Here is a 144,179-nt window from a genome sequence, read left to right on the forward strand (position 1 = left end):
GTCTTCTTCTCAGCTTCGGTTATCCCTGTTTTTGTGAAATTACTTTTTCCAATTATCAGCTTCCACCAATTTAAGGTATTTTTCTTCACAGCATTTATAAACCACCAAGCAAACCAGCAACAGCATTTATTTTTATTCTTCTTTTCAATATATCAATATCCAATCACCAAAATATCATTTAATTTTAATATTCAATTAATACTTCTTCCATTATCATCATTTATACATAACATAATTTTTAATCTTCAATATTATTTTCTTTATACTGTTTCTTAATATTGATTTAACTCACTATATTGAATAATTGTAAAAACTCATAACTAACTGAATCGACTTTCTTACTAAACTTTCTGACTGCTTAACTTAAACTTTCTGACTGCTTTGAATCCAAATCACCGGGTATTTATATCTTTTTGGATGTTCCAGAACCATCTGGTAAGAAATCATGTTCCATTTGTTCTATTCAATACATGTCTGAATTTTCTGGAACAAACCATTTCGCAAACAAAGCCATCTCCGGTGATCTAGAGAATTCCTTACTTATCTATCGAGAATTTTGTTGGCATTTAGGCTTTTCAGATCAGAGTATACATTTAAATCAGTAACTTATATAAATTAAACATTTTAATTTAATAAATTACACATTTTAAACAACATATTATCATTATAACCCCACTTTATATTCGTAATTATTCTTAAACGTCACTTCAGAGTATGTATATCTGGTTGCCTAGTCACATGGCTCACTTAAATATATCTACAACATCATAATTACTAAAAAAATACTTTTTATATGCTAATTTCTTAAAAATGCCCTCACATAAATATATTTTTATTAAATTCTCTAGTATATAACTTCTTAAAATAACCAAATACTTGTTATATCTAAAATTATCTAGTATATAACTTATAAATTATTTTCTTTAAACACCAATCATATCAATATATATATATATATATATATATATATATATATATATATATATATATATATATATATATATATATATATATATATATATATATATATATATATATATATATATATATATATATATATATAATAAAAATATGTCTAGAACGTTCCCCAATTTTTTTCACAGCAATAGCGTCTTAAATGTTAACATGGTATATGACTTTATTTTGTACCAATTAAGCCATTCTATTACAAAAAAAATTGGTTTATGTTACACTGTTATAACAGAATTGGCCGAAGAATAAATAGTTCCCCCTATTAGCTCTATTATGATAATTATTTTACTTCTTATCTTATTCTTCAAATTTTCAAAAAAAATTTCTATTTGTCGCATACACCGTAAGAGTGAATTGTTTTCATAATCCATATCTTACTTCAAACATAAGCAAATAGCAAAACAGCGCCGATGAAGACGTTATCATGGTAAAATTTTTAGACAATACATTTGTAGCGATATTCTCAAATTGTGTTGGTATAAAAGAAATAGACAGAGTCAAGAGGAGAGGAGTATATTTTTTGACTAAGTTATCAAAGAACCTACATAAAAAGAAAAAAAATTAGTTTTTGCATAAATAATTATATAGTAGATCCTACATTATTGAATTATTGTTTAAAATAACAACAATATTAAATTTACAACATCTTGAGACTCATAATTCAAGGAACAGTAGAGGGTAGGAGAAGCGTAGGAAGAAGACGCGTTTCCTGTTTGAAGAACCTGAGAGAGTGGTTTGGTTGCAGCTCAAGGCAATTGTTCAGAGCAGCTGCCTCGAAGGTCAGAATAGCCATGATGATTGCCAACCTTCGTCGCGGAGATGGCACTTAAAGAAGAAGAAGAATATTAAATTTGGTCAGACTAATTTACTGCATAAATGTTCTGATGATGTAGAAAATTCATTTCCCCTATCACCAAGAATATAAGATAGTAGACCTCCATCAGTAGTTTAGTTTGATAGCATCGACTACCTTTCAGAATATGATACAAAAAAGAAGCTATTAAGTGCAAAAAAAAATTCCAAATATGGAAGTTACTATTATAAATCTACAAAGCGCAATATATTTATGTTTAACAAAAGACAGAAAAGAAACTCTAAGGACTTAAACTAAAAATTAGAATATTTCTCCTTTAATAGATACAGATAAGTTTTGTTTTGTTATGTTTGTACCAAGGGTTATACAGATAAAAAAATATAATATATTTCATACAATAAATTTCTTTTCATTACATGATGTTGCATTCTAGTGTTGTACAATTGAATGTACATTGTAGGAGAAGTTTGAAGAGGTTAAGATGAAGATAAAGGGATCAATAGTCTATAGAGACATAATTAGATTCCCTTAATCCTTGTTTCTGTTAATGGATATGCATTTAATAATCGATATAAATCAACAGGAAAAATTAAGAAGGCTTAAGAAGAAAAAAACAAAATAACAAGTTATAAGTCATATAACAAATATAAGCCAAATTATTAGAAGGAAAGTTAATTGTAAAGAAACTGGTAAGATTTAAATCGAAAAGTATTATTTATTCTTAACATTTTTATTACCAAAGTAAAACCCTATTTAACTATGCTATTGACATTTTGGTCTCTCGTGTATTTTATTTTGTCCTGTTTCGCTGCAGGGGGTCCCTCATTAGCCCAAAATCACAGCTAGAAATCATGTTATCGTTTAGACTGTGAATAGTTCTCTGCCTCGGACAGGCATTATTTGGCATTCTGAGATTATTCAAATCTATAAAGATTTTAAATTCTTTTTCATTTTGTTATAGAAAAACCTATGTACAAGATGTTAGGGAGATAAATAAAGTTATATTGTGACATAACTTGGTATCAATTTGTTTTATATATACTTATAACTTAACTAGTGATTTTGTCCGTCGCCATGCGACAGAGGATCTAATCAATTGTCATCTTCAGTCACTGCACTTAGTTTTTTCTGACTTCCCGCAATCGTATCTCGTCGCATTTATTTTTTATTAAATTTTTAAAATACCAAACTTCTTGCACGTAAACCAATTAAATATAAACTAACCTAAAGCATTATATTATTTTGCCTAATAAATCTTACTTATAAAATTACAGCAACCAATATTTTTGTCAATTTTGCGAAAAAATGAAACCTTTTATTAAATTATACTAATATATAATTAATATTGTTAAAATTTATAAATACACGTATCGTTTTAAGAACAAAACATGATTGACTCAGTAGGTTGAAATGTTAGTTGGTAGTTGAGATTTCTTTCCTAGGTGGCGCTAGGAGTTTAAATTTAAACTAACATAAAGCTTTAAAAAAAGAGGTTTAATCTTTGTATATAGGTATATTACAACATCTGTTGTTCCCTTCACCAGAAAAAGAGCACTGCAAGGCTTACAGCCACTAGTGCTCAAGGGAGTAGAAATCCCATTCACAAGTCAGGCCAAGTACTTAGGTGTAATATTCGACCAGAGGCTGACATGGAATGTACACATTCAGAAAGTCACACAGAAGGCCACTATGGCCCTAAACACATGTAGACGAATGTGTGGTAAGAATTGGGGGTTAAATCCTAAAATGAACCTCTGGTTGTACACAAGGGTTATAGGGCCCATGATAACTTATGGTTCAGTGGCGTGGTGGAACAAAACGCAACAGTCCGGGGCGATTCGATTGCTCAGTAGCACACAAAGGCTTGCATGCTTGAGTGTTACAGGAGCCATGAGAACAGCCCCAACGGACGCGATAGAAGTTCTGCTAAACCTACCACCTCTGCATATATACGTACAGAGTGAAGCCAGATCAACAGTACATCGGTTGATCCAAGGCCAAGCTCCAATAAGTATGATGCAGGGAGCTGATAACTTAAGGCTATACCAGGACATAAAGGCAGACCCCGTTCTAGGAATGCCTGTAGACCGAATGGTTACGAGGTATAGTTTTAACAAAAATTTCCAAATTACAATACCAAAAAGAGAGGACTGGGAAACTGGTCCGCCGCTAACAGCAAACTCAATATGGTATACGGACGGCTCCAAAACGGATACAGGTACGGGGGCTGGAATATATGGCATAAAACCAAGGACGGAAGTCCGGGTATGTCTAGAAACATACGCGACCGTATTTCAAGCCGAATTAGCTGCTATACACAGGTGCGCTATGGAACTAATCGGCCGAAATGTAGATAACGACTCCATCGTTATCTATTCGGATAGTCAAGCGGCTCTAAAGGCTCTCAGTTCGGTACAGGTCGATTCATGGCTGATATGGAACTGTTTGGATGTCCTCTCTCAGGTGGGAAGTCAAAACAGGTTGACACTTGCCTGGGTGCCGGGACATAAGGGTCATCGTGGCAACGAGAAGGCCGATGAATTGGCCCGAGAAGACGCATCTACGCCACTGGTTGGTCCGGAACCCTTCTTTGGAATCTCAAATACGATAAAAAGGGCAGCCATACACAAATGGGTGCAACAGAAGTCTCTTGAGTGGTGGAACAACTCACCAGGACAGAGGCAGGCCAAACAGTTCATCAAAGGACATTCGGCTAAATTTAGAGCAGACTTACTTTCGCACAGAGGCAGGACTGTCAGAATGATAGTGGGTCTTCTCACTGGGCACTGTAGACTAAATAGACACTTGAGTCTCATAGGCCTGACAGAAGAGGACACCTGTCGTTTCTGTCTGGAAGAAGAGGAAACCGCTCTACACGTTCTGTGCCATTGCGAAGGTCTCGCACGAATGCGGTTTCTAGAACTCGGAGAGGAAAAACCGGAAGCACCAGGCTACATGAAAAGGCCACTATCAAGGCTGTTGAGTCTCATTAAGAGGACCAAGCTAGATGAAGTGCTTTAAAATAAGGGGGAACACAATAGATCTGCAAAGGTCGCAGTGTATCAGGCTCTATTGGCCGCCCCATTTTCTACATTCTACATTCTACATATAGGTATATTTAAAAAACCCTTAAAAGGGCTACATCAAAAAACACAAACGTTTTTGGAGTAATAATTCCATCATCAGGTTAAAAAGCCTAAAATAAGTATAAACCATTTAATTAAAACAAACGTGATTGAAATGTTGACTAAAGTTAAAAAAGCAAAATGGTTATACTTACAGGTTAACATGCCTGAGCCACCAAAATATTAGGGTACAACCCTTTACAAAAAATTGAAGTTAGCAAAAAATGTACATGTTGTTGTTTAAAAGTGAATGATGTTTAATACTTTATTAGATTTAACTTCAGGCCACACATACCCATGCCTCACGTGAGTTCCAGAGTCCGGAGACTAAACCTCTTCAAACGGACATCAGCTGGTAACTGATTGACAAAGTACCTATTAACGGTGTCGAAAACAGAATGTCAATGCACCATGGATGCTTTAAATTATTTTGCTTATTAAATCGTACCTGAAAATTACCGAAACCAACATTTCTGCCAAGTTTGCGAAAAAATTAATCGTGTTTTAATTATATTAATATGTGATCAATGTTATTAATAATATTAATTAAACGTATCGTTTTAAGAACAAAATATAAAGAAAAGAATATAAATTTATATAAAATATAAAATCATCGAGTTAGAAACTATGGAGAGGGCATCACGTGACTAAAAACAACCTGACTTCGGCCATATTGTTATGATCGTTGTGTCAGGTCATGTGTGATTGATTACGTTAGCTGTTTTTAAAATATTTTTTAGCTTTAATACTTTTATAGTAACTGTAATATTATATTGTGATAGTGCATAATAATAGTTTCTTGTTCTCAACGTAGTTGCAGTAGCAGTAGTAATGTTGATAAAAAATCTTCAGGAATAACGTTGGATAGGTTAGGATACAAATATATAAACAAAGAAATGGCCCGTACTTCAGAGAATTAATTAATACACACATCAGCAAAATTAACGGAACACCTTAAAAATGGGACATGTTAGATGTCTCGAATTTCCTAAACCTGTTGTCTGATTTTAGTGATTTTTTTAGTATGTTATAGTTATATTATTTAAGAATATAGATGTATTAATATTGTTGCTAGACAGGTCACTGTCATTTTATGCCGGGTGTAACAATCGTGTGTGTTTTTTCCTTAAAGTTCGGAACACCCTGTGGAATATTATAGCATATATAAAATATTAAAATTAAAACTCAATTATAGCCTCATGCTTTCTTAACATTTTCTTTTTTGATTCACTTGCTTGTGTTTGATAATAAAAAAGTTAGTTACGTTAACAACTAGCCATATTTTTCATCCATAGATCCTCATTTTCTGCTTAGTTTAATAAACAAGCCTAAAGTAGACTATGAGAAGTTAACAATTTAATACACACACCGGCAAATTTAAAGGAACATGTTATTAATGCAATATTTCTTTATATTTGTATTTTATAGACTATATCTACATAGTTTTGATGGCTCCTTGTCACAAGAAAGTCTTAAATGTCAAAATGTCAAATTAATTTGTTTATTTGTATTGTGTTTTACATTTTACAGTCATTCTGTCTGTTGAGAACAAGTACAAACTTGTATTTAATTGATAAGTTAATTTGTTTGAGTTTGTTGGATGTGATTTTTCTTTTGATTTGTTCTAATCAGTGGTGTTCTTATTGCAAAGAGTAAGTAAAAATGGGTGATTTAATACCGACTGATATCGGTAGGGTCGTAACAATGGTCGAAAATGGTCGAACGTACAGGGAAGTTGCTGGAATATTTGGTAAATCACCATTAACCATCCATCATTGTGTAAGTCATTGGAGACAAACCGGGGAGTATGTAAGAAGAAGGGGACAAGGTAGAAAACGTTTACCCACGGTTGTAGATGATCAATTTATAACGTTGCAAACATTACGTAGTAGACGTTAAACGGCAGTTCAAACCAAAAACCTGTTGCAAAATGTTCGTGGAACTACCATAAGTGAGCGCACAGTAAGAAGGAGACTTAAAGAAGCCGGTCTCATGTACTAATAAAAGCTCCCAGACTCCAGAGACACCATCGTTTAGCACGACTACAATTTGGTCGAGTACATCAAAATTGGAATGATAACCACTGGAGTCAAATTCTCTTTACGTACGAGAGCCGTTTCTGTGTAAATTACATCGACGGTAGAGAAAGATTGTATCGACGCCAAAGAGAATGAAATGCCTCTTTCAATTTTACTACGACCGTACCTTTTGGTGGAGGTTCAATTATGGTGTGGGGCGGTATATGTTTGGGAGCAAGAACAGAGTTAGTGGTGATTGATGATGGAGCATTAACAGCAGATAGGTATATCAGAGATAGTCTCCAAGACCATGTGGTACCTTTTGCACCATATATTGGCGAAAATTTAATTTTAACGCAGGATAATGCGCGCCCACACGTCGCAGGCTATGTAAGAGATTTCTTATTACAAGTGGGTATAACAACGATGAATTGGCCAGCTTGTTCCACAGACTAGAACCCGATAGAGCATGTGTGGGACATGCTGGGCAGAAAACTTAGGACACAGGTTCCTGCAATTCAAAACAGAGAGGAAGTCAGAATTGCTTTGACTGGGGAATGGGAGAGACTGCCTCAACAACTGATCGATAGCGTTATCAAAAGTATGAGAAGACGAATAACTGCAGTTGTAAGGGCTCGTGGGGGAAACACACGCTATTAAAGCCAAAAAAATGCATAAAAAAATTTAAGTTCAAACTGTACAATCAAGTTAATGTGTTTAAAATCCGTATTTTGTTTGAGTCTGACATCTTTGTGTTTTATTTCTTCTTAAGCAGGTATCATATTGTACTACCATTGTAATATAAATACTTCCAATCAAAATACTTCACCAATATTCGTATTATGATATTATCTAAACAATATTAAAAATATATAGACTAGAGAGAAAATACTCAGATTTTATGGTTGTTCCCTTAAATATGCCGGTGAAACTAAGCAGAAAATGAGCATTTATTGATGAAAAACATGGCTAGTTGTTAAAGTACCCAACTTTTTTATTATCCAACACAAGAAAATGAATCAAAAAAGAAAATGTTAAGAAAACCTGAGGCTATAATTGAGTTTTAATTTCAATATTTTATATAAGCTAGAATATTCCACAGGGTGTTCCGAACTTTAAGGAAAAAACACAGTATGATTGTTACACCCGGTATAAAATGACACTGACCTGTCTAGCAACAATATTATTACATCGATATTCTTAAATAATATAACTATAACATACTTAAAAAATCACTCAAATCAGACAACAGGTTTAGGAAATTCGATACATCTAACATGACTCATTGTTAAGGTGTTCCGTTAATATTACGGTTAGTGTAGTATTCATGAAAAGTAAAGTAGATTAGTTTCTCGATTATTTTTCAGTCATTATTGAATATTTTGAAAAGTTTACAAAATAGCAATTAAAACATCCTTTTCCAATAACATAGAAACAATGAATACACAAAATATAAAGATACTAATAAACAATTTCTAAGCTTTTTATAATATTTTTGAGTTCATTAATCATATTTTTTATATATAATATAAATTGGTTATTATTGCTTAGTGATGTATATAATTGTATTTTTATAATTATATATACAAATATTTCAGAACTAAGAAAGAAGACGGGTGCATAGACCTAAAAGAAATCAAAGTAGGAGTCCCTCAAGGAAGCGTATTAGATACGGTCCTATATCTCTTATACACATACGATATACCTGAACTAGAAAATGATACTACAGCCATCTTTGCAGATGATACTCTTATCCTAGCAGTAGAAGATACCAGTGAAGAAGCAGCAGAAAAATTACAGTACACAATTATGTCAAATTAAACATATCTTTAAAATGGTAGTCCGGTAGTATATCATCTTCATCTTTACTTTCGCTTTCACCTAAAGAGCATTCTACTTTACCACTAGAAACATCCTCATAAAGGCTTTTCACCATTGCGTAAGAGGACGTTTACGTGGATACGTAGGGTGCTCTACTTTAAAAAAGTAAAAATTTACCGATAAAAAACTTGTTACGTACACCACAAAGTGGGGTCAAAAATCAGATATACGCTGCAAATACGGCTAAATGTGAACTTTAATAAACACACAAATCCCTAAGTTTCAAGTCATCTAAAATACTGAAGGTAAATGGGCGGATAACTTACAGGTTTATCAGGATCATCAGTGTCAAAAAAATTGTGCGTTTTAGAGTTAAAACTTAAAGTTTAAATGAATGATCCTTGTTTCAGCAAACTAAATTATATAGTTCTGTGTATTATGTGAAAATTAATAACAGTGTTATATTTTATGTTACATTTTTAAACTTGAATGTTTTTGAATGATAACCAATTTCATAATTAATTTTAGCTTTATTTTATATTAGTTCCCCAGTATTTTATATAATTTATTACGAATTTATAAGTTATTAGTCAAACTACTTAATGATGTGTATTTGAATAATCCAGCTTACTATTCTTAGGGTCTAAAGGAGTTTTCCAAAAATCCCTGAAATTGAAGTCTATCCCAATTAACCCTCAGGAAAATGCAGAGGAGCGTGACCGCATCATCACTTTTAACTCCTGAAATTAGTTTTTAGTCGAGTACTTGCCCTCAAAATCGGAATCAGGATTAAATTCGAGCAAATCGGAGTACTAAAGCATAACGAAAATTCATTTCAGGTGTGATTTAACGTAAAATCTCTTCTAACGCCGGCTTTCAGATCGGCTAATTGGGGTGTGCATATCACGAACACGTACACCAGGCACATCAAGATGGCCACCGACGATTGTGTGTGTACCAATGGTGTTTGCATTGATCAGGGGCGCCCAAATAATACAATATACCTACTCCTTATTATAATATAATCATAAAGATAATATATACTTTTTCAGATACTATGCTTTGAAAATTATACAAAAATTGTATGAATAATACAATATAAATTTTTCACATAAATATTAATTCAAATTTTATTGATACATGTCCGTTATTGCACACGTTGGGATATAGAAATAGACTAGGGTTAGGTTATTTGTACCAAAATATGGCTGTTCAACTAAATATTAATTAATAACATGTTGTTATGGAAAAATATACAGTGTGATAAATTTGAAGTTTTTTTTTTTCGTTCTGTCTTAACTATTTTACTACATATCGTCGTCATCAGAGCCAAACCTTGTATGTATACTTTTTGGCGAAATCCACTTTTTCTGTTATTCCCATTCCTCTCGTCAACTTTTATAGTAAGACAAAACCTCATAATAAAATTATCGTAGAAAGTTTAACAACAAATAACCAGACCTTATACAGATCGAAAGAATTTAATGACAATCTAAACCTCGTATGATTGACAGTTGCTCGCCATACCGGTAGATACTAACTGCATTTTCGAATTTAAACAAAGACAACGCCCACATTATTTGATGAGAGAGAAGTGCAAATTGAAGAAGTGGGTTGTATAAATACCAAACTCTGATATTAGAGATGCAGATATTATTTTAATACAAATAAATCAGGGCACTGATAGAGAAGGAGTTACTGTCTTCCAAACTAATAGCTGGGCCGTAGAACAGATATTATAATACAGACAATTGAAAACATTCATACAGAAGCCGTCACTGTACAAAATAATACCGATGCTTTAAAAGGAGCTAGTATAATACAAGGAAATCAAAATAACCAAACCAAAGATCCCAAGTCCGTTGGTGTAGAAGTTATTCCAGATGATAGGAGAGAAGATTTAGATATTTTTTGGTTAAATAATATTATCTTCATAGAATACTAGCTAGAAACCATAGCTGTATTACAATAAACTTTTTTTTAGATAACGACAATGGTATGGTGGTTGCGAAGAAACGACGCCGTAGCTCAAGTGGTCCAAAGTTAGAAACATGTAAAAAAATAAAAGCAATGAGACATGGAGAGAACGGTAAAGTGTATACAGACAGGAAAGTTGTGAATAAAAGAGAATATGCTGCTGAAAAGTCCCAAGGAAATTAGGACTGGCTTGTGAATGTTCCGTGCGGCTAAACAAGTGCAAAGAAATTACAGCGAATTGTCGTAAAGATATTTTTGACACACTCTGGAATTACTTACACTGAGGCCAACGAAGGATTTACGTTGTTTTGTTAACTGACTTCCACTCTCTTCAGAAAAAAAAAACAATTGCTCCAAATTTAAAGCGAAAACATTCATTAACCTAATATCTAAAAAAAAGGAAACAATAAATTACGTGTCTGCAAGAAAATGTTTCACAATACTTTAAATATAAGCGAGTGGTCAAGTAGAGATTGGGCACTTAGTTCAATGGACAGAATGCATTTGTCTAATTTGAACACAGCTAAAAAATCCAGCTCGGGTAAAACAGATCAACAAAAAGTCTTAAATGATTTTTTGCAAAGTCTACCCAAAGTGCCATATCATTATTGCATAGCGTCTTCCAGTAAAATGTACCTAGAACCACCCACCACCAGGGTGTACGTCTTACGACAAAGTGGTGACCGATATTAGAGCCATAAAATATACATCTTCTTTTTCTTCTTCTTCAGCCTTCATTTATCCATTGTTGGACATAGGCCTCCTCCAATTGCTTCCACGCTTTTCTATCTTTTGCAATTTTCATCCACTGCTTTCCAGCTACAGCTGTTATATCGTCTATCCATCTATTTTTGGGTCTTCCTACGCTTCTTTTAGTTTCTCGAAGTCTCCACAATGTCACTATGAGACCATCTGTTGGTGTCTTGTCTTGCTACATGTGCTACCCGTTGCCATCTCAATGTCGCTATTTTTTCCTTGATATCGGTTACTTTAGTTCTTCGACGTATTGCGGTGTTAGGAATTTTGTCTCTGAGGCTTATAATTAACATAGCCCTCTCCATGGCCCGTTGAGTTACTCTTAATTGTTCTGTCATTTTTCTTGTTATTGCCATAGTTTCCAATCCATAAGTTGCTTCTTTTTACTCCACTTATACCTATCCTTTTCAAAGTAATAGTTGCTGAAATTGATACACGCTTCTTCATCTTCGCTAGATATCATTTCTGAGTCATGTTGCTGTTCATTTTCACTTAGTTCTTGTTCACTGTCCGAAAAATGATCATTTTCTATATAATATCCTTCTTCCACATCATCATCACTAATGTCACTGTTCGCTTCATTATACCATTTTGTACACACTTCTTCGAAATCATTGTCTAATAATCTTACAGCTTTAGGAGAACTATCTATATTAAAATATCACTAATGGTGACCTTGAGTCTAGTAGACTCCGCTACGTAAATATTTCAAAAACGGGACGAGCGAGGTACCTCTTATGAACACGTTCGAATATACTCTGAAAGCTAGGAAGGTACACCGAATTACAGGTTGCTACGTATTTGTGGCGAGAAATGCAGACACGTTAATAAACGTGCGGAGTTTGTGAGACGCATGGTCACCAGTTAAGGGTTACCACTTTTTTTTGTCGACACTTTTTAGAAATTATGGTAAGAAAACATGACTTAACTATTGAGACGAAATATTAGTCCAGTCTTGACCATGCATGGCAATCACGGGGTGGGGGGAAGGGGGTATAGATTTAAAATCGTGACTGAATGTCACTGTTGCGTTAGCTGAAATGACTGAGATATTAAATAAAAACAGTTCCTTCACAACCAATCTCAGCCAGATCTTACATTCAAATTAAAAGAGATCATAATTCTGTAAAATATAAATCCATTAATTTTTGTTTATGTATATTTGTGTCTTAAACTTAATAATAAACGAGATAATTCGATAATTATGCTTCCCCGCTTCCACTGTTTTTCCCATTAACAGGGAAAGTATCGAGTGCAAGAAAAAATTTGTAAAAAAGAAATTATAGAAAATAGTATTTGCTACAATTTCAGTCCTTGTCATTTTTGTGGAAAATTTGAAAATGGCGGAGATATTGACAAAAACTGGTTCTCCTTTAAATTCATGATGGTGGAAAATGCCTTTTTTTATCTTACCTGACTGAACTATATTGAAAGTGTTGCTTAAACACTATAATTTCAACCGTTTTCAAGAAAACTCATTTAAATAGTTAAGAAAGTGAGAAGAGGATTTCAAATTATATTTCATTTATGAAAGTTGTGCTGTCAGATAATTATGTATTGTTGAAAAGTGTCATATTTGAAGCTTTTATACTGGCGTTGAATATACTTTTTTCTCTACAGTAAAATGCTGAGGCGAGCGTCACGAAACTACTGCCAGAAGATGGCGTCATCACGGGTGTCGTCATAAAATAGCGGTTCTTTACATCGATTCACTACTCTAGATCAATTCGTTTTTAGTCATCATATTATATTTACTCTAAGCAGATTTAAATTAAAAGCTGCATAAAAAATAACTAATAAAATGCAGCCATTAATTGAGAAGTAAAAAATTAAAGGAATGTCAAAAAAATGCTTTGCAACGATTTTCAAAATTTTAAAGTCATAAATGGCATTCAATTTATAACAATATTAAATTATCTGTTTAAGTTTTTAACACACTTCTTGTGTTAAAATAATTTCATATAAATATAATTAATTTTTTTAAACATATTATTTGGTTTATATAATATTTAAATTTATATTGTTCTGAAGCTACTTTCTTGTGGCATGATAGAGTAATTATTATTTAAATGGGAATTAGGCACAATTAAAGGTTAAAGTACGTTTATTGACGTTTCAATTTCCAATTCGGAAATCTCTCTCAAAATACAAACCTCAGTGAATTTTTTTATTATTTTTTTATTTTTTTTTTATTTTACTAATGTTTGTATTTTGAGAACGATTTCCGAAGTGGAAATTGAAACTTCAATAAACGTACTTTAAGCTATAATTGTGGCTTATTCCCATTTAAATAGTAATTTAAATTTACTATCAAATGATATTTATGTATATCTAATTGCAATTTAATATTTTGTCTGTCACAAATAAACAACGTATGCTTTGTTAATAAGTCAACAGGTGGCTCAAATATCCAATCTTTCATTTTAGAGAATATGGTGCATTTAAGGTTGCTGTATTCGCTAATTTTTATAATTGTGTAGTCCTTAAACAGGGACACCTTCTTATTTTTCTTGTGCCACTCCCATCGGAGATTGGAAATCATCAAGGCTCTCCTTACCTTGTTTACAGTTGACCTAAAGAGTTCATTAGTGGTACAGCCAAACTACTCTCTCAAATTACGCAACCATGACATCCTTCTACGACCTGGATTCCGTTTTTCTTCTTTTTTCCTTGCATCATATTTTGAAGTAATGCGTATGTATGTCCTCTAGGTGATCCAAATATTCGAGTTTTCTTCGTTTGATCGTTGACAAAATTTCTGGGTCTTTTCCTATCCTTTGCATTACTTCAAAGTTTGTGACTCTTTCAACCTAGGGTTGAAACACACCATGGACATGGATACCAGTGATGTATAATAGCAATGTAATATATCAATTACAGTGTTTAGGTTGCTAGGGATGTTATAGGGGAGAGCACATGTAGACACATTTCAAAAAGAAAGTTTTATACCGCAAAATGAGATTCATTGTAAAGTATCGACTTTTTTAATGTAAGAGTTACATATTTATGAGTCTTTGTGTACATTAAAATTTGGCAATAATTAAAGTATTTAGGGCACGTACAATAAATTCCAAGTAGATGTAATTAGTCCCGAAGGGGCACATGTGAACAAGTCAATATTTTCTGCGGGGCACATATGGACACAGGTTTTGATGCAAATAAAATAATAACATTTTATTATAAGTGCAAATTTTAATAGTTATTTAATATAATACATTGAATTATCCCATATTCCCCATATATTCCCTATGAAAATTAACGAAAAACCTAAAAAAGGAGCTGGATCTTGCTGTCCCAATTTTTTTCTTAGGAGCTGGCAATTTTTTTATAATATCGTTTGCAGAAATATGACTCTCATCCTTCTGATTTGGAAACACAAAATCTTATCGCGGCGTCATTTAAAAAAAAATACTAAAAATTAGGACTCTTCTAGTTCCTTTTCGATCTGACCAAAAAATAGTGTTTTTTTTTTTGTAGCAAATTTAATGAGAACAAAATCTCCTTTCTGGATATTCGTAAGATCCATTTCAAAATCTTTACCATCTTTAGTCTCAACTTCCATAAGACTATCATCTGATTCTTCGCAATAATTCTCAATTTCGCTTTCTGATGGTTTCTCATCTAAAACCGTTTCTCTTTTTCCTCCTTTTCTCTTATTTTATTTTCTAATTTGTTTTTTTTTCTTGTTGTGTAGCGGTCAGAATAGTTAAAATTTTTTTCTTTCTTCCTTTCGTAGAACTTATTCTCACGGTCTTTGGGTATAGACGAATTTGTTCCGAGGTAAGCATTACATCGGAAATAATTCCAATTTTTCAACTTCGTTTTTTGGTAGTTAAAACAGGTTCACAATTATTGTTGACTTGTGGTTGAACATTTGCCGATGATGATGTAGAAGGCATTTCGGAATAAGAGAGTGTACTCCAATTTAGACAGTCATCAGTTGTGGTATCTCGCTGCAATACATCACTGACTTCCGTAACTTCAGCTCCTACGAAAGCATCTGAAGAAAAAATATTTATATTAAAGAGATAGCAATCAGTGTTAAAAAACCCAGAAATAATGTTTTTCCTAATAAATGCTTCGTCAAAGTCTGGGGCTGTTAGATGTGCAATGTCATAAATTGTTATAGCTTTTCCCGGATTTGAAGACCACCATAAGTTGAATGCTACACGACAACGACCCTTAAAAAGGCCAAATACATACACATCTAGAGGCTGCAAACGATGTGTTGTGTGTGTAGGAAACGTTAAGAGTACTAAACCATTTTCTCTGCAATACAATATAACATCTAACGTTGCATGTGTATTATGGTTATCCAAAAGTATTAACGCAGGGTTTTCCTTAGAAGCATGCATGTTTTTTTAATACGCTTTACAACTTTGTGGAACCCTCATCAAACCACTTGAAGAAGCAATACCAATGCTGTCTTTTGGAGCTCCAGTTAGGAATAACTCTTTAAACCGCACCCGTGGGAAGATTTAAACAGGTGGAATAGCATTTCCATTGGCAATGATTATTCCAACAAACTTCACTTGCTCATTTCTCTCTGCTCCTACTCCTTCTCCCACTTGCTTAAAGACCTTATTTGCGACCACTTTTGGTATTTGCAGAATAAAGTTCACTCTACTTTCATCTAATTTTACGATTCTATCACTAGTAAATTTGTACGTTTTGTAAACAGAGTCTAGTTTATCAAAAAACATGTATACGTTAACTTTTTTAAAAATGATATTTCTGGCTAGACTCGAACTTCGGGTTTTCTCAAAGATAAATTATTTTTACGCTTCATGAAACCTCTTATCCACTCAATTCCAGCAAAATGATTTTCCCACCATGACTTTGGCACAATTTTTCAAGTTTCAGAGCATACTCATATACAAAATGTTCGAATTTGAAAGTATGTTAATCCACACTGTAACTTTACAGATTAAAGAACATAACTTACTAGACTGTCCTCTTCTTCGTTAAAAAAAAATCTTCTGTGTTGTATATTTTGATGAAAACTTTATTTCAGATATTTCTGCATGATTTATATGTTTTTAATTTAGTTTTTTTAATCTTTTATGTAATATGGACTTCTTCAATCCATATTTCTCTGCTACGAGATTTTTTAGATAATTTACGAGAGGAGGTAATACTAACCGATTCTTAGTCAGCCATGGAGTCAATAAAAAGCATAAAATTTGAAAGAATGAAATGTCCTATATTATGCAATTTAAAAAAATTGATAGCAGATTTAAATATAACATTTGTATGGGTCAAAGGTCATATAGGTATACTAGGTAATGAAAAAGCTGATAGTTTGACCAAAGAGGCAGTACAAAACGGAGTTCATTGTAATATTTGTACAATACGAGACATCTCTCGTATTTTACAATGTACAATCTCGAACGACAGTGGGAAAACGTTGTAGAAAACTCACAAAATACGTATTTTAAAATACATCCAACCCTACCATCTCCACCCCAATATATTTTCAACTATTCCACGTCAAAATTCTTTTCGGCAAGTGTTTTTCGACTTAAAACAAATCATGGGCGATTTCCATCGCACCTTGCTGAGCTGGGCATTATACAGTCATCGACCTGTAGTTGTGATCAGAACTCTTACTGATCAGAACTCTGATCAGTTTTTCTGATGGTGGTGCTCACCATTATTTCGAACTTTAAGGTAAAATATATTTTAGGTTGTTTTGTTTTGAAAGAACCTAGGGGGTACAAGTGGACACTGTCCACTTGTTCCCCTGTAAGGTGTCCTCATCTGTCCCGTATGCATAGTTTTTCAAAAGTACCAGATATCTGTTTTTAGGTTATGACTAGAAAAAACTGTAGAAATTTACCTGAACCAAATATGACAATATTTAAAATACGATGCCCTTTACAAGGAAACACAGAATGTCACTAAATAATATTACAATCTCTAAAAAACTGTTTATTTACTTTTACGCGGCAAAAGTAAAACAACCTCGTGACACAAAAAAAATGGCAACTGACATTGAATCTATTTCTTGGCACAGAACTATATCACCAGTGCCAACTAATAGAGTGAGTTAGAACCAGTAGAAAAGAAATCTAGACGGAAAAAATCAACTGTTCACTTGTGTCTCTATCCTCCCTTCCCCTATTGGACTAACCGGACAATGGCTGAAACAGCGGATCACACAACACAAATTGACGGCAACAGGAGAAATAAAACATTCGCTGTTGTCGAATATTTAAAAAAAAAACAGGCCACCGGTTTCATTATGATAACGTAAAAACATTGCATTCATTAAGCATTTACAAAAATAGATTATTTCTCGAGATGTACCATATCAATCGAACTAAGAATGTCATTAATAATAAAACAGACACTAGTAATCTTAATAATTATTATATACTGTAATATTTTAAACACTTTATAGAAACGTCAAAAATAAAATATATACCTTAATATAATTTTATTTAGGCTTTAATATCTAAGCAAAAAAGATATGTATTTTAAAATTGGTATTAGTAATTATTTCAGTGTAATTATTGTTAAAGTCCTGTGAATTGTTGGTTTGCATTTCAATGATTCCACTGTGTGAGTTTTTATTTGTTTGTAAGTATGTCCTATGTATTAATTATTTTGAATACTAATCTCAGTGTAATACTAATGAAGCTAATAAACATTAGCGAAATATCGAGTTTGGCGAGATAATAGAATTTATAATAGAGTTTTATTTTTTGAACGAAAAAGCTGATATCCCTCTCACTAGTTTTACTTATTAGACGGTCGATAATATACAGAAAATCAACTATATATATAATTGAATTTGAAATCCTTCGTAATTATCAATGGTACAAGTATTTTGCATTACATTATGGAATAGTGTTAAAATGTCGGGAATGCGGTCTGTGGCTCAAATTGAAATTACATTTATTTCTGGAGTTCGATATTTCGTTGATTATTTTATTCGTTCATTTATTCCTCAGCAATATACTACAAAATTACAAAATTAATTACCAATTAGATACAAACATAACAATGACAACATTAAAACTTAGGAAATGCTGTATTTTATTTAATAAAGCAAATTATATAGGAGAGATAGATGTTATCCTACGCACGTACAAGGCGGCACTGATTTAGTTTTCCAGGATTTTAAAACATTATAACACATGTCGCTTAACTTGCAGGTATCAGTCTTATAATTAAAAAAAAAATTTTTTTTATGTAGTACATTGTAAGAAATGGTCTTTTTTTATCGTTGTTTTGTATATCCAAGATCTTAACATCTGATAAATTAAATGTTTGGCCTATTATGTTGGAATGGTGTGGTACTGCACAATTTATTTTTATTTTGTAATCACTTTTGTGCTGTGGTACTCTTTTTTTTATCACTGCCATATTTGCATTATTATATTGAGCATCACATTTAAGACAAGAAAGTTGGTTAATTAGATGATTCTGATTTAGAAGCGGTGATTGGCTGCAATTGGATACACTGTTATATTTTGATTTAAGGAATTTCACTCAGCATCATAATTATATTGTAGGGTAACTTACGTAGGGCCATTTACGTAGGGTAACTTTTCGTAAATAACAAGAATATTGGTCTCATTGCTGCTGGTATTGATTCGAATTTGATTCTACATATATATATATATATATATATATATATATATATATATATATATATATATATATATATATATATATATATATATGTATATTATACGAACCAGTTATTTATGAAACATAGTACCTAAGTCATAAAACATAAATTTTATAGGAGAAACAAAAAACCGTTTCCAGATTAGACGTTATAAATTATTTTAAATATATAAAATACTCACAGTAGGGTTTAAATTTAAATGCAACATGATAAGGGTAAAACTACAAAATTTTTAATCTTAGTTTAAGAATAATTTTTCAATTAAATGCTATGACTTAAATGCTCTTCTCTTTCAAAATGAGACACTTCGATTGATAAACTTGAGTAGTAGGTAGTTGAACATCATACTGCTCTGGCTTTTTAAAGTAAAAGTACTCCTTCTAGCGCCACCAATAAAATTACTAATAGTAACAGTACCTTTTGTTTTTAAGTCAAATACAAATTCGTTGTATTTTGAAATTGTAAAAGGTTCTTTCCTTTGTGCTTTGTTAGCAATACATTTAATGTAATTGGTAACTTTCTGGTAAAGCGCCCTTTTTAAAAATCAAGAATGTCTGTAGTATCAGCTAGCTTTACTAAAAACTTATGTTTCTCTCCAGAGCGTAGTATTAGTTCCATGACTTCTTTGACAGTGTAATAGCGATCTGTTTGATGTAATACACGCTTAACCAGAACAAAGCCTCTATCATTCGGTGGGAATGAATGACCTCTGAACGGCAATCTATAGAGAAAATTTTTGAATCTGCCCATATCTGTCAGTGTCAAGAGTAAATCATCGAATGATTTTTATTTTTTCCTGCACAGTTATCACTGTAGAGGTACAAATTTTCAACGCCAGGCAAAGCATAAATATTCAGGTAATCCAATAGAAAGGAGCAAATTTCGTTTGGTCCTTTCTCAGCAAGGTCTTCGTCTTCGTGGTATAGGTAAAACATAGCAGTTCCATCACCCACATTATGAATTGAGAATGGAAGCACGGATAATTGCCTAAAATAGTACAGTTCCTGGATAGGAGTGCATGGAAGTAAAATATTCTCCATATAGTTGAGTGGGTTGTACCCCTTATAGATTTGTAAAATTTGTTACTCCGGTTTTTGTGAACAAATAATTCGGCAGCAACAACACGTTTTGCAGTATCATTAAGTGTTGTGTTTTTCAGTATTAACGTTAAACATTCACATTCACAGAACGTGTCCACTTTTGGACGTCCTAAGCAGTAGTTAAACCTATCTTTAAAAAAATTGTAATAAAATGGATATCCTACTTTTGTGTCAGGGTACCTAGTTTTAAAAATATCGTACATAATTTTTATGTTCAGGGTCGAACAAAGATATTCGACTTCTTGGGTGGAACAACAATTTTTTTTATGGGAAAACATTGAATGTGATGCATCATTTAACAGTGTTGGCTGGAATAGTTTTCCTGTTATTCTGCTGCCCTCTCTTATCTTCAGGAGTTTCTGCTAAAAGTAGTAAATTTTGTAAGCAATTAATTTTGATCATTGTTACGTTATGGAAGCTTTCAAACGCTTTCTTGCTGATCAATATTTTACGTTTTTCCAAATGAATGTTATAAACACATGAACTGGTTCTCTCTTTGGTTTCTCTACAACTTTTTATGTAATCTCACGACTAGTAAGTAAGAAAATTAATAACTATAACTAAATAATTTTCATATCTATTTGTTAACAGATGTCTTGAAAAGGAACTAAAATAAATTCGAAAGCTTGACAGTAAGTCAAAGAGTTTTCTTTGTCTTGTGGGCCAAATAGACTGCATCCTCAAGAATTACCACTAGATATTTACATTATATATTTAATGGATTCGAGCGTTACTTGATGGAAACTCATTTTATATAACAATAAAACACTGAAAACTTTGTTTTCCACACATCCACAAAATGTTTTATAATATTTTACCACTACAGCTATTTCGGCAGAGTGCCTTTCTCAAATACGTTATTTTTGATTTGTTTAAAATTTAAAGTATTTAACGAAATTGGTTGAGCAGGGGACAACTGTTTGTCTCAAGTTGGTCATTCAGAATTATGTCTGTGTTTTTTAATTTGTTAATTTCCATAGATTCTAATAAAGTTAGCTTAAGGCCTTTATTTTGGTTGTGAAAAATTTGTTATTCGTCATTAAAAGAATAATTATCATCTAGAAGATAAAGTGTGTATGCAGAATGTGTTTTTCTATTATTGAGAAAGGCACTCTGCCGAAAATGCTGTAGTGATAAAATATTATAATCAATTTTGTGGAAGTATTGAAAACAAAGTTTTTATTGTTTTATTGTTGTATATATATATATATATATATATATATATATATATATATATATATATATATATATATATATATTATATTAACAAATGGCATCTTAAGAAGACATCTTAATATTTTACAATATATTACATAGTATTTTATAACATATAATACATAGTATATTACAATTCTCATTGTACTAAATTTTTAAGAATTGACTTTATTATGCAGTCACTTTAGTATTATTTAAAATATATGTAACGCTGTTTTTTAGTCTTTTCTTACCTACCCGATTCTCTGTCACTGATGGAGGTGGGTAATTGCGAGCACGCGTTCTATACATACAAATAGGGCGCTGATTGTCCTCACATCGCTTCACCAATTTTATACTTGATTTTCAAAGAAAATTCGAATCAAATTGCTGCACTAAGCATCTACATCTCTCATATCCCATTCTCTGGGTTTCAACTCATACCCACTATATATGTATATAGAGCTAGAAAATCACAGTTCCGGACTCTATTTAAATATAAATGAATAAATAAAATATGTACTATACTTGTATAGATGCAATGAGCGGGGCAAAATATTGATGGGATTAAAATGATTGATACGTAACAAAAATTAATTTTCACCAAAAGATCAGAGTGGAAAAGTATAGCTCTATTTAGCCCTAAGGAAAATGTAATAGCACAGACAGATATACAGTGCATTCATAAAATGTGGAAACGGTCTATTATCTCATAATCTAATTATTATTATAGTTAAAGCCCTGACAGGTTAATTTTTATTTTTTAACCTTTTTGGAAAAAAACTTTTACCCCAGCAGTATAACTACCTTAGCAGATATGGCGTAATCGATAATTTTTTTAAATAGAAAGAGTATATTTTTATCTAAAAAATTAAAAGCGCATATTTTTTAAGTACAACTGTAACAAATTCATCACATTTAAACTTCAGTAAACAGAGTGTAATAGGCCTCCCCCAAAGGGAAAGGCCTATGTCCAAAGTTGGATTACTTAAGGCTTAAGAAGAAGAAGAATACAAAGTGTAAAGGAAACCAATCCTCGTATTTCTTAAAATTTAATTCAAAATTTACTTTATAAAGAAAATTAATTTAACATAATTACAACAAATGCTCGAATTGAGCTCCTTGGTTTAATTGACAAAATACAAGAGGTCCAATGAATTCTTGGGTTATGTTTGACAACATCATCGGTGTAATTTATTGCATTTCAGTATGAGTTCTCTGTTTAGAGGTCTACCAAATTGATAAGTCGGTTTATATATATCTCACGTTTTAAATAACCTCAAATAGAAAAGTCCATGGGATTCAAACCTCGCGACCTAGCAAGTCATCCAATGTGGCCGCGTCGTCCAAACTAGCCATTGAGAAAAGTTACATATAGAAATTTTTTAACTACTACAGCATAATGTAAAATTGTTCCATCCTGATGAAACCAAATGGTCAGATCTATTTGACCAGGATTATTAATATCTGAAAATGTTGCGGTTAAAAATGGAACTACGTACGCACCGCATCTCTAAATACCTTTCACAAGATACAGTATCATCAAAAAAATATGGTCCTATAATGGTATTCCTAACAATCCCAACCCATACATTTACTTTTTAAGGATATAGGGTAAAAACTTCGATTGTCCAATTGGGACTTTCTGTTGCGCAATAACGACAATTTTGCCTATTAACGGTACCATTTAAACAAAAACAAGCCTTCGAAAAACAATATATTATATTCAAATCCATTATTTCGATTACACACTTCTTGCATAATTTCGCAAAACTCCATGCGTCTATCAAAGTCGTCTTCATTGAGTTCATGTATAAATTAAATTTTATATGGATGTAATTTGGCACCACGACAGATCTCATTATTAGTTGCTAAAGTTGTAATTGAAGAATGAGGATTTTGGACATAAGCTTATGTCCAACATTGCCAGTATCATTAAATTTATGTAATATCATGCTTACCGTTTCTTCATTTATTGGTACTCGATCAGGATATTTTTCATTAATTATATCGCATACTTCCGCCATACTTCTTTTACGATCGCCGTAACCTAAGATCATCAAAACTTCTATTCGCTGTCTTTCTGACAGCACCATCGTAATTTCAAATAATTTCTATTACGGTAATAATTCTCAAAAATATACTAGTACAGACTTCTAACGAACTACGAACTTACTGTATGGTTGCTAAGGAATTTGACATATTTTCACAGCCTACTGGATTTTTGGCAAGATAAATTCGAGCATTTGTTGTAATTATATTATTTGTCTTTAATATGAAATGATTTCTTTAATAATTTTCTTTGTAAAATAAATTTTGAATTAAATTTAAAGAAATTCGAGCAATGGTTCTCTTTACACACTGTTACTGAAGTTTGAATGCGTTGAGTATGGTACGGTTGTACCCAGGAAAATATGGACTTTTAATTTTTTAGATAAAAATATGCCTTTCTGTTTAAAAAAATTATCAATGACGCCACATCTGCTAGGAAAGTGGGGGTAAAAGTTCTTTTTTTCCAAAAAAGTTAAAAAACAAAAATAAAATTGACCTGTCAGAGCTTTAACTCTGAAAATATTTAAGTTATGGGATATGAGACTGTTTTCACACTGTGTGAACACACTGTATAATGTACCAATCTCTGACTGTAGTTGCAAAACGAACTTCAAATGTACAGAAAGTACAAATTAAAATCTGGTGATATAAAGACTTAAACGATTATCTTGTGGTAATATTGGACTTAAGTATTACTTGGAATCTGCAGATAAAACGAATAAACAAGACGTCGGTAACTACATTGGGTTCTTAGTAAAACCAACTGGAGAATAGAAGCAACTAGAAATATAAAAGCGCAAAATAATAAGGCATATTTTGGAAGAGATAAAATAACAGGAATATTTGAGAAGAGAGAAAAAGATATCCTTAAATAATAATAATATTATTAAATGTTTTAGATTAAGAATTCAGATCTTAAGAAATATAATAAATAAAATACTAATCAACACAATATTATAATTTACGATCTGTTGCTAATCGATTAAGTTTGAAGCCAAACTCGTCTACACATCACAATTTTCTAATTTCTTATACGACTACATTGATGATTATGTTTTATTTTATTATGATTTACCTTTTTTAAAATGTAATTTTAGAAATTATTGCTACATGTGCTACTAGAGCTCGTTATTCTTTCCATATAATAGAATTAACACTCGGTAATATATTTCACTAACTCTGCCTGGGGTAGGGTGAGGAACGGGTGGATTGAGTAGCTCGGAAATCACCTTACTGCAGCCGGTCCCAAGCCCGGATAAAAGAGGAGGGTTGAGCGGAGGGTTAACTACCCACCCTCGAAAAAAAAACTAGTTATGAAAACTGCAGCTTTGCCTCGAAACCGGACAGATAAACACAAAAAACGACAAATGCAATGTAAAAGGACTACGAATATCGGAACTTGGAATGTCCATAGTTGGTACAGACCTAGAGCTGCTATAAATGCTGTGGTGCAACTGGAAAACATAGGAATTGATATAACAGCAGTCCAAGAAATAAGATGGCCAGACGATGGAAATATAAAAATAAGTAAATAAACCATCTTCTTCAGCGGTAACAAAAATGGAAGACATAAATTTGGAACGGGCTTTGTGATTAGGGACAGCCTAGTACAGCATATACTAAATTTCGCACCTATAAACGAAAGGATATGCTACATACGAATGAAGGGAGAATGATAAAACATTTCGATTATTTCAGCGCATGCACCAACGGAAGACAAGGATGAAGATATCAAGGATGACTTTTACGATGCCCTAGAAAGAGAGATAGATACGATGTCCAAACAAGATATGCGCATGCTCTGCGGGAACTTGCTAAAATAGGCAAAGAGCCTAGCCTATACCCCAAAATAGGTAAACACAGCCTCCACAATATATCCAACGACAATGGCCTAATACTCACAGAAACTGCAGCAGGTAATAATATGCTAATAAAGTCAACCATATTTCCGCATAAAGACATCCATAAACAAACCTGGGTCTCAAACGACCATATTACGCGCAACCAAATTGACCACATCATTGTAGATGCCCGTCATGGGAACAATATTATAGACGTAAGAAGCCTGAGATAAATAGACGGAGACACAGATAATTACTTAGTCAAAGCAAAAGTCAAATCCAGAATATCTAGCCACAAATATAATAAAACAACAATAAACCCGCAATGGACCATGGACGAAATGCACAGTACAGAGAAACAACAAAACTATAGAGAACAACTTGAACAAACCTTGAACCCTGAAATAAAATACAATGATATAGAACAGCTATGGAAAACGACTGCCGAAATAATAACCAAGACAGCGGACAAGATCTTTGGAAGGAGTAGGCAGCAGAGGCAAAAACATGGTATGACAAGGAATGTCGGAAACAGCTGGAAAAAAAGACAAACAGTAAGGAAGACTTGGATACAACTGCAAACAGACCAAAGTAAAAAGGAATATGACGACTGCCGAAAAGAAACAAGAAAAATAATACGCACAAAGAAAAGAAACTATAAACAACAAAAATATGAAGTTATGGAGAGAGACCGGCCCAAACCAGGCTCCAAAGAATTCTATAAAGCAATTTCCTCTGAAGAAAAGAGGACATAGAACCAATTCCATCCATACACTGAGAGACAATCAAGGCCGTATGATAAAGAAGTAACTGTAAGATGGAAAGAGTATTTTAGGGACCTTCTAAACATCATACAGGAAGAACAGTACAAAGAAGAAATCTATATCACAGCGGACATGCCCGTCAAAAATCCCTCCTTTAAAGAAACCCAAAAGGCCCTTAATAAGCTGAAAAATCACAAAGCGCCGGGTATGGATGAGATACTAGCAAAACTTCTGAAATATGGGATAGACGCACTACATCGCCAAATCCACCAGCTAATAACGCACATATAGTTAGAAGAAAGGATACCAGCACGATGGAAAGAAAACATAATAGTGCCAATCCACAAAAAAAGGGGACAAAACAAAATGCGCGAATTATAGAGAAATTTCACTCCTAAACACGGCATATAAAACCCTCTCAAATATCATTCTTAGTAGACTAATCCCTTATTCTGAAAATGTCCTAGGCGAATATCAAGCCGGTTTTAGGGCAAACAGATCAACAATAGATTAACTATTTACGCTGAGACAACTTCTAGAAAGGGGATGGGAGTATAACAGACACATACACAATCTTTTCATAGATTTTCGACAGGTATATGATAGCGTAGAAAGAAGCCAAGTATGGAATGCCATGACGAAGTTCTCAATACCAAAGAAACTCATTCGGATGACCAAAGTTTGTATGGAGGGTGGAATATCTAAAGTACGTGTATATAATAAACTGTTTGAGAGCTTTGAAATTAATCAAACAGGGTGATGCGTTATCTCCACTACTTTTTAACCTTGTATTAGAGAAAGCCATGAGGTCGGCCGAACTAAAAACAGAATTGCTATCGGTTCAAGGTCCCAAGCTATTACTCGCATATGGAGATGACATAGACCTCGTTGGAGACTCCATCCTATCCATGAAAGACATCTTCAACAAGGTGGAAGGAGCAACAAGTGAAGTAGAGCTGAAGATTAATGAAGAGAAGACGAAATATATGTGTATAAATAGAACGATACGAAGAGACAGAATAGGACAAAATGTGACGGTCAAAACCTTCAATTTCGAAAGAGTACAACGTTTTAAGTATCTGGGGGCCGTAATCACAGCTGACAATGATGTTACTGAAGAAATAAAAGACAGAATCCAATCTGCAAACCGCTGTCTATTCGCACTGGATAAGCTCATAAAATCAAAAAATCTTACAAGAAGTTCAAAGATAAAAATATATAAATCCATCGTCAGACCTGGAATAACATACGGATGCGAAACGTGGACCATGGCCAAAGCAAACGAAGAAAAGCTCAGACGCTTTGAACGGACGGCTTTGAAAATTTTCGGACCTCACCATGACATCACCACAAACCAGTATAAGATCAGAACCAACATTGAATTAAAAGCACTCTACAATGACGCCGATATAGTCCAAAAAATTAAATCACAGCCACTAAGATGGGCAGGCCACGTGCAGAGACTGTATAACGAGAGACTTGTAAAACTAGTATGAGAGGAGATTCCCACAGGCAAAATACCACTCGGACGTCCCAGAATGCGATAGAGAGATAACATCCAAGCAGATCTCCGGAAAATGAACATTCCATTTGACCCTAGGTTGATGGAAGACCGAACAAATTGGAAAAAAGTTGTACAATCAGCCAAGACCCACCCAGGGTTGTAGCGCTACGTGATGATGATGATGAATATGTTTTACCAATATTTGATTTTATTATCATTAACCCATTTATAACCCATATCTTAACTACATGTATAATTATACAGAGAAGGTTTAAGATACATTCTGCCTTATTTTTATGTTTTGACTAAGTACTGTCTGTACAAATTCACTTTGTCTCTAACCTTAAGATGCGCAATGATTTCGATGAGCCAGGTAGGAAGATGCACTTTTCTCTCAGTAGCGGAATTTATACCTAATCTTTTCTGTCTTTGTTGCCTTGCTAACTCTTCTTGATTTGCTCAAATTATGGCTATTGGGGCTTCTATAACGTTACAATCGTGTGGTTTTCGCATTGTTGAACTTTTTTTTTTGTTTTTGTCCACAAGATTTAATATAAGAAATATAACAGGAAATACTATAAATACAAAGTTAAAATAAATCAGATAATAAGAATGAATACAACAAAAAGAAATATATTACAAAAGTTAAATGTGTATGTACTTGCCCACGTACATACATCGGACAGACAAACCGACGAATCCAGAACCGTATTTACGAACATTCTATATCTGTCAAACATTCCGATACTACTTCAGCCCTAGCCCAACATCATATTCAAACAGGCTACAAAATAGATTTCGAAAAAGCAAAATCCGTCGCCCCCATCCGCTCCTTAAAATCGAGAATCATTCGTAAAGCTATCGAAATCGAAAAACGGCCTAACAGCTTGAACACGCGCGATGACGCGAAACGATTGCCGGCAACATGGCGACCCCTGCTTCAGCGACCTCCTGCCCACACCGCTCAGGCCACGTCAGTTCAGACCACGTCAGCGCATACCGTTTCCGCGTATACAGCGAGTATAAAAGCAGCCACACAGGGTAAGACCGGTTATCACACACGATACTGAGGAGTAGGCAGATTGAGACCTTAGTGCCGAGAGACAGTTCTTGCAATACAGAACACGATACTGGTACGTCTCGAGTGAGGGGAGTAGGCAAATTGAGACCCCGAACTCGAACCGAACCGTATCACTCTTGATAATGACTCCAAAATGAACGTCGAGTAATAAATTCTCAACGCGGTTCTTCCCGAGAACTAAGTAATTCTCATATATATATATATATATATATATATATATATATATATATATATATTGTTATGATATGTGAATGCGATGTAAGAAAACTACAAGTTGCTCTTATTTACCGGCTAGCTTTATGAAGATAAAAATAAATTTTTTTTTTTTTTTTAAGTTGATTAATTTGTAATATTGATAGATTTAGAAATGCTTTTAATAAAATTTATTGAACGCCTGAAAATATAAAAAAATTGACAAACATTTATTCTACTCACCTTGTATTCTCTAAATCTCACAGGATACTGTTTTTTTTTATGCAAAGTGAATCTTTTCTATTATTGATAAAAGAAAATTTCGTTTGTTTATCTAAAGTATAGAAAGAAACGTGCTGTATTTTGAATTTGAATTTTTACTTATTTTTCTTAGAACATGCAGACTCTTAACTCAAGCGAGTTCTGTGACCTGTAGTGCTTGATAAAGAAATACAAAATTATATAAAGCAAAAATCACCACACAAGAAGTTTTATTTTTAATGTACTGTGCAATTATTCACAAGTGATCAATTAAATATTACACAACGATATCTTGTATAATATATAAGAAAAATTATTTAAGATTCTTCCAATAAATAAGCCAATACTTAACCGTTTAATACTAATATGAATGGATTTAGATTTATGACGTAAAACAATATTGAAGTAAGTATATGAAATTAGTGTTTTGTGAAGTTGCAACAAGAAATCCTTGATCTAATACGTGTTTGTTTGTCAAAGTATTTATAACCTCACTTACTATCTTTTTAGAGCGAAAACAAAGGTTTATAATCCTTCAATTTTTAGTTTAATATCGATTAACTGTTTTGTTTAATGATTTTAGTAAGCAAAAGAAACGGCGAATTATATTTGGTTAATATTACAAAAGCGATAATAAAATTTTTGTGAACTTGACTTCAAATTATATTTTTTTTTAAACAAAGATGATTTAGAATGATATAGGCTGTTTAAAAAGGTAAGATTATTTCTAAAGAAATTTCAAAACTTGCGTTTAACTTTATTAAAGTTCACTTTCGTCTTTCAGATAATCCCTTCTCTAAAATTTTATGGAAATCTTCAATAACAAAGATTGCATCTTTCAGTGACGTCTTCTAATGGATTAGGGCCGCAAAACTATCAGAATTATCTCTCCAATGGTTGAGAAATATTTATAAGTACCCAAAATGAATTTTAAATGATCTTCAGTCAAAAATAAACACCAAACGGTCTCTTTATTCAGCGAGAATTCAAATGAGTGGAAAAACTCACCTTTCTGGTAGCTGTTGACCTCTTTATGATGACTGCTAACAATTCCCTTATCGGAAAATATACTGTTAATCTGCAGGCTTTGCTAAAATTTAATCAGAAACGATGGTTTCTTATCGGCAAGGTAATTTGAATATACTTTGTTATAATTCAGGACTTTTTTAAGGTTTTAAAATATTTTTGAAAAATTGTGCTTGCTGAAAAATCAAAAAAATTTTCTGGACTTTTTCGTCACTATTGATTTTCTATCTTTTATTTTTCATTGCTTACCAGATCTCCAAGCATTTTGACAATGTTTTTAAAGATCTGACAGAATTTTTGTATATTTTTGACATTTATGATTAAAATAAAAAATATTTTAAATTTTAATAAATTGTTAAATCTTGAGAACTATATTGACTTTTGAAATGAATTGAAACAAATATTAGAGAATTTAAGCTTTCTTTTGACATATAATTTCTACAACAAATGATATTTTAAATATTAAAATTTTTACTAACAAATTTGACATACACCAATTTTAACATGAATTAGTTGCTTTTATTTTGCTTTTATTTAATTTTAAAACTATCTGAAAGCACTTTTGATATTGAATCACTGAGAATTGTCTTCAGATTACCTGTCCATTAAAGACTATATCATTCTGAACTCTTATTTATGAGCTATATCCTATTTCACCTCCTAACACGTTTTATTTTCCGAGCTCTATCCATGTTAACTGTATGTTTACTAACAAATTGAAACTTCTTACTTTGTGAATAAATGACTTAAATATTTTATCTGTTTTAGGACTGTTGAAGATTCTATTGACTTGTATATATTAGAATTTGGATTATAATAAAAAATGAAATTAATTAATAAATACAAATTTATGGTTTTTATTTCCACTCGATCCGAAGTGGTTTGATATTTGCTTTTTGTATCTTTATGTTGTGGCTATATTGGCTTATTCTGTAAGTATCTCTTACATAAATAATATAATATATACAGATTGAACGAATTTAAAACGGAACATACAATTTAATATATGTCTGTTTGAACTGCATTTGAAATAGTGGACCAATATAAAACTTGGACGAAAATAAATCCATACCCAGTGATAGACACTGTATAAAATATCGTTCAACTATCTGTCTCCTTTAAAGGAAAGAGGAGCTTGCCTAATAGTCGGAGAGATAGAGCCGAAATTTTGGAATAATCAGTAATATGACATTTCTCTATTGGAATATATTCATTGTAACTGGGTTAAGACTTTGCCTTACAGGCGGACGCCCCTCGTGGTACAGGGGGTGGCTATACAGGGATGAAGTTGTAATTTTTTTCAAAACAATTAACGATCGATAATATGGCTGAAAATTTGCCCAGAGTAAGATCTTGGTATAACTAGAGGAAATCCCAAAGGGCGGACGCGAGAGTGGATACATAAGGGGTGGCGGACAGGCGTGAAATTGCAATTTTTTGGGGAAAAATTAACGATAAGTAATATGTCCGCCATTTTCATGGCTCATTATTTAGCCCCTAAAAACTCTAAATCCAAAAGAGCGGACAGCTGGGTTGGTACAGAGAGAGATAATGAATGTGATATTATTGAAAGTGAAAGTGACGAAGATGATGAATGTGATGACATCAATGAGAGTGAGAAAAATGATTTTTAAAGTTTTTCTAACTTTTTTTTTCTTATCGGAAAAATCGTTTGAAATTTTTTGGAAAAAAATCATGGTATAACTTACAGAAAATCGAAAGGATTCTACAAATTAGATTTTACCTTTAAAAATTACGAAAATTTTCATTTACGGAAATTTTTTTGGAAAATTTTGAGGAAAACTCTACTTGACGCTTGCGAAAATGCGCAGGCAAGTGGTACATTTGACCCCGTTTTATGGCTCTATGTACCAACCCAGCTGTCCGCCCTTTGGGATTTCGTCTAGTTATACCAAGATCTTACTCTGGGCAAATTTTCAGCCATATTATCGATCGTTAATTTTTCCGAAAAAAATTACAACTTCATCCCTGTATAGCCACCCCCTGTACCACGAGGGGGTCCGCCTGTAAGGCAAAGTCTTAACCCAGTTACAATGAATATATTCCAATAGAGAAATGTCATATTACTGATCAGTTCAACATTTCGGCTCTATCTCTTGGACTATAAGTAAGCGATAAGTGGTTTGACAGCATAATAACTGCTTGTGTAGTCTAGTTTTTTCAGTGATTCTAGGCAACCCATTTGGGTGGAGTTTTGACTTGTTCTTGAATGAATTCAGAATCCTGCAGCCCGCTGAAGTATTGGATTTTTATAATATAATTATTTGACAACCTTTTGTTGGCCAACCACCTAGAGCGGAGTTGAGCCGAAATACATTGATTTCGTATGTTCCGTTTTAAATTCGTTCAATCTGTATAACGAACAATAACTTAAGTTTAAATCATAATCAATTTCATGATCAACAATTGTTTTTGGTTTAATTATATATATATATATATATATATATATATATATATATATATATATATATATATATATATATATATATATATATATATATATATATATATATATATATATATTTTTAATTGAAAAGTGTTTATCAACCAACTATAACTCAGTGGCTATAATAACTCACGTATTAAAAGAATCTTATTTCTATTATGCTAAATTTGTTTATTATAAACCAACTGGTTTTAATTATAATAATAATAAAATTATTTTGAAAACATTAATTAAATCTGGTGATACAATATAGTCGTTATTGGTTTGTTACATTATGTCTGTGAATTCTGCTTATTTTTGCTTTTAGTTTCTTTCTTATTGTTGAATCTAGTTTCAACTATTAAATTAACAACAATAATACAATTGTTTGAGTTAAATATATATGTGGTATATTCAATATTGTCATTTTGTTTTATGTTCATACTATTCATATAAAAAAAAACTGTTTAGGAGCTTTAATTTCATAACAATATATATATATATATATATATATATATACATATATATATATATATATATATATATATATATATATATATATATATCACGACATTGTTTTATTGACCATACAACACAATGGCAATCGCTGTGACATGCTACATGTTTCCACCTCTATATAACTTGTCGTAATTGTCACATTAACATTAAAAATTTCAAACGAGGTTCTGAAAGAATAAACAATTAATTAATAAAATGTCTATTACGTTGCATACCGTCCAAGAAAAAGTGAAACTTGTAACATGGTACTTTTAGGGTCATTTGATAGGTTAATTAATTGATTTATTTATTGTTTTCTTCGAAAATAAACACTCACCAAGTGTTACAACAGTTAAAAATACCATTAAACATTTTCAAACTTCGGGAAGTGTAAACAGTTGTAAAAAGTGTCATGAAGGTAATGAACCACGTATTAGACCTGTCCATGAGAAGCGTCATAACAGGGATATTGATAATGCTTTTGTGAAAGCTAGTGAACCCTGAAATAGTGTACAAATTGCTAGGGAAGTTAACGTGAATGCTCGAACTGTTCAGCGAGTTCTCAAAAAGGAAAGGGTATCACTGTTTTAAGATACAGCTAACACAAGAACTGTTTCCGGATGATAACTTTAGGCGGATGGAGTTTTATGAATTTATGTTAGATAAACAGAATGAAGGTTTACACTTTTTAAAAAATATTTTATTTTCTGACCAATCTTCATTTTCATTACATAAAAAACACAATCCATCCGTTGCAAGGTATTATTCTCGAAAAAATAAGCACGTCAGTATTGCAGTGCGAACGCAGCATCGCAAAAGTTAAATATTTGTACTGGGATCATATTGTCGGTCCATTTTTTATCGATGGAAACCTAAACGGGCCCAAATATTTACAATTTTTACAGAATGAGATCATTCCGGCAGTTCGACGCCTTCCCGTTAATTTTCAGGAGGTTTATTTCTAACAGGATGGGTATTCGGCTCACAACTCTAGAGCAACTATTGACTTCCCCAATCAAACGTTTCATGATTGACTGATAAGTACACGTGCTTCAATTAAATGGCCTGCTAGATCCTGTGAATGAACGCCTAACGATTTCTTTTTTTGGGGTTTTCTCAAAGAAAGCATTTATAGGCATCAGTTTGAAAGGGCCAAAAACCTAGTCGCATTAAGGGCAAAAATACTTAATGTCTCTGCAAGCATTACTCCAGCCCCACTTCAAAATATGAGAAGAAATCTGTATGACAGATTTGGTTACTGTTTAGTACAAGGAGGTGGAATATTTGAGCCGTTAATTTATTAATCTGCTTTCCTAACTTTTATTTTTTATTAGGTACATTTTACGAAGATTGTAGGTTCTTAATTAGGTAGTATTTTTTATGTTTAAGTTTGGAAGAATTTTATTGTTTTTTTTTTATTTAAAAAAAAAACCTTTCTTGTCTTATTATTATAAGATTTGTTCATAAGATTTGTACAATTTTCAGTGACAATAAAGCATATTACTTATTTATTTTTATTGTTATTAAGGCTAAAAAATAACCAAAAAATTAGTTTTAGAGCAATATAATAATTATACTATGGAGATGGGATTGCAATAAATCTTAATTCCTATGGTCAACAGACCAAAGTCGTTATCTGTATTACTATTAATTTATTATCGACCAATTCGACTACCACAGAACTTATCCCACCTTGTGCGGTAGCATCGCATCGTACGAAAAAGCCTCAATGGACAGAGATAAAATTTAATAAGAGCACCGTACCGATAATATTCCAAAATAAATTTCTTGGTAATGAAAAGAACAAAACAAAGTTAATATACCTTCTTAAAACTGCTATCAGATGTGGGTTTTAGTGTTAACCAAGCTGAACCAGATGCAGATACATTCGCAATCCGTTCTGCGCTTGCTGCATTACAAGACTATGATTCTGTGACTGTCGTAGCAGAAGACAGACATCGACATGCTTGTCTTGCTCACGGCATTAGGAAGAGAACAGTTCAATGTTGTGTGTACAAAGTGTGTAAGTAATAGAAATAAAGTTGTAGGAAATTTAATTTGCTACAAATAATGTTTAATACAATTTTCTGTAGGATTGCGAGATACAGCGCGAAGAATCTTTGCCTGCCTTTTTCCAAGATGACGGCCGAGGTACAACGGTGGCGACCCCACAAACTTAAACTTAAGCTTATACTAACCATTGCCACACATCAAAAAAATAAAATTGGTTCTTATCAAAAAGGTAATCTCAGTGTAACTTATCAATTTACTAAAACTACTTTGTGGGCGTCCGCCGTTTCACCTTCTCCACTAATGCAAATGTCAAATTTATTGTATTTTTCTTAAATTCTTTATTTAAAAACGTATTTTTTGTATCACTTTTGATATTTTTGTGATCTAGTGCTCTAGTATATCCGTTTTGGATGCATCTAATCTGATTAAAATCTCTTCCTTTCTTTACTTTGTTTATCTTTCTTTTAACCACTCATCTGTAACCGATTTAATTTAATTTTTAATATGTTGTATACAAATTGTATCTACATTCTTAACCCCAACCCTGCAAATTTAAACTGGATAAAACACTTATTCCGGAAATATCTATGGCAAGAGCGATACCCTTCTTGAAACTATGACGAGACAGTGTTCATAGAACACTTGCACTGCATTTGAATTTAAGCATATTTCTGCTTATTTCGTTGGTATCTCAATTTCTACGCCATGCAACATGAAGCGAAAATTTCAGTGATAAGCTTATAGTCTATAGTCTACAGTCTTATAGTATATAACCTTAACACAAAATTATTTAATCCGTAAGTGGAAATGATTTTTAAATAAGATTTACTGTAGGCAAAAATTAATTATTCGCTCAGCAGTAATTGTAGTCCTAATAGCGAATAGATATCCGACGGGAAGACTTTTGAAGTTTGGAAACCTACAAATTAACCACATTACATGTCATAAGGTTCAGGTTCTGAATTAAAATAAAAAAGATGTATAACTCTCGAGAGAGGACTTATTTCTGTCCGATGCATAAAAGGAAACACTTTTTCATTGTTTTTTTGTGTACCATTTTTGTGAATTTACACTACATGTTTTTTGTAAGAAAACTTTTATAACATTGATACAATTTTTTATAACATTGATCAGCTTTCAGTACATAAAAACACACATATATTTTATATGTGTGTTTTTAATGTTGAGTGTCGTAGCTTTACACAAATAATCTCAACGACTAGTAAGTTGTAATGACAATTTGAGATATGTTGTAAATATTTACACTTTCTTCTAATAACAGTGTCTTGAAGAAGGAATAAAAGAATTCCGAAAGCTCGACCAAAAGTCAAAAGAGTGTTTCTATAACATCCCGGCCAAACCTACTGACTGCAGCCCTAATAAACTGTGTTGTTTGTATATATATATATATATATATATATATATATATATATATATATATATATATATATATTGATATGATTGGTGTTTATAGAAATTAATTTATAAGTTACACATTAGATAATATTAGATATTAAATTTGGTTATTTTAATAAGTTATATACTAGAGAATTTTATAAAAATATATTTATGTGAGGGCATTTTTAAGAAATTAGCATATAAAAAGTATTTTTTTATATAATTATAATGTTGTTATTATATTTAAGTGAGCCATGTGACTAGGCAATCAGATATACATACTCTGAAGTGACATTTAAGGAATGATTGTGAATATAAAGTGGGGTTATAATAATAAAATGTGTAGTTTATTAAATTAGAATGTTAAGTTAATGATTTAAGTGTATATTCTGATCTGAAAAGCCTAAATGTCAACAAAATTATCAGTAGAAAATTAACGAATTCTCCAGAATGCAGAATTTGACCTTTGTTTACGGTCGAACATTCGGGAATAATGGTTATGTCTGTGGATCGAACATATACTGTTTCCAGAAAATTCAGACATGTGTTTAATGAAATAAATCGAACATGATTTCTTACCAGATGGTTCTGGAAGATTGAAAAGATATAAATACCCGTGATTTGGATTCAAGATGGCAGTTTAGTAAGAAAGTCCATTCAGTTAGTCAATCAGTTATGAGTTTTTTAGTATGAAAATTAGTTAGAGGCAGTCAATCAGTTACAATTGTTCAATATAGTGAGTTAAATCAAGATTAAGAAACAGTATAAAGAAAATAATATTGAAGATTAAAAATTATGTTATGTATAAATGATGATAATGGAAGAAGTATTAATTGAATATTAAAATTAAATAATATTTTTGGTGATTGGATATTGATATATTGAAAAGAAGAATAAAAATAAATGCTGTTTGCTGGTTTGCTTGGTGGTTTATAAATGCTGTGAAGAAAAATATCTTAAATGGTGGAAGCTGATAATTGGAAAAAATAATTTCACAAAAACAAGGATAACCGAAGCTGAGAAGAAGACATTTGAGTGGTGATTATAATCTATATAGTGGAAAACAGTTCATTTAGGCATTCAGTGACAGAAAGGTACAAAAATTTGTTAATATAATTTAGTTAGTGTCATAACAATTTCAATCTTGAAGATAGTTTGTTTAAATTTTATATTGTCTATAGAATTTAATTAGTTTCATAAGAATTTTAATTTAAAGATAGTTTATTATAAATTTACATTGGCTAGGTTAGATATATATGTGTGTTTCATAATAGATATAATAAAGATAATTTAAAAAAGTACTTACAAACTAATTCTTTGAGAACCGCGATAAAAACCCTATATTATTAAAAAAAAAAACACTCATTGCTCATCATTCAAACAAACAATACATCATTACAATTTGGCGCCCACCGCGGGGCTCTCTATTTAAAAGAATTAGTTTGGGAAGATAAGTGCTCTCATATAATTAAATTAATTTTCATTAGAAAGAAAAAATTATAGATTTTATTTTTAATTATATTTGAACAAGTAAAGTCTCAAAATGTCTCAAGGAAAGAAAGGTACAAGAAACAAAAAGAATGTAGAAGATGTTGAAGTAGAAACACAACCTGTACAAGAGGAGATTTTAGTTCAAGTTCCACAAGATACTGCAGAAATGAATCCAGAAAGAGAGGAAAATGTCAATATGGCAGCTTTGATGTCATTAATGATGCAGATGAACAAGACAATAGAAGAGAATACGAAAAAAATGGAAGAGAATTCAAAAGAAGTCAAAGAAGACATGAAAAAATAGAACAAAAAATGGAACAGAATTTAAAAGAAGTCAAAGAAGACATGAAAAAAATGGAACAGAAATTGGAAGAGAATCATAGAAAATTAGAAAAGAAAATAGAAGATAATAATAATAAAATTGTAAAACAAATGGAAAAACAAATGGATAAAAAACTTGAAGCTGCAGAGAAAAAAGTAACAAATGAAATAAAAAGTATACGGAATGACTACAAGAAAAGGATAGACAATGAGAGGACAGAAGTAAAGAGGATTATTCAAGAAAATGAGATAGATATAGAACAGAAAATAGAGTTGCAGAAATGTAACTTAGAAGTAAAAATTAACGAAGACAGGAGAAACACAGAAGAAAAATTAGACGATATACAACAAAATATCCAAATAAATAGTAATCAAATAAGAAATGTGGAACAGAGAATAGATGATATTTCACAAATGAGAGACATAGGGAGACTTTTCTTAAATTTAACAAATGAGACTGGGATTAAATTCACTGGCAATATAAAAAATTTGCATCCTAGAGTATACATAAACAGTTTAAAACATAAATTAAGATTAGTGAATAATATTAATGATATTAAAGATTATATTAGAGTGACATTAAATGACAATGCAGCAACTTGGTTTGCTAGTATTGAAAATGATTTAGATAATTTTCAAACATTTGAAAATAAATTTTTAAATTATTATTGGGGTGAATTAGAGCAAGCCAAGTTTAGAGAAATTCTATATTTTTGGAAAGTATAATCACAATTTAAAATCAAATATGGTAGATTATGCATTGAAACTGATAACGGTTGCAAAATATTTAGAACCACCACTTAGAGAGGATGAAACAGTCTTAAATGTATCTAGACATTTTGATGCTGATGTTGTGCAAACAGTAACTGTACAAAATATTCAAACAATAGATAGTTTTATTAATTTTATTCAAAGAATACAAAGAGGCAATATGACAAGTAATAATAACAACAGAAAAAACAATAATAACTTTCAATATAATAAAAATGATAATCAACAATATAGACAATCATATAACAATAATTATAGATATGGTAATAATTTACAAAATTTTAATAATAATAACAGTAATCAAAATAGACAGAATTGTAATAACAATACTAGTTATAATAGACAACATTTTAATAACAGTACTAATAATAATAGACAAGATTTTAACAATAGAAGAAATACAGAGCGACCTAACTATAACAGACAGGTCAATTGTGTTCGAAGGAATAGAAGCTGCGAAGACAGGGAACGAAGTAGTACAAGGCAGGAAAATGTGAGTAGAAGTCATAGTAGGGAAAGACATAGGACATCAGATCCAAGTGGTCAGATACAATCTGACAATTCTAATAATCAAAATTTTGTTCAGTAAACTTTCTGAATTACAAGTTAGGCCATTGCTATTATGAAAAACCTTCTGAATTTATTTCTTTAGATGAAGATAAAATTATTGAATCTATTAATTTAATTTATATAAATGCTTTGGCCAAAAATAAAATGATTAAAATTATGATAGATACTGGTTCAGAAAGTACTTTAGTCTCGGAGAATTTTATTTTTAATACATTAAAACTATCAGATATAATAAAGATAATTTAAAAAAGTACTTACAAACTAATTCTTTGAGAACCGCGATAAAAACCCTATATATTATATTATTAAAAATACTCATTGCTCATCATTCACAAACAATACATCATAACAATATATATATATATATATATATATATATATATATATATATATATATATATATATATATATATATATATATATACATATATATGACCGACCAAATTTTAAGCACCATAAGTCCCAACATTTCGGTAATATGAAGGTTCTAAGTCTATTTTTAAAAGAGTTACTAACAATTATAAAAAACTTAAATTTCTGACTTATTTTGCAACTTTCTAAGCCACAAATAAGAGGAAAAACATTTTAAATAGCCATTTTAAGGGTTTTATCTGACTTATAAGTTTCTTACTCTCAAACTTGTTTTAAATGCTTTAGTTTTTGCTGATAGATAGCCAAAAAAAGCAAAAACTTTCTATTTTTAGTCCTTTATTTATAAGACTAGGTGGAGAAATAATCAACAATATTAGATACGCTGACGATACAGCGATTCTTGCAGAAAATTTACAAGATCTCCAAATATTACTAAATCTAGTCAGTGAAGCAAGTTATCGAAGAGGCCTAAAAATTAACATTTCAAAGACAAAGTGGATGGCAGTTGGAAAGATCAATATAGATCAAGGTCTGATTTCTCTTAATGAAGAGGAGATCGAAAGGGTAAATCATTTCAAATACCTTGGCAGCTGGTTAAATGTAAATTGTGACTCTGATGAAGAGATAATAACCAGGATCGAAACATCACGTAAGGCTTTTATGATCTGGAAACCAGTTTTATGCAACAAAAACCTGTCGTTGAATATTCGTAAGAAGGTCCTGAAATGTTATGTGTGGTCCATCCTATTGTATGGTTGTGATACATGGACGTCAAAAACCACAATGCTAAACAAGTTAGAATCATTCGAATTGTGGTGCTATAGACGAATCCTAAAGATATCGTGAGTTTCGCACACTTCCAATGACGATGTTCTTTAAATGATCAATTCAGAACGTCTGCTCATAAACACCATAAAGAGGAGAAAAACGGAATACTTCGGCCACATAATTAGAGGACCTAAATACCATCTACTTCTCCTTATAATACAAGGAAAAGTGACAGGAAAGACATGGATTGGTCGAAAGAAACTTTAATGGCTGCGTAATATTAGACAATGGTGTGGTTCCACAGTAGAAGAATTATTTCGCGCAGCAGCCGACAGAGAAAGGTTTCAGGAAATTGTAAACTTGATGACGGCCAACGTCTGGATACGGACACGGCACCCAAAGAAGAAGAAATCCTTTATTTGTTATTAACTCAGTAAGTCGAAAAAGTTTACTACAGAAAACAGGTTCTTGTCGTAGAGCTTCATACTACTGAAAATATCTGTTATTTGTCTGGAAGGGTCAGTGTCACAAAAATGGTATTTTTTTGCTGATTTCACTGAGCTAATAATAAAGAAGACGTAATTTAGCAACTAGGTAATTACTCAACACATACAAACGCTACTACAAGTACTGTAACATTAATGGTTTAAGATACAAGAAACCATAATATTAACATCATTTTAATATTATTTAGTTAAAAAAAATTTAGTATCCCAAAATTAATCAGCTATTCTTATTTTTCTTAAATTTATCATCCATATAATGTATCAAAGGATTTTTCCAGGATTTTAAGCATATTTTGAAGCCACCGAAAAACTTCGGTCGGCCTAAATATTTCAACTGTCCATGAAATTCCTTCTCTTTTTGTAAAGAAATCCCAAAATCAGTAATACTCCAATAAACTTGAAACCCTTTCGCTCGTCGTCACCTGCTCGATTGCTTCACTAAACACGTAGCTACTACTTCTTTCCACAATGGTATTATCACAACATAAAAGTAACACGTACAGTCTGGTCCGGGCGCAGAACCCCATTCCACCCGACTGGCTCTTAAAACAACTTTGTTTCACCTCGTTTAAAATCGTACTAATACTCCTGTAAGGTGATCTCATCTATAAAATCACATCAGTATATTATCGACCACCTCGCCTATAGTTGACTGTGGTCGTATAAAATCTACTATAGCGAAAAGGCGGCTGTGATCTGCCAGGCGTTGTTAAAGCAGAACATCAAGTGTGCCCTGTTCCGATACATCAACCGACTGGAAAATTATCGCTACCAACCAAATATACGGTACGGGCAGAAGCACGAGAGGCTTCACGAGATGACACATATCCGCTAACGGCTCGAAAAATTTGTTCACTGGAGGGTGGGCTCGCCTCGTAAAACAAATTTTCTACTCGAAATTGAGCTATCGCTCACTATTATAGTGAATATCGGTTTCCTCTAATTTAATCCCTCATATACAAGGTCTCTCTCTATGATATTGATATTATTCATCATTATTTTATAAGAAAAAAATTAAGTCTAATTAAGAATAAAATAAACAAAAATTTTCTTATTTAAAACAAGGCAATTAAACTTATCTACTTTCCATTCCTACAGCCCTTGATATTATACAGGGTCTCACAAAAAATTGGTAATACATTATACTACGATTTTTAGGGACGACAATAAGTCGATTTGGCATAACTTACCTATATGCAAAAGTGCATCTACAAAAAGTTGCGGGGTATTAAAATTAGAAAATAAAACCCAATTTTTTAATATTGTTTTAAAACCGTTCAAAACTTTTAATGGTAATTATGATGATGGTGTTTGGTATGAAAACTAGTCCATTTACCACAGATTTTTGAATGATTTTTGCTATATTTAAGAATTTAAACTTGATTTTAACAAATTTTAATTATACATCAGGATGCATATAAGTGATTACATACGAGTTCTTATATTGATTTCTGATTAAGTAACAATAGGTGGGTTATATTTACTCGAAATTGTACATTACCTTTAACCAAGTTTTCATAAAATGTAGCTAAAAGTGCTTTATTTTTAAGACATCCAAATAGATGTAAATTTGAATTTTGTTTTTTCGTCTTTATCGTACTCTCCACTTCATATGTTGTTATAATGGTGTTCATGAATCGTACTCCACTTCATATAATGTTATAATAGTATTCGTGAATTCTTGTTCCAGTCAGAAGTTGTGAGTAATGTTCGATCCAAGATCTTTCATCTATTAAATCTATTCTATTCCCTTCTTTTCTGTTTGTTCTCAGGTTTTTTACCATTTTCCATGGTTCTCTTGATTTTGTTGACCCTACGTATTTGTTGAACTCTTCGCATTTACTTTTCAGGAAACATTTTTTGCTTTAATTACTAGATTTTTTACGTTCCTCTTTGATCTGGCTTATGTTAAATATTTGGGTCATTTGTTTGCAGCCACTTTTAATATACTTGTTTTTTGTTGTGTACTTCATAAGCGTGTACTCTGCATCGTTGTATAGGGCAGAGGCTTGGACCATGAAAGTCAGTACAATGAACCGGCGGTAATACCGGCATATCCTTGGAATATCTTAGGTACATTACGTCACAAATAACGAAGTTTTGATAATTATAAGAAAAACAGGGACCTGTTAACATTATCAAACGCAAGAAAAACCTAGGACACATCACATATCTTATAGGATAAGAGATTTGAGCTCTGAAATCTACTCACAGAATAAAAAATAGAGGGCCGCAGAGGACAGGACTCAATTCATATTTACTGCTGAGTACGGAACAAAACAGCTTACAGTTCTCAAACATTGTTGTCAACCTCCACTGATAAAAACGGCAGTTAAAGAAGAAGGTTTTATAAGATAGACAATAGCTTCGCCCCCCCCTAAATAAAAAATACCCCTATGTTGATCTTGATGTCAAGAATTCATTCATGTTTAAATTATTGGGTACCTAAATATGATCAACTATTGTATTTTATTAATTAAATGTCTTACTTGTAAGCTTCACCCGATATGTAACTGCTTACAGTGATGTAGTCGATCATCCATTTAGCAGAAAGTCCTGTATTGTTCTGGCGGCCCTTCAATGTCGCTCTTCAAATTCTCGTGCTGAAACAAAATATGTGTATAAAAATTTATACTTTCTGAATAACTAAATAACGTGAAATTAGTAAGTATCTGTGTATAATAAAAAAAATTACAATTCTTTTTTTTATAGTTATTTTTCTTTCTTATCGGAGGTTAGATCTCATCATATTTTATGTGTAGTCAATTACTTAGTTTTCTATTTCCATCCTCTTAGATATCGCCTTTCCAACTATACTTTGTAATTAAGATCCTAAGCAGTTATATAATCCAGATATTCTAGTTTTAAGTTATTTTAAAGGTTTTTAATTGTTTGAACTTCAATACATTATCTTGTATTTTTACTTTTTAAAAAAATATTGAAATCATGTTTGTTGGCCACTAATGCTAGAGAGGTCTCTTGATTCCAAAGAAGAGGTTGTCTACTGCAGCTACTAATTTCTCATACCGTATCAAATGCATAATTTAAAATGAATTTCTTAATTCTCCAGTCAAAAACCTTTCTAATTATGTGCTACAGCTTATTTCAAATCGAGTGGCGAGCCCTTCCATTAACCCTGCGTTGGTGTGGTGGGGTGTGATACACCCCACGCATGCAAAAAATGGAATTTCTCTAAAAAACAGCATCTTACTGCCCTCTATTGTTCAGTAGCTGTTACTATAACATCACTCTATCAAGTAGCATTGTTATTTTCATAATTTCTTTAATACCCACTTACATAGATGTCAGAATATGCCGCAGGGGTATGTCACACCCCACCACACCTTTGGCGTCAGTCAGTTAACGTGACGTGACGTGATTTTTTTGTGTTTTACTCTGGTTGTTGTGCTCAAAATTTGTTATGAATATGTGTAGTTATGAACAAGAGCAAACAAGGTTGCTAAGATTTTGAGAAAATGTACAAAGTAATGAAGATGAGGCTATTCCTGATTCCGAAGACCAAGTCGATAATGTTAGTAAAAGTTCTCATGACACAGACACAGAATAAGATGGCGACGAAGATGAAAGTGAACAAGAGAATGGAGATGATGTGAGTACATTTGCTAGATATTATTGGGGCAGAGATAAAGTGACGAAATGGGCTAAAAACGACACGCTAAAGAAGCTAAAACTGCAATTGATTGTTGAAAGATTTTCATGGATGACATACTCATTGCTGATATTGTAAAACATATTAATGAGAAAATCAATTCAGTAAGTGAACATTACAACGATGATCACCAATAAGTAGTAAAAGAGACCTCTGAGTAAGAAATCAAGGCTGTATTTGGATTACTTTATTTAGCAGGAATTCATCGATCGTCCCGGCGAAACCTTGAAGATTTCTGGGCAAATGACGGCACAGAAATGCCAATATTCAAACGAAAAGTATATACTTTTGATGCAGGTACTCAAGTATTGAGTTTTCCAAGATGTATTGCTATGGGGTATGTTACACCCCACCACACCAGACACGTAAGTTTTAGGCACCACACCAACGCAGGGTTATATAGTTAATCGCACAGACAATAGAATATCTATGATCAGATCTATGCAGTAGCGTTGCAATATTAAACAAATTAAATTATTTGATATCGCACTAATTACAAAAGTATTACTTACTTAAATATTAAATTGAGTTTGATTGTACACATATTGTTTTATAGATACCAAACTTTTTGTTTGTTATAATACCATCTTTAATAATTAATACTCTATGTAGTTTGGTAAAAGTTAATTTCTAATTTAGTATCAGTTACCTTAAAGCCGTAATTATAAAGTCATTATTAATGACTCCTTAACGACTCGTTAAGGACATACAAAGAACTGATAGGAATTATTTCCGAGAATTTCTAGTCACTAGATTTCAAACCAGTTCGCAATTTAGTCTCATTATGTTGTCGAGTCTCAACAAGAAAAGTGCTACCACGCGTGTTACAACTATTTTGTAGAATGGAGATTGTTATGTGTAGTACGAGTAAATAGATCAGATTGACACCAAAATCCAAAGGAATAGTTTACAATGTATTTCAATATATACAAATACTATTTCCTGAAAATAATCGAACCAGTATTAAACAACGTGTAAGTGAAGCTACTGGAGTATATTTACGTACAGTAGAAAGGATCATTCAACAAGCGAATATAATAACAAACGCAGAGTCAAATAATACACTAAAATTTCCAGATACAATACTTGCTAAAAGAAGAGCAACCGTGACAGACTTAAAGGTTGTCGTGCATCATTGAAGCTTTTGCAGGAAAGGTTTGAATAGATGTACGAGTGGACTGAAAGTGTAAGTTCTCTCTACAAAATTGTGAAAGATTTGGGATTCAAACGGAAGAAACAGAAATATAATCGACGTTTATTAATTGAACGGAATAATATTCGTGCTCTACGCAATTAATATTTGGACAAAATTAAATATTACAGAAGCGAAGGTATGTCAATTGTATATGTTGATGAAACCTATGTACATGCAGGACACACTACGCCAAATAGCTGGACAGATGACAGTGGCCAAGAATTGTTCAAAAACATTTCAAAAGGAAGTAGGTTGGTTACCGTACATGGTGGTGGGCAGATGAGTTTCATACAGAATGCCCTTTTTATTTAAGTCAGAAGCTAAGACAGGAGATTGTCATGATGATATAAATTCAGAAATGACGTTCAGATTTTGTTAAGATACATTTTTTTTGTCTAAAAATGCCATTTGTAGACTTTAAAAAAGCATTTGATAAGGTGGAACATTGGGCAGTAAAGAAGTCTTTACAAAATGGGAGGATAGCCTATAGATATACGGACTTAATTTCTAATATATATGATAAAGCAACAACATCCATCAAAATAGTTGAACAAACTGAGCCCGTTAAGATACGGCGAGGAGTTAGGCAGGTAAGACTATATCACCCAAACTATTAAATCAAGCTTTGTAAGACGTTATGAGGAAATTACAATGGGAAAAACGGGGTATTAACATAAATAGCCAATACTTGAATCACTTCAGATATGCAGACGACATTGTATTAATAACAGATAAAAGTGAAGAATTATAAAATATGATAAATGAATTAAATAGCGAATTAACAAAAATAGGTCTACAAATGAATTATAATAAAACGAAAATTATAGACCAACAATCCGGAAGAATTAATAATTACAATTGCACAAACAACTGTAGAACAAGTAAAAGAATATGTATTTTTGGGACAAAAATACATATTAAATAGTTAAATTAAATAAAGAAAATCAGACCGGAGAAATAAAGATAAGGATACGGTTGGCTTGAGTATCCTTCGAAAAACTTTCATACTAAAAATTAGAAAATATTCCCAATATTTAAAAACAAAAGTCTTCAACCAATGTATACTTTCTTATTAAACTTGGACGTTTACAAATGAAAACATGAAAAAAATAGCAAAGACCCAAAGAGCCATGGAAAGGCAAATGTTGAACATCAGGCTATCAGATAAGAAAAGAAATACTTGGATCCGCAACAAAACAAATGTGACCGATGTATTAACGCAGATAGCAAAACTTAAGTGGAAGTTCGCTGAACATACCATAAGACAGAAAGACGACAGATGGAATAAGATGATTATACACTGGAGGCCATATAGTTTCAAACGAAAAAGAGGAAGGCCACAAAACAGATGGTCAGACGACTTGAAGAAACACGCGGCCCCGAAGTGGATACAAACTGCCTACAATAGAGAGACGTGGAAGATGGAAGAGAAGGCCTATGTCGGAAATTGGACAGCAAGGGCTGTATAGATAGATAGATATTTTTTTAAGTATACTATGAATATCATATGCACACCTTCAAAACTTGTCGTGATCATTAGTATTTGTGTTATACAAAAATATCCCGAAAAGCTAAATCGTATACTTAAACGCTGAAAAAAATATGGTAATAATTATATTTGTCGAGGTTTTGATTTTTTTTTGAGTGCACCAACTGCATCGGAAACCAAAAAGAAAAGATTTTGTATGTTCTATGTTTAGCAGTTCTAAGCATTTGTGTTAATGAATAAAATAGAAATATATATATATATATATATATATATATATATATATATATATATATATATATATATATATATATATATATTGACGGTGTCACGACAGAAAGGCATAAGCGCCATTGACAGTTTTTTTCAGGAGACACAAAAAACGTTTAATATCGCTTAATATTTCTTTTTTTACATTTTTTTGGCATTTTATTATTATCGAACTGAGGCATTCTGACTTACCATACGTTATTTATAAAACAATTATTATAAACATGAGATATTTAACATTTTGGTGCTTACGCCTTTTATGTTAGGTTTTGTGGTGTTTAAGCCTTTTTGAAAGGCGGTTACCATATTTCGAAAAAAGTATTTTGATCAAAAAATGTCGCTTAGGAACTTGTACGCTTTTTAATTTTACGGAATTATAACAAAAATGGAGAATAAATCTTTTCATTTTAAAGCATAACAATTAAGTAAAAATAATACAAATTAAACAATACACAATAATATATTTAAGAGTTTCTTAGAGTTATATTGGTGTTTAAAAATGCAAAAATAAAAGTTAATTTTATTAGTCATTTTTTCTACATTGATAACTAAGTAAGTTGTATTATAAAACTAATAGAAATAAAATGCAAATCAAAATTTGATAACAGAAAATAACATTTATCAATAACAAAACAAACTAATAGAAACGAAGAACCGATATAACAGAAAATTGAACCAGTTGATGAGCTAGAACGTAGTGAGCTAGTACTAATGCTGTCAATTTCAGTCTCATTTTTAAAAAATACTGTCAAGGATGATGAATCTGACTCGGAGTTTAAAGAATCATTTTGTTACTAATGTGGCATTATTACTACTATCATCAGTATCATCACTATCTGAGTAAGGTACAAGCTTTTTATCACAGGTTAATAAATCAGTCTCTTCTTCGGCAGTTTCATCAATATTAGAAAATAAACGGCTGTCAATATTCAAATTTAGACTTGAGGAAAACTGAAATCCACAATGACATCATCATCTAGAACAGAACTAGGCATTTGGAGTTCTTTTTCATGGTCTGTTAGTACAGGCTCTAAAAGAATATCATGCTTTAGCGCTTCATTGAGGACCTCATTTTCAGTGGAAAATGAACCTTGGTTTTTATTATTTCCGCTGGATTCCTGCACATTGCTTTTCTGATCTTCCCAAATGGATTGCAATGCAAGATTCATTATTTTGTGCCCCCGAGAAACCATTCTAAAAACCATTAAAAAAAAAGAAGTAAGCGCCATTTAAATGTTAGTTTTTTAAAATAATATTACTACCAAAATATAACATAAAAATTAAAAAAAAAGAAAACTATACAACAAAGTCAATATATATTTTATTTAGGTTCAAACCTTATTTAAGTCGGTTAAGTAGTAACTTTTCTATGGCAAATCTAAGTCATAGTGTATTTTAAATGACCACATGGCGGTTAGATAAACGAAAAAAATTTTTCTGAAAAGGCCTAACCGACAGTCGGTAAAATTGTACATTCTTATGGTATATTATGATTTCTCAAGATAAATAATCTAACTAAACGCTTAACAAAACATTAAATATTAATAATATTTCAAATTATTGTTTACCTTATTGATATAACCACGTTTTCAGACCCAAGACGTAAGCACCACCTTCCACTACGGATCTTGTCGCTTACTTATTTCGGTGTCTTATCTTTTAAGAAACTCGTTTGACGGTTAGAAAATTCAAAGCTTGTTTTAGTCGAGTTGGAATTTTTTACAGCTGCGTCATTTTAATAGTCGATAGGACGTAAAATGTATTTTATTTTGATACCAAAACATAAATTTATAAATTTTGGCGCTTATGCCTTTTTGTCGTGACGCCATCGATATATATATATATATATATATATATATATATATATATATATATATATATATATATATATATATATATATATATATATGGATACATGCCCATATAGGTATATATTTCAGAAAATCGCAAAATTTTTTTCAATAAATTGATATACATTTTTTTCTACAGCATTCAGCGTTTCTTTAAATTTATCACGCTGGTTTACCTCATTTTCAAGTAATAAAACCCGTTTAAAAGGTGTGCCGTTATTTTTAAAATCCTAAAGTACATAATATGAAAACTAATTGGGATTTGCGCGTATCAGAATATAGTACGATATAATATGACATAAAATAAGTTGGTATCAAAAATCTAAACGAAACAATAATATCTGTGGAGTATAAGATCAAAAAGTATAGAGTTGTATGTTTTATTTAAATTTATCAATTAAAATAAATACTAACAAGCATGTAATTGAATTTAAAATTGTTAATGTTCATTTTAAAATCCACTGTATTATAGTTGTATTTCTATAATATAATCATTTTAATTTTAGTTTATTTTGAAGCAGCTCCAATCTAATTTTCATTGTGTAATGTTTGCCTCATGAATATTTTAATACTGATAAAATTTAATTAAGTAAAAATTTCATTCCACTTTTTCAAACAATAAAACAGTACGCATACATGTGATATACAGGGTGCACCCTAAGAGAGAAGCAAGTCTAATTACTCATTTGTCGTAAAAGATACGAAAAAAAAAAATGTTGAGGTAAAAGTTAGAGCATAGATAGGACGATACTTTAAAAATATTTTAAAATATAAAATCCATATATTGACATGGTAAAATAAACCCCTGCGTTTTTTTACATTTTTGGGCTCTCCTTGGTGTTCTCGTTTATGGAATATAATGTTTTGCAATGTTATCCGAAGAAAACACATCAAAAATGTCCAAGGAACACAAAGTTTTTTCTCACATATATCATCAATATTGACTTGATTTTAGAAAGTGACATACCGTTAGAATGCCCGATAAGTCAGCAATAAATTTAACTTCTAGTTGTTGTTCAAGTTATAGTGTACTATAACTTCTTTATGATGAAATAATCAACACAAAGTTAAGAAGTGCATTAATTTAACCCTTATCCGGGCAACACATTTTACACGTAACCGGGCAACTCGGGTCCGTTGGGCCCCACATTGTTCTTGAATATACTGTTCATATTTATACATATATTTCTAACATTCTGTTTTGATTTTTTATTAAAGTTAAATTTAAGTTGTCTAGATTAAAAAAAAAGGTACAACTATAGTATGCGGTCTACCTCGAGGGTGCGATCTACCTGAAGGATTTACATATATATATACAAGGATTTCCACAGTTTTCACTGTATTCCTTCACTCAACCGTTTTCTCCAATTTTTCCTGTTTAGCCAGTCCCCTTCCTGTAGGTTTCTTCTACTCATTGCTTCGTCCACCTCATCTCTGAAAGATCTTCGGGGTCTGCCTCTCTTTCTTCTTCCTATCGGGCTCCACTCTGTTATTCTATTTATCCAGCGATTTTGGTCTGCTCTTCTGACATGTCCGTACCATGTTAATCTCTTTTGTTCGATGTAGTCTATTATGTCGGAGTTCATTCCCATTCTCCTCTTAATCTCCATGTTATTTATTCTGTCTCTTCTTGTTACTCTGCAGCTTCTCCTTAGGATTTACAAAAAATATTAAAATGCAAGAAAACTTTTGTAGAAAAAATATTTATTAACAAGTATATTCACATTTGGAGCCAAATAAAGATTTAATTAATAAATAAATAAAAACTTTTGTAAGTCTACCAGACCATTTTATTTGAAAATAGGGGTTGATGTTTACGCATACCCTGGAAAAAGATTACAGTGTTGTTGCCTTTCATTATTGTATGAAAACCCTTTGAGAAAAGATTATGGTAATTAGCAGCTCATGTATAAAGTACCGACAAAAACAATCTTTACAAAATGAAAAAAACGAATAAGTCAGAAGAATATTATTATTTTACTTTTACAAATTAATACTTTGTCATATCAATTTACTATTTTAGTTGGGACTAAGCCACAATATTAGCTTATTCCCAACTAGAATAGCAAATTAATATGACAAATTAAATTATTATTAAGTATTAGGTTAAAAAAAAACAATAAAAATAAAAAATCTAAAGATTAGTCATTTATTTTTCTTTATTGCAATACAATACTTACAAACTTTTTTAATTATACAGTGTCAACTGTCAAAGTGTATAGACGCATTTCAAAGTTTCTCCTTAAAATTTAAATATTTAAATGATTATTCTTAAAGTCTGAACGTGTAAATAGTGAATAGTGGTAAAATCAAAATCCTATTCCATTCCAATTTAAGCAGCCGACGAGTAAAGACCGATATGTGACAATTTCACCGAAACATTTTTAACTTTAACTTTAACTTAAATGTGGATGCACCATCCACATTTTACCCCGAAACTACAACTAATGTGGCAAAAAGCATCCCCTTAGTTACACAGTTAGCATCACCTCCCGTACAGAGACAGAAACGGGCTATATCCAGTGACAGTAATACCCCTTCTCAACTTTCTCCAGTTCCTACTCCAGAACCAACTATCAATCAAATGCCTCCCCCCTTATCTGTAAAATCTACCACTAATTCTTTTAGCCAGCCGAAAAAGAAAAAAAGTAAAACAATTAAAACAAAAGAACATAAATTGACACCCATTTCTTATAATGCAGTCCAAGCCATTTATAAAAATAATTTATCCGAACTAACTCTTACTGAAAACCAATTTATAGCTTTCCTAGAAATTACCTACGGCATACCGGACCCACTTAGAGAAGCTCTCAATTTCACTTCCAATATCCAGGGATTGCTTAATGATTTATCTCTTCTTCATTCGCAATCAAAAGAGAGATCCTTAAAAAACCGAATAACAAGATTGCAAAAAAAAATTAAAAGACAGCTTAATTCTGAAGACTCCGACAATTTAAGTGCATCATCCGATTACCTATCTGACGATGAAACTAACGCTCCTATTTCTCAATGCTCTCAATAATCCTTACAGTAGTCCCACACTTATCACATTTAAACATTACATTCAAAATAATTCAATGGAATTGCGAAGGTTTCTTTCCTCGCATAGAAAGAATCCAGCAATTAGCTACCGAAGAACAACCTGAAATCATATGTTTACAAGAAACTAACTCAAAAATTACTAAATTTCCTAAACTAAACAATTTTGAAGGATATCATTATATTCGAGCTGACTGCAACAGAGCCAGTGGTGGAACTTAAATTTTTATTTCCAGTGAACTATTTTCTTCGCACCTTCCTTTCACCACCGAACTTGAGGCTATCGCCATAACCACTTAATTAGCTGCTTAAAGCAAAATAAATTGCTCTTAAATCGAGCCAGTAGTCGATGCTTCCTTTTCAAGTTCTTCAGCAACTGTCAAAGATATCGATTACTTAAATTCCCAATTCTCTTACATAGAACTTACTTCGGTTATTAAAACTCTTAAGAACACTGCTTCCGTCCCCGTCAATATTCCTTACATTTTTATAAAAAAACCATCTAGTTTAGGTCATCTTAAACTTCTTAAAATGTTTAACTTAATCTGGTCATCTAACAAGTTTCCTAGTCAGTGGCAAACCTCAATTGTAATACCCATTAAAAAGCCTAACATATCACGATCATCACCCAGCGCTTATCGACCAATATCTCTAACATGTACCATCTGCAAAATCTTTGAAAAAATGATCAATAAACGTCTTACGTGGTTTTTTAACAAATATAATATAATTCCAAAAGAACAGTCAGGGTTTCGACGTAATCGCTCTACTCAAGACAATCTAATACTTCTCCAAAGTCATATTTCCGATGCCTTTAACAGGAGACAAGAAGTCATTGCAGCAGTGTTTGATATTGAAAGTGCATTTGATACAATAAGCAGGCAATCTATACTGAAGAAATTTTCTCATTATAACATTAAGGGTAACATATTTAATTTTATACAAAATTTCTTAACTTCACGAACATTTAGAGTCTCTGTCAATGGCATTTTTTCATCACTACACCATCAAACTGACGGCGTACCACAAGGTTCAATATTAAGCCCCACTCTGTTTAACCTAACAATAAGCGACTTGTGCTCTGATATAATATCCCCTATTAGGCATGTCCTATACGCAGATGACCTGATAATTTACTGCCACGGACGATCTATCTCTACAACTTCCAAGCTTATTCAATCCGCAGTAGATACACTAGTTAAAAAAACAAGCTCCATAGGCCTGTCTTTATCATATACAAAATCAAAAATAATAAAATTTAGTAGACTATCACCCTTCCAATCCCCTAATATTATGATTGAGAGAGCGAATCTTCCAGTAGTCAAGGAATACAAAATTCTCGGTGTAACGTTCGATTCACGACTGACCTGGAAACAACATATTCTAGAAATAAAAGGTGAAGCAAACAAGAGGCTTAACATTATCAAAACTCTTCCAAACTATGTCTACCTACAAACTATAGGTCTATCATTCGTTCCAAACTGGATTATGGTTGTTACATATATATCTCTGCCTCTAAAACACACCTTAACCTTTTAAATTCGATACATCACACATCCTTACGAATATGTTTAGGAGCCTTTCGATCTAGCCCCGTAGAAAGTCTATATTGCGAAGCCAATAAGCCCCCACTTTGGATTAGACGTGAACAATTATTACTTTCCTATGCTGCCTCCGTTTCATCCAATACCTCCAATCCAGTTTATCTTCTTCTTACTTCATCAACTAACAACCAGCATTACTATTCTAAATCACCATCAATAAAACCCATTCCACTAATTTTAACACAATTACTTAATAACATCTCTCTATCACAAACAATCCCACGACCCCTACCTCCATATCCTCCTTGGTCTATAATCACCCCTCAGTTTAACACATCTCTTACAAGATTCGATAAACTTACAACACCCAGGGAACTCATTAAAAAGTCTTTTAAAGAAATTATATTTACAAATAAATACGACATAGTACTTTACACTGATGCCTCAAAGAATGATACAGGAGTAGGCTGTTCTGTTACCACGTCAGATAACCTTATCACATCATCTTGTATCCCCTCGTTTTGTAGCGTTTTCACTGGCGAACTATTTAGCATATTTCAGGCTTTCAAATCCATTTCTTTACCTGATAAACAAGTTGCAATATGCACAGGCTCACTAGCCTCAATACAATCTATCCAAAATATATTCACTGATCATCCTATTGTCCAAAAGATCCTTGATTGTTACCAACTAATCGCTTCCCAAAAAATAACAGTTACATTAATCTGGCTACCATCCCATATTGGTATCACAGGTAACGAACTTGCAGACAGCCATGCAAAACTTGCCTCAACATCATCTGATAATACGGTTAATATACAAATTAGTAAAGATTTAAAATCTCACATTAAGAAACGAGCAAGAAACCGATGGCAACAACACTGGGACACCAATAACTCAGCATTACATCATATCCAACAGTTAGTCGATAGCCCCCTTGATTTGATCTCTGCCAGTATGTCCAGACGAGATGCTATTGTAACACGAAGACTTCGAATAGGACATACAAGATTAACACACGGATACCTGATGTCATCCAGCAACCAACCCACTTGTGAGACCTGTCAATCACATCTAACAGTTAACCACATTCTCACCGAATGTCATCAATATTCAGCAAAAAGACTATTTTATTGCCTTAAAAGTGATTTAAAAGACATACTCAATAACTTGGATCAAATAACCTCAAGTCTAAAATTCCTCAGAGAAGTTCAGTTATATTATAAAATATAATTTTGATTGTATTCTAACAATATGTACTCTATAACATATTCTTGTAATTTATTGTAACAGTTTTACATTTGTAACCGTTTTCGTGTAAGTGGCCTTTGTTGCCGAGCACGTTAATTTTCAATAAAAAAAAAAAAAAATTATACAGTGATCGTTACACACATTTCTACTGCATGTTTCACAAACTTGTTTTTGTTTCCTGTACTTTTTTTATTAGGCACATGTGACACCTTTTCCATGTTAAAAATGATGGTTTTTCTAGTTTTTGATTTTTATTGTCTGATTCAACTTCCTGTAAGCATTTTTCAATACACTGTTTTGTTTCCCATTATAGTCCCGTTGATGTTCTTCTCAAAATTTGAGGCAAAACTAGTTGTTCTGCTGTCGTTGTAAGAAACAATCTTCGCTTTTCATTTTTGTTTTTGTTTTATATTGGATGTAAATTTGTCCAAGTAATAGATGAGGCTACCCCAGCAACGTCTAAAATTTTCATAAAAAATGCAAAAGACCAACGGTTAGTTCGCATTTTGCACATTTATTTATGAACCATTATGATCATATCTGGTTTTTTGTCAACATCATCTGCACAGTAAGCATTGGGGTGCATGGTAGACAGGACTAGGACACTTCTTTTTTTTTTTCGAAAATAACAAACAAGAGATGCTTTTGGAGTGAATCCGAAAATTAAAGATTTCTCTAAATGGTTCTTGTTTGGTAGAAATTCCCGAGGAACAAATCTCTTATTTTGTTTTCACTGTGCCCACAAGACTTAGTGAATTTGCCAGTAATTCATGTGCAAGAGCAAGATCAGTGAAATAGTTATTCAAGTCATTCAAGTCACATTCCTCTTGGAATTATAATAAGGCTCAACGAGTTGCTTTACAACTTGAGATGCAAGATTTTGGCTACTGTATTTTCATTTTTTTCCTGTATATGGTACTCCACCTTAAGTGTAATATGTTTCCGAGTCACAGGCACATCATATTTTCATGTCATACTTATTTGGCTTTGAACGCATTTACGGCTTGAAAGGATACCTACCTCGATACGGAACAAGTTGCTCATCTACCGTTATGTTTTGGTTGACTTGATTCCACACATCGCGTATTGCTGCTAATTTGTCGTTCCTTCTTCGTTCAGACCTTGTGTCTTTATCGTCAAATAGAACAAAGCTTAGCAAATTTTTAATCGTTTTAACCCCATGGTAGCTTAAAATATAGTAGATCTATAAAACTTACTTCAAAGTATATCTACATTATGGATGTTGGCACTTAGGTGCTCTGCAGTAGTAGTAGCCCAACAAAGGCATATAGCTCTGTAGAGTCGCAATATCTCCAGTTCCTTATCCTCAGGACTTTTTTCGCTTCTTTATTTGTACACTTCACTATTTCGTTCACAATTTTTTCGTCCACAAACAAACAAAAGGAATCAACAGGATCATATACACTTTGACCAGGGGCTAACACTATGTTAACCGCTCCTCCACTCCGACACAGTTTCTCCTCCACTTTCCTACGTCGATCTTTCGAAAGTATCTTCGTTTCGACAGGCTGTAAGTTTAGAAAAATTGAATGAATTTTATTAACATAAGTTTCAATATAAAGTTTAAATTTTTATTCAAAATTTGTGCAAATTTTACTTCTTAATGTTTATAAACAATAGAGATATGATTTTTTTAAAAACAGTCGCTAACTTTGTTCCTATTGGTCATAGGTTTTTTTTAATGTGAGATTTTTTACTAGCTATTAAATTGTTGTATGTACAAGTCTGTAGCTTGAAAAATGTAGAAGTTATTACAATTGTTTATAAGTAAAAAACATACCCCTTTTTCAAACGTTTATTTTGTAAATAATTTCGATGAAAACGCAATATGCATTTAACTTCTGAGATAGTTTAAGTCTTAAAGAATCCTACGAAATTTGCTAAATATGTCTAGCATCATTCATAGGGCAAGTTCAATAGTTTAAATAATTAGCCTCATGGATAAATAAATTAAATAACTTTTAAACTATTTAACCGATGGCGGGGAAATTTCGCACAAATTTAATAGACGGTAATTCCTCGATGTCCAAATCTATTAATAACATTTTATTTTTTTTTAATAAAAAAATTTTTAAAATTTATAAGTTAGTGCAAAAAACTGCTTTTTTGCAAATATCTCCGTAAATTATTTATCAATTTTAATTAAAAAAACGGGAAAATAAAGATATTCTTGATATAAAAAAATGATAAAAATATTGTTTATTTAAAATATAAGGGAAAAAACTTATGGGCAAAAAATCAAATTGTGACCATAATTTATTGTTTAAAAAAAAACGCAAGGTAAAAATACGAGTACCATTTCATCTATTCGTCATCTAGTAACCCCCACCTATGTCTTAAAAGCTTCAGATATCTGCGAAAAATTTTGCCGTGAAATCGATGATTTTTGCATAACCAGACTGGGCTATAACTGTATCTTTTGTTAAAGGAAACCTTTTAAAGAAATATAATTGATCATATTATTCTAAACATTTCATTCTTTCTCTATAAAACACTGACATTATTTAATACTCAACATCAATTATGTTTGATAATGTTCATTGCATTAATTATTGCCCAACTTTGAGAGGCGAACATATATAAATTCATTTTTGGTTTAATTCGAACTTGAAGAAAAATGAAGTTTACACTTAAAGTGGGCTTTTAATATTTTTTCCGTCGACCGTCCATTTATGATCAATTTTAACACCCTCAAAATCATTGATTAATGACCCCTATTAATGAATAATTTTCTATTAATGAACGATTTTATTATAGGCAACACAACATACCATGCTTGCATAAATTAATTAAAATCTCTGTGATTGGCAGTGGCTTGTGGTGTAGGCAAACAAACATATACCTATTTATATTCAAACTAAAAAATTAATTTATAATGAAGTAGCCGCTGTTAGTACTATCTGTCATTGTATGTCATTATTTACTTTATTGTTTAAAATTCTGTGTATTTGAAAAATCAAAGGATGGATATTGACGAAGAGTTTAATTTAACTCCACCAGAATTTAACTTCTTTTATCACAGAATTTACAGAGGTCCAAGAAGACTTAAATATAAATTTGCCAAAATGCTATACAGCAGATAATCATTTATTAATATCTTGCTTTAATTTCAGTAATTGCACCATTTCGAATATTAATGTTTACTATAATAAAACTACCACTAAGGAAACTTTGAATAAAGTCAATGAAAGCTGAAAAAATTGTTGTTTATCGTTAAGTAAATAAATATTTAAACTAAGATATCTTTATTTCTAAAAAGTACGGTCGACGGAAAAGTTTTGTAACGAACTCGTGAATTAAAATGGCGATTAACAATCTCAAACATTAACGCGCTCGCTTCGCTCACGCATTAAAATATCCCAATTTTTAATCGCCCTTATTAATACACTTGTTGGTTAAATAACTATTAATGTTAACATTAATATTGATTATGATATCGGACGTTATTAAACAGACGATTTTATATTATTATTATTTATTAATTAGATGGGATGACATTTATGACTTTTGACATTTATAATAATAATTTAGAATATTTTACAAATACTTAAGAGATCATAATGATGTGAATATAATATAAAAATAGATCATAAACATGTTCTTTTAGAAAATTTTAAAATATTTTATTTTCAATAAATATTTTGTGTGACCTCCTTTAGCTTCGATGACAGCTTTGATCCTTCTTGGCATGCTTGGAATGTTTCTCAGGCAGTCTTCTTTTATTTTATCGTTTCTGTGTCAGGTGGCAATGAGTCTCTCAATTAACTGCTGCTTATTTGTGAGAGTTTCCTGGACAATCCTCCTCTTCATAAGTTCCCATAGATTTTCGATCGGATTGAGGTCTGGGGAATTAACTGGCCACTTCAGTACTTTAATTTTCTTTTTTTTGGGTACAATGTTACTGTTTTTGCCTTATGGCACGGTGCTGAATCGTGCATAAACTTTAAATCCTCCGAATCGCCAAACCAGTCTTTGATTTGTGGCATGAGCTTTCTTTCCAGAAGTTCAATATACTGATGTTGAATCATCATTCCATTCACAATGTACAGCCTCCCTGTACCCTGACTGCTGATCACAGACCATACCATGATCTTGAGAGGATGCTTTACTCGCTCCACTATACAATCCTTGTGATATTTTTCACCCACTCACCTTCGGACGAAGTCCGACTTATCCATGAGTATCTCCACTGTAGACTCATCGGAGAAATAAACCTGTGAATAATAAAAACTATAAGATGTTTTTTTTAGGATAAAAACAGTGGTTATAGGAATTTAAATTCCAGTAGTGACGTAATTTACTTTATTCCAATCCTCAATTGTCCAATTTTGGTGTTCTTTCGCCCATTCCAGTCTCTTTTTCATCATTGCGATTGTCAACTTTGGTTTTTTGGCAGAGCGACATGACTCAACTGATTGCAGCAACTGGCATCCCAGCTTCACGAATAAGTCCCGTGAGGATTCTTCTTGGCTTCCTTCTATTGTTTACGAAGATATCCCTCATTTTTCTTTCGTTTCTGGGTATAGTGACACGCTTTCGACCACATTTTTGGGCACTCTGGTGAGTCAGGGGTTTGTTGGTATCAATTTTTTTCTTGATATTGCTCACTGTTGCTTGCGCTACTTGGCATTTTACATACAAGGATGTCTTTAGCCTTACCCGTTATGATTTTCTTCTCAAAAATCGAAATATTTTGAAAATGTCTTTAAAATTAAAATTGATAGTTTTTTTTCACTCACAATTACCACTAATGCATTAATAAAACATACTACAAAGATACAACGATACCAATCTTTAAAAAAAATACAAAAACATACAAATTCAGTTGTAAACTCCAAACGCAAATTCACCACAATGTGTATGTTGTCACGTAATTTGACACAAATGACAGTTCTAGAGCTGTAAACGTCAAAAAAGTAAAGTAAGGTTATTAGTAACAAAATGTATTGGCATAACAATCGTATAGCAGCATATGGTTTTGTTATAAAATTTTTGAACAAATTTGAAAAACTTAAACTTTTGTGACTGATCATAATAATTTGATCACCCACTGTAGATGTTAACAAAATATAAATTGTTTTTATACTGGAGTCAAAATAAATGATTTACACGAAAAAACTATCACAATTTTATAAGAATCTGTGCAGGACAGCAAAGCCGCAGATCTTAAATGTTTTTAAATGACTAGAAATTTGCTAAAAAAAATGATTGCATGATTTGTACTCTCCCTATGCCAAAGCTTGTAGTACAGATTTGATGAAAATTATATCATTGACGTAAATTCTTTAGCTAACATTTTTTTCTACCTCATTGAAATTTATAATGTTAGAATTGTGTTTACATCAATTGAACTCTAAAGACTTCTCGTCACGATTTTTCAATTGTACCATCTTGAAAAACGTTTTAATGTTATTAGACGACGTTATAATATATTATGATCCAAATAAACATGCGGATACGTTTTCCTTGAACAGTAAAAAAAACAATACTTTGCTATAAGTAAGCTTTAAAATATTTGTTTAAAATTTTTGTTTCGAGATTTCGACTTGTGAAGTAAAAGCAATTTAGTGCTGAGTCATACAATACTGGTCCTTACTTGACGAAAAACTGATTGTTTTATGTAAAAGTAATCAACGTCATTCCTGATCAGACTTTGCGATGTAATAAAAGTGTTAGCGTCTATCCGCCACTTCATGATTGAATTGGGGCAAGTGAACAAAAGTCTATTATAAAATCGACACAATCTAGAGTGCTCTTCACGTCGCCAACAGTTCAATTACTCGTTCTCTATCACCTCTCGTGAAAAGTCGGTTCCACATTAAATGCTGTTTGCACCATTAGGTACATACAAAACTTATCTCAACTAAGTGATTTATTGTTACAGTGTTAATTAAAAATGCTGACAGATTTTAATTGACAAAGTCAATTGAATGATAAAATAGTTCGTAGCGTGTCTTAAACCTACAATGCGCATTTTTTTTTGAGTAAAAAAATTTTTTCTTTACTGAATGTTATTATGTCTATAATTAATAAAAAGTAACAAAAAACAGTATTTCAGATAAAAAATTTTATATAGAAAAAAGTGCTATTATATCAGATTTGCTATATCATGTAAATATGAAAAAAAAATTAGTCCTTATGAAAACTAATGAAATAGTTATTGTTCGTATTCAAACAGAAGTATAAACCACCTTTTGAACAGTTAATGAACGAAAACGATTTGCAATTAGGTTTTATGCAACTTTGACGTGTTATATCAATAATAGGTCAATGATTAAATCCATCTAGACGAACATCTTTAGGCGGTATAAAAAAAGCAGATACAGGTTTTCTATTCTTTTCTTGTTTACTGTTCTTAAGATCGCTTGCTTATCCTCTTTTATTCGAGTTTGAAGAGCCTCGATAACATAAGCAATATGCAATGTCTACTCGTAATTTTGCAAAAGATAAATGGTTGCGTACTTGACATTTTGTGACTTTCCTGTATAACCGCTAGGCATTTATTATCTTTTTTTTTCTTTTTATGCAGACATAACTCTGTCTGTTTTCAATAAGCCTCCAGTAAGTTGTTGTTTCATCGATTTTGTGGTCTTCCTACTGACCGTCTTCATATTGGGGAACCTTTTATTACTGTCTTTACTACTCTATTTGTTAGCATTCGGCTTATATGATCGTTCCATTCTACTGTTCTATTTCTTACCCAGTTCTTGATGTTCTCCACCTTGCATCTATGTCATATATCCCTACTTCTAGCTTTGTTCTATAGTGTTTTACGCTGTCTGTGGTAATTGCAGGGTGGATTAAGTAGCTCTGCAGTTACCACATCTGGTCTCAAGCCCGGATAAAATGTGGAGGATGACTGGCAAGATTAGTAACCTTCCAGTCATCAAAACTAATACTGCTTAAAGAAACAATGTGTGCAAATTTAAATTGGGAAAATCAAAAACCTTTGGTGATTGGTAAAAGTAAAAATCCTGGCTGTTTTAAAAATTTTCATGTTCATACAATCTAAGTCGACTGGTACTACAAGAAGGCCTAGATGACCTGAGATATTATGACAGACTGGCTTCACAAATTTTACAGAAAAATGCAGTGTCAAAAAAAAATTCTCTTATTACTAGACAATGCTACATCCCACGCAGATATTGAGTTATCTGACATATCGATAATATTTTTGCCACCTAATGCACATGTACAGCACATTGTCAACCGTTAGACCAAGGAATAATTTAAAATTTTAAATAAAATTTTAAATTATTCCTTGGTCTAGCATAGAAAGTTATTGATGAGAATAATGGTATCATCTATAGAATGTTCTTTATCAACGGCTAAACTGGAGAAGTCCATAACGACTCCTAGCGCCTTAATTTGGATTGTAGCAGTATGGAGAGACGTTTTAACCAAAACAATCAAAAATTGTTTTATTGGGTGCGGTTTAAAAAAAAAACAATAGCATTGGAGAAGAAAGCGTGGAAAATCTAGAGCTACAAGACCTGAAAGATGATTTGTCATTGTCAACTTTTGCGATAATCATGAAGTTGAAAATTTTTTGAACTACGTAGAGATTGATGCAGTTCTATTAAAGGAAAATGCTGAAGTAAACTTAGCTAGTTGTATAAGTGATTTAAACGAAAACGAACAGGTGTCCATTGTTTTCGACAATGAGAGTGACGATGAACTAGAACTTACTACAACTGTAAGTAATTTAAAGGATGCTTACCTGAAATTAAGACACTTCGAATTATTGTTCATATATAAAGGTGATGCAAGAGTTAGTCAAAAAATATCTGAAAAAATTTTAAATGTTGAGTCAGAAATTGTGAAAAATAATGTTTAAAACAAAAAACAAATCAAAATTGATGAGTTTTAAGAAGTAATACCTACCATACGAGAATCTATAATTAAAGATTAAGCAAATCACTACCTGTTTTTTATATCAATTAATTAAGCGATAACTGTACACAAAGGACAATTTATTACTGTATATGAAATCAGTAGGTATGTAAAAAGTACATGGTATAATATATATATATATATATATATATATATATATATATATATATATATATATATATTGTTATGATGTATTTGTTTGTTTGAATGATGAGCAATGAGTATTTTTAATAATATAGGGTTTTTATCGCGGTTCTCAAAGAATTAGTTTGTAAGTACTTTTTTAAATTATCTTTATTATAACTATTATGAAACACACATATATATATATATATATATATATATATATATATATATATATATATATATATATATATATATATATATATATATATCTAACCTAGCCAATGTAAATTTAAAATAAACTATCTTTAAATTGATATTCTTATAAAACTAATTAAATTCTATAGACAATGTAAAATTTCAACAAACTATCTTCAAAATTGAAATTGTTATGACACTAACTAAATTATATTAACAAAATTTTGTACCTTTCTGTCACTGAATGCCTAAATGAACTGTTTTACACTATATAGATTCTAATCACCACTATGCTTCACACAACTGCTTCGGTTATCCTTGTTTTTGTGAAATTACTTTTTCCAATTATTAGCTTCTACCAATTTAAGATATTTTTCTTCACCAGCATTTATAAACCACCAAGCAAACCAGCAAACAGCATTTATATTTATTCTTCTTTTTAATATACCAATATCCAACCAATATTCTTCTAATATACTTTTTTAATCTTCAATAATTATTTGTGTATAATTATAAATGTGCATAATTTTTAATCTTCATTTAACTCACTATATTAATCAATTGGACTATTTGTAACTGATTGACTGTCTTGAAAATTCTGAACAATTGACTTCACTAACTAAATGAGTCTATCTTCTACTAACTTTCATAATAAACTAAACTGCCTGACTGACTTACTAAAAACTGTCCTCTTGAATCCAAATCACGGGTATTTATATCTTTTTGGATGTTCTAGAATCATCTGGTAAGAGATCATGTTCTATTTAGTTCTATTTCTTCTATATGGATGTACTCGAAAAAAATATCTGTTCGATCCACCGACATAATGATTATTCCAGAATGTTCCAACATAAACAAAGATCAAATTCTGCATTCTGGAGAATTCGTTAATGTTCTATTGATAATTTTGTTGACATTTAGGCTTTTCAGATCAGAATAAACATTTAAATCATTAAATATATATAAATTAAACATTTTAAACTAACATTATTATTATAACCCCACTTTAATTCCTAAAATGTCACTTGGAGAGTATGTATACTGTGTTGCCTAGTCACATGGCTCACTTAAATATATCTACAAAATCATAACTACTAAAATACAACTTTTTACAATTATTATATGCTAATTTCTTAAAATGCCCTCACATAAATATATTTTTATAAAATTCTCTAGTATATAACATATTTAAAATAATCAAATACTTTTTTATATCTAATATTATGTAGTATATAACTTATAAATTATTTTCTATAAACCCCAATCGTATCAATATCGTATAAATATATATACAGGGTGTTTGGTAGGTCGATGGAAATTTTTTAAGGGATAATAGGGGACGCCATTTGCAAAATATTTTGCTAATAATGTATCGCTCAAACTGTTAAGGTTTCCGGAATAAAGTTAAATTTGTCAATATTCGAAAATAAGGCTGTTCATCTATTTTATTTTTAAAAATAATTATCTAAGCGAAATACTTCACTAACATACAAAATGTTGAATCCTAATGCATTGTTAAAATAACCTTCATTAATGAAACGGGTAAGAAAGGTAAAACACAACAACGATATATCATGCTTTGTGTAACATTTATTATGCCTTATTAAGTATGTACATAAACTTCAAAAAACAGTCATTGTTGTTCAAAATGAGAACCACCATTCCTAATGCACGCTCTTGCCCTGCATCGTATTTTTGATGTGGTTACTTTTAACCTCAGTTCTGCCCTTATAATGTCAGCTGCATCGATAATCCTTTCCATTATATGTGCTTTAGTTCGGATTGGAACTTGTTAAACAAGTTCTTTGAATTTGCCCCAGATGTGGTAGTTACACGGTGGTAAATCTGGCTATCTAGCAGGCCACAAAATCGGTCCAGTTCGTCCGATCCACCTATTGGGATAGTGATTGTTGAACCAATTCTTAACAGCACGTGCACAATATGTAGGGCATCCATCATATTGGTACACCATTCTTTGTCTGAGGACGAGGGGTAAATCTTCTAAGAGTGATGGTAATTCATTCTCTAGAAAGTTTTAGTACACTTGACTATTTAATCTGTCTAGCAAGAATGTTGTACCAACAATATTTTCATACATTATGTTAATTTCATTTTAATGGCAACACTGCTGATGCCGTCAACTTGAGGGCATCGGCAGTTGTGTATTGCGTAAATAGAGTCAGTTTTTTGTAGCATCTAATTGTATTTTCTTTTATGAGTAAGTATTTATTGCGCCATAATGTCATTAAGATAGTGTAAGAACAGTCCTAATATATTTTGTTACGTGTGTGGTGATTTAACACTAGAAAAGCATCAACGAAACATAACAGTATATAGGCATCGTGAAAAAGATTTCGCGGAATATTTTTCTCAAGAGGGCTTACTGGTCATAATATTCCTGAAGTAGTTATGAAACTGGGAGAGTAATTTATTCATTCTTCTAAGAAAAGTCTTTTGGGTGTCTTTTTGCACAATGGTAATACTTATGCTTCAGTGCCTGTTGCTTACTCCGTGCATTTCAAAGAAACATATGAGAATCCTGAGCTGTTGCTAAATAAAATAAAGTATAGCGATTATTGTTGGCAACTCTGTAGAGATCTCAAAATAATATCATGCTTTTGGATCAGCAGTCTGGATTAACAAAGTATCCATATTTTTTGTGCGAGTGGAATAGTCGAGCACGAAATCTATATTACGTTAAGAATCAGTGGCCACTCAGAGAAAGATTTGTACCGGGACAAAATAATGTGCAGCGTGATACACTAGTTGACCCAAAATTAGTTCTTTTGCCTCCTCTTCACATAAAGTTAGGATTGATGAAGCAATTTGTCAAAGCTTAAGATAAACAAGGTGACTGCTTTAAATATCTGTGCGAAAAATTTTCTGCACATTTTGAAGCAAAATTAAAGAAGGAATTTTTATTGAAGGCCCTCAAATTCGAACCTTAAAATCAGACAGATTATTCCAGAATCTCCAACCTATAAAGAAATTCTAGCCGACATGGTCGAAAATTATAAAAAAAACTGGGATGTAATATGAGCGTCAAACTTTATTTTCTGGATTCCCACGTTGAATATTTTTCCAAAAATATTCTAGCTGTCAGCTAGAAGCAGGGAGAGAGGTTCCATCAAAATATAAAGAGATGGAGAGACGTTACCAAGGAAGATGGGATATAAGAATGATGGCTGATTACTGTTGGACCTTGAAGAGGGACTCAATCACAAAAATCCATAATAGGAAGACCACAAAACGAAGTTTTCATGGAAAAAGAGAACGGTTTTATTCAAAATTTTCCAGTGTACTCAATTTGGCAGTAACTCAATTTTGCAGTGTAATTTTATATTAAATAAAGTCTCAATAAATGTTTTCTCAGTATTTTTGGCAGTTTCTATGAAAAATTTCAACTACACATTTCTTGAAAACCTGATGTGCTGGAAAAAACTAAGTACATATTCGTGATCAGCACATCCTATTTACTGTAGGACACCTATTAAACTTAAAACACTTTTTCATAAAAAAATGTAGGCCTGTGTTATTATTGGCTTATTACTGGAAATTCTAATAAGAAAAGAAATTCTAATAAGAGAAGATATAATGGACAAGTAATTTAATAAATAATATTTTAAGAAATATTAAATTGCTAAAATGTTTAGTTTCCATGTTTTTACTATTTTTTATTTAATAAATAATACTGTTAAGTAATAACCAACACCGATATATTATTTGATTATGGTGCAAACGGCTCTTTTTCTGGCGTTTTCCCTTTTCGTTTGATTCTATCTCAATTATTACTTGTTAGATGAAAAGACAAATGTATAAACGACGAGAAAAAGGCAATACAAATCAAGTTAAAGAAGTGGTAATTTCTACATTTTATTTTTATTTAACATTATTGTTGGAGACTGAAAAACATGTAAATAGTTTAGCACTTGTGAAAATATCTATTATGTCAAATGATTCAAATCTGAATAGAATTTTAAATTTTTAATTATTAAAATCACATACGACAGCTATATTAAGCAATATATATATATATATATATATATATATATATATATATATATATATATATATATATATATATATATAAAAGTATTTTGTATATTTTATATATATATATATATATATATATATATATATATATATATATATATATATATATATATATACAAAAAAATGGGGTGGCATTGGTGTGAGGAAGTTAATTAAGTTATTTGTCGTAAGGTTTGTCGATAACTAGTAAAAGTTGGAATATCGATAGTTACTTTAAAAATATTTTAAAATATACGGTGCCACCCATATTGACACGATGGAACAAACTTATCATTTTTTAACAAAATGCACGGTATTTTTTTTACATTTATGGACTCCTGTCGTTGTTCTCGTTTTTGAAATAATATGAAGCTTTGCAATGATATACAAAGTAGTTTAAAAGATTGTTGTAGCAATATTAGAACCTTGTAGAGATTTGACATTAAAAAATCTATTTATATTTAAACAATTTTATTATTGTCTTTTATTGTTCAAAATTATTAACATACCGAAATATTTATTTGGATATAAAGGATTGGTTAAAACTTGGAATGAGTATTTCCTAAGTTTAAGACAACTAGGGCACCCTGTATTTTAGTATTGTAATTAAATGATATTTTATGATATTTTGTTACCGTAATTTCGGGTGATTTTAACCCATTTTCAAAGTTAAAATGTAGATTTCAGTATTCCGAATATATAAAAGTATGTTTCTTTATTTATTTTTATTTGGGTTTTTGACTACTTTTTTACAAAAATTACACTAAAACGCAAAGAAGCGCTTACTTTATTATAAAAAAAAAATAAATATACGGTGTGCAAAGTCACCTGCTAGTGTCGGGTGACTTTGTCTCAAGCTACATTTTACATTTATTCTCTGTGTTTATTATTGTTTAGGCTAAAGTCACCCTACAAGATAAATCAGAAACAAACATTTTGTTAGGTTTAAAAAATATTTATTTAAATTTCAAACAAAAAAAAAACTAAAACCAACATGAAACTCTACATAGGGCCCTAAGTTCACAAAAAACATAATTTAACAAAAAATGAACAATAAAACGATTTACAAGCTTTTTTTTAATCTGGAAAGAAATATCGGTTATCTCCAAGTTCTAATGGCTCTGTGAAATCAATATTACCCAAGTGCTAGGATTTTCTTACAGCGAGTTCGGGCCATTGCCATAAACTTGTTTCACCCATTACCATTACTTGCACCCAACCGTAAAAGTTATTCCTATCTCTTATAAATCTATTAAATTTTCCTGGAAAGCTGTCCAAGTAGTCAGATACAATTACGAAGTCTCCAACTCGAATGGAAAACTCTTGTAGATCTCCATTATTCCTATAGCTCTTATTAGATGAAGAATTAGACGTAGTATCTGCGGTGTTTCCAAAATCTTGTATTTTATTAAAACATTTTGATTTTTTTGCCATCTTATGTTTAGGCAATTCATTAGAGCCAGCTGCAGCAATGGTCGCTTGTTCAGAGATTTCTTGATCTAGGCTGCCGCCAAGGGCAAATTCGTTATTAACGTCTCCGAGGACATCATTTTATAGATTTTCTTTCTCTGTTTCGTAAATCTGATTATTATCTTGATTTCTCGCCCGTTCAGTTTTCCTTTCAATGTTGAATGAAAAATAGAAATTGAAGGAGGAAAAAGTATCTGCCCAGGTGTTAGCTAGTTTTGTGAAGATATCTTCTTCATACTGTGTAGGATCATAGTCTCTGTCTTGAATGCTATCCTCGCTGTCCAATAGATTGTCTAAGTCCTCTAGATCATCTTCGGTATAACTTAAATCACTGAAGTTACTTTTATTTATAATTTCCTTTAATTTTTTTTTCAGTAAGAAGACGCTTTATATTAAGCTTTGATTTTGCAGACATTTTATTTATGTATAGGGTAATAATAACAACATGTCACAAATACATACAAAACTTTTCACGTGGATACTAACCACACGTGTCTTTAACGTACCGAGTGATATAAATACTACCGTCAAAGCCTAACCCAAACGAAAATCAGAGCGAGTGTTCATTTGTTTTATTGACCATGATGCTGAAGTAAGGATAGCGTAGCCGACGCGGCCACAGTATATTTTGCCAAGTTTAGTTTTCTTTCAATAGCCATCAGATTAATATCGGTACGTAAAATTTATGTACTTTAGTACCTATTCTAGGGTTAATACATTACAATAACGAATTCATATTATGTTTATTCTCATATTCGCATTCTAACATTTATTTATTTTGATTGTATCTTTGATATTCTTCTGACCTTCTTTATGATATTCTTATGACAAATTTAGTTCCCAGCGAACACCTAATCATCCAAAATCAAGTGGTAGAATTGACAGAAAAGTACATATATCTTGGTCATGAAATCAGAATAGGCAAGGACAACCAGACCTGCGAATTTCAACGACGAATAACACTTGCTTGGGCGGCGGTATGGTTCACTAAGAGACATCTTTAAGAGCAACATCTCGATAGCTATGAAACAGAAGACATTTGACCAATGCGTTCTTCCTATTATGACATACGGAGCAGAAACTCTCACGCTCACAAAAACAACATCACTAAAAATGCGAGTGGCACAAAGGCGCATGGAAAGATCAATTCTCGGCGTGACGAAAAAAGACAAAATCAGGAATCAAGACTTAAGGAAAAGAACAGGTATCAGTGATGTCGTCGAACGTATAGCCAAGCTGAAATGGAATTGGGCAGGTCACATAGCGAGACTGAAAGATACAAGATGGACCAGAAAACTAATTGACTGGCGCCCAAGAGAAGACAAACGCAGCAGAGGACGACCACCAACACGCTGGATGGACGACATTGGACGAATATCCAAGAAATGGCATCAAGAAGCACAGAACCGTGAATAGTCGCAAAAAATGGGAGAGACCTATGTCCAGCAGTGGACAGAAGATGTTGCATGATGATGATGATTATTCTTCTGATCATAAACTATAAATGAATAAATAAAGTACCTACAAATTCCTGACGCACGCCCTTGTTACAACATTAACACCGAGAACAACAGTCGTCCAACTAATTTATAGTTTAGCGGGCGTTATGGCCTATTACGCCCTGTTGTATAGAAAAAAAGCAAATATTATAGAACATATTTCCAAAACCTTGGATTTTTTCGGGATGTATCCGTTATATTTCATTTTTCTAAACAATATTAGACGACAAAAATGGGAAATATCAGAATTATCGTTAACAATTAATGGGGATTTCAAAATGGATTATTAAGTCCACAACTAATTTGGAAAATACATTTCGGACTAAAATAATTCAATTAGAAATGTGAACTAAACATAAAAAAAAAATAAAAATTTAGGTACCAATTCCTGAAAATAAGCCAATATTATGGTCTCATTTATGTCCGCTATTTTATTTTTCAATTTCTATTAAATCAATATTTTGTACTGCGTCGAAGTCGAATTTAAAAATTTTAGACATTATACACAACAATGCATTACGTACAATCTCAGGAGCTTATAGAACAACTCCTGTTGCAAGCCTCGAGTGGGAACTTGGAGAGCCATCATTACATGAACGACGGAAATTACTTAGTCTGTCTTACGCTTCAAAACAATCATCACTACAACCTGACAACCATTTTCTTACTTAGTCATCGTCATTAAATAACAATATAAGAACACACTTACCATTTCAATTAAGGATCAAAAACATTTTAAACTCTATTGAAATTTTTAACTGTCCCTCAACACATTGAGCAAACGTAAACACGCCACCTCCCTGGTTAATACCTTTGCCTACTTTAAATTTAAAACTATCATCATGTCATAAATCTGAAACTAATCCACAAATATTTATAAGCAATTATAATAGAATACTTTCTTCTTTCCCTGAATATATCCAAGTTTACACAGATGCATTTAAAACAACTTCTGGTGTAGGATCATCATTTGTTATAAGAGACATAATAAAAAGTTTCAAACTGCCCACAGAATCCACTGTGAATACTGTGATAACTGGAGAATTGTATGCAATATACAGAGCTCTAATTCACATACAAACAGTCAAACCAGATAAATTCCTTATTATTACTGACTCAATCAATTCCCTCCATATACTGTCAAAAATGTACACTTGCAACCCGATTGCTAAATTAATTAAAAAGAAGATGCAGCAGCTGGAAAACAAAACATTAGTCTTCTTGTGGGTACCATCACATATAGGTATTAAAGTAAACGAACTAGCTGATAAAAATGCCCGAGAAATAGCAAATTCCCCAAATATCAGACCGATAATAAAACCATTAGCAGAAGATCTCAATCCAAACTTTAAACAAAAGCTAATATGTAATTGGACTAAATGTTGGGAGGAAAAATCCTCAAAGTTAAAAGAAATTAAACCAAATTTTAGACGATGGACTAACAACGTCCCTAGCCGTTTCCTTAAGGTTGTATTAACCAGACTCCGATTAGGACACAGCAAACTTACACATGAATATCTCATGAAGAAGGAACCTCAACCAAAATGTACGAGTTGTGACGTGCCGTTAACAGTGAAACACGTATTAACGGAGTGTCCCAAATATAGTGCTGAAAGACTAACTAATAAAATTCCATCAGTTATAAGAGATATTTTTAGTGAGTGTACCAGTGAAAATATTGTGAAATTTTTAAGAGACTGTAACATATTGAACCACATACAAGTATGTTATTTATTTGTTATATTGTATTCATTATTGTTTGCATTATATTCATCCGCTAATAACCAATATGGTTGAGGCGGCTGCCTTTAAATTAAAAAAAAATATTTTGTACTCTTTGTTGTACAATGGCCTGGATTGATGAAGCAGCAATTAATTTTCTGTTGCCTTTATTGCACACATTTTCTGGCAAATCCATAACTGAATATAAATCCAATTAACAACTACACAATAAGTGAAAAATAAAATCCTGTGTGTACAATAATTGTTGTTATTGGATGATTACGCCAATCGAGGAACAGCCATAGCTCGGGCCAGAGGCCATCTGGCTGGATTATGTTACTTTTCGGGCCTAATCATCTTAACCCAGATATTACTACCGTCCTTTTTAAAGGCAGTGTAAATTATGCGTAATTTAGGTTAGTACAGCTACCAACTGATAGATGGCTCTAGATGGAGTGTTTTTAAGAGCCAGCATTCGACAAGTTTGAACGATTTTAGTGCGCGCACATGCTGTAATTGTGAGGTTATCTGTGTAAATTGCCAGGTTTTGGACTAAAAAATGGATGCTTATAATTGGAGGTAAGTCTAGAATTAAAAAACTGTTATTTCACGGCATTGGCATGTGGATTATTGTACAATAGGGACTTATGTACGTATATTCTTGGCTCGAATAGTTGTCACGCTATTTCAAAGGCTCGCCGCTTGGGATTTCATTTTGTTCTTTTAAAAGTACGGTAGTAATTAGTACTACCAACGTGCGTATTGTTTCAGGAGGCCTCTCAAATTGCATGAGCTATTAGAAGAGCTTGATTCTGATGAAATCCCAGTCCCTCCAGATGGTTTGATCATATTTCCCCCAGAAAATGCCAATGATGATGTCACCGATTGCGACTCCGGCGATGAAGAACTAACTACAATAAATAATTTACCGAGTACTCAGTTGAGAAACGATGTAGAACTTGTTTTTGACAACGCGACTGAATTACCACAAGATTCTGTGAATTCCAGCCTACCAGAAGAAGATTCGGGTGATGACAATATACCATTGGCTTTGTTTCTTTCCAAGGAAAAGCTGCCCCATCAAGTAGAGAAGAGAATATCTGCACACTGGATTCAAGGAGACTTGTATCAACACCCTAATTGTACTTACTAGAAAACTCAATTTGGACCGAAAATGACTCAGTCGCCGATGGAAATTTTCAATTTGTTTTTTGATGATGAAGTCATCAATTTGGTTACCGAATACACTAACATCTACGCAGGACAAAAGAAATCTTTTGAACGACATTACTCAAAATGAGATTCGATGTTTTATAGGCGTTCTTGTATTGAGTGGTTATGTGGTTGTGCCGAAAAGGTACATGTACTGGGAAAATCGTGACGATTCGCACAACGCAATGGTGGTAGCTGCTATATCTAGGGATAGATTTTTCCACATAATGAAAGTTTTGCATGTTTGCAATAACTTGTCATTAGATAAATTTGATAGATTTGCCAAGATGCGACCCCTGTTCGACGTAATAAACAAAAAATTTATACAATTTTCCCTTTAGAACAACATCACAGCATAGATGAGGCAATGGTTCCGTATTTTGGTCGCCATCCCACAAAACAATTCATCAGGGGAAAACCAATCCATTGGGGGTACAAAATGTGGGTAGGAGCCCTTCGTCTGGGATACATAGTTTGGTTTTCTCCTTATCAAGGTAATTCCACTACAATACCTGAACAATATAAAGTCCTTGGATTGGGTGCATCAGTAGTTCTATCCTATGCAGACAGATTGAATTAAGTATGGCCTCAAAGGCGATTCCATCTTATTTTTGATAATTATTTTACTTTTATTCATTTACTGCATGAGCTAAAACAAAGAGGCATATTTGGTACAGGCACTGTAAGGGAAAATCGCACCATGAAATGCCCTTTACCCTGTTCATCTATTATGAAAAAAACTAAACGTGGTAAATACGAGTATCGTCTTGATAAAAATACAGGAATAGTGGTTTGCCGCTGGCATGATAATAATATCGTTTCTATTGCTTCCAATTTTGTACCAGTAATGCCTTGCTTCTCTGTAAAGAGATTTTCACAAGCAGAGAAAAAACATATTCAAGTTCCTCAACCAAATATTGTTAGAATATACAATAACTTCATGGGTGGCGTTGATCGCAGTGACCAGAACATCAGTTTATATCGAGTGTCCATAAGAGGAAAGAAATGGTATTTTCCCCTTTTTGCCCATTGCGTTGATATGGCTATTCAAAATGCGTGGCAGATTCACAAAACTCAAGACGGTAAACTGGATCAACTTGAATTTAGAAGATCTATTGCAACTAATATTTTGGAAACTTTTAAAAAAGAAACAAAACGCGGACCTTCTAAGCGGAATTCGAATTCGGTAGCCAATTCAAGATATGACGGTATTAACCACTTGGTTCTTTATCAAGAAAAGCAATCGCGATGTGGATATTGTCACAAAAAAGTCCAGTTTTTGTGTGAAAAGTGCAAAATACCTTTACATCCAAAATTTTGTTTTAAATCCTTTCATTCTTTGTAAATTGATACTAATAAAATAAATATGATATTTGGTACCGTATATTACTACCGTCCTTTTAAAAGAACATGTCAAAACTTGACAGGTATCGTCATAAAAAAATATATGATTGTGTTTTTTGGTTCCATATGCTATAATTTCCATGAAAATTCGAAATTAATTCAAAATGTTAACAATAAAAGTTTCAGTAATATCTGGGTTAATAACACCATTGGTGCATAAATAACTATCATGAGGTAGATATGTACCTATGTTTACCCATTGTTAAAATCATGATTTGTAAGTGCTCCTCGTAACATTCATAATATATTGGTTTGTTTATTGCTATTGCAACTTTATTGTGTATTTAGTGTAGCTCGACTTACAATATTTTTTCCCGTAATTATATATGTTGTAGTTCCCAAGACGTAGCCGGTGACTAACGTTGTTGGAACATCCTGTATAAATGAAACATATTACAGAGCAATAGATTTTAAATTTAATTATGTATATCTAATTAAACAATATTAAAGAACGGAGAATAAAAAAGAATTAAAAATGATTATGATTAAAAAATATTGATTTAACTTAGTCTTGTGAAACCGTTTATATATGTATTTTTTATTTCTAAGAAAAATATTTACTTTTTCAATATTTTAGAATAATAAAAGATTTTACAAAAGTGTTTTATAGTATTATTTTATTTTTCGTTTCAAAAGATTGCAAAGACAAATAAAAGAAAATAAATATTTGTTCTAAATAAATTATAAAGGCGATGTTATCAGGAAAAGAATTTCCAATATTGCTTCGTTTAATAGGTTTTTTGTACGTAATACACCTCGGCTATATCGAGCCGTGCACCAAAATCCATTATTTGAAAGCTCATTGTCCGTTATCGAACTCTGGGGATTTCGCTTATATTTCGATAGACTAATAAAGAACATCCAATTCTGTTTTTGCTTTGCCAGTTTTCGGAGAAGCATGTTAAATATTACTAAAATCATATAAATTAAACATCATTTATACAATATTACATTAAAATAAATTTAACCAACAAATATTTAAAACTTGATACATAAAACATGCAATCACTATCTTTTCTTTTTCATCAGTCATACTGTATAAGTTAAAAAAATATTTCAATAAAGAAAACAGTATCTTTCAAATAATCTTTTTTTAATCTACTGTCTCCTACAATTAAATATTCTTACGTTTTATTAATGTAGAAAAATGTATGGATGTAGAAAAACAAGAATATGCCGAGTACATAAAAAATGAAGCCACATAAAGTATCAGAATTATATCAGAAAAACATTAATTAATGCAAATATGCTACAAGAATTTTGCACTAAAACATAGATAGGGGAGAGTGGTCTATGCTGGTACATGGCTCTTAGTAGAACAAATGATCTGGCAACCTTGTAAGTTGCGTATAACACCTCAAATCACTTGTGTTGAGTCATCTGTTCATACACGTTGTGTTTGTAATTAATTTGCGGTTGCCGACTAATAATAAGAAAAATATTTTATATTTTCAATTAAAAGGTAAGTAAATATATATGTATCATTAATACATTAAGAGTCAAATAATTTCGTTTATAACAGCTTTTTTATTAGTAAACATTTTAAAACCATATTTAATATGTTTTGAGGTTATGGCGTTAGAGAGTAGATGGGCCAGTGAATATTTGTTTGTGTGTTGCTTATTGTAAGTAATCAGTTTAAATTTATTTTTTCGTAGAATAATTCATACTGGGAAATATCTATGTGGTCTATACTGGGACGCATGTAAATAGTGCATGTTATAAGCGTTTTCTGATGGTTTTTATTTAAAAGTAAGTTTCTGATTAAATATTTTTAACATTTTGTACATCTAAAACATATAAACGTTTCCAAATTGGATAAAAAACAATTAAGGATGATAATTTTTATAGCTTGTTTACTTTTGTTACAGATTTTTTAACAATGCCTAAATGAACGAGGGGAAAGCTACAAGGTCATTACGAAGATAGTGCTATACTTCACTTGGAAAGATCAAACTAGATGAAGAAAGCAGTCCGACAAGTAATCAGCGATCACAAAACTATTACCTTTAAAAAATAAGAGATGCAGCTGAATGACTTAAATATTCAAAAGTGTCCCACTATAAACCACGCTCCCCTAGATACAGAAATAGTTGGCTTCCATCGCCGGCTTTGCGTCAGAGTTTTCTGTCAATCCAGTCATTTTAACCTAATTCACTTGATACCATTGCTTCTTAAAGCTCATAATCTAAAGTCCTTTTTGGTGGTGCTCATTTCCTCCTTCCCGTGAAAACCTAATGCCACACTCATATCTTGGAAAACAAGTGTTTTCTGTCATGCGTTTATATAACAAACTGTCTTTAATTCTTCATGCAGAATCACTCCTGAAATTTGTTGCAGATATTTACTAAAACCGTTTTTATTATACAAATATGTATTATTAAAATGACTAAAAAAACAACACTTTGACGCTATCTAGCTCAGAAAAATTGATTTCTGAGTCTTCGGGCACTGAGAACTTTTGATCAACTTAAACAAAGTTTTGAAGCTTTGTAGCTCAGAAAAATTGATTTCTGATTCTTGGATACCCCTCTACCGAAGCGAAATTAACTGAAACTACTTTTACATAAAAATAGTGCCGTGTTCCTTCAAGGGTTGTATATTTCTGTATTTTTGCAAGTTTTTAACAATTGAGTTACAAATGTTAAATAAAACGGTGTACTGGGGAAGAACCATCATAGTCCGCTCGTTGCGAGGGAATAACCGTCAGGGTTCGAAGGCGTCCTCTCTCTGTCTTAACAGGACGGGTCGGATGCAGCATTTCTGTGATTTTTTTTCTTAGTTTACTGACTTCGTTGGTGTGTTCTAGTTTGCCAGTTGATTTTAATTGAACAATAGTAAAGTAGTGAGTATATACTAATTAAAATGGAGATGTAGATGTGAAGACTGCTGCTAAAAAAAAAAAAGAAGAAAAACAGGATGTGTTTGTGACGTTATGAAACTTCTAAGAAGAGCCACCACTCATAAGGTAGGGTCAGATTGAAAGTGCTACCGTTTTTGTTGTTTTGAGAACGTCAATTAAGCAAGCCGAAAGGAGACGCATTTCGACTTAATTCAATAACTTGCTAACTACGAGGATCAGAATCCGTATTTAGGTGTTCTGATAATCGTTTTCCTAGTTATGAATCGACAATTTCGAGTGGGTACTTCTTCTTCTTCAGATGCAAATCCACTAATGGATGTTAGCGATCACATTTTCCATTAATTCTCTATTTCTTGCAATATGTATCAGATATTGTATGTCGTTAACCCCTGTCCATTGCCTTATGTTTCGGAGCCAGGACATTTTCTTGCGTCCCATTCCTCTCTTGCCTTCAATTTTACCCTCGATTATAAGTTGGAGGAACTGGTATTTTTCATTTCGCATGATGTGACCTAGATACGCCGTTTTCCTTTTCTTGATGGTTTCGAAAAGTTGGCGTTCTTGGTTTATTCTTTTAAGGACATCTATATTTGCGATTTTCGCTGTCCATGGTATTTTTAGGATACGGCGATAGAGCCACATTTCGAAAGCTTCTAATCTGTTTATATCCCTCGTTTTGAGTGTCCAGCCCTCTACGCCATATAGCAGCACTGACCGCACGTAGCACTTAGTAAACCTTAGTCTCAGTTGAAGATCGAATTCTTAATAATAACAAGTCAGTACCTTCTTGAATTTTACGAAAGCTTGTCGAGCTTGCTCAATGCGACATTTTACTTCCCTGTCCGATGCCCAGTCTTCAAAAAGCCACGATCCCAGGTATTTAAATTTACGAGTGGGTACAGGTATACCCAATCTTGCTTCTTATTTCTATCGTTTAAGGAGTGGCCCTGATGAAGACTTTCGTGATGTGCAAGTATGTTTCAAAGCTTTCTTAACCGTTCATGGAATTTTTGCTTTCTGAGTGCAAATCACTGGCCTCAACTAGCACTGTACCATTAGACGCTAGAGGAAAACATGGAAATGGGTTCCACAAAATTTCTGATGATACTATCGTTAAAGTGACAGAATTTATTGGTTCCTTGAAAAAAACAAAAGAAAATTGCATTACCTCTGGAAAAAAAGTAAAAAAACTTATCTCCCCCAAGAATTCCACATAACTAAGTTAAATACTATACTAAGTTATATACTTAAACAAAATCCGGATAATAAATAATCCTAAGACAAGTTTTGCGAAATTTTTGAAACAAAGTTTAATATTTCATTCGGTTTTACTAGGAAAGACACCTGTAGCTAAAGTGACACTATTAAACCGGAAATATCTGCCCTTTCGTAGAAATTAGATGACAGCAGTGATAAATATAAAACCCAAATCTTGGAGAAATTACAAGAAAAAAACGACAAGAAACAACTTTATCTTGCGAGAAGTCAAAAATTTTATTCTGTGAAAAAAAAATATCGAAAATTTGTCATCAAAACATTTTTTCTATTGTCTATACTTATGACGAATCGGTGGCAAAAAAGGGGGCGATGTGTCTTCAATGATTTATCACTTTATGTATAACGTACTGTCATCTCAGGTCCAAAATTTGATAATATTTTGCATCTCTTTTGAAGGGCAAAATAAAAATTAAACAGTTTTTCGGTTTTTTCATTAACTAATTTAGACAGAAGGACGGTTTTAGTGTAAAAGTAATTTTTCCCATCAGAGGACATTCGTATGCAAAGTGCGACCAAGACATGAGTTTAATAAATTACAAAGCTTGTACGAAAACTCCGGATGACTGGAGACAAGTCCTCCGCAACAGCAAAGTGAAACCAAAACCATTCCAACTGGTGCACTGTGGGAAAGATAACAAATTTCTGAATTGGCTAAGCATTTCTTCAACAAGTATCCCAAGAAATGCCCAATGCCTACGAGACTTATTCGAGTGTTGGAACTCAGAAAGAATAGCCCTCAATTTATCTTTCACGTAGGTTATTTGCAAGCTCGCTGTTTGAATGCAAAGTTAAACGAAACCCGAAAAGAAATTTAAGGAAAGCTCATAATATCACAACTCCAGAAGTTACTACCCACTTCCGGTCAAAGCTGCTAAGTTATAAAATTTTCTTCACTTGACCAAATATTTGAAAAACGTTAAACTCTAGAAAGTTCTACGCCGATTTACAAGGTAATCAACAGGAGGAAGAACCATTTTGTGACGCAGAAGCTTGAAGGTACTGGGGAAGAACGTTCATGGTGCATGCCAGCACACTCAATTTTTTGTATAATGTTTCGCAAATAAAATATTTTTTTGTGTTCTCCTGATTTTTCCTCTGTATACATGTCAACGTACCACTGAAAAAATTTACCGATTTATACGATTAATACGGTTGAGTTAAAACAATTTGTTTTAATTTGAAGCATTAAATTTCGATTTCCATGAAAACTGTTTTTATGGACTCAGATTGTTTTTCTTCCTTACTCTTCAACTCTTTACCTTAAGCATATCTGTTTGAGTTGTTCTATACCTACTTTCATTAAGCGATGCAGGACGTATAAACAAAGATAAATTTAACAGATGGTTGTTAAAGATGTTCCAAATGAGTCTACTCGTTCCGATAAGTAACAGTATAATTATGACTATTAATTTTTTTATTTTCTCAACTATTAGTGTTTATTGCATAGTATATAAATTATTTTTATCACTGAATACATAGTAAGTAAAAAAATAATCCGATTCATAAAATTAATGAATATTTTATGCATACATGCAAGTAACAGTTCTTCAAGAATATTTAAAAACTAACCGAAATGTCCATCTTTATTTCGTTACTGCCGACGTCGTCGGAACTCATACAGGTTCGGACACGATTTAAGTAGGTATTATATTTCTGTATTGAAATTTTGTAATTTGAATCGATTTGTGAGTATATTTTTAGTCATCTTGATGGTTAAAGGACAATAAATTATATTTATGCTGTTAATGTTAAATTAGCAATTATTTGTTGTGCGATTTAAAACTATTTAAGTATATATTTTTATTTGCTATCACTATTCACTATCTATACGTGATTGTGATTACTGTAACAATAACCACGTATTTTAATAACTGATATTGAAACCAAAAATGTCATCCACTGATTCTGCTGATGAATTGGTTGAAAATATATGGAGTCCTCCTCGAAAACGAAGTAAAAGGAGCCCTCTTAGCGTTGAAGTTAAAGAAATCATTTTAAATGTTTTTAAATGTGAAAGACAAGACAATCCCGGGTTAGTGGTTGAAGATATTGTGAAAAAAGTGGCTAATAAAGTTGGAGTTTGTGATAGAAGTGTGTTTACGGTGATAAAGGAATACAAAACGAATCATCAATTCGCTGGACCAAAAGTATGTCTGACCCGGAAAAATAAGTTTGACAAAATTGATGATTTGGACAAAAATGCCATTAGAAGACTGGTTCATAATTTTTTATGAGCAACAAAATACCCACCGTTGATAAGGTTTTAAAGAAGGTGAACTATGACACTGATTTGCCAAATTTTTCGAAAACCACATTTTACCGAATATTGAAAAACTTAATTTTCAATACAAACGTAGGGGAATAAACGCTCTTTTACTAGATAGAGACGACATTGTGATGTGGCGAAGAGAATATCTTCAAAAGATGAGAGCTTATAGACTTTACGTTTTGTTCTGATGACATATTTATAGTACCTACATATGCATTCCCCAAAATTTTTAGATTTAGATAATTTAACAGTGACGAGTCACGACATATTAATAATTATATAATTATATATATATATATATATATATATATATATATATATATATATATATATATATATATATATATATATATATATATATATATATATATATATATTATTGCAACATAATTGAGTAATGAGTATTTTTTTTGTTATTATTATTATGAAACTTTTTAGAATTGTACAAACAACTAAGTATAGTAAAAATTAAAAATAAAACATATTTTTTGCAGGCACTCTGTACATAAAATTGTTGGCAAAAAAAATAAATTCTTGGGTTTTTCGCCCTGTATAAATGGTTCCCATTATCGGATATCAACTAAAACAATCAGGTTCTTTGTCGAGCACTTTTGCAAAATTAAAATATAAATTTCGTATTTTATAAGATAATATATATTCTGACTAAACAAAAAGATAATCCCAAATGCGGCCCTGTTGCAGGCCTACACGTGGTAATGTTTACATCTTCCTGCATCGGTTAATGAATTTTACTATAGTTAATGTTTTGCCTTAAATCTTTTTGATAATCTTGATCTTCTTGTTTACTTTGTAATTAACGTATATTATTAAGATAATTTTTTGGCTTACTGTTTAAAATTTTTAAAGTATACTGCAATGGATAAACATTTATGTAAATGCTTATTAAATTAATACCATAATTTACTGATTTATTTCATTACATTTACAAACAATAAAATGTCTTGCAATTTTTCAATTTCAAAAATCAGTTGATACGGCATTACCTGAAAAGTGACCAGCAATTTCTCCAAAAGTTCATCCTAGGTATTTTACCGCTTTTAATAAAAGTATTAGGTACATAAGAGTAGTGCAATAGGTCATCGCTAACGGTTTAGGTGTAATTCATTTTTGTATAAAAGGACTGATCCGGATCTCTCGCATATCCTCCTTTTCAGACTAACGACATTGTACACCTTTTTCCACCGAAAATCTCCAAGGAAAATAATTGAACTTTGATCAATAGTCACCTATCATTGAAAGCGTAATCTTTTTCTGGGATTTGACGAGGAAAACTTTTTGAAGCTACTGATCGATTTTTTATTAGTTGCTTACGTATATTTCTATTGTTTCGTAATATGTGAATAAAAGTTATTTTTAACGAAAAGGTTAAATAAATTTTAAGTCACAGGAGGGTAAAACGTAAATAAAAATAAAAAATAGCGATAAAAAATCATTGAATCCGTAAATATTCTAATAAGTGTATCGGTTATATGTGCCTACCACATTGGGTATTACAGGAAATTGAAAACTAGGGACAGAAATTTGGAGATATGGTACGCAAAACAAACCGGAACGTTTGAGAACTGCTACTTTTGGTTTGGTTGGAAGGCTGGGTCGTTAGTAAATAAATAAAAGAGGGACTGGAAAGGGGTAACTACAAAAAAAGAAGTCAAAATGTACTTATATGGATTTTCTGGGCATCACAGCACAAGAAGGTTCCTAAATTATTTAAGTTGGACGCCGTTTACAAGAATCTTCCTGCTGGATGGAAAGAAAGACTTTTCTTTACTAAAAAAATATTAAAAGGGTTAGAATTTTGTAAAGGAAATAATACTACACTTGGTTTAGAGAGAAACATTACATATTTATTATTACTTCACCATAAACAGTTAGTACAAATAATAATAATAAAATTTAAAACAACTTACAATGGTGCTATAGGTTTCCAACAAACTCTAGATGTTGAGGACACTATAGGAATTTAAATTATTATTAAAATGAAAATATCTAGATTTTTTTAAAGGAGCTTACATTGAGATTAACCTTCAAATACAAACAAAACAATTTAGAATTATGGTTATGTACCAAATGTCAGAAAGAGGATAATACTAACTGTCATATGTCGAAATTAAATATTAAAACTTTTAACTTTTTAAAATAATAATTAAATTTTTAAAATTATTTGCATTTAAAAGAAGAATAATATGACAATTAGCCAACCTATAAAAATTATGGTTTAGGATTATTTTAGTGGAATGTAAGATATCTATACAGTCCAGGAGCCTTGTAGTCTCTCATTAACATTGTAGAAGTATATAAGAGCGATATAATTGCACTTCAGGAAATGAGATGGCTGGGAAATAAAATATTAGAGAAAAAGAATTATACGATATATTACAGTTGCCAGCCAACGGAACAGAAATTAGGAACGGGATTCATAGTCAATAAAAGAGTAAAGCACCTTATAATAGACTTCCAACCTCTCAACGAAAGATTATGCACACTAAGAATCAAAGGTAAATTCTTTAAATATTCAATAATAAATGCCCTGCATCAAGTGAGGAGAAGCCGGATGAAGAAAAAGAACAATTTTGTAAACAACTGGAAAATATCATACAACATTGTCCTAGAAATGACGTAGAGGTCTTAATAGGAGATTTTAATGCAAATATAGGTAAGGAGAGGGAATACATGCCAACCATTGGAATTCACAGCTTACATGAAGAGTCAAACAACAACGGAACTCGACTAATACACTTAGCCTTCTCAATGAACATGGCGATTGCCAGCACATGCTTCAGGCACAAAGATATACATAAAGGAACATGAAGAAGTCCAGATGGGAATACAGTAAACCAAATTGACCATGTGGTGGTTGACGATAGACACGAACCATTACCTTCTTCTTCTTGTAGTTCCTTCTCCTATCGGAGGTTGGCTATCATCACAGCTATCCGTACCTTATTGGCGGCTGCTCCAAGAAGATCTACTGAGCTGAAACTATACCACTCTCTTAGGTTTCTCAGTCAGGAAATTCTTTGTCTTCCTATGGATCTTTTACCCTTGATTTTACCTTGCATTATGAGCCTTAATATCTCATATTTCGCATTTCTGGTAATGTGGCCTAAATATTCCAGCTTTCTTGTTTTGATGTGCTTTATGACCTCGCAATCCTTTTGTAGCCTTCTTAACACTTCTGCATTTGTAACTCGTTGGGTCCATGGTATTACCTACTACAAGCTAAACTAAGAGCTAGAATCTCCAATGCAAAAAAAGAAAAAGGAGTTAAAGAGAAAAGGTTTAAAATAGAAGCGTTGAAGAACCCTGAGATAGCTAAGGGATTCGAGGAAAGTCTCGAAAGCAAGCTGAAAGCCTGCACGCATGTTATAGTTGAAGATATTAACAACTATTGGAGACAGTGTAGAGCCATATTGGAAGAAGTGGCAACTGAAGTTATCGGAAAGCAAAAACATAAAAAATTAAGGTCAGACTGGTACGATGAGAAATGCGCACAAGCAACGCAAAGAAAAAATCAGGCATACAGAAGACTCCAAGGGCGAAAAACGAGACGAACAGAGGAAGAGTATAGGCAGCTGAGACGAGAAGAAAAAAGAATACTTTGGAAAAAGAAGAAACAGCATATAGAAAGCCAACTAAAAGAACTAGAGAACTATAAGGCACAAGCAGAAATGCGAAAGTTCTACAGTAGGATTAACCAGAACAGGAAAGAATTCAAACCTAGATTATCAATCGTTAGAAATGGAACATTGGGGATCATTGGTGATCAGGACCAGATACTAGCAAGATGGGCAGAAAACTTTGAGGAAAGGCTAAATATAAGTGTTGAGACAAGGTTCCACGAATCAGAAATCCAACTCGAGGACATTGACGACGAAAGAGAGAAAGATAACATCCCAAGAGAGGTAAAAGTCACCCAAGCTATACAAAAATTGAAAGAAAATAAAGCTTCTGGGGCAGATGGCATTATCATAATAGGTAAATATCAGTGTGGGTTTCATAAAAAAAGATCAACGACCTATCAAATATTCCTTTTTAAGGCAAGCTCTGAAAAAAATATATGAGTATGGCATTGATACTCATCACCTGTTTGTTGATTTTAGATGTGCCAATGATAGTGTTGAAAGAAACGCACTGTACAAGGCCATATTAAAATTCAGCATACTAGTACACTTAGTAAAATTGGTGAAAGCGACCATCTCAAGAGTCGAGTGTAAAGTTAGAGTGCAGAACGGAGTTTCCAGAACGTTCCAGTCTCAGATAGGATTTAGACAAGGAGACAGCCTATCATGCCTTCTATTTATTATTGTACTAGAGAAAGCGATAAGAGAATCTGGAATAACAACCAGAGGAACTATTATTAATCGCAGCGTACAATTACTAGCGTACGCCGATGACATCGACATTATTGCAAGAAGAAAGGCGGGTGTGGTCGAATCATTCAAGGCGCTTGATGCAGCAACAAAAAGAATGGGACTAGTGATAAATTTGTTCGTAATATTAAGAATTTGCAGTGAAATCAGGAAAAAAAGAAGGAAAACATGCTGAAAAAATCTTATACAGGTTTTTGAATATTCTAAATGGTCCTTATATGAAGGATACCTTATGACAAATCGTTAAAGTCATATGGCTGATTTTGCTTTGCTTTTTTAAACAATTATATAAAGCGAAAAATTTTTTTGCTTATAAAAAGTTTCTTACACATTTTAGAGAAAAATTGCTTAAATAAAAGTTGTAGATCTAAAAAATTTCTTTAAATTGATAATTTCTTAATTAAAACACATAAAAAATTGACCGAGATAATTGCAAAAACCCTTATTATTGCAGTAATTTATAAATATTAATAATTTTTTTTTAACATGACATATAATATATCTACTTGGAACTATAGTAATTAGTGAGTTATTAAAGTGTGCTAAATTTAAAATAGATCGACTAATTAGTTTGTAAGTTATTCAATTTCTTTATTCCGGAGAGCGATTATTTAAACAACTGTACTTAACCAAACTGTAACTCGAAAGATATTTAGCAGATCACAATCAATTAAAAAATTTCAACATTTTATCAAAATGGTTAATTAAAAATTAAAAAAACCCTTTAAAAAGAGCTGACCTATTAGCTTATAAACATTTATAATAACATTGATATTTTTATGCTATGCGCTTGTTATTAGGCTCACTGAAAAGATGGTGAAAATATACAATCTTAAAAAAAAAACTTTGATCAAAATAGGAATTTAAAAACAATCATATTTCCATTGTTTATTAACATTAAAGAGCTGAAAATTAAACAGATTATAAACGATTTTATGATTCATGGTACAGATGGCAAGTAGCGAGAAGAAGTTACAATATACAACTCGTTTAAGCGATGGTTAGCTATAGTATACTCGTAAAATACCGTCTGTCAGAGTTCCGTGTTTTTTTTTTGCAGAATGGAACTTCAAATTGGAGTGCGCAGAAAAAATTTGCAATGCCTCTGTTTCTATTTTACGCAGAAGTTTAATTTTTGTTTAATTGTGACAGCTCGATAAAATAATAAGAAGAACTGTGCTATTTTCTTTTCTTGAAAAATCGGAAAATCCCGGAAAAATCAATTGGGTCTATTTTTAATAAAAAAGTTTATATTTATATAAATATATAATATTAATTACTAATTGTTCTTGTAAAATACAAAAAGATTCGTTTTATATTTTAATTTAAATAAACACATTTCGAGTATTACTTTATAATTAATATGATATATTTATAGAAGTAATTTATAATATTATTTAATATAATAAATTACATTGCAATTATAATAAAGTAGTTTATAACATATTATAATATTCTATATTTATATAAGAATACTAACTTACTAAAAAAAACACCATTGTTTAGAGATTTAAAAAGAAAATGAAGACAAAATGTGAAAAAAGAAGAAAACCTTTTCACAGTACAGAACACAACAAACACATATTTATACTATACATATAAGTAAGGGAAACTCTGGCAGACCTTCTCAAAACAGATGGAACACGACTTTTAAGGAACACGAAAAAAAATATGGATGAAACTCATTCAGAAGGAAACATGGGTACACTACTTTCGATCACTATTTGCTAAAGATGACAATAATGAGCCACCAAAACCAAAGGTGACGACAAACGAAGAAAAAAATATTGAAGAGGAAGAGGTAAAGGAAGCACTAAGGAAATCAAAAATAGAAAATCACCAGGAGAGTACAAAATACCGAACGAACTCCTAAAGTACGGAGGACTAGATGTGACCAAACAACTATTAAAACTAATCCAAAAAATATTAGAACAAAACATAATTCCTCAAGAATGGAGATCAGGCAACCATATACCTTTCTTCAAAAAGAGTGACAAATCGGACCCGGAAAATTATAGAGAAATTAATTTATTAAACATTACAATCAAATTATTAACCAAAGTGGTAACAAATAAACTAAATAAAATTATAACACTAGCAGAAGAACTACAAGGTTCGGAAGGTACAGGTCAGAAAGATCAGGTACCGACGCCGAATTTATAATGAGGCAAGTGCAAGAGAAAATATTAGAATACAAAAAACCGTCATATCTATGTTTCGTGGATCTTAAGAAGGCATTTGACCAGGTTAAATTAAAGAACGTTATCCACTTATTGTACGCAAGAAAGATACATCTAGTAATAATCAAAACGATCGAAGTTATCTACCAAAACAACACAATAAAAGTAAAAGTAGAAGAAGAACTAACCGACCCTATTGAAGCTGGCAATGGGATAAGACAGGGAGATGTCCTGAGTCTTCTAATGTTTAATCTGATTATGGATAAAGTAATAAAAAAAAACAAGAACTAAAAAAGGATACCAAATGGGAAAACAAAACAACTTAAAATAATCTGCTACGCTGACGACGCAATACTACTCTCTTAAACTGAAGATGATTTACAACGTATGCTGCACCAATTTAATGTAACTGCCAGAAAATTTAACATGTTAAATTCCCTAAAAAAGGCAAAATACATGGTTACAACAGCAAATTTATTAAAATGTAAATTGGAGCTGGAAGGTCAGGTAATAGAACAGGCAATAGAGTTTAAATATCTAGGCATCACATTCTCTGGAAGGTCAAGTGAATAGAGCAAAAAGAGCCGTAGTCTGCCTGAATGAAACAATATGGAGAAATAAATATGTTGGGGAAGAAATGAAAGGCAGAATTTACAAAAAAGTGATCAGACCAATAATGATATACGCGGCAAAAACATGACCTGGCACAGAGAGGACAAAAAGGAAAATACTTATTTGAAAAATTAATGGTAAGATACTATGTGACAGAGGTAGAAGTACAAATATACGACGTATATGTAAGGTGGAGAACATCAAGAATTGGGTAAGAAATAGAACAGTAGAATGGAACGAATATATGAGCCGAATGGCAACAAATAGAGTGATAAAGACGGCAAGAGGCGGTTCACCAATATAAACAAGATTAGTAGGAAGATCACGAAAACGATGGAATGACAACTTACTTGGAAACATTAAAAAACAGACAAAGTCATGTCTACATAAAAAAAAGAAAAAGAAGAACAAAAAGACGAAGAACAAGTAAAAATAAGTAGCCTACATTAATTATTTAAATTTAAATAATTTTTACGAAATAGTAAAATTTAATAATTCTGGGGATAAAATCTTAAAGAATCGATTGCGACAGAATCTACAGAATAACTCTGGAGTGACTATTTGGGCAAGTACAGATGTTTAAATAATAGCTCTCCGGAATAAACAAATTGAATAACTTACAAACTATTTAGTCGATCTCTTTGAAATTTAGCACACTTTAATAAGTCATTAACTGCCACAATTTTAAGTAGGTATATTATGTCGTTATACAAAAAACATTATTAACATTTGTATAAATAATTACTGCAACAATAAGGGTTTTTCTGAAATTATCTTGGTCAATTATATATGTATTTTAATTTTAAAACTTTTTTATACTAAAGAAAAACTAAAGAACTTTTTATGATCTACAACTTTTATTTGAACCATTGTCCTCTAAAATGTATAAGAAACTAGAGTCTAAGACTAACTTTTAAATATCTGTATAAGATTTTTTCATTTGTTTTTCTTAACTGAGGTAGACCAGTCTAATGTGAAAAACAGTGAAAAAATCATTAGTTTCACGTAACAGCTAATCTTATGTTGTACAGCTTCTTGAAGGATTTAAAAGGTATAAGGAGGATAGGTGATAAAAAATCCGCGAAGATTTTGCTTTGTTATTTTTGACACAATCTTAAAAAGTGAAAAAAACATTTTCTAATTATAAAACGTTTCTTATTTATCTTAGAGAAAAATTTTACAAATAAAAGTATAGATCATAAAAAGTTCTGTATTTTTAAGGTTTTAAGTTAATATACGAGGATAGATTGATATTAAACTAGCCTTTGATTTATTTCGCTACTTGATATCGAATTGGTTTCGGTGTTGACATTTGCCATTCATGACATGACGTCTGTCAAAATTTTAAGTTTTAAAAACAATTAATTTGGTTTTTACAGCCGTCAAAATTTCGGAGAAATGGAAAAAGTCGAGTATCGTTCTGTGATTAAGTTCCCCAACAAAAAGGGTAAAACGATTGTGCAAATTAAAGCCGACCAGGACGAAGTTTATGGTGAGGTTGCACCTTCGTTAGCAACAGTAAAATTTTTTAAAGCTGAATTTATTCGTGGTCGTACAAGTGTTTTTGACGATGAGCGTCCAGGGAGGCCAAATGAAGTCACCACGCCGGAAATGATTAACAAAGTCCATGACATGATTATGGCAGATCGTCTTAAACATTTTTTACGAATGCATACACAACATCATTCACCATCATTTGGACATGAAAAAGCTATCCGCGCGATGGGTGCCACGTTTGCTGACAATCGATCAAAATATGCAAAAACGTGTGACCACTTCGGAGACGCTTTTGGCGATGATACGGCGCCATCCAAAGAATTTTTTTCGCTGCTTTATCACCGTTGATGAAACCTGGGTGCATTATTACACACCGGAAACCAAAGAACAGTCGAAACTGTGGAGCAAACGCAGAAAGGGCCGCCGAAGAAGACAAAGAGTGCACATTCGGCCGGCAAAGTAATGGCGACTGTTTTCTGGGATGCAAAGGACATGATCAACATCGACTACTTGGAAAAAGAAAAAAAAATCAATGGTGAGTACTACACAGCATTATTGGATCAATTGGATGCCGAATTGAAGACGCCCCGGTTTGGAACGCAAAAAAATGCTCTTTCACCAAGACAATGCACCGGCTCACCCATCGGCCATCGCCATGGCAAAATTACACGAATTGGGCTATGAATTGGTTGAACACCCACCCTATTCCTCAGATGTTGCCGTTTCGCAACAAATGATAAAGTTGTCGCTGAAACTTCGGCCTATTTTAAAGAGCTCGAGCGAAAGTACTATTCGGATGGGATAAAAAATTGGAACATCGTCTTACTAAGTGTATCGAGCTAAAAGGGGACTTTGTTGAGAAATAAATCGATTTAATTCCAAAAAACTTGTTTTTTCTATTAAACGCTAGTTTTATATAAATCCACCCTTGGTAATAAACAATTTACCGAGATAATTGCAAAAAAAATATTAATTTTGCATTAATTTTTAAATGTTAATGGCTCTGTTTTTTTTGCACAACGATATGTCATATAACTACTAGATATTATGGCAATTAATGTGTTATTAAAATGTGCTATATTTTTAACCAGGTCAACCAAACAGTTTGTTACTTAATTTTTTCATCTCGGAGAGCGATTATTAAACAAATGTGTTTGCCCAAACGGTCACTCTACATATATTTTGTAAATTGCAATCGATTCTTTAAAGGTTTAGTTTTAGAATATATTATTCAAATTATTTAATCAAATTATTTATTAATTTTTTTTAATATACCCTAAAACTAAAGCTTTACCGGCAACGCAGCGGGTTGCCGGTAAATTCGAGACTTGCCCGTGTGTCACAGCTTTCTGACCCATCTATGACGAATTTATTATTTATTTTATTTTTGTTATTATTTCTTTTATTTTTTTTAATATTGTTATATTTTTTTTCTAAGAATTCTAATTACTATTTTTAGTCCGTTTCATAATTTACGTTGAGTTTTAGATGTAGCTGTACTAATGTAAGTCATTTTCGTTTCTGTGAGGCAGTAGATATTTGTGTCTTACATTATCAGTTTAGTTTATTTTCATTATTCAAACGCCTATGGCCTTTTCTGATCGGTTTTTTTTAGTTTTTAATATTTTTTTTATTTATAAATACCCTCACTATAATTTTTTGCCCCTGATTTGTTTTTGTTTTTAATTAAGTAAACTTAATTAAGTTAACTAAGTAAACTGTATTTTTAATTATACTAAGTAAATTATACTAAGTAAGTAATTATACTAAGTAATTATACTACTAAAAAAAATTATATATTTTTATACGCCCCTGTCATGAAAAATTCACTTGTTACGCCCCTTAAAATATATTTTTTTAATTATTTTACATCCATAATCGAATTATGAAATTATTTTTTTTTACAGTAAACTCGAATTAATTTACGCATTAAGTGGTTAAAAAACAATTTGAAAACCAGGCGAGATTTTAGTTTATGCACATTTATAATAACTTTGACATTTTTTTTGTCACACGCTTATAAGTGTGTAAACGCGATTCAAATCGGACCCGGAAAATTACAGAGGAATTAATTTATTAAAAACAACACTAAAATTAACAACCAAAGTGATAACAAATAAATTGAATAAAATTATAACACTAGCAGAAGAACAACAAGGTTTTAGGTCAGGAAGATCATGCACCGACGCTATTTTTATAATGAGGCAAGTGCAAGAGAAATCATTAGAATATAACAATCCGGCATATCTATGTTTCATGGACCTTACAAAGACATTTGACCAGGTCAAATTAAAAGACGTTATCCACTTACTGTATGCAAGGGAGATACCTCTAGGAATAATTAAAACGATTGAAAATATCTACCAAAAACCACAATAAAAGTAAAAGTAGAAGAAGAACTAACCGACCCTATTGAAGCTGGCAATGGGATAAGGGAGGGAGATTCCGTGAGTCCTCTATTGTTGTGTGATTTTGGACGAAATAGTAAAAAAGTAAGAACTAAAAAAGAATAGGGGAGAAAAACATTTAAAAATAATCTGCTATGCAGACGACGCAATACTACTCTCTCAAAGTGAAGATGATTTATAACGTATGCTGTAGCAATTTAATATAACCACCAGAAAATTTAACATGTTAATTTGCCCAAAAAAGACAAAATGCATGGTTACAACAGCAAATTTACTAAGATGTAAATTGGAGCTGGAAGGTCAGATAATAGAACAAGTGATGGAGTTTAAATATCTAGGCATCACATTATCTAGCTACGGAAAGCTCGAAACCGACGTGGAAGATCAAGTGAATAGAGCAAACAGAGCCGCAGGCTGCATAAATGAAACAATATGGAGAAATAAAAATATCGGGAAGGAAACGAAAGGCAGAGTTTACAAACCAGTCATCAGACCAATAATGACATACTTACGCAACAGAAACTAGACCTGGCACAGAGTAAACAAAAAGGATGTTAGAAACAACAGAGTTGAAAACACTTAGAAAAATTAATGGTAAGACGTACGACGTAGATGCAAGGTGGAGAACATCAAGAACTGGGTAAGAAATAGAAGAGTAGAATGGAACGATAATATACGCCGAATGACAACAAATATAGTAGAAAAGACGGCAAGAGACGGTTCCCCAATAGGAGGACGATCAGTTGAAAGACCACGAAAACGATGGAACGACAATTTACTGGAGGCACATTGAAAAACAGACAGAGTCATGTCTATATACAAAGAAGAAAAAGAAGGGTATAAGTGTTACAGGAAACACGCTGAGAGATCGAAATAGAAGTGAAGACATTAGAAGAAATGTAACGTACAGTGTATAAATGAATGGACACCAAATGGAAAAAAAGAATGGAATAACATAAGCAGAATGGAGGAGACCCGTGTCGCCAAAACAGTAAGAGATAAGCCACCAATCGGCAGAGTCCCATAGAGGTATTTATCCGCCAACGAACAAGCAGAATTGCTTATAAAGAGGAACAAGAAGGGGCTTCCACGTAGGCTAAGTAAAAAGCTGGTGAAGAAATACATTTTCCAAAAAAAACGGAACCTTATAATATGACCAATAGGAACCAAGATACTATTTTTTCTTAAAATCGTATTTCCATTGTTTATTAACATTAAGAGCTCAAAATTGGACGGATTCTAAATTTTATTATTTAACTTATAGATGGCATACTCAGTAAAGGAGTAAAAAGTTATAACCCGTTAAATTGATGGAACTCGTAACATACCGCCAAAAAGTAGGGAGAACTGTGCGAGCTCAGTATTTTTAGAATGGAACTTCAAATTAAAGCACGCTGGATTTTGCTTGAATGTTTACTAGGATCTTTAAACCTAAAGGATCATTAATACAGTGGTTTTACGTAGCCTTCTGAATACTTAGGCCGTTGTCCGCTTTCTTAGTTAATCTGTCTGTAGGGTAACTTTATTAACTCGACCGCTTGTAGCTATTGGCCGGTAGTTAAGGAATCGCGTATATTAAATATATATATATATATATATATATATATATATATATATATATATATATATATATATATATATATATATATATATATATAAATATATATATATATATATATATAAATATATATATATATATATATATATATATATATATATATAAATATATATATATATATATATATATATATATATATATATAAATATATATATATATATATATATATATATATATATATATATATATATATATATATATATATTACCTAATTTTAAACATAAAGAAATAGAGTGTATAAAAAATAAAAAAATAATATTTATCTATATTAATATTACCCTTTAAAAAAGTAAAAAAGATAGAAGTTTAGGTATACAGAGGAGTATGAGAGAGAATTCTCAGTTTAACGGCCAACATCGACGGAAACACGCAGAAAACATTGAAACAATAAGCTTTCAGATTACATTGTCATTGTCATATTTCCCCAAACCTCCAACTCTAACTAGCGCTCTAACATCCCCGACTGCCTTCGACACAATCGCTGGCGACACCCGCCCGACAAACTTGTCTCTGATAACTCTATTCGCTATAGCTGCACCGCTTATTCATTGGCTTGACGAAGGCCACCAGGTTTGGACTTTCTTGAAGCTATGAATGTTATTAGAAGTTAGTGGTCAATTGTGCTAAGATTGTAAGTTTGTATACCATGATTACGCAAAACTGTGTAACAAACACTTACATAATTAAATTTTATTTGATTGACATTTGTAAATTGTTTGTATGTAGCCTTACAAATATAAAAAAACTGAATAATATGAGCGCTTATAAATATGCAATATTTTATTAAGATAATAAGAAAATAAAATATTTGTCTTTTAACACACACGACATGTATTTTTGCTCATAATCCGTTTAAAATCATTAGAATACAAAAAACCGGCATATATGTTTCGTTGACCTTAAGAACGCATTTAACTAGGACAAATTTAAGAAGATTATCCACTTATTGTATGCAAGTGAGGTACTTCTAGGAATAATCAAAACGATTGAAAATATCTACCAAAACAATACAATAAAAGTAAAAGTAGAAGAAGAACTAACTGACTCAATTGAAGCTGGCAATGAGATAAGACAAGGAGATTCCCTGAGTCCATTATTGTTTGACCTTATTAAGAATGAAATAATAAAACAAGTAAGAACTACAACAGGATACCAAATGGGAGAAAAACAACTCAAAATAGTATGCTATGCGGACGACGCAATACTACTCTTTCAAAGTGAAGATGATTTACAACGTATGCAGCACCAATTTAATATAATATAATACCAAGATATAAATTGGAGCTAAAAGGTCAGATAATAGAACAAGTATTAAATATCTAGGCATCACATGATCTAGCTATAGAAAGCTCGAAACAAAAGTAAAAGATCAAGTGAAAACAGTCATCAGACCAATGACATATGTGGCAGAAACACGACCTAATACAGAGAGGACAAAAAGGATGTTAGAAAAAGCAGAGATGAAAACACTTGATGAAAAATTGATGGAAAACACATGGGATAGAGCTAGAAGTACAGATATATGATATAGATGCAAGGCGAGGAACATCAAGCACTGGGTAAGAAATAAAAGAATAGAGTTCAGCGTCAGCCGCTGAACAGTACGGACGTGCAGTAGAAGCGACACCTGAAGACCGCCGAGGAGCTGCAGCGTTGAGTCGAAGCCGGACTTATCAGTCTGTGCCGTGAATGTAAGCACGGCAGAGCGGAGACTTGCGTTAGCCGCGGCCGAGGCCACTAGAGGCAAAAGCCTATGCCGAGACAAAGCTGAACCGGGGAGATTTGTATTAATCGAATCTTCACGGAGGCCAAAATCAAGGCATAGGCAAGTGAAAAAGTAAACGGGCTTAGCCCGTCGGGATACTTCCTGTACTACGATTGGGATGACACTGTGAGGTGTAATATTTTAGAAATTACACCTGGCAGACACGGCCCCAAGGTCAGGGAGGTAAGAAATTCAAGCGGATCCCACTCTAGTTCTGCCTAGAGCGTGAACTTCCGAGTAAAGGTACTGGGTGGCACCCAGAAGCCGTGCTGACAACGGGTCAGACGGTCAAAAAATAAGCTTTCCTCCAAAGATTAGGACTTCCACCCCACGCGATTATGGATCGGTCACGATCCCCACCCTGCCGAAAGGCCACTCCAAGCCCCAATGGTTATAGTTCGAGGTATAAACTCAACTATAATATCTATGATGCCCTCCTAGAAGACCAGGACACAAATTACGAGATCTTTGAAAATCTCCCCACCGAGGACATACACGAAGGGGACTTCAAACGCCCCAAGACCAAGAAAAAACGAACAAAAGACCGCGCGGAGGGAAACCGCGAAAAAGAAATGTACTCCACTGACGACGACGTACCACTCGAAAAACGAGCCACTACAAAAAGGATGAGACAGAGGAGCAGTGAGGACGAAAAGTCCGCACTGGCAAAGATGAAGATGATATTAAAAGAAAAGGACGCCGAAATAGCAGCACTAAAACAGAAAATTGAAGAACTGCAGGATACGATAGTAACCTCGCAAAAAACAATAATTGGCCACATTGACTCAAAGTTCCAAGAACTTAGCAATGGAAAAGAAAATAAAAAAACCAAGAAGACAACAGAAACGGTCTCAAAAGAGAGCAGCAAAGAAGATACCTGGGAAACCCAAGCCAAAAAGGCGTCAAAACCGGAAAAGTCTACGGGAACAATCCCAAAGACAAAAGCAACCGCAGAAAAGTCCACGGGAACAATCCCAAAGACAAAAACAACAATAGAAAATACAAAAAAGGGAAAACAAGCAGAAGAACCCAAAAACAGCAAGAAGAAGGCCGTGAAGGAAGACTTCCCTCCACTAGCGACCCCTAGTGCAACAGAACTAGAGTGTCATCAGGAAAGAGATGCGCGCGCTACACCACGCCCTCCGACTCCATGCCAAGCACAAGCAATGGAAACCGACGGAGAACAAACCACGAAACAAGATAAACCAACGTGGAAACCAAAGCCGCCTGTAATTAAATTACAGAGCGTCAGCCAGACAGGAGCAATACTAGACATTGCTCAGAAAAAGAAGGTGATAACGTCGAATAGACTATCGAGAAGTGGACGAGAAACGTTAATACAAGCGAAAAATCCAGAAGATTATAGGTCTATGGTAAAAATCATAGAGGAGTATAGTCAAAATACACCTATACAGTGGATTGCCTTCCCACTAGAGGAAGACATAAAACCAAGAATGGTTTTAAGAGGACTACCTCCAAACACAGACGTTACAGAAATGTTCAATACTCTCAAAGAAGAGTATGATATCGAATGTGAATCAATAAAGAATATGATTTCCAGAAAGAGTGATAAAAGAAATCTACCAATGTTTGTGCTGACACTGGAGAAGGAGGACGTGGAAAAAGCCAGGCGCATTACTAATCTGATGCATATGAAGGTTCACATCGAAGACCTCAGAAAAGCAACTGGGCCCACGCAGTGTTTCAACTGCCAGGGGTACCACCACGCGCAGAGAGCGTGTTTTAAGACACCTCGATGCGTACGATGCGGAGAAAATCACTCCACAAGAAACTGCCAAATGCCCCGAGAACAAAAGGCAAAATGTGCCAACTGCCAGGGTCAACACCCGGCAAACTTCAGAGGATGCCCCAGATGCCCAACCTGGGGAAGAAAACAACCACAGAGACAACAAGCCCCGCAAACAAGGCCGCAACAAACATCAAGCGGACCTTCCTACGCACAGGCAGCAAAAGCGCAAAATACCGAGAACACCATCTTGATCTCGAAACAACAGCAAGACGGCCTAGTGAACTCAGTTAAGGAACTGGTCACTAGAATTGTCCACGAGGCGATTGCAGATATAAAGCTAGCACTGAACTAGTGCAAGCAAACAGGGGATACTTGAGGATAGGCTCCTGGAACCCAGGAGGCATAAGGACCAACCAGAATATACTGGACGAACTGGTCAATAGATATGAAATGGACGTCGTGGCAATACAGGAAACAAAGCTCACGAACAACATCAACATCAAGTTTCCAGGCTACGACATATACAGGAACGACAACACAGCAAGATCAGGTGGCACAGCAATATTAGTGAAAAAAGGCATAGGTCACATCAGAATTCTAACACCACAACTAAATACTATGCAAGCAACAACAATAAGAGTACAAATGAGGCAAGGAGAAGTCAGAATTACCTCCGCCTACGTAAGACCACAAGACCTACTGATTGAAGACGACTTAAATATGTTCCTAAACAACGAACCCTCAATCATAATAGGAGACCTAAACGCAAGATCCCCAAACTGGAACGACAGAGCTACGAACAGAAACGGAAGACTACTAAACACATACATAGAAAATAATGACGACGTTATGGCAATGGGCCCCACAGACCCAACGCATTACCCAGGAAACGGACTTCCTACACACATAGACATTGTAGTAGCAAGAAACCTAGGACTACAAACAGAAATACAAACATTAAACGAAGGCACAACGGACCACAACCCCATCCTATTAGAACTAGGAACGTGGGAAGAAGAAAGTACAATCAAAAGAGTTAAAAAGAAAACAAAGTGGACAAACTTTAAAAGACTCGTGAGCACTGGAATTAACATAGTTCCAGTGATAGACAACCCACGAGAAATAGAAGACAGAGTCCTAGAGTTGGAAAACATCATCCAACAAGCACTCAGAAACAGCACTACAGAAGAGGAAGTAGAAATGCACACGGGAAGATTTAAGGATATACCACAAGCAATAAAAGACTTAATAAGGGAAAAGAACAGAGCAAAGCAGACAGCGAGAAGGACAAGGAACCAGGCAGACAAAAATAGAGCAAATAGGCTAAACAGAGAGGTCAAAACAGCACTACAACAACACCGTAGTGAAAGCTGGGAAAACCACATAAGAGACATGGAGGAGCAAGGACCAAATATGCAAAATATTTGGAGGCTCCAGAGAATACTGAGAAACGACAGAAAGCAAATCCCTCCATTACATGGAGAAAACGGAATAGTCTACACCACAGAGGAAAAAGCAGAAGTAATGAGGAGTACTCTCGAAAGAGAGTGTACATTAAATTACCACCCAGATGAGGACATCGACTTCATAGAAGAAGTCGAAAGACAAAGAGGAAGACCCGAAAACCCGAACGAAATCATCCCTCCTACATCACCGGAGGAGATAAACGAGCTAATTAAAAATAGCTCGCCGAAAAAAGCACCTGGTCCTGATCAAATAACGAACAGGGCTCTAAAATACTTACCAGCGAGAGCCATAGTATATCTAACAAATATTATCAACGCGATGCTAAGATTCAAGAAATTCCCAAACAGATGGAAAGAGGCTCATGTCATAATGTTACCAAAGCCCGGAAAAAACAGCACATTCCCGCAAAACTACAGGCCAATAAGCTTACTACCTGCAATCAGCAAGATTGTAGAGAGAATAATACTCGTCAGACTCCAAGCTGAAACAGACAGATTAGATATAATACCCGAAGCCCAATTCGGTTTTAGATCAGAACACTCCAGTGAGCTACAAGTACTCAGATTAACAGAGTACATAGCAGCTGGATTTAATGACAAACAATTCACAGGAGCTGTCTTCCTAGATGTAAGCAAAGCTTTCGACAGAGTCTGGCATAAAGGACTTATCTACAAAATGAGACGATACGGCTACAGCGGAGCAATGACAAGACTAATCTCTTCGTACTTAAGCAATCGTAGTTTCAGAGTCCGGATAGGACAAGTCCTATCCGAACTCGGGAACCCGGAGGCTGGAGTGCCACAGGGAGCGGTACTGTCACCTCTACTGTATACGATATACACAGCAGACATACCTAGAACACCAGGTACACTACTAAGCCTCTATGCCGACGACACAGCGATAGCGGCCAAACACAGAAATGTAGACATAGCGGTAAACAACTTACAAACAGCGGTAGATGACATAGAAGAATGGAGTTTAAAATGGAAAATCGCTATAAACTCCGAAAAGACACAGGCTGTACTTTTCAAAAAGAGGCACCAACAACCAGAAGAACAGGTAACTGTGCAAGACAATCCTATCGAGTGGAAAAGTGAAGCCAAATACCTCGGAGTAATCATGGACAAAGGCTTAACATTTAGCAAACATGTAGAAGCTACAGTACAAAAAGCCAACATGGCAAGAGCATCAATAAGAGGCCTAGCAGGAAGAAAAAGCAAACTTAGATTGAAAACAAAAATAAGATTAATAAATTGTATAATTCTTCCTATACTAACATATGCATCTCTCGCATGGGGACACATATGCAATACATCAAAAAAGAAAATACAAGCGGCACATAACAACAGCCTAAGAGAAGCAGTCAACGTACCGAGATACGTAGCAGAAAGATTTCTCTTTAGAGAACTACAACAAATCAGAGTGACCGACACAATGAAAGAAAAAGCTAGGACAAAGTTCGCGGAGATAGAGAACCACCCCAACCACATATTGCGAGAGATATTGAGGTATGACGCTTTCCACAGATGGAAGCACAAAAGACCCAAACAACAAATAATACAATAAAATCATAATACTAGAGAGAAAATCAACAATCACACCAGAGAGAAAACAAAACACCAGAGAGAAAACACTTCAAAAAACAACAACAACGCACAATGAAGATAGTTCGTAGCTCATAACCCTTGTGGACAATCGCAACGTACAGCGTGGACCCAGTAAATTTTATGTAGATAATTTATTATATAAATATGCACTAATTCTGATTTTATGTTTCAGGCATCCTACAAAAAAAATCCAAAAAACAACAAAAAAAAAACGGCTTCGGCCACCAAAAAAATCAAAAAACTACTAACAAAAACCGGCGCAAGCCACAAAAAAATATTAACAAAAACCACTAAAAACTCGGGCATGTAGGGCCCAACCCCTTGAGCACCAAGTCGCCGAACTGAGCCTAGCTCAGAGCGGAGACTTGAGGCCCAAGTAAGCAATTTTAGTTCGCGGATAAGCCACATTAAGATAACAGGAATATAGCGACAATGCGCTGTCCTGAGTTTTGAATTCGGTTAGGAAACCATGTTGGGGTTCTATTACCCAGGATCTCCACATGAAGAGCATTTGGCTGATAGTTGTGCCCCTATCGCGCATCAGAGTGCTATAGGGGGGAAAGGGATGGTCTGGAGCATTCGAGCGCGGTGGAGTGACTCCTGTTTTTACTCGAGTTAATACACCTCGCTCCAATGAATTGTTACACCCGAACGTAATTCTTAGGGGTGAACATTTCTCACAGGCTGGGTTTAATTAAATTGCTTGCTTGCATAAAAGAATAGACTGAAACGGTCATATAAGTCGAATGACAATAAATAGAGTAGTAAATACGGCAAGAGAGGGTTTCCCAATAGGAACACGATTAGTAGAAATACGATCAGAAGGAAGATTAAGAAAACGATGTAACGACAACTTACTGGAGGCACATTAAAAACGTGAAAGAGTCATGTCTACATAAAAAAAAAGAAGAAGGAAAGAAAAATGCCTTATAGTTAGAGTGTTCGTCGGCAAAAAAATATGACAAAAATTCTTCTGATGTTATTTTTTTCTTAAACGTCAATGTCAAATATAAGGAAAATTATATTTCATGCATATTCCTAATAAATAATTTTTAAAAATTTTCATAACATAAGGGTAAGTATTCTAGTGATTCAGAAAATGAAAAACGCGGGAGTAAAAGTTCAAGCAAAGCTAAAAGCAGGCGTAGATCTTCATTTTCAGACTCGAGTGATTCCAAAAGTAGAAACAGAAGGAAATCGGGTACAAAATCTAGTCGCCGATCCAAAACTAGGAGTCGGGATAGATCAAGAGACAAATATTTAAAGTCTAGGCATTTTATAAGTAAAAGCACTTCCACGTACAAATCATCAAAATCTAGATCATATAGATCAAAAGTCGAGAATTACTATCGAGATATACCTAAAAAATCTAGGCATAGGTATAGGTATAATAAACCTGTTTTAAAATTAAATTGTAGCTTATTCCCAATAAAAAAAGTAATTGCTATAGATCTTATCTTTAAGCTTTATGTATAGCTTTATTAGGCCATACCCAGGCCAGGTCTTTCCTCTTATTTTCCTGAAACATATCGTTTTTACCACTTACCTAAAATTTATAAATACTGCATTTCTTTTTAAATAAATCGCTTAAAAATTATTTATTTATTTATGTCACAACAATCACATTTGACAGAAAAATGTGTTACAAATATAAATTTTTCACACTCACATATAGAAATATATATAAAGACACATACACAAAGATGTAGATAAAGACATCCATATCTCGGTGTATCTATGCCAGATATACCCACTAAGATATAATAGTTTTGGATTATATTGCACTGCCTCATCATGCTGTTTATGGGCAAGCAATCTGTCTCACTAATACAAAACAGCCCTCTATGACTTAACCTTAGGTTAATCCTAGGCACAAAGAACTTTATGTAGTTAATGAAGAAGTCTTTATATTTTAAGTTATTCACGACAACATACACAAACAGCATTGCTTGCACTCTCCATCTCTGTTTCAGTGTTACAAATTTATAAGTTTCAAGCATACTTCTGTAACACACCAAATAAGAATAAAAGTTATATTTTCTAACATAGAGGTATCTTAAAAATCTTTTTTGTACCTTTTAAACTAAATCTATATTTACTTTTGCAAGAGATACTGAAACTACAGAAGCATACTCAAGGTATGATCTAACCAAGGAGTTGTATAATTTAATGATTCATCTATATTTCATCTTAAAATGTTTTATGTTTCTAATTACAAATCCTAATATCCTAAAAACCTTATTAGTAGTAATGTGATAATGATCATTGAAGTGTAAGGGTTTGTTGAAAATTTAAATTAAGATCTTTATACACTTTTTGGCAATTCTCTATTATTTATATCGCAAATCATTTTTATACAGTTTCTGTTGCGCGTGAAGGTCATCACTGAACACTTGATAACATTTAGATTCAGTCCATTTATCTAAAACCAATTAGATACGACATTTAAGTCTAGTTGTAATAGTTGGCAATCACAATAATTTTCTACAACTTTAAACATCTTAAAATCATCTGCAGACATTAAGCAAGATAAAAATTTTAGACATCTAGAAAGATCATTTATACAGCAAGCAAATAAAAGTGGTCCTAGCTTGCTGCACTGAGGAACTCCTGACGTTACCAAATATTTCTCTTAGAAACAATCACCAATTTTAACTGGTTAACTTCTATTTGTTAGAAGCTGTTTTTGTAATTTAGAAACATTACTACATTATTTGAAATGCCAAATGTGCCAAGTTCCTCTAATAACAAACCATGATCAACCCTATCAAATGCTTTTGCACAATCAATGAAGATTACATCCATTTGCCCTTTAGTATTTATGGTATCTGCAGCAGATTTTGTGAATGTATATAAGTTTTTAATTGTTGATCTATCTGGTAGAAATCCATGTTGATATTGATTAAAACAATTGATAAAATGCTGTAATAAAATATTATATAAGATAGATTCAAATGTTTTTCCAAGAAAATTTAAAATACTACTAGGTTGAAAATTTTTTAGATTATTTATATTCCCAGATTAAAAAATAGGAACTGTGTTGGTATCTTTTAATTTTGAATAAATACAACGTTTAATGATTTCACAAGATAGTCGATACACCTTTTATAGATATAAGCAGGTAGATTATATTTTTCTGTACATTTCATGGGTTTAATCCCTTTACACTAGCTCGAATAGCTGCTTCAGTTATCTCATCAAACTAATACCGTGAAACTTAGGTATCTTCATATCAGATGATACGTTATAAACTGACTTGAAGTATGCATTAGCATACTTCATGAGTATGAAGTGTGCAAAAGCATTAGCAACTCATTCCATCAGAACCAGTGTAAATATTGTTGTAAAATTTAATTTCAGATGGTAAACCCCTGGGACTATTTCTAGATTTCACAAATGACCAAAAACTAGATGGGTTCTCTAAAAACTAGATGTTGATATTTCTCTCTACGGTGTATTTTGTATATTCAGATTTTGGTTGTATTTTAATGAACTTTCTAAGAGATTCGTACTCTTCTTCTTCTTTTTAAGTTAGATATTAACATTTCCCTTCTGTACTTGCCTGTGTAGTATTTTTTTCTTGATTTTACTAACTAAATCTTGATAGAAACATTTAAAAAAAAACTACATTTAACATGACTATTGTTAGATTTTTGTTTTTAGGTACTGTTTGGTCAATGCATTCAAACATTCTGTCATAAAAGGTGTGTACAACATTATTTACATCATTGATATATTTTAATTATAAGAAAAATACGAAAATAAAATTGTCTGATGATAAATATAGGTCAACTAGAACATGTCGGAAAAAATTCCTGTGACAAAATTTATAGATAACTAGCTAATTTTTTTATGATACTTTTCTTAACAGCAACAAAACTAACTTTTTATATAGTCTGATGGAACTTGTTTCCAATTTTTCTCTCTGGCACGTGACGGGTGAAAGTGGCCGATTTTATGACTATCAAAAAATTTATTAATAACTGTTTTACATTGAAAAGGTATACGTAGAAAATCAGTTCTTACTACGTGATATACGTCTCTGACGGACCTGCGGCAACAGGCCTAGGTACTTTCTCGTTTTTAATAATTATAATATTATAATTTGCATTTATTGTTATTTTAACAACTAGTATTCAACTTTTTCGAAATATTATAAATGCAAATACTTTATTAAAGAAAATAATTTACGTAAGTATCAAGTATTGTATTAAAAACATCAAATTATAAATTATAAAAATATAGGTAATCACATAATCAAATTATAAAAAAAAAATGAAAACATTCATATTTTAACGATTTTATGAATAAAGAGGACTGTATATTAGGATATCAATTATATAAAAACATTAATTAGTTAATATAAAAATTGTTACACATTTTTAAAATAGAAAAAACAAATAACAAAATTAATTAAGTTTAGAAATATCTATTAATTTTCACCTATTTAACATATGCTCTTTAAATGATTTGATTTGCACATAAAACACTTCATTATTTTTTAAATTTTTTTATTTAGTATTTAAATCACACGTATATACGTTATTGTAAGCACCACAGTAAATTATTTTGCTCCAAAAATAACACGAATGAGCAATAAACGAGGAGCTATTCGTGAATAAGCGGGAAATTGAGGAATTTTAAAATTAAATCATTAAAAAAAGTAATATATCAAATATAATTGTTTTAAAAATGATCTTCAAGATTAAATTAATTTTTCAATAACTAATATTGCGTATATTTATGAAATTATAACATTACATTTAAAAGGTATATATAAAATAGTTTTGCAAAAAAAAATTAATTAACTTATAATTTTGTTTCAGACGCCAGACTATAAAAATAGTAAATACATTTCATCAAACAATTAAAACATCAGATTCTTTTTCTTTTTTAAAACTTTGGTGAAAAAATTAGATGGTTATTAATAAACATGGCCCAAACAAGCAATTGGACTTTCGTAAGTCCTAGGTCGTATTGTCCAACGTATTGTACAGAAGATTGATCCCCTTTGCTGAACAAATAGTTGGGAAATACCAGTGCGGTTTCCGTCCTAGTAAATCAACAACGGATCAAATCTTCACAGTCGGGTAGATTCTTGGGAAAACGCTTGAGTTCGGAGTCGAGACCCACCACATATTCGTGGATTTCAAAGCCGCATACGACTCAGTCAACAGACAAAAACTTCTACAGGCTATGGTGAAATTTCAAATGCCGCTTCATCTTGTTCAACTAACGGAACTTACACTCACAGGCGTAGAGAGTGTAGTCAGAATCCAAAACGACTTTTCAAGACCCTTCCATTGTAAAAATGGACTGAGACAGGGAGATGGACTGTCATGTCTCTTATTTAACCTTGCACTAGAAAAAGTAATTCGAGAGTGCCATATTAAGACGAATGGCACTATCTTTAATAAATCTGTACAAGTGTTCGGATATGCAGATGATATATACATTATTGCTAGGTCCACAGAATCTCTGATCGAAGCATTTTGATCACTAAGGGCATCTGCACTGAGAATGGGATTAAAAATAAACGCACAGAAAACCAAGTATATGTATTGTACTAGATCAGGCAACCAGATACTTAGACTATTAATTGATGATCTAGAACTGGAAGGTGTGGACACCTTCGTCTACCTGGGCTTGCTGCTGACCAAAGGCAACAATGTTAGCGAAGAAATTAAAAGAAGAATAGTGCTTGCCAATAAGTGCTATTATGGCTTGAGGAAACAGATGGCCTCAATACTACCCAGAAAAATTAACCATATATAAAACACTAATAAGGCCACTGTTAACATACGGGTCAGAAACGTGGTCACTTATACAGAATGACCAAGAATTGCCTAAAAATTTTTAGGGGAAAAATTCTAAGGAAAATATATGGAGGAATCCAAGAACAGGCTTTATGGCGTAGGCGCTACAACTTTGAGTTATATAGAAGTTTTCGGGAACCTAACGTAAAATGTATTAAATTAGCACGCCTTCGATGAATAGGACATGTAATTAGGCGAGATGAAGATGCAACGATCAGAAAAATTGTTGACCTAAGAGGACCAGTGGGAAGACGAGCCAGAGTAAGACCGAAACTTAGGGATCAAGATACCATAGAGGATGATCTAAAATCCATCGGAGTTAAAGCATGGCGAAGAGTTGCCAGAGACAGGGGCGAATGGAAGATTGTTATGAAGAAGGCATTGGCTCATAATGAGCTGTAATGCCACTGATAATGATGAAGTCCTAGGTTTTCACTCAATGTGATCGGAAGGAAAACCGGAAGTAGATATTTAAACTTTGTGTAACTTTGCGTCGATTGATATGCAATTTCACTTATTTTTAATAACTTTTGCCAAACTTCCGGTCAACGTTTTAGTCGGAAATTATATCAAATTCGGAACTAAATGTTCCAACTCATCTTTTTAATATGCGTTGTTTGATATATCACATGTACTATTTCGGTTACTTTAAAACAGTACTTCCGGTTGCAACTCTAAAACCGGAAATTCAAGGTTAAATTTGTTACCTTTAATATCATCTTTAGATTATAAGCTCTCACTCAATATCTCATTTGTCATGCAATATGTTTTAATAACGGATTTTTAATAACGATATAAAAAAAACAGTAATATATATTTATGAACGCAAGGTACCCTTTTCGATAGAAAAATCAAGCTAAAATTTATTTTTTTTTTGAATTCTATGAAAACGACTTCATCTCACTATCAAAAATAATTATTATATTTTATATTTCATTTTAAAACAAAAAATGTTTGGAAAAAACAGCTATTAATAAATTTTGTTATTGTCATAAAATCGACCACTTTTACCCGTCAGATAAGAAAATCTAAAAACAAGTTTCGTCATACAATATGAAAACATGTTTTTCCTGACGTTAACAAAAAAGTATCCTAGAAAAATAAGCTGTTTTTTTATAAATTTCGTCACAGTCGCTTTTCCGACATGTTCGAGATATCAGACGCGTTGAAAGACTCAATATTTTATCATCACACAATTATATTTTCTTGTTTTTCTTATAATTTTTAAGCTATTTATTTAAAAAGAATATCAGTATTTATAAAATTTCGGTATGTCGTAATGTCGACATATTTCTAGAAAATTAGAGGAAATAAACCCAAGAAACAAAAAAAAGTCGTAAAGGGAAACTGTATCAGACATGATGATGATCGCCGACATTTAAACATATTCAAACATATCGAACCAAAATTTTATTTGTAACAATGATAAAGAATAGTATTTCTGAATAACATATAAATTGAAATGTCGTTTTACATACTTAACCTTTCAGAGTTAACGTGCGGACTATGAGTGCGCTTGTCGAATTTTTTGTCGATTTTTGACGTTTAATTATGATTTCGGTGGTGGTGTGCTCGCTAGCTTTAAGCGAGGGGATACTCTATTCAGTACAGTGGTGAGAGTTGTCTAGTGCAGTTAGTTCTACTGCAGCAGTAGAATAAGAAGAGATACGGCATTACATCACAGACATGGAAGAAAAAATTAAGGAGCCAATCTCAAAAGTCTTGAATGTTCCACAAAGAATGACACATTTAATTGGTAAGGATGAAACAACTAAATGGAAGAAACATGTAGGAAACCGCCGGATACGAACTGGCAGTGCCAATTTAATAAAGCTAAACATTACTGGACTAACTAGGGAAGTACGACATAGGAAAAGCGCGTAAAATATTTAGAGTTTTTTTACTGAAGAGATTTTGCAAACCATTGTATAAAACACTAATATCTTTATTAAACTGTACAGAAATGCTTTCACTTTAATTTACTGATTCTAAGAGACCAGAAAAAATAAGTATGTTTTCTTTTAGAGAAAAATGTACGATTGTGTCATATATATCCAGAAAAAACAAAAACGTTATTTTACTCTCAATGATGCACCACAACGATTTGCTAGACAAATTAACAGGCAAGCCAGAAATCATCATTGACTATAATAAATCCAACGGAGAAGTAAGAGGTAAGAGAAGTAAGGTAAAAAAGAAAAAAAAACAAAAAAAAAACCGCTCACTGTCTAAACAAAACCACGTCTTCAACCAAACACCCAATGTCATATTAACAAAAAAACAAAAAAAACACAACCCAACTCAAATTGAATTAAAGGCCCGTTAAGCCTTTTATACCAGCCGTCAGGCATAGACCCCTCACGGAGATCATATGCAGATCTTATCACGAATTCCGAGAACCGAGGTCATGTGCGGTATACATGAGCTCGGTGACCGGACCCTACTCGGATGCTCAGCCAGCGAGCAGAACAAAATTTATTTTGCCAAATCGGCGGCTGAGTGTACGATCACACACTTTTTTTGGACAGAGTGTCATCAGCCCAGGCTGGTGTCTCTCTGTTTGAAACACACACTTTTTCTTTTTAGGAACACCAGTCCCGATGTCAAGTCATAGTAAATTATATAGAGTCAGTAACGTAAATAGGGAGAAAAGCCGATAAGTGTGCTACCCCTACAGTTAGGTGGCTTAACCACAGTCAATAAAAACAGAGGGTGTTCCATTACTTAGGGCACCCAAAGTAACTTTCAGATCACAAGCCTCCTCACGTAAGTCACACGCTGAGGAGGGCTAAAGGAAAGGGGGAGCCTGGGAGTCAGATAGGTACCACTTCAATAGCGAAGTTTGACCGGTTTGATCTTCGGATATGTGGATCCCACTTTACAATGGTATACGCATGTTCCTTAGGAGCAGGGTTGATCACATGTGTATGTGTGTGTGACGAAGGAGTAGATCTATTTAATAAAATGTGTGCCGCCTACAATTGCGCTCAAGCTACTCATCGATGGTATATGGTCATTTTTTATTCTGCAATGAATGTAGCCGATATGAATTCATTTGTAATAAACAAAAGACTAATACGATAGATAAAATGCCTAGACATTTTCATAAAAGACATTTTCTAGAATCTCTTGGTATGGAACTAGTAAACGATCATCTACAACGTCGATGTTTGAATAAACGTATTCCTAGATCAATTAGGTCAAGAATAAAAGGAATTTGAAGAAAAGATTATACCAGTCCGAAATCCACAATCTAATCTTCAAGGTCGTTGTATTTACTGTAGTAGACAAAAAAATAGGCAAACCAGATATACCTGTCAAAAATGCCAAAAATGTGTATGCTTAGATTTCCCAAGACAGCAGCGAAGATTGACTTATTTCTGTTCATTTATGTATCTATTTTGCACATCTCCAACATTTGTTTTTTATTTAGTCTTTATTTAATTTCTTAGAAATAGTTGTTTTGTGTTTAATTTGGGTTTTTGTGTTTTATAATACCCAAAATGTGAAAAAGATATATCTGTTAATTTTTATTTTCAAATCATGAGTTTAAAGTTATAATAAATTTTTAGTTTTTTTGGTATTTTAAAGTTTTTAGACCATTTTTCCGAAAATATTTGTTTTTTGGCCTTTTCTAGATTTGTGGACAGCTAATCCGACGTTACCGTTTGTGTACCCAAATCACGTTATAACGTTATCCCTGAAAGGTTAAACAAAGATTATCATTCATTAATTATCATTCATTAATTAAAATCATAATAGTTACAAAAAACGTTAATTATGAATACAGTATAGAAGAAAGCACGCTTAATCGCGTGTTTTTTAATGGCAATCTTTAGTAATTTTTTATGACATTCTTTTTAAGTGTGATCATCTTACTACATATAAAGCGAGATCAATTTTAATGCAAAAACTATCGGAAAATAACGTTGCTGAATATAGCCTACAAAATATTATCATTGTGTACGAGATACTTGACCTTGTGCGAAAAAAAAAAATAGTTGGATAATATCAGTGTGGTTTCCGCAGGCAGAAATCTACAGTAGACTTTGACATCTTAAGATCTCCGTCTTAAGACAGATCCTAAAATAACTATTATCATTAAATCAATTATAGTAATTAATTTTTGAACAAAATTTTTATTTCGTTTATTTATTTTTTTAATAAAATACGCTGCTCATGACGTATATGCATATTTTTTATCAAATTGAATGTAATATTTTCTTAATATGATGATATAAGTTAACCTGAGAAAAAATGGTCGCAAAGTAGGGTTGCCAGCTATTAAAAACGCGAGGTATCAAGATGAAGTAAAATAGAGTTGGCGTGAAACGACACTGGTTATGTGATAATATGTATATTATTACTTGTTTAAAAACTGACACTTTTCAGTAGCGTTCGGCACTAGCTCTTTTTGAGTTTATCGTCAATACTTGCAGTTTAAACAGCTGGCAACCCTAATTTGCGACCATTTTTTCTCAGGCGAAGTTATGTCATCATATTAAAAGAAAACTAGCTTTAATCTAATATAAAAAAACATACCTATACGTCATAATAAGCGTATTTAATTTAAAAAATTATTGAACGAGATTGTTAGTTAAAAAATTAATTACTATTATTTGAGTTAAAAATATTTACGACCTCATTTTGACTGGAAACCTATTATCAATGTATTCTCCTAATTTAAGATGTATGTGAAAATGTGAGTTTAATTAACTATGCCATGAACGTAGTAATAGTACAGTGGAATCTTAAGACTGTTGTATAAGTCTAGTAGACATGGACATTGTCAAAAATCTATGAGAAACTACTAAGCTACATTTAAATGGAAAATCTTGAGGAATATAAATATATGGACTATAAGTGAAAGAAAATAATGTATGGGGTAAAATATATAGTTTTTATTATACACAACATAAAAACCTGACATTAAAACATAAAGATTTAATCTTTGCGCTGGATGGGATATGCCGAACGGATGCAGGAGAACAAAACGCCAAACAAAATAATAAGACAGACGTGAGTATGGTAGGGTTAAAAGAAAGACCCAAACTTAGATATATGGAACAAACGGGACAACAGGATAACCGGATAACCTTAAGATTACCAACTGGAAAAACAAAGCAAGGCAGAGATCAGAATGTCAGAAAATCATAGAATAAGCTAAGACCCACAGACTACGTTTTTAGCTCTTCAATTTTTTTACATTCTACTTAACACTAATTCTACTTTGCGTTATTTTGTTTTCTGTTTGTGTTATCTGTTTATTTTTATTAAATTGTATGGCTTTTGTAGATGGACACAACTTCTACGTCAACCTTTTTGTGTTTTTTTTTGGTTCTCGTTGAGATTTTTACGGTAAAGCCACGGCTATCAGATAAACATATTTCTTTTTACATTCACTTAATACAGCACTTAATTTTTGAAGTATAAAAATGTATAAATATAAATAATATAAAAACAGTAAGTAAGGTTCATATAGACGATTCAGTTGGTTGGAATGTAATTTTTCAAAACCCTTTTTGTAAAAAATTGTTTTATTCAATCCGAGTTTTTAAATTTAAACATTTTTAATAATGTCTGATTTTTAGTAATAAATGTTTGATATCATAATGATATATATATGGTTTATTAAATTTGTGGGACATATGTCTCACCTTACTAGTTCTCCCTACTAATTAACACCGACCTCTTCTCGGTTTAATTAATTTAGATCCATTGAGGCCAGTTAGATTCTGTAGCTCAGTAGGCTTTCATAGGCCCTATTATGTGTCAACACTAACATGTTGACTGTTTGCAATGGTTTCAGATTGTATCAATTACATACAATGAAGTCGGTTAAATGACAATGCTACTCTTGGTTACATCAGGAGAAGTGAATATATATGAAAATATTTTTATTGCCTTTTGCTTAAGGTTGATATAATTAAAGTAAAAACTTTTTCAACTTTACAAATAAAATTAGAAGCTTAAAAGATTAAAAGATCCAAACATTTAAACATTTTAAAATTATCAAGTTTTTTATTCGGTAATAATGGAATATTAAACAGATCTTTTAAATTATCAACAAAAATGGAAACCCTCCTTTGCAGATACAATATTAGTATTGACGTTCGAATTATATTGACACATTGATATCTTTTTTGAGTATGTATTACTATATGGAGCAGATGCGCGGACTTTTGCGTCATAAATTATTAGAGAATACAGTTACACACTCGAAGTTAAACCACAAAATTGTAAAAATTATTTACTATTTAAAAGTGGCACTATACGCGCAAAATTTGCTAGACGTGAGAACCTGGAGAAGATCAGCGCGGGACCAGCAAGGTTGGAGACATAGTTTGGGGGAGACTAACGTTCAATTTGGGCTGTGGCACCATTGGATAGGGAGAGACAAACAATACTAATTGATGTGGCGATTCGTAACAACAATAATTTGCGTAATACAACGAAAAGCACAGATATATGGAAATACAAATAAGAAGACAATGGAGAATGGAAATAACCCAGCCAGTACCTATTATTCAATCTACCATTGGTGACATTCCGAAAAACCTCCTAAAAACATAAAACAGCTGGATCTAAGTGAACACCTGTATAATACCACAGAGAAAGCTGCACTGCTTTCGAACAAAGGCGTATGAAATTTTTTGGGAAAGAATCCGATGTACCAAGTAATAGGGCTCGATAACATGGAGAAAGTCCCACCAGAGCTCATTTCTTTTGATATCGGACGCATCTGAGATAAGTAAATTTACCCTTTAGAGGGAGTATGAGCGGTATGGCTAAATCTTGATAATAATAATATTGTATGGCATTTTTGCCGGATATATCCTTTCGGACAGGTTTCAACGTCAACTGCATCTTTATCTCTGTTTTAGGTAACTAGTGTCAATGTACACTTGCTCAGAGATACCGGCGACTTCAAGTGCTCTCCAAAGCATGGTTAACGGCTTGGTTTTTAGAAATGAAAATGTTGTTGTTGGTGCTGAGATTCAAACTCGTGCGCTCTGGGTTAGAAGTCCAGTATCTTGCCGCTGAGCTACAACTGTCGAATACTTAGCCATAGCCATAACGATTCTGGGCTGAGACGAATTCAAAAGACCAATTATCCGTAAAATCGGTACAGCCGTGCAAAAGTTATAAATGATGTACTTGACACAATTTACGACGTTGTTTTGAAATGAATGTTATTTTGTATACGGGGTGTTTCAAAAAGGTATGTCATAAATTAAATCACACATTCCGAGGACAAAAATAAATTGATTGAATCCAACTTACCTTAGTACGAAAGTGTACACAAAAAAGTTACAGCTTTTTGAAGTTACAAAATAAAAATCGTTTTTTTGAATTGTCTCCTAAACTAATTGACATTTTGTAATAAACATGTACACGTTACTTTCTTGTTCTAAAAGCATTTTTCATACAAAAGAAATAACAAAACCTAAGGGCACAGAAAAAGTTTAAGGGGGGCGTGCAGCCCTAAATCCCCCCAAACTTTTGAGTACGTTTAAATCAAATGGTTTTTGTGGTATAATTAGTTTAACACATTATTTTAAAAAAATTTTGCCTTTTAAAAACATTTTCCAAAAAACAGTTTTTATTGAGTTACGGCCCTTTTACATTAACCTTTAAAAAATTACGTGCAACCAAATAAATGGTTTAAATGAATTAACAGTACAAAAAATGTCTATAACCTCTATAAATATGATATTACAATAAATGTTCAAAATGACTCCCATTTTCTTCAGTACACATTCGGTATCGTTTTAATAAGGAAAACCGAATGCGCTGAAAAATAATATTTTTCTGTCTAAATTGATTTGCAGCTTCAATTACTCTAACCCTCAATTGTTTGTCCTCTATTATTACAGAATACACTTTCTCTTTCATAAACCCCCAAAAGCAAAAGTCCATGGGATTAAGACCTGGACTTCTGGGTGGCCAAGAAATAGGTGCCTCACGACCCCTTCCAATCCACCGACCAGTATACTGCTTGTAAATGTATTACCGGACTTCATTACTGTAATGCAGTGGAGTGTCACCTTGTAGAAACCACACATTTTGCCTTATTGTAATATTCACTTCTTACAAATACTCTTGTAAATCGTTTGCCAAGAACTGCAAATAATTATCACCATTTAAATTGTTGGGAAGAAATACTGGGCCTTTTAGATTGTTATCCACAATTCCTGCCCAAACAATAACTTTGAAAGTCCTTTGGTGATGAGTCGTTTTTTTTGGCGTAAGGATTTTCGTCTGCCCAAATGTGCTCGTTATTATTCCATTTCTACTGAAGGTAGCCTCGTCGGTAAACAAAATATTTCTAATAAAATTAACATTTCGAGTGTTTTCCATTAACAATCAATCGCAAAATCCACTCCTTATAGGATAATCTTCAACCAATAACTCTTGAACCGTTGTTAAGTGATATGGTTTAACACATTCGCTGCTGACTTTTTTCGAAAGGTGTTACCCAGGAACGACAATAACTGTTATTCCAAAATATTGTAATATTGATATTAAAATAAATAATAATATTAAATTAGTTAAATAAAGTGTATATTTAATTGTGTATTGCTGAATGGCTCCGATCCGAAGACAAATTAGAAAGTTTTTCTAGAAAAATAATTATATAACGAAATTTTAGAAAAAATAAGTTTATTTATTTTATAAAATACAGAAAGATTCACATATTGATTTGATTTTGATTGACATTTTAGCAATTTTAAAGCATTCAATACAAAATCGGTGTTGATCAGGACATTTTTAGCAGTGATATGTTGTCTGCTTTCTAATTTTGTTTCGAAGCATATTTTGCAACGCTTTCTCTTTTTTCGTCCCTTATTAACCATAGGAATTTTTGAAATACTATATCTGGAGGCAGAAATATCTTGTTTTTCGCACTTTAAAAGGTCCAGCATACTTTCCGCCCTTTTGAATCACGAAATTAACAGAGCAAAGAACTGGTAAAAATTTTTGACACTTAAAGTCCTCACTCACACCCTGACAAACATTAACTAACGTTGGCGTTGTGTCGTACTGAGTAAAATATACCGTCTTAAAAATCAACGGGTTACTGTCCCCGATCGGAATCATGCGCACCTTGCAAAGGACCACTTTGACTCCGATCGGAGTCATGCGCAGCGAACGTGTTAAGCAGCTGATCCTTCAAACGCCTCCAAACCCTTACGTGAGGAACATTTAGTTTAGCAGCTATTACTCTTGTACTTGTTCCAGGGACTTCTTTAATGATTTCTAAAATGTCTTCATTAGTTGCATCCATTATTGGACGACCACTATTGCCAGCAACTTGAGGTTGGAATGTACCCATTTCCCGTAAACGACGATCAATGGTCGTCTATCGGGTGTATTTCGATTGGGGTATTTTACTGCATAACGCCTTGCGGCTGTTACGATATTCCCGATAGTTTATTGAAATCATAATTTAATCTGATCCAACTTACCCAAAGTTAAATGCATATCTGCAATTTTCTGAAATGTGTAGGCCATTGTAATATCAAAATTTTTAATATTAATCTTATTCACACAATAAATGATAGCTTCAAATTAATTACTATTATTGATGGAACTGTTTGTATTTATTGTATCCGTAGAAACTAATTGTAATTTTATGACCATCTAGAAAAAAACTAGTTTTTCGAAAAAGTGATAGGAGGCAAAAAAATTTTAAAAATAATGTGTTAAACTAATGATGCCACAAAATTCATTTGATTTGAAAGTACTCAAAAAGTTTGTTGGGAGTTAGGGCTGCACACTCCCCTTAAAATTTTTCTGTGCGCTTAGATTTTGTTGTTTCTTTTGTATGAAAAATGCTTTCAGAACAAGAAAGTAACGTGTCCATTTTTATTACAAAATGTCAATTAGTTTAGGAGATAATGCAAAAAAACATTTTTTTTTATTTTGTAAGTTCAAAGGGCTGTAGCTTTTTTTTGTGTACACTTTTGTATGAAGGTAAGTTGGATTCAATCAATTTATTTTTTCCCCGGAATGCGTGCTTGAATTTATGACATACCTTTTTTGAAACACCCTGTATAAAGTTAAATAACCCAGACTAATATTTATATTTTGTAATATCATCCTAGTTGAATTATTTTCAACGATTTAGTTTATAATTATTTAAACATGCTCAATAATAGTTGAATACACATCTTCGTTTGTTTCTTCGTATTTTTTTGTTCATTTATCCCTTTTTATACACAAGTCATTTAATTCTTTAATTTAGATTTTTATTTTATTTGAAACTTTAGAGAGCTTAAATAAAATAATTATCGATGAAACAAAGCTTTTTCTAAGGAAGTTAAAAACAATAAACAGAATGCTAGATAAACAGTTTACAGACAAGTTAATGTCCTCAGGTTATTGTTTCTGTTTCTTTAAAATAAAATATGGCACAATTTATATAACTTTGTATTCGTCCAAGTTTTTCATTATACTGGTATTGCCCTAGTTTGAATGGAATATACGTAGTGATTATAAACTTTTCCCATAAGAAAGTAAACTGATAATTTATAAACATGTGGAATGTTTTGTGGAATGGAATGTTTTACTGAATTAAAAATAATGATCCCAGTACAGAACCAGGTTATTTTAATATTTCAATGTAAGTGTGGTACATACTCTCAATAAAGTATTAGCTTAGCTTACCTCTTTCACGATAAGCAAACTAAATTCATATAATTGAAGCCATTCAAAGAGTTTTTACCGGAAATTTATATAATATACCTTTTACCAGATACTATTGTAATATATTCTATTGTAAAATATAAACAAAATTTAAATTAATGCAGAAAATATAGTAGCCCAAAATTACACAATGATTTTATGTCATTTTGTCTATACAGTGTGTGCAACACGCTACAATAAGTTGCAAGCACAACCAATTTTTGCAAAACCTACAGAAATGTCTTATTTTCCGTTTTTTGAAAAACCTACAATGTCCTCCTTTTTTGGCAGGGGGATCTGATAGAGCTTTAGAGTTGCCGTATTTGACTACTGCAGACCGAATATATGAATGTAAACCTGACGTCGAGGCTATGGAACCCATATGTTCTTTTATTAGCTCCATTCCCAAATTTCTTATAAATAGCCTTCTATATTGGCTATATTCTGCATCTGGATTATTGAATCTAGTAATAATAAAAGCAGTAATATTGCAAACGTTTAATATTCCATAAAAAGTGACCAACGGCCACCATTTCATATTTCTTGAAACCTCATACGAAGAAGCTATTTTATAAACGTTTTCTACACCGCATTTTGTAGATTTATAAAGTAAAATTATCTCAAAATTATCTCTGGCTTACCACTAACTGGAACAACTGTGTCGTCATTATGAAAAAAAGACACCAAGAGGACATTTTTTTTCCTCGAGGAACATAGGACGAAGCTATCATGTGTTTTCCAAAAGCAAATACAGAAGACTGCACGGGACGATTTTGTAGGTTGGTTATAATTAGACTTCGGCAAATATGCAAATAAAAATGTAGAAAATATGCGCATAAATATGCACGTGTTTACCCGAAAATATGCAAATATTTTACAAAATATGCATACAAATAAATAAAAAAATCGTAAAATAGTAACAATTTTATTTAAAAAAAAAAGTGTACATAACTAAATATTTCCTACTATTCATTACGATTTACATTTTTAACTACATCATTTTTCAACTTATTTAGAATTATGGTAACAATAAATGACCAAGTGGTGTTTAAAATTTTCTAACAAAAACTTGTGGCTTCTGTCTGAGTACATATATTTATATATGGAAAAACTTCGTTCAACATCAACTGATGTAACGGGAGCATTTTTCAAACTAACCAAAACATTTGGTTCTAAATTAATTGTTTCCGAAATATTTCCAGCTAGAACACTGACTACTTCAGAAAGAATATGGTAACCTTTATTTTTTTCCATAGTAGCTTCAATTTTTTTTAAAATATCTTTTCCAATATTATCTCTAACGTTCCGACAACATGACGCAAATTCTTTTATTAATGCTGTACTTTCGAACAATGACAGTTTTGGTGATTCTAACTGAGTAATTGTTTTTTGAACAAAACTAAAATTTGATTTTATAAATGAAAGTTCTTGTTGAAGCAAGTTACTCTGAAAAGTTTGTTTAGAATCCAAAAGAGATTGGGAACTTTCATCTGTTAACGTATCAATTATGTTCTTTATTTTAACAAAATGATCTGCATAAAAATTAGCTGCTTCTAACCATGTTCTCCATCGCGTTAAAATAGGTTGTGGTGGAAGAGGAATGTTAGGTAGCATTTCTTTATAAAGTTGAATTCTTATAGGAGATTTAAGAAATACTTTTTTGACACTGGATATCATGGTATTTACAAGAGGAAACTTTTTTCGTATTTCCTCTGCAACTCTGTTTAATCCATGCGCTACACAAGTAACATGTAATAAATCTGGGAAAAATATTTTTAAATTTTGTCCTGCTTTCACCATATAAGGAGCAGCATCCGATAAAATAAGCAGTAATTTATTAGAAGGAATAGTTGTCGGAAGAAAAAAGTTGCTAATGTTTCTTCTATAAAACGCGAAATTGTTAAAGCATTTCTTTTCTCAAGTTGCTGGCATGAAATAAGATGAGATTTTGGTAAGGTATCTTCTTTAAGAACACCAATCAATAAATGAGCAATATACTTTCCTGAGGAATCAGTGGTTTCATCTACAGATATGTAAAAATAATTATCTGCAATTTCTTCCTTAATATTAATTAACACCGACGAGTATAGCCCGTTCACATTATTTCTTCTTAGAGACCGATCACTTGGAACATTAAGTTTGCAATATTTTTTTAGAAACGAACTAAAATTTACATTTGCTAATTTTGAAAGCGGTATGTTTGCAGACACTAATGCGCGACACAAGTCTTCATCAAAAGTTTCTTGCTCATCTAATTTTTTTTGAAGTAGATTGGAAACATTTAGCCATTGAAGTTTGATGTTTTCCTCCTATTTTTCCTTTTTTTGCAATGTGTGAAGCAGTTCTCACATGTTGGTCTATCTGAAATTTCTTCTCACATGCTATCTATAAATAAAAATAAAAACCTTTATTTTAACCCAACCTTTAAAATATAAAAATATACAAGGTGTTTTTGGTTAATCAAATAACTGGTTTGGAAAAAAAACACTCGCTAAGTGTTTTAAATGCAGTATTAATTTACAAATTAGTTTTTGTTACTAACCATTAGTACATCATATAACTTATTTTAAAATTCAACAAAAGTTTTTTTTTTGTTAATTCAATTACAATAAAAATAATTGTGTTTTAGAATAGCTGACTTCATAAAAAAAAGTAAAGGTGAAAAATTTTTCTAAATACACACCATTGTATTGTACCATGGACAATTTTTTCTCACTAAAGGAAGCTATTTTTCATTTAAAAACAACCTACGAGTACTAAATTTCAAGTAAATACGTTTATTGGTTTTAAAGTTATTGTTGTTATTAACTAAAAGAATTTAATTTTTTTTAATTTTAACACCCTGTATCTCGAAAAGTAAATAAGTTTGACCGCTCATTAACTATATCGTTTTGTTCAATTTTTCGAGAAGTATCTACAGTCAAACGTTGTAAGTGTCATTTGGAAACACCCTGTATGTATGAAATATTAGATATTTAATAGAAAATATTAGATACTTACAATTTTGCCACAGACTGAACAGTAGATTTTTCCCATATCCATAGACAGCTCTTTATAAGGTTTAATCCAAGTTGAAGCACTGGTTGTTTTAGGCATTATGAAATCACAATCTTCCTTTTTGTTACGCACAACGAGTGTTTACGCTTTGAATATCAAAACAAAAATGATTTACAAATCTGAGCATCAAATTAGAAATGTTTAGGTACTTAATTCAATAAACTGGGAGATTTTGGAAAATCCCTAAATTAGGAACAAAACTATTAGCCGTTTACCTGCTGTTAAGATACAATAAATTGTAGATAGATTTGGGGATTAGATCATAAAATGCAAATGAGCGAACCCTTAGCGATTATCCAATAACTGAATGCCTCAGTGACCGAGACTTTCTAAGAATGTTGAGGGCTACTTAAATTGATCTTCTTTGAAATTGTAAATGTTTTGTACCTGTAGAGATTACGTACTTAGATCATTTCTTGATTAAAATGACTACAAAATTTTATACAAGAATTGAAATAAATTGGTATGTTTAAAAATTTTCAAATACAGTATAAAAATCTGAACTTTTATGCACTTTATGCAAACTTTTATACAAATATGCCAAAATACAAAATATTTGCATAAAATATGCACAATATGCAAAATATGCAATATGCATATTTGCCGAAGTCTAGTTATAATGGTTAGGAATTGCGGCTTATTGGTTTTAAATTACCTACAACAGTCAATCTATGGTTTGTTAAAAGTTCCTCGACAACTGGACAAAAGGTAAATCAGCGAACTATCGTTACGTTTCTTCGATACGCGAACCTGATACCAGTTGACACATTCTCAGTGTAACTGCTGCAGTGGAATTATCTAATTTGTATGCCCCAGGTGGCTGTTCTTCAGCATATATTTCCATTTGATTGGTGTAGAAGGTTATAGCATCAACGGTGGAAAACACTTATATACTTATAATTTTTGGACTTGTTCGGTATGTAGATTCGCAAATTACATTGACCTTGAAAAGCGAAAAGCATTTCATCTAAAGTGATGTACTCATCTACGGAATAATAACTTTTAAAATTCTAAACAAATGTCTCAAATTTCTCTCTGTCAGCCAATTTATCTGTCCGCTTTCTTTCATCCCTAGTATTTTTATCGTCAAAGCGAATAACTGTTAGCAGAAATCTAAATCACCTGTCTGCCATAGTCTCAGTAAATATTTCGCTTCTCAATCCATCTCGCGTCCAAAACTCTTTTAAATTTTTTCGAGATCCATGCTCTAGTTCTGCCAAATAAAGCAAACAAAGAAATGCTCGCATTTCCGAAATTAATGTATCTTTGATATCTTGTTTTTCTTTGAAATTTATATAAATAGATCTAACATAAAGATTCGTATATTGGACTACAGAATCAACGATATTACTAAATAAAAGGTTCCATAATTCAACTGGATAAATGTTAAACAATATTTTCTTTTTTAGTACGGACTGTTCTAGAAGGTGTATGTTTCAGCCATTTAGTTCCATCTTTACACCCTATTGTAGAATTTCTCCACCTTCTGTAGAATTTCTGTCTTCCACATGCTGTTGTGCAGCCTCTGTCGTTTCCTGCTTAGAATCAGTTCCGTGGTTACTGAAAAATCTCTATTTCCTCGTCAGACATACTCTTATCAGAATTATAAGTCTATTCGTCAATCTGAACTTCATCATATACAGCTTGCAGATGCTGTATTTCCCTATTATAGGCATTCATATTACAAAAAAAAATTATAAGTATTTTGAACTTGTTGTAATATTACACCTACCTACCTGAGTGCAATAATTGAATCACTTGAAAAAAACAAAAACATTATGACCGATTACATATTATAAGATATATCCACGTTTATTAGCCTAAACTTACCTTATATGAGTACTCTGGGAACTACTACAACAAAAACTGCCGTCTACTGTTTATATTCTGATTTACTAACGTTCGAACGTGACTTTAATCTACAGCCGATGGATAGAAGTACATATTTCTAAAAGTTATCTGACCACACGACGGTAGTCTATTAAGACAAAATGATCTATAAAGTGATATAAGGTTGAATGCTTGAATGAATGAATTTTAATCAAATAAAACAGATATCGAGCAGAGTTTTTGATAAATTTTGCCCAAGTACTACTCAAAATTAGGCTATCCAACAATATATGGTGAATGTCATGAATATTAACTGATACATTTACACAACACGAGACAAAGAACCAACAGTTTAAAATTATTATAAATTTGAAGAAGTTACATATTAGATGACATCAGGAGAGAGAATGGCTCCTGGTCTTATCGGAAATGTTAAAGTGACATCTGACATATGACAACTTGGATGGGCAGTCACAATAATGGTGATGTGATCTGCACATTTTAAAATTCTATGAAACTGAGCATTGATCAAAGGACCAACTGACACTACTATAGGAAGTCAACTGATGAAATATGAAATTATATAGATTACTTTATGTAGAATGCATAATCCAGATCTCAGACTCAAACCTGACAATAATAATTTGGGTGTTAGTTTGGGGCAACTGAACTGGACGTAGAGTATGAATGTAAGAAATAGACTAAACAATCTATTAGATAGTGAGTGGTTGACTACAATAAAAAGTTCTACCAAGCACTACCAATATTGTAGACAAGAAGAAATCGAACTATGAAATTAAAATACTTAGAATTAAAAATCAAAATGAAACCAAAGTGTATAAACGGTGAATAAACCCAATAGTTAAGTTAAACCCAGAGTCAATGGAAAAACCATGAAATTAAAATGTTAAAGTATTACTCAAGACCAACTGACGAACAGTGGGAGATGTTGAAATATACAACTGTGGAGATGATACATCTTAATGACGAAGAGATATGGAGAGTGTAATCAACATCAACTATAACTATGCAACTATGCTTAAATTTTGTCTTGATCAGAACTTCTTCCAATTTAATCAAAAAATATATAAACAACCAACAGGTTTAGAGATGGGTTCTCCATTATTACCTTTTTAAGCTGTTATTTTATTAGACAGCTTAGAACAGAAATTTGTTAACAAAAACCACAAAATAGTATTTTGGTCAAGATATGTTGATGATTTTATAACTCTCATACGGGGAACCTAAGATGGTGCTTTACACATTCTGAATGATCTTAATAACCTCCATTCTAACATCTGATAATAAGTTGAACTTCTGTTTCACTACTTCCGATACCAAAGCTTCCGTATGCGATTCTATTGTCGATGTATAAATATTATAAATAACACTTCTTTTTCATACTACTAAAAAAACGTAATTTTGATCGCTTTTTTCGGGTAACTTTCTGCGTAGAATCTGTAGAACGGAACATTTTAAATTAAAAATTAGAACGCACAACCTTGAAAAATCTTTACAAAACTAAAAAACTACTATTTTAAATAACAAATTAGAAACCATAGCCTTGAAAAGTCTTAATAAATCTAAAAACCTACAACATATAATTTAAATTGACAAACAAATAATTTTTCTTTTTCTTCTTCTTTTTATATAGACATGACTCTATTTGTTTTTCAATGTGCCTCCAGTAAGTTGTCGTTCCATCGTTTTCGTGGTCTTCCTACTGATCGTCTTCCTATTGGGGAATCGTCTCTTGCCGTCTTTACTACTCTGTTTGTTGTCATTCAGCTTATACGATCGTTCCATTCTACTCTTCTATTTCTTATCCAGTTCTTGATGTTCTCCACCTTGCATCTACGTCGTATATCTGTACTTCTAGCTCTGTCCCATAGTGTCTAACCATAAATTTTTCTGTGTTTTCACGTCTGCTGTTTCTAACATTCTTTTTGTCCACTCTGTGTCACGTCTGGTTTTCCGCCGCGTATGTCATTATTGGTCTGATGACTGTTTTGTAAAGTCTGCCTTTCGTTTCTTTCACGATATTTTTGTAAACAAATAGTTGTATACAAAAATAGTTTATTTATTAAAACAAAATTTCTTCTTAATGCAGAAAAAAAACATTAAGAAAAAGTAACACGCGACTATTCTAAGAGATAATAGCTACTTGACTGATACTGAACAAAACAAGTCCAGTCCTAAGACAATAGACCACTCCTCATTATTTACATTGCTTATTACTATCGCACTATCGCCTTTCGATAAAACTATTTTAGTAATCCATACACTAATAATTTATTTTTAGTAAAATTATAAAATATAACAATTTAGTTTCCCTTTATCATTGGATAACAACAATCTCTGCATACATCTGCATGCAGGCGAGGATAAACCTACAAACATTTGGTGTAATTTTTCCATATATTTTCTACCTTTTCTAACAACACCCTTCATATTTTCAGTTTTCACTTTTTTCCTTCGACGAGTTTACATGCTAAAAAAGAGCCAGCCCAGACTACTAGAATGGAAATAGATTTAAGAGGGATTTCTGTGGAAAAATGAATGATGAGTGTTTTGTTGCGGAACGTGTAAGTTTTCCCTAAAGCGCAAACACGAGAAATGACATAAAGTTCGCTGTGATTCTGTATCCAATGTCAGATATTCGAAATCTTTGCGTAGAGTTTCAAGCCGATGCCTTTGGGCATTCGGTATTAGTTTTTAGGTTATATTTCTGTCTATTTACCGATATATGACATAAAGATGCTGGTCTGTTTGCTTTATAAGATATAAATAGTTCAAACGGATATCTCGAATAAGTTTTAAAAAATATATTTTTGGTAGACAGTCTAATAGTTTGTTAATTAATATTTAATGGGGACAAGCCACAATTAAGGGTTAAAATAATTTTATTGACGTTTCAATTTCCACTTCGGAAATCGTTCTCAAAATACAAACATTTGTAAATTAAACAAATTTTGTTTTTTTGTTACTTGGTGAAAAATTCTTCTAATAATTTAATTTTAGCTGACTCATTTACATTGACCATTCAGATATACATTATACATTTTAAGTAGACGACTTGAAAATGATATTGCCAATATTGTTGAGTTGCGTTTCTGGGACGACTTTACTTGTAAGATAGTTCATTCGATTACATGAAATCAACTTTAACTTGAGTATCCGTCAGAAAAAATTATAGCATGTAATTCGTCTTTAAAAAGACAAAAACATGCCATGATGACAGTAAAAATCCCCTGTTAGTGATTCCATAGTAAATTATGAGGGAAAAACCAGAAAAAAAACCTCATACTTTCAATAAACACCAAATTCTAATTTGATATGTTTGTTATTTAAAAAACCGACTAATGTTACCGACTAACTAATACTGGTATTTTCCTTTTAATAACTTTCTCTTTTAATATGGGTAACCAGATCCTACTACATTCTGCCGAGGAATTTGCGACACAATTGGTCTCATTTAGAATAATTAGAGCCGCTACTTTGATTTTTCTCTTTTTACCATCCGTTTCTTTAAGGACTATATTTGAATCATTCAATTGAACCCTGTGTTCATTATCCCATGCGTGTTTACATATTTGAGATCTGTCAAATTTTCTATTTTTAATATATTATTGATTGTTCACTTATTCTAATATTTAATGGCCTTGATGTTTCACCTAAATAAAACTGATCGCATTCACAAGGTATTTTATAAATGCAATTCTTTGTCCTTTCTTGTTTATTGTTTGGTTTGGTTTTAGACAAAATAGATGTCAATGTGTTTGTTGTTTTGAATGGTTGAAATGTTGAATTTATTTCCTATCCTTTTAAGCTTCTCTGATAATCCTTTTATGTATGGTATTTTTATTTTCCTCGTATTATTCCTTGTGTATGCTGTAGGATCTCGTTCTAAGTTGTTCTGTTCTATTCGGTCGATTGTTGAAAATTCATTATTTATATAAACGATAAAGGATAATCATTTTTTAATAAAATAGATGTTAACAAATGTTTTTCCTCCAAGAACGAATTTTCGTTAGAACAATAACTTTGGCTCTATCATATAAGGATTTAATGATTCCCTTTTTATTATTAATATTGTGATTTGATTTGAAATTTATCTAAGTTTATCTGAATTTATCTATTTACAACTGAGTCTCATATCCAGTATCGTTCTTAGAAATTAAAACATCCAGAAAAGGTAGTGTGTTATTATATTCCTTTTCCATGGTAAAAGTTATTGTTTCTATTTTATCGTTTATCTCATTCAGTAATGTGCAACAACTCTGATCCATGATGCTATACTGAGAATATATCAACTACATATCTCCACCATACTGTGGATTATATTGTGAATGCGATCAGTTTTATTTAGGTGAAACATCAAGGCCAATAAATGTTAGAATAAGTGAACATCAATCTTATCTTAAAAACAAAGAATTTGATAGAATATGTAAACACGCATAGGATAATGAACATAGGGTTTAATGAAATCATTTAAACATTGTCCTAAAAGAAATGGATGATAAAAAGAGAAAAATCAAAGAAGCGGCTCTAATTATGCTAAATGAGACCAATTGTGTCGCAAATTCCTGTCGCAAAATGTAGGAGGATCTGGTTACCCATATTAAAAGAAGAAGTTATTAAAAGAAAAATAACAGTATTAGTTAGTCGGTAACATATAGAGGATACATCATTTATGTTCTTTAAATAACAAACATATAAAATCAGAATTTGGTGTTTATTGGAAGTAAACTAAATGCACGACCAAATACTTACCATGTCGGAATAGTAATATGAGGTTTTTTTCCTGGTTTTTCCTTTATAATTTACTATGGAATCATTAACAGGAAATTTTTACTGTCATTATGGCATGTGTTTGTCTTTTTAAAGACGACTTACATGCTATGATTTTTTCTGACGGATATTTTCAAGTTAAAGTTGATTTCATGTAATCGAATGAACTATTTTACAAGTAAAGTCGTCCCAGGAACGCAACTCAACAATATTGGCAATATCATTTTAAAGTCTTCTACTTTCTTTTAAAGTCTTGTTACTTCTTAAGTAACAAAAAAACAAAATTTGTTTCATTTACTAATGTTTGTATTTTGAGAACGATTTCCGAAGTAGAAATTGAAACGTCAATCAAATTAATTTAACCTTTAATTGTGGCTTATTCCCATTTAAATAGTAATTAAAAGGAAACTTTTAACCAGAAAGGTTTGGTTAAATCATATTCGGTTAGCTTGAATACAGTGCTACTGATAGGTGATCCTTTCTCGTGTAATTTAACCATTGTTTTTTCTGCTGAAATTGATCTTCTGAGTCCTAAGGGAGGTTCGTCAGCTTCTGCTCTTAAGAATTTGAGAGGTATAGATTTTATTAATTTGTATTTAAATGGGAATAAGCCACAATTAAAGGTTAAAATACGTTTATTGACGTTTCAATTTCCACTTCGGAAATCGTTCTCAAAATTTTGTATTTTGAGAACGATTTCCGAAGTGGAAATTGAAACGTCAATAAACGTATTTTAACCTTTAATTGTGGCTTATTCCCATTTAAGTATAAATTAATTTAAAATGCCACAAGAAAATAACTTCAGAACAATATAGATTTTATTGTTGTCATACATATTCTTAGTGCTTTGTTTTGTAAAATATCCACTTTACGTAAATTAGTTTTATTGGCTATTCCATAAACTGTACAACTATAATCAATAATTGATCTTATATACGTTCTATAAAAAAGTAGTGGTATTTGGAAATCTGCTCCCCCGAAATTCGCATAATGGATTTTGGAAAATTCAAACCTTTATTGCATTTTATCTTAATCTGTTTATTGTGCAATCTTCAAGTAAGTTTTTTGAGAAATCTATTTCACTAATAGTCATTTTCTGAATTGGTTCCATGTTATGTATGGTAAAGATTACCACTTTGGATTTTCCTATGGAGACTTATAGATCTAAATTGCTTATGGCGCTTAGAATGGATCCCATATTTGTGATTAAAAGAATGTTACATTCGTTAAGATGTTTACTACGTACATAACCAACATAATCATCAGCGTACTTTATCATAGTTGCTTTAGATAAGGAAATGTGTGTATTAGAGGTGTAAATATTAAAAAGGATTGGTGCAAGGACATATCCCTGATATAACCCTAAAGTTGCAGATTGGTATTTTACTGGGTAGCCAATATTTTCTCTGAGTCCCACTTGTCTGTTTATATAGAGTTTGCATATTAAATAATGGAGTTAGAAACTTCTACTCCAATTTGTAATTATATTATCTTTTCCCGTAAAATAAACCTGTCAACACTATCGTAGGCTCCTTTCTTATCCATAAACATTGATCCACAGTATAAGTCATATTTGCATGTCTGTAACAATATGTTCCACTGCATCGATGGTACCAAATCCTTGTTTAAAACCATATTGTGTAACTGGTTCATCATCACACTCGGTTTTTAATTATTCTCTTAAAGGTTTTAAGTATACATGGCATAATTACGATAGGTCTGTATGAGTCATATAGATGCGGTTTTTTGTTTGGCTTTGGCTTTGGGTTTTTTCCATTCTACTACACTTTCACCGTTGATACATAATATATCATTTAAAATTTTCATTAGTTTTAGGAACAAATTCATTGTTTGATTAGTCTTAAATATTTTGGGCTCTTATCGATATATGAAGCAAATTTTGAACGATTATTAAATTTCAATATTCTCATTCCACGATTTTGTAGTTTTTGCAACTGGGCTGATTGATTTCAATTGAAGAGAAAAATAACCGATGAGCAAAAATCGAAGTGTGGTTGAATAACTGCATTAAAAACTGTAATTTTAGTTTATGTTGACAAATTTTTAGATATTGAAAGCTTTCCCAAACTTTATTAGAAATCTTTTTTAATATGTAATTAAAATGGTAATTAAAAGACAATAAATTATCCAATTGAAAACCAAGGTACTTAATTGTTGTGATGATTTCTATTGTATCATTGTCAATTTGAAGATTAATAGTATTTATAACAATATTTGAGTATTTGTATTTAGGTGTTTTTATCATAGCCTTCGTCTTTGACACATATAACTTTAGTTTGTTGATCTTTATATATTTATTAACATACTGCAATGCTGAATTCATTCTAGATACAGCATTTTTTAAGTTTGAATCAAAACATGCAAGTAGGGTGTCATCTGCATACAAATTAAACAAATCACATTTATCAAACAAATTTATATCATTAAAATACAATATGAACAAAAAGGGTCCTAAGATACCCCAATATTAGCACTAATTGCAGAAAAAGTAATATCATCAATCCTCACTTATTGCTTTCTATCCAATAAGTAATCTTTAAACCATTCAACAACATTTCCTCCAATACTATAGCCTTCTAATTAAGTGAGAAGTATATAACGATCAATAGTTTCAAAAGCTCTTTTTAAATCAAGAAATACTACTACTAAATAATTATCATTGTCTAATTCAGACCTGAATTTACAAAGTGAAAGTTGCAGTGCAGTTTCGCAGGAATACGTTTTACGAAAGCCTGACTGAATATTCATTAGATTTCATTTTTATCAATGTAATCCATGACTTGATCATAAAATATAGTACCATTTCTAATAATGTCTCAATGTACGGAAGTATATTTATAGGTCTAAATTCATCTGTCTTAATAGTATGATTAACTTTTGTTATTGGAACAACTTCACTGATTTTTAATAAATCTGGAATTTTTGATGGTCCTAAAGAAGTATTTATAAAATTTAAGATAATGTAATCGCAAGTTACAAAAAACTCCTTTATTATTTTAGAGTTAAGTATTAATGTTACTCCTATTATCTAACGACTTAACCATGACCGCCAAATCACTCAGTGGTAGCAACCGAAATTGATGAATACTGGGATACAAATTTTGATTATTAAAACTCGATAATTCTTCAGAGTCGATAGTTTCAACAATTTACTGAACACTAGAGACGAAATACTCACCAAACTGACGTACCATTTCAACTTTGTCACTCAGAATGCATAACTGATTCTGAAAGTTAAATTCAATGCTTTAAGGGAATTTTTGACAATTATTGTTAATTAGTGTTTTTAGCGTTTTCAACATAAGTCTAGAGTTATTTTTATACCTTTCAATTTTATCAAAATAATATCGTTCTTTTTTGCTTTTAACATAATGTTAACTACCACATTTCTTGTTCTTTTAAAATCCTCCCATTCGGCATTTCTATCACTTATGTTAGCAGTTTTAAAATCTTTGTATAATTTGTCCATAAATTTAATTTTACTATTAACTTCATTATCAAACCATGGTATGTTACTGTTGATCTGACATGTTTGAGTAGGTGCTATTTTATTTATGACAGACTGACTGTTTGATAAAATTTCATTGTAAATAGTATTGATATCAGTAGTATCTAAATCCCAATCACAAGAAAGTAAATTCATTTGGATTTGATATATTTTTCCTCGTTAAGACATCTGTAACGTTTACTAGAGACATTAAAATTTCGAAAATTATTACGAAAACTGACCGATATTATTGAATGGTCACTCAACTTGGGAGTTGAATAAATAAAACAACTAACTAGATTTAGAAGTAACAAGTTATTTTAAAATCTGCAGAAATATACAGGGTTTTCTGTTTAAATTAAATAAGTAAACGGTATTTTTGTTGAAATTAGAAGTAGAGTAATAACAAGAAATATATCATCAGAGGCGCTATAAATCATTGTAGTTGCATTCAAAGTTTCATAAATTACGTCTTTCTCATTTCAAACGTATTTAGTTGATTGTATACTTGATCCCAACTGTATGTACAAATAAAAATATGTATGAAAATGTATAGAGTATGTCAAAAAACTAGAAGAAAAATACTTACACTTCCAAAACATTATAAATTGAGTAGTTATAGCTTTAAACGATAGTGATAATAGTGATACCTATTTAAATGTAGACGATAGTTAAGTTTAAAATAAGTTTTTTTTGTATTTTTTCACTATGGTCAATATATATTTTAATATAAAAGTATTACTTATATGTATTTTTCTTTTACTTTGTGGGATTGGCGTAATTTTGATAAAATGTATCAGTATATAAGTCCGACCCTGTGTACAACTATACCTAGAAGATTAAATCCGAAATATCTTGCAGCGAACAATACTCTACAAACTATTAAGCACTAAAATATATTTATATTTTTACTAAAATATTCAATGGAACAAATAGCAATAATACGATTCTATTTAGATATTTAGAAAATATTTAAAATATACGATCGTAACATTCAATCATGAACATTCCATTTTAAATACAATTTTGTCAATTATGGTTGACCGTTAGTGACAATATTAATTATTATTATCGTGATGTGAATTGTGTGGGGTAAAAAGTAGTTGTAATAATCAAATCAGAATGTAAATTAAATGATTCAAATATATAATTTATTATTTGATCGGAAATGACCAGCTACTAATCGCTCTCGGCATTTATTGACGATAGGGTGTATTTCAGGAGATTTTTGATTTGCAGAAGATAAAAGAAGTAGACTTGGAAATAGACTTACTCATTTTACCATTGATCCTAAGTGTACTAAATATTTTTATTCAAGAGCTCATCACAGTAATTGAAATGATTTTTGTTCCAATAATTCACATTTTGTGGTATTTTGTCCATATTAAAATTGAAAAAAAATTAGAACTTAGATTTTTGTACAGATCCATCCGATATATTTATTTGACTGTTAGCGAAATTTTCAATTGCGTTTCTTGACTCTTATTAAATGCTATTTTCTGCATAAATTCTTTCGTCGTCAAAGCAATAATACTCAAATGTATTCCTTACAGATTAAGCTTAAAAACATACTTCTTCGTTTCCTTTTTATAAAGAAAAGTTAAAATAAAAATTCAAGTTCTTTTTACATTAAAAAAAAATTAAATTGAGGAGGGGCTATAAATTGACATTTAATTGGCGGAAGTCAACAATTTAGACACTCATTAAATTTCACATAATATATAATCAGATTTACGATTTCACAATGTCATAATATAGGCTGTTTCGGTATGTAAATTTTGCAAAAATTTTACGAAAATTTAATTTAGAAATCGTATTTAACACAGCAAAAACTACTTCCTACTTAACCTATTAATATAACTATTACCTACTTAAGCACTCCCTTTAACAAAATTTACAATGAAGGAATAATACAAGATAATTGGTTGGAGTCATTCTTTATAACATTACCAAAGAAAAGCAGGCCCACCAAATGCAGCAACTTTAGACTTATGATTTTGATGATCACACAGTTAAGATACTTTTACGAATTATACCAAACCAAGCATTCCTTTTGTGTAAAAGTAGAATGGGAAATAAGCAATGAATTTAGAAAAGTTTGTTTCATCGACTTTAAGAAGGCATTTGACTGAGTATAACAAGATACACTTTTCGATTGTCTGCAGGCCAAATATTACAACCAAGTATCCTCTATCCAAATTGGAGATAGTCATAGTGAAAAACTACCCATCAAACAAGGAGTACAACAGGGTTATGTATTGTCACCCAGTCTTTTTAATTTATACTCTTAAGAAATCTTTGGGAAGGCTTTGTGTGACAGACAAGGGGGAGTAAGATACACATACAGATCAGATATGTTGACAATCCAGCCGTTCTTGCAGAAAATTTACAAGAGCTCCAGACATTAGTAAATCTAGTAAGTGAAGAAAGTTATCCGACAGGCCTTACAATTAACAGTTTAAAGACAGTCGAAAAGTGGATGGCAGTCAGAAAGATTAATATAGATTAAGGTCTTCTTTTATTTAATGAAGAAGAGATAGAACGCGTAAACCGTAAACGGTATAGTCACTGCTCAGAGCAGTGACTATACCGTTCTGAAGAGACCTAAGAAGGTCGAAATACGTATCAGCGGTTGTTGCTGCACTGTATCAAAACAAAAATCTAATACCGTCATTCTGTTTTGTTATTTACTTAGTTTGAAGTACCAAAAACTGAATTTACTAAGAATTTTGACCAGGATGAACGGCTTGTGGAATGCAAGTTTAGATTCCCTTGCCGAGTAATTTATCCAGCTGTTTGTTTCGCAAATTTTAGGAAACACAGTGGTTAAGATTTGAATTCAGTTTCGCTAGTAGAAATCGTTTGATTTCTCTTTTTGTTACTCTTATTCAATTGCAGCTAGAAGCCTCTCTTTTTTACTGGCAGGGAAATATGGGAAACCTCGGAAAAATTGAGTCCATTTGAAATTCACCGTAAAAACTCTTTTTTTAATTTGCTGGAATATTCTGTGGCAGTATTAATAATGATGACAAAATTTTTCACTTTACACCTACCTTCCCCCCCAGAAATCTTCGGAAAATCCCGGAAAATCAACATGTATAATTTAAAATTAATAAAATTAATATAAGGAATATAATAATTATTGATTTTCAGGGAAATATGAAAATTATGTCATCATTATTAATACTGCGACAGACTAAAAAAAAGTAACCTTTTACGGCGAATTTCAAATGGACTCAATTTTTGCGAGGTTTTCCATATTTCCCGGAAACTGAAAACTATGTAGTTATTCATATTTCGACGAACTACCTCAGATTAAAAAAAAAGGTCTTCTAGCTGCAATGGAAGCCGAGTAAATTTTTCCTACGTGTTTCAATTTAGTTCCGATCTCAAAAAAAAAACGGAGCTGAAACAGTTATCCCCTCCACTTTTCTATGTCGATCTTTCGAAGTACCTTCGTTTCGAAGGGCTGTAAGTTTCGAAAAATTGGATGATTTTTATAGCTATAAGTATCAATATAAAGTTTATATTTTCATTCAAAATTTGTAGAAATTTTACCTCTTAATGATTATAAACAATGGAGATATGATTTTAAAAAAAATAGTCCCTAACGTCGTTCTTATTTGTCATAGAAGGTTTTTTTAATGTGAGTTTTTTTTACCAGCTATCTAATGGTTGTACGTACAAGTCTGTAGTTTGAAAAATAGGGAAGTTATTGCAATTGTTTATAAGTAAAAAACATACCCCTTTTTCAAACGTTTATTATGTAAATAATTTCGATGAGAACGCAATATGCATTTAACTTCTGAGATAGTTTAAGTCTTAAAGAATCCTATGAAATTTACTAAATGTGTCCAGCAGAGCAAATAGAGCAAGTTCAATAGTTTAAATATTTAGCCTCAGGGATAAATAAATTAAATAAGTTTTAAACTATTTGACCGATCAGGAGGAAATTTTGCACAAATTTAAAAGACTATAATTCCTCGATGTTCAAATGTATTAAAAACGTTTTATTTTGTTAATAAACAAATTAATCAAATTTGTAAATTAGTGCAAAAAACTGCTTTTTTGCAAATATCTCGTAAATTATTTATCAATTTTAATTAAAAAACGGGAAAATAAATATATACTTGATATAAAAAAGTGATATAAATATTGTTTATGTAAAATATAAGGGAAAAAACTTTTGGCGGGAGTAAGTTTGTTATTTTCTTAGCGGACTTTATTTTAGTTATAACTTACCTTAATTTTCATGCAAATTACTTTTATCAGTGATCATTTTGAAGGTTACTCTAAAGTATTTAAAAAAGTTTCTATAAGTTTTCCATGAAAACCGTTTCCCGCTTATTCAACATGATATATGTTTGGATTTTTGTTTTCGATGAATACAAGTCTACTTCCGAACTGCCTTTACTTTGTTAATGTTAAATTTACAATAATAATAAAAAACAAATCGCTTTGTTTTATAAGCTTCATTTTACATTCAAACAGTTTTCCCGATAAAATCTAAATTGTTAAAGTTATTAGCAATGAACCGTTTAAAAGCATTTTTTTGATGTGTAATTTGTAAACATTCAGTCACCAATAACTCCAAAAATATTTCCTGTTCGAAAAAACTCTAAAAAGTATTTTTGTCTTAAAATGTACTATTTTAGCGACTAACATGGTTTTTGTTTTAATATACTCTTTTTACCCCCGCGTTGGTGTGGTAACCACCCACAGAAGAAAAGTACATATTGCTGTAAGGTAGGTTTTGATCTTTGAGCTATTTTATACCTATTTTCAAAATTTCAAGCAAATCCATGCATATAAAAATAATTCTAAACAGAAAATCGTCATATCCTAGACTATACTATATAATTGAGGTAGTCAGCGCAAATATGGCCTAAGCTTAAGTTAGTTTGGAGTTTAAGGTATTTGAATTTATATAAATTTAAATTAAATAAATTGTATTTATTATATATTGTACTTGTATTTAGTTTCTGAGTGGGTGTTATTTATTTACTATGGTACATTCCTCGTAATGAAGCAGATTATGTTTAGAAAATCAATATAAATTAATATTTTTTGTGACATAGGCTACTTTTGCATGAAAAGTAACTATATTTCCCCTAATTATATTCAGAAGCTAAGTTAAAAAATAAAATAAATATGTAACTGAAATTACACTTTTGTTTCAAATTAACAGAAAATACATTTTAAATTAAACGGAAACTCCTTAAGAGCGTAGGAGCAAAATTTCGGGCCAATGCTTTTTAAGTGCTTTAATTTCTTTCGAATCCTGAGAAAACTAATAAATATTTTTGAAAAATTTAAACGCATGATGAAATATTAGATTACTACCGACGGCCGGAAGTCCGTCAGAATAAACAAAAAGTTTCTTTTGAATGAGATATTTGAAATTAAAAATCACACTAAATTTCTCTTCTTTTTCACCCCTGTAACTTACTAAAATAAACTATATAGAAGTTTTCAGGGACTTTCGGCCCTCGGTAATGATGTAATCTTTCATTTTACGTTTAAATTTTTCAAAAATACTTATTAGTTGTCTCAGGATTCGAAAAAAATAAATGCATTTACAAAGCATTGACCCGAAATTTTGCGCCTACGCTTTTAAATGGAAATAATACTGCCAAACCTACCAATTTGGGTAGAATAAAATTCATAGCGATAAAATTAAAATTGCATTTTGTGCATAAGGAAAATTTTTAAATTAAATAGACAATAAAAAATTTGCAAATGAGAAAATATTGACAAGAATGAAATTAATACATTCTGATGTTATATGTTATTTTCATTCGAAATTAGTTCAAAGTAATTTCTCGGGGGTTTTAGAGATCCATAAATATGAATATTACGATAGCATTAGTCGGAGATTTTTGGGGTTTTTGATCACGAATATTACGAGGATAATGATCTCCAAGGTATCTGGTATCCAGCGTTGACCTCGTTTCCTGAAGTTTTTTTGTTAATTTGTTATATTCGATTTGTATCCACATAAAACACTATAAAGCTCCTTGGAGACCATCGCTGTGCAATATTCACATTCAGCGCCCTCGAAAACCCCCGAGTACTGATTCTTGACTAATTTCAAATGAAATTGGTTTTTTATCACAGTTCTGTTAAAGTAATTTATTTTTAGGAAAATCACTAAATCAAATTGTAAACATTTTTTATGATATAGTTTGCTTAGCTGTAGAATTATTTATCTCCCTAAAAAGGTATTCAAAACGTATATTCCCTTCTTGGTTTCCTTTAGAGCTGAAGGACCTGATAGTTAAGAAAAAGATAGGTCAGAAAAAATAACTTTTATCTAAATCACATTTGTATTTTTGAACTTTTTCTCAGCTGAGGGCCAACTGTAAATTGTTAAAAGCTGAAGGCTACAGAAATCGTATTTATTTTACAGAATTATCACTAGGAAACAATTTGAAGCGATTTTTGTCGTTTGTAAATTCATAGAGGGGAAAACCTTCCTTGCCCGCTGTATTGACTTATGGTGGTGTTGAATCCAGTCACGGACCAGATATTGTAAATCTTTTTGCATATATTTTTCTACAGTCTATTATACTTAAATATGACTAACTAACTTGACTGGTTTCAACATAACTATATCTGATATTTCTTAAAATTATCAGAACTGGACGTGAATAAGAGTCCTGGTCCTGATGGATTGCCTCCCAGCTTTCTCAAGAATTGTTGTCTTATATTATCCAGTTCTCTTTTTCACAATTTTATTCTATCCTTAAATAAGAGTAAATTTCTAGAATGCTGAAAATTAGTTCACACAGTTTTTCATTTTTAAAGCGGAAGGTAATTCATTGGTGAATAATTACAGGCCTATTAGTATAATTACTGTAATGTCAAAGATATTTCAATTTTTTGTATGTGACTATCTTAAAGCTTCACTTAAAAAACAACTAGTAGGCCAGCAATTTGGATTTCGAAATAGCAGATTAACTAAATGTTATATACTAGTGTTTGTGGACTTCCTGAGGAAGGCCATGGAGAGGGGCTGTAGGGTACATGCACTACTCGCTGATTTCTCCAAAGCCTTTGATCGGGTCAACCATAATATTTTAATAGTTAAACTTAAAATGGGTGTTGATCGGCCACTTTTTAGATGGCTGAGAATATACTTGATTGACCGAATTCAGATGGTGCATATCAGGGATTTTGTTTCCAGTGAGATTAAGGTTCATTCAGGAGTACCTCAGTATTCTCATTTGGGACCCCTGTTATTAAACAAATTCATCAATGATATACACCACTGCTTCCAGCACAGTTTACCTCTTTTTTTTGCGGACGATCTAAAGTTCTACACAATTATCAATAATATAGAAGATTATGTTAATCCTCAACAAGATCTCGATCGGTTGAGTGAGTGGTGTGTGTTTAATGCCATGGCCCTGAACGCATCCAAGTGTCATGATGTTTCTTTTGGACGATCGAGAGACCCAATGGAATATAATTATAATATACAGAACATTCTTGTTGACTGGGTTACCGAAATTCGTGATCTGGGAATTACACGTCAATAATTTCCATCTCTTTACAAACGCTTGACTTTATAAAAAGATTCACTAGGGACTTTCAAAATATTGAAACGATTAAATTACTATATTGGTCTTTAGTCAGACTTATCTAGAGTATTGTTCTTGTGTATCGTTTATATCGTATAATATTTACTTCATCAAAAAAATTGAGACATTTCAACACAAGTTCTTGAAATATGTAGCATAAAAACAGGGTATACCTTTTGAATTAAATCAAGTAAATTATAATCAAATTGAAACCCAACTTTACATTCTCTCATTGTATGACCAACGATTATTAATTAAAGATACAAAGATAATTAATTCTACAGTCTTGTGTCCTTACCTACTTGGGCAGGTTGGTCTGCGTGTACCTCTCCGTAGAACACGATTAAACCAAACTTTTTATGTTCATTTTCACACGAACTATGCACATATTTTTTTATCTCGAGAAATAAGATGGGCAAATATTCACATAGATTTAGATTTTTTTACACCGATAGCCGAATTCATTTCTGGTCTCAGGCATGTGTTTATTTCAGTGGCTGTGGAATAGGGAATCATCATTTTGATGTGTCAAACTAAATTACGTGATTAAGTTTGTGATATACTTTTTTTTATTTATTTGATATCTGATCATTCACTGTAATCAATAAGCAAGTTAGTTCTACATACGAAATATTACAAAAAAATTTCTCTAAGGTTACATTACACTTATAGCACTAACTCAAACGGCTTCGTTCTCTTATCTGGTTGGTGTTGTCTAGGAGTTTGATGGCCTCGACATTTACGTAGTTGGAGAGCCCTTGTTCATGACTCTCGGCAAACTTACTTATTGTCTGGATAACCGTATCCATCTGGAGGTCTCGATGAAGATACAGTTTCTGAAGTACTATGAAGCGTTAACGATCTTCCTTTAGAATTTATTCTGATATCGTTGTATAATTTGGATGTTACTTTCTTTTGTAAAGCCCCATAGCTGTATCTAATATGTCCATATCGGTTTAACGACTTGCTTATACAATGAAAATTTGTTGTAAGTAGACAAAGTGGATTTTTTTCCCATCAATCAGTACATCTATCTGAACCTAACTTCTAATTCCTCCTTTTTTTTTTTCTTAATATGTGTTTCCAACGTAGCTTGGAATTTAATGTCATACCCAAATATTTTGCCGTATTTGCATAAGGTATTTGGTTTCTATTTATACTAACTGGGATATGTTGTTCTCTTTTGTTCGCAAAATTGACATGAACAGATTTTGTTTCATTCAATGTGATACGCCATCGCCTGGTCCAGATGTTAATTTGTTCAACAGAGTTCTGTAGCATGGTTGCTGCATCCTCGTGGTTTTGTCCGACTGCTAGAATGCATGTGGCGTCTGAAAATGTCGCAATTGTGTTAGGTTCTAATGATGGAATATTGCTGGTATACAGCATGTATAGTACTACCCCTAGGACACTTCCTTGTGGAACTCTAGCTTTAACTTCTCTTAATTCTGAATATGATTCCTCATATTCAACTCGAAAGTATCTGTCGGATATATATGATTCTAGTAGTTCAGAATATTGTTTTGGTAACTAGTATCTCATTTTATGATATAATATCTCATGCTACAGTTTGTCAAAAGCCTGCGCTACATCGATGAAAATTGCGGAACAGACTTTTCTTTTTTCTAGAGATTTTTCTACTATATCTGTTATTCTATGCACCTGACCTATCGTTGACTGGCTTGCTCTAAACCCAAACTGATGATTAAGAATTAGATTTTTTTTCTATATAATCGGTTTTAGTCTCTTTAAGAGTAATTTTTCGTATAATTTAGACATGACAGGTAACAGTGAAATAGGTCTATATGAAAAGGCTTCTTAAAGAGGTTTTCCTGGTTTCAGTGTCATTATAATTTCTGCCACCTTACATATCTTTGGTACGTACCTCAGCCTAAAGGAAGCGTTTATATGTTCTTCATATGGTTGAAAAGTATTTTCTAGGTGGTCAGCAAACCTGTTGGCCTTTGTATACTGCTTCTTGCCCAGCTACCATTAGTATTCCTAATTGGTGGATTCTGTAAGATTGGCCTTTTTAATCGTTTGGTACCTTCCACAATGAGTAATCCCTAACCGATTCGTTTTTAATTTTTTGACTTTCTCTTTTTAATTTTTATGTGGCATTATTTAATCTACTTTTATCAACTGGTGCTCTAGACTGATGCCACTTGATTTCTTTCGGGTCATTATTTTCTTTTATTTATTCGACACTGTTCGTGCTGTTGTTAAAAGCAGCTTGTTGTACATTTTTATTGAGTAATTCTACTTCTGCCTCTAGTTGATTAACGGTTCTTAATGGAACTGAAAGGTTAATCTTCTCTTTAAGGTCTATCTGGAAACTTTTCCAGTCAGTATTTTTGTTAAAAAGTCTAGGTGGGCTTTCTATTTTGATAACAGTGTCACTGAGTGTGAGAATAATTGGGGAATGGTCCGAGTTTATATCCAATGCCATTTCTATCTCTATGTAATTTGTTGAAATATTTCTGACTACAAAGAAGTCGATAAGGTCTGGGATTTTATTTGTATCAGTAGGCCAATATGTTGGCTTTCCCGTTGATATTGCGTCGCATTTTATATATTTCATTGCTTCTAAAAATTCTTTCCCTTTGGTGGTAGTCAGTCATGACGCTCAATGCGTATGTTTTGCATTGAAGTCTCCTCCAAGGATAAATCTATGTCCTTGACTGGTCAGGAAATCTACATATTGATTTTTCTTGAAGGCATGTCTTGGCGGACTGTAAACCGCTGTGACGATTACCTCATAGTTATTACATTTAATTTTTACTGATGTAGTTTGAAATTCTTTAGTTCTTTATCCCATTTCCTGATAGTGCATAATATTTTCTTTTATTATTACTGCCAGGAGAAAGAATTAGTCATAACAAATACATACTACGACCTACCCCTACGAAGATTATACACGTGGACTTCTCCAAAAGATAACACCAACAATATAATCAGAAACCAAATAGATTTTATAACGATTAACAAAAGGTTTCGTAATGGAGTACAAAGTGCAAAAACCTATCCAAGCGCAGATGCAGATACGGATCATAATCTATTACTAGCAAACGTCAACATTAAACTCAGGAAACCGGAGAAAAAAGTTAAAACCACCAAAATTAACATCAAAAACCTAAAAGACGACAACTGCCAACAGCAACTAAACGCAGAGATAAATAAATTAACTGAAGGAAGCGTTGAATGGGCAGATATGAAAAAAGCCATACTAAAAGCGGGAAAGGAGGTCCTAGGCGAAGAAGAGAAAATAATTAAAAAAGACTGGATGACACCGGAAATATAAAAGATGAAAATAAATATAAAACCATCAAGAATAAAATCAAATATGAAATCAAAAAGGCTAAGGAGGAATGGATGAACAAAGAATGCCAGGAATTGGAAGAACTCAGCAACAAACATGACACCTCAAACTTACATAAAAAAAATGAAAGAACTTACAGGCAACACCAGAAAAAGAAGAACACTCATAACAAGAGATAATAATGGAGAAATACTTACTGAAGAGAGCAAAATAAAGGAAGTATGGGAACAATATATAATCCATCTTTTCCATGACGAGAGAGAAAATGAACAAGATATAGGTGAAGAAAAACAATACCTACAAATTTTACCCTCAGAAGTAAAGAATGCCCTACAGAATGCAAAACAAGGAAAAGCACCGGGTCCTGATCAAATTCCAGTTGAACTGTTAAAAGCCTTAGATGACGGTAATATAAAGAGACTCACCCGAATTCTCAACCACATATATGTAGAGGGCAACATCCCGGAAGACTGGCTTAAATCGATATTTTTACCTCTACCAAAAAACAACAATCCCAAATCATGTAATGACTATAGATTGATAAGCCTAATGTGCCACCCTTTAAAGATTCTCTTGAAAATTGTTCAAAACCGAATTTATAAGAAATGTGAGGAGCAGATAGATGAAACTCAGTTTGGCTTCAGAGGAGGCATGGGTACAAGAGAGGCATTATTTGCGTTGACGGTACTCTTGCAGAAATGTCGGGAATATAACAAGAGTGCATATGTATGCTTCATAGACTTTAGGAAGGCCTTTGACCGAGTGCAGCATATGAAGTTAATAAATGAATTAAAAAACATCAATTTAGACAAAAAAGACATTGAGTTTATTAAGGCTATATACTAGAACCAGAAAGCAGTAGTAAAGGTGAACGATATAGAAACAAATAATATACCGATTGCGAGAGGGGTTAGGCAAGGATGCGTCTTGTCTCCGACGCTTTTCAACGTGTACTCACAGGTCATATTCAGAAAAGCCTTATGGGAAAGAAAAGAGGGAATAAGAATTGGTGGAGAAATCATAAACACCATGAGATTTGCAGATGACACGGTAATTATGGCTGAGAGTATAGAAGATCTACAAACTTTACTAGATGCAATAAATAGTGAATGCATTCAAATGGGACTTGACATCAACACAGATAAGACCAAATTTATGATAGTATCAAGGAGTCCAATAAATAATGAACAACTAACTCTTGGTGGACAGCAAATAGAGAGAGTGACAAAATATAAATATCTGGGAGCTTACATCAACACAGAATTAGATCCAGACCAAGAGATCCGGGTACGAATAGAAATGGCAAGGGCAGCGTTCTTAAAATTCAAACAATTGTTCTGTGACAAAAATCTGAATATTGCGCTGAGACTGAGGTTTGTTGAATGTTACGTCTGGTCGCAACTATTGTACGGGGTAGAAACATGGACACTAAAAGCGCAAATAGTTAAAAAGATTGAAGCCTTTGAACTTTGGATATACCGGAGAATGTTGAGAATCCCATGGACTGCCAGGGTCACCAATGAGGAAGTGCTGAGAAGAATGGGTCGAGACAAAAAATTGTTGAGAACGATAAAAGTACGCAAGACTGCATACCTTGGACACATACTAAGAAATAATAGATATAGTCTTCTGCAGGTCATCATGCAGGGTAGAGTCGATGGCAAAAAGGGAATAGGTAGAAAGAGGAAGTCATGGCTGCGAAATATTCGAGACTGGACAAACATGACTGTAGACGAATTATTCCACGTTGCAAAAGATAGAGAAGCCTTTAAAAATGTGGTCGCCAACCTCCGTTAATGGGGACGGCATAGGAAGAAGAAGATTACTGCACTACCTCCTTAAGCGGCATTATCAGGGTGAGTAGCATGATAAGTTTTATAACCCCTAAATCTAATATGTGACTCATTCGTAAAATGGGTTTCAGAAATGAGACATATGTCTATTTTTTCTATACCTAGTATCGCTTGTAGTTCTAGCTGATGTTTCAAGATGCCATTTGCATTCCATTAAACTATTCGTAAACTACCCGCCACTATCAAGTCTTTTAGATATCCTTTGGTGGTATATTCTATTCTGGTTATACGCTCGTTCAGGTTAGTTAATCTCTCCAATATTTTCTGTTTGTGATATTTATACTTTATTTTGTTTTATTGTATACATTGTAAATATTGTTAATCTTATTGGGCAGCAGTCCGTTGAAAATAAATAAATAAATAACATAAAACTCCAAAAGACGATGTTCATCCTGGGCACCAGGTAGTTCAAGCATCATCGTCGTTATCATAATCTTGTTACAACAACACAAATTTTGGCGGTGTGTACAGGAAAATATATTGTGCGTATATTTCGATGACAACTGACAGCCTGACTGACAGTGCTGCCAAAATGCAAAAATGGACTAAGCTTGGTTAGGCCAGTTTTACACTATACGTACACTTAAAAACAATACGTACAGACAGAATATTTTCCCATACCATCTATTATCCATGGGAAAAACTAGGGTTAGGCTGCTTTTGCAGCAATATTTATTAAGTTTTAAATAAATTGCAATAGATGAGTACCTACGAATACGAAAAATTATGAGTTGGGCCACTTTTGGGCTGACGGCCTCAATTATCATTTTGATATGATAATCATGCATAAATGATACTAATTTTATAATATTTGTAATACAATTTTCGTTAAACATCTAATCTAGATTAAAGCATTGC

Source organism: Diabrotica undecimpunctata, chromosome 6, assembly GCF_040954645.1.
Source record: "Diabrotica undecimpunctata isolate CICGRU chromosome 6, icDiaUnde3, whole genome shotgun sequence".
Classification (NCBI taxonomy): domain Eukaryota; kingdom Metazoa; phylum Arthropoda; class Insecta; order Coleoptera; family Chrysomelidae; genus Diabrotica; species Diabrotica undecimpunctata.